We start from the raw sequence: 144,179 nt of genomic DNA, 5'->3' as shown, positions 1-144,179 counted from the left end.
GGCTGGAGTGCTGAGTGAATTTGATGTATGTGGGGGCCTTCCCTACACCGATAAGCTCAATTAGAACTTTAAGTGGCTTGCTTCAAGAATTCATCATCAGATTGGTGATCCCTCAAAAATTACACTAGACATCAGTTTTAGTAGCCAAAATCCTACATTTGATAGTGCAGGGGATGCAGATTGTACCCCGAAGTTACTCATGTATCCACTTAAGATGGGACACAAATTCCCCATATAATATATCCTTGGATCTTTGGGATAAGAATATCTAGTATGCCCAAGAAGTGAGTCTCGTGGAGGGGAGCCAATGCTACCAAAATTTCTATTTGTCCACCTGAGTGAGGTATTGCTTATGCGAGGGGCCTATCAAGTGGTTTCACTTTCCAGCCTAAGTTGTGTTTTCTTCAAGTGTCTTCATTTGTGCTATACCCATAAAATCAATTTGGGCTAATCTAGGACCCACATCACTTGCACACTCATTATTGAGTGTTACACTTGGCCAATGTGTTTACTATGCTTGATGTTTTCTTGCCAAGAGTAGATTGACAAACAACCTCCCCACTTTTCACATTTGACAAACATTCCAAAGTCCAAATTCTTGCACTTGCATAAACAAAGTCCAAACCTAGTCCACTTTATTTTCCACTTCATGTTCCATAAGCCTAAGTTGTACAAGAATCCCAAGAAGTATATCCACCATCCAATCAAGAAGAAGAAACTCACCCAAGCCCAACTCATTAGATGTCGAAAGTTCTAGCACACCAACCACAAACTCTTGCTCAAACATAGGACCTTCTTGCACCAATATCATGATTATACTCATGGTCATAGCAATGAGTTTTATTCTAGTGATAAACTAAGAGTCTGTGCCCTACACCAAGGATCGGGCTTGTCTTTCAATACCAACTATCATCAAAATCAGGGTGGTCGCATCCTTTCATACAATTTGTCGTCTGAACCTATCACTTATTGAGTCATTTCCATCTCAATAATAATCTAATCATCACCTTCTTTTAATCATCACTATCATTCCCCTTTGATCTTTCATCATCCACCTTTTCTAAGGATCAATCAATCCAACAATCAAACCTTAATCAAATCAATCACTCATCCAATCCCTCAATCAATCATCCAAATCAAATCAACCTCACTCTAAGGTTCTATACCTTGTGAAGTTTTATGTAGACCTCATCCTTAGTTAATTAATCATTTTGCTTTTGTGCTTGGGAAAGAATCTCCCCTAAGTACCTTTGCCTCATCTTTTGTGTCGATCAAGACCCCCAATCCTACATCTTATTTTTGCTTAGGATCATGTCAATCCTTAGTAGAAAGAGACTTTGATCATTATCCTAAGGTCTAAATTTCACCCATCTTGGTTATCACCTTGTTTGAGGTTTTCATCATCAATATCCCCAACCTAAAATCCTCATCTAAGGACTAAGGTGCAATCTTAATCAAACTTTTTCCTAATCTAAGGACCCAATCAATCATTCAATCCAACTTCATCAAATCAAATCAAAATCCAAAATTTTGATGTCCTTTCACCAAGCTCTTTCTTCCAATAAATATTCCCTAAGATTATTCTTATATGGTCACAAATAGATCTCAAAAGAATAAGATGGTCAAACAACAATATGGCATGCTAGACATTAGTGTCCTATATCAAGATCCTATACAAGATCCCACACAAGGGCAAAATTTACAACCCGATATTCAAGATCCACAATCACAAGTGGACCCTAACATGGTTGATCAAGATGACCTCTCCCCGGAAGTGAAAACATTCATAGAGGATACATACAATCAAGAAATGATGGAGAAACTCATCTGACACAATCCAAGTGGTCTCTTAAAGACCCTCATTGAAAATGGAGCTCGCCTTCCCCTCGATTTCGATAGATCCATTCTTGATCAACAACCACAGGGAGAATTTCCTCCTACTCACATTGTTGCTCCTATTATTCATCCTCATTCTATAGCACCTATGGTATCCATCCCCGTAGTTTCCATCCAACCTTCTTCTTCCTTTTTGACATCTATACCATTATCCAACCCAATCACGTCTATTCTCTAACATACTTATATGTCATCCTCTTCTACTCACCCATATGTCTATGTTCCCCAATCTTTTATTCCCCTCAACAATGCCACTAATTTCATCAATACTTCTCTTTCTCATGCTACCACAGTCCACGGGTCACAACCAATCATCACCTCCCAAGTCCCCGACACATCAGTCATCACATCTCATATCCCCGCTTCTTCATCCTACCAATATATTAGTGTTGGTGGTATGTCATCCATGACTTACCAGATACCCGGGGCAAACATAGTCCATCATGTCCAAGATCCACAACATGATATAATCAAGGAAATTCAAGACATGAAGAACATCATCAAAAACATAAAGGAAGGGACTAACAAAAGAAAACCTTATTCATTTGAAGAATTATGTCCTTGTCCTTATGATCCGTCAATATCAGTCACACCTTACCCGCTAGGGTTTGAGATGCCTAAGTGCACAAATTATGAGGGTCAAGGGGACCCCCAAGACCATGTCTGTGAGTTTCACATCTTATGTCAAGAGGTCTCCTATAGTGATTTGTATCTTTGAATACTTTTGCCTAAAAGTCTCACAGGAGATGCACTTACATGGTTCTTGTCCCTGCCTCGAGGTTCTATTACCTCCTTTCCAAACTTGGTAGAAAAGTTCATGGCCCACTATGCTTACAATATTATCAATGATGTTTCCATGATGGACCTTTGTAACACAAAATAGAGGCCTAGAGAAACCTTCACTAGCTTCTTGCAGAGGTGGCGACACCTTATAAAGAAATTCTAGTGGGATATGCTAGAGGAACACCAAATTGAATTATTTCATAAAAATATGGTACCCCAAATATCAAAACCCTTGACATCTCAATGTATAAAATCTTTCCAAAAGTTTACTAATAAAGGCTTAGCCCTTGAATGTGTCTTTTTAGAGGATGGCACTCTAAAGCATTACCAAATCAGAACACTTCCTCTTACAACAATGATAAACCAAAATTTTGGTCTAAAAATAAGAACGTAGTCAATGATGGTGTCACTGATGCAAAGTAGGTCCAAAATATGGCCACTCCTCCAAAATCCACCACCCCTAACAATCAATTCAATAATTGTCAAAACAATCAAAGCCAATCTCAAAGGCCCCCCAATAATGTCTCAATCTAGGGGTGACCACCCCGATCTAACAATCAAGCTCCAAGGGAGTATACTCTGCTTGTTGAGCCCATTGAGGTTGTGTTTCAAAAGCTTGTCTAGGCTAGTGTGGTTGTCTTTCCGATAACACGCGTTTGACCCTAACCAACCCAAACCTAGGTGGTATAACGAGAATGAGTATTGTGACTATCCAGCATCAATGGGCATGATACATGAAAGTGTATGAAACTAAAGAACTACATCCAAGATCTCATTGATAAGGGTGATATTGAGGTAGCAACAACAAAACCTGGTAATAATAATGTTAAACTCAAAATGTATCAGGAAACTTTCCCAAAACATGACAAAGGCAAGGCCTTGTCATCTAATGTTGTGAACTACGATTATACCAATCATATAATTGACTTTGACTCTTTGGTGGGTTGTATCGAGCCTGAATATAACCATGTCAACATCATCACTGTCCAGGGAGCTAATCCTCCCCCTTCACAAAATAGACCTAGGGTCACCATTGAAGGTGGTCCTCCTCCCCCACAACCGGCAAGTAGGCCCAACCCTGCTAAAATAGTCATTCAAGGTGCCGCACCTTCCACGTCTCACTCTCAGAATGACTGCAATATAACCACTCACCGCGGAAGAGTAACTGTCCAAGGAGCTCCTCCTTCACCGAATCCTCCCCCCATGTCATTCACCCGCCGATATGACCTCCTTGACCATCTTGGGAAGACTCTTGCACATATTTCCATCCTAGAGCTCCTCAAGACCTCACCCATTCACAAGGAGATTTTGGAACAATCCCTCCCAAATCACGTGTCCCTAACAACATCAATGTTGCCCAATTCCAAGCCCTCATTGGAAACCTCACTGCCCAAAACCACCTTTTTTTCACCTCCAATGATGCTCCCTCTGACAATGATCATAATAAACCATTTCATATTGAAGCTCTTATCTAGAAACACAAGGTTAAATGCATCTTGATAGACGGTGGATTTGGACTCACTCTTTGTACATACAAGTTAATAAAATAATTGGGACTTTCTGAGGATTTGGTTGATCCATCAGGAAAAATCACAATTAAACCATATGATGATGCAGAAAGGGTTTTCAAAGGCATGATCACTTTACATCTTCAAGTGGGCCCTGTTACAATTGAAACCCCTTGCCAAGTCTTAGATCTTGACCTCCCTTATAATATTCTCCTTGGTCATCCATGGATTCATTCCCTTCAATCCATTCCCTCCACTTACCACCAATGCCTTAAATTTCCCTTCAATGGTAGAGAGATCACCATCAGAGGTGATCAACAACCTTTTTAGTATTTCCAACTCTTAGAGGGGAAACATCCATATCATTGCCCATTAAACAGACCCACTCCACCTCCTTCGTCTGACGCATCTAAATTTACCTCCACTTCATCCCAAACAAAACCTAAGGTCAAGATCATAGATGATGGCTATGGAGAATACAAACTTGAGGATGCCCTACTAATAGGCAATCTCCCCTTATCTCCTAAGTCATTTGGCAAGCCTAAAGAAATAAAAAAAGATCAGATCCCCACTATACAATGCAAAGATACCACTTTCAAGCAATGGGGCCCACTTGATGAAGAGAGTCTTGAGATAGATGTTTCCTCTTGGTTGTATCGTGAAGAGGATGAAGAACCAGCAAAGATCCCCAAGAAGATGTATCCAAAAGCATCAACTATAGTGGATAAGATGGGTTATAAGGGACATGACCTGGGGCCGGAAGAGAAAGGAATCAAAGCACCAATAAATCCCATCTCATACAAGTATAACAGGGGTTTGGGTTACACTCCAATACCTAAGATCACTATCGTTGGTACCCCTTCAAGTCCCTCCTTGGATTTTGAAGACTCTGATGAGGAGGAATTTCAGAAATTCCTTTTGAATACGAAGATGACATCTTCTTTGATGCCCATATCAACACCATCACCCCTATAATCCCTTCCACTCCAAATGAGCTGCAACTTGTCCACCATGAGCTTATAGACTGGGACCAATGAGACAAACCTTCTTTGGACATATGTGTCAATGATAATGCCCTCATGACTCTCCTGACTATGCACAATTTGGAAGATTGCGACAGAGTTCATGGGATCTAACTACATGAGAATGGATACTTTGGTAGTCAAGTCAATTCTCTTTGTCACAAAAAAGACAATAAAAAGAAAAATCATGATTCCTTAGGTGAAAACCTCCCTAAGGCACCTTTGGATGAGGAAAAAGTAAAAATAAAGGGTGTATCCTCAAGTGAAAACCTAGATCAGGCGCTTGAGGATGAGGGACTTGACCTCCCTACCATTATTTCCTCGCAACAAGACAGGACAACTTTACTTATAGAAGAAACAAACATTATCAATGTGGGCACCGAAGACACCCCAAAGAACGTGCTCATTGCTAAGTCCCTGACGGAAAACTTCATCAATTTTCTCTCAGAAACAAAGATCAACTTTGCTTGGTCATATGCTGACATGTCGGGTCTTGATCCAGACTTAGTAGTCTACAATATTGTTGTTCGTCCAGACGCCAAACCTATAAAGAAGAAATTACGCAAGATGCATCCACATATTGCACTCCTTGTCAATGCAAAGCTTCAAAAGATGTTGGATGCTGGATTCATAAAACCAATAGATTATCCTAAATGAGTGTCCAACATTGTTCTTGCTAGCAAAGCTACTAGGGGCATCCACATTTGCATAGATTTTTCAAGATTTGAATAAGGCATGTCCTAAGGATGACTTCTCGCTCCCCAACATAGACATGATTATAGATCTCACAATAGGATATGAAATGATGTCACTCATGGATGGATTTTCTGGATATAATCAGATTAGAATAGCAGAAGAAGACCAACACAAAATAGAATTCACTGCACCATGGGGCACCTTTTCTTATCAAGTCATGCCTTTTGGTCTCAAGAGCACTGGAGCAACATATCAGCCAGGAATGACAACCATATTTCATGACCTCTTGCATAAAATCATAGAAAATTATGTGGATGATCTCATAGTAAAATCAAAGACAAGAGATGAGTGTATCCCTATCCTATAGCGGATCTTTCAGAGACTGGAAAAATATAAGTTGTGCCTAAATCCTAAGAAGTGCGTCTTTTGTGTTACATCTGGGAAATTGTTAGGTTTCATTATTTCCTGCAGAGGCAAAGAGGTTGATCCTACAAAGGTCAAAGCTATCATGGAAATTCCACCCCCGAAGACTCTCAGACAACTACGCAACCTTCAAGGAAAGCTCCAATCCATCAGATGCTTCATCTCACAGCTTGCAGATAAATATCACCCATTTGCACACTTACTATGCAAGGACACCAAATTCAAATGGGGTCGTTTGTGTCAGAAGGCTTTTGAGAAACTCAAAGAATACCTCGCATCACCTCCCATACTTATGCCTCCTATTCCAAGACAGTCACTCCTTTTGTACATATCAGCAACCGTAGTGGCACTAGGGACATTATTGGCACAGACAGATGATCAAGGAAAAGAGCATGCCATATACTATATCAGTCGCACATTAGTAGGATATGAGCTCAATTATACCCCTAACAAAAAAGCATGATTAGCACTTGTCTTTAGCACACAAAAACTCTGAAACTACATGCTAAACAATAAAACAAAATTGATTGCTAAAATTGATCCCCTCAAGTACCTCTTATCAAAGGCTACTTTCATAGGAAGAACTGTTAAATGGGTCATGTTACTAAGTGAATTCGACATAGAGTATGTGGATAGAAAGGAAATCAAAGGACAAGTGGTAGCAGATCAACTGGCAGATTCTCCACTTCAAAGTGATCACCCTATCCTCGCAGAATTCCCAGATGAATCCATAATGACTGTCACTATGTCTTCCACATGGCAGTTGTATTTTGATGGTTCTTGCACGCAAAATAGATCAAGGGTAGGTATATTGTTGGTCACACCTCAACGAGACTGCATCCCTAAATCATACAAGATAGCCTTTGCATGCACCAACAACATATCAAAATATGAAGCACTAATCACTGGACTCTGCTTGGCTATCTAATGGAAGATATCGGAATTACACGTCTATGGTGATTCCCAACTTGTCATTAAACAAGTCAATGATGAGTATCAAACAAACGATGACAAGATTCTTCCTTATCATAGTATAGTCAAGGATCTCAAGCGACGCTTTACATAAATCAAGTTTGATCAAATCCCATGCACAAATAATAGAGTTGCAGATGTAATGGCCACTATTGCTTCTCTCCTTCAGATGCTGACACACAGTTAGAAATATGACTTTTTGGTTGAGAAACTCTTCATACCGACATACGATCTACCTGAGTCCAAAATGGTGTGTGTACTCGTTGGTCCCGAATACCCTTGCTATCAAGAGACCTTCGCCTACCTAAGAGACAACACCAACCCTCCACACATTGCCAAAACCCAACAACAAACCTTCATCTGTCGTTGTTCCCGTTACACCATCCTTGGAGACACCCTATTTAGAAGGCATTTTGATGGTTCCCTCCTAAGGTGTTTAGACAAACAAGAGGCTAAATGGGCACTACACCAAGTGCACGAGGGTATCTGTGGGACACACTCAAGTGGTATTGCTTTGGCTAAAAATATCTTGTGAACGGGATACAACTGGCCTACAATGGAAGAAGATGCATATAATTATGTGAAGAAATGTATCCCTTGTCAGAAGCATGGCAACAAGATTCACACTCCATCACAAGATCTGCAACCTTTTATCACACCCTGGCCCTTCTCACAATGGGGGATCAATCTCATTGGTAAAATCGACCCTGCATCCTCTAATGGTCATAAATTCATCATCACCGCCACTGAATACTTCACCAAGTGGGTGGGGGCCATCCCTCTTACCTTCACCACTAGAAAGAAGATCTCTAAATTCATTCTGAACTATTTAATCTATCGATATAGAATCCCCAAAGTTATCATCACAGATAATGGTAGACCTTTCAATAATCGTGATGTTAAAGAGCTCTATCAGAAGTTTGATATCCAACACCACTTCTCCACCCCTATTACCCGCAAGGCAACGATCAAGATGAGGCTTCTAATAAAACCTTACTCAGAATCCTTAAAAAGATAGTCAATGAAGCTGGTAGTGATTGGCACCTCCAACTCCATCTCGCTTTGTGGGCTTATTGCACCTCTATCTGTACGCCCACATGCGCCACTCCATATTCCCTTGTCTTTGCCTCTAAAGTTATCCTCCCTCTTGAAATCAAGATCCCCTCCCTAAGGGTATCCCTACAAAATTTTCTCCCTGATGAAGAATACAGAGTTGCCAGGCTACAAGAGCTAGAATTGTTGGATGAAAGACACTTGAAGGCCTTAAACCATCTCTGGGTATATCAAAATCGCCTATGTTTGAGCTATAACAAGAAGGTTAGGACCCGGGAACTTAAAGTTGGTGATCTTATCCTTATGGAAAATTAGAGAAATCTTCAAGAAAGAGAAAAGAAAGGCAAGTTTGAGCCTAATTGGCTTGGACCCTATGTGAACACAGGAAAATATGGATCAGGGGCATATCAGTTGGCTACTCTCAAAGGAGATCCCTTGGATGAGCCTATGAACATCATGCACCTGAAGAGATTATATGCCTAAGTCCTTAGAAGGTCACTAATTGTCTAAAAATCAAAAAATCAAAAATCACAAAAATACAAAAAAGTCAAAAAATAAAGAAAAAAAAAGCACCAAAAATACAAAAAAGTAAAGAAAAAATCAATTCGTCCATCAATGAAAACCATTTTGTGTCACTATGGGAAAGTACCTTGGTGAAAACCTGTTTATAGGCATCAAGGTAAATAATCTAGATCCATTGTCTATCAAGTCAGACTCTATCTTCCCCACCCACCCACCTGATATCCATAATATTTAAATTGAATATTCTGACGTCTTTTGTGCTTCCTCTGCCCCTTGCCAATGATGACGATTGTACAAGCCTATTTAAATGACCAAATTGTGCAGGAATGTCACCCTATGATCTAAATTGAGGGTGGTGAATTGATATACATGAAGACAATCAATCAAAGTGTACGAAATTAATTGACATGACTCAAACAGTCAGATTTATTATCCCAATATGCTCTGACGTGACATGAATCATTACATGACCTTCCATACTTCTCCACATTCCACCTGCTTACCTGCAACCGCTTGTCCCCTTCATTCTTTAATCCATGTCATTGCATAAACCTTCTCCCACGACATCCATCACCATGTCTGTTGCCAGTTGTCTCCTTCATTCTATCAAGAAAATTGATCCGATGACCCTACCATCCCCCTCCCAATAAAAGGAAAAGGAAAAAGATGCTCCTGACCACCTCCATAGATGTCACGATTCATTCTACTATCCTCCGCAACATCCCTACCCTTTTCTCCCACTAAACTATCCTCAGCAGGTCGGTTATCCATTTTCCTCAGCATATGATGATGAGTCTTTGCCTGAATCATAAATAATTATCATCCCATCAAATTGAGCTTCCATCCCACCCAAATGAGTTTCCATCCCATCCAACTGAGCTTTCATCCCATCCAACTGAGCTTCCATCCTAGTAAATTATGCTTAATTCCCAGTCCTAAGCTTAGGCTTCTTGTTGACTTGCACGTTACTCAAACATTCATCCATGTGTACTCCATCAAGTCTCAGTAATCAAGTATTACATCTGCACACATGTTTCCATGTCATCTTCCCTATTGCCTATTCAGATCCATCAGTCACTCCTGCCCATCTGAATGCATCCTTCCCCTATCTGGCAGTATATTCACAAATCTTAAGTCCTACTCTTGGTAAGAGATGCTAGTTGGCCTTGTGCATTTTGTCTGCATAATTTGGTCTGTTTGATTTTATTTGCATCACTTTGTCCTATGACTGTTCCTACCCACAGCTGACAGGATCAATCTATATCTTGGTATGTTACGGAAAGGGGCATATTGGGGCATGTTTGAAGGTCTCTCTTGTACAAACCAGCAACCTTGTACCTACATCTATATGGTGTTTACATGGTTGTGTACTGGAGATTCCTATTTGTTTGAGAGTCAGTCCACACCTTGGATTTTTCATAACATCCTAGTTCCTATAATCAGTGGTGTAGACTATCCTTGGAAAAATCAAAACTAGGTTTTCTCTCCACATTTTGCACAAGAAATCCCTTCCATCCACTCATCTACATTTCATCCTATCATTATGCATTTTGGAGACCTCATTTTATTCATTTTCTTAATTTCTTCTAATCCTATGTTGTTGTACTATGGTTGGCACATTCCAAAAAAATCACTTCATTGTTCATTATCATTTAACATCAATTGCATTATCCATTTAAGTTGCATAATCATTAGTTGCATTATCATTTTATTATCAACGTAATCATTTTGCTCATTTAGTAGCAAACATGTAAACTGGTACATACAATCTGGACCATCTTTTGAAATGTATCGATCATTCATAATCACACATTGTAGGTTCATAATAATGTAAGATTAATTAAAGCCCACTCAAACATTAACATCTCATATAACATTAATAATCACATCATTCAACATAAAACATTTAAAAAATAATCACATTTTGACCATCTTATTCAACACATCATGCAGTCATTCATTTAGGGACACTTTGCAAATGACAAAAAAATTTACAACCTAAAAAAGTAAAGTTCACGACAGCAGTACCAGGTAACATCCGTTGTCAAATCCCTAGTCTATGAGCAAAGCAAATCATATATGATGGAAAAATAAACAAGTCCAGATCAAATCATTAAGCAAATATTTGATCAGTGTGTCAAATTAAATGCAGAAAGTATTGTTATTCCATATTAATTTGCAATGAGATGATTAGACGTTTCGGGTCAGGATTTGTTTTTTCATTACAGATTATGAATTTGGTCCCAAAAGGTGCAGCCTCAGGGATATCTTCTTCAGATCTCATCACATAAAAAATCCAAAAAACATGCACATCATATCATCCACATGCATCCTGCATCCACAAACATGTTAGATGACATATGCAAACATATATAATAATCCACATGCATCCTACATCCACAAACATGTCAGCAAAATTACATATCATATAACATATACATATGCATCTATCCTGCATCACAAAAAGTCAGACAATATCCATCACATGCATGAATAATCATAACATCATCATACAATAATAAAATAATAATCAAAGTCCATCAAAGTCCATACATGCATATACGCCTCCAAAATCATCTCATATATATCTCAAAAATCAATGAATGTGTCAATCATAGCACAATGATATAAATCCCCAAAGGGTCAAAATACAATGTCACATATAATAGGTCTATCCCACACTCCATGTCTCCTCATCTCCATCCCCTCTCCTAGTTGTGCCTCCAGATGGTCCTGCACCCCCTCTTAGTGGCCTCATAACCACTGATCCTCTTATCTGTTGACTCTAGGTCGGGCGCTGCCTCTGAGTCCCCTGAGATTGCCCCCTCTCAGTGTAAGATGCAACTATCTGATCTGTGTGGCACTGTCCCATGATACAGACCCCTATAATATGTTGCCTCCCAACCTAAACTCTCTACCCATCGTTGTTGGCTAGTGAGGTCTGCATACACCTGTGCAAAACCGACAGGATCCAAAAGTTGACATGTTGCATCTCGCTCTGCCTGCAACCTCCCTATATCTACCTCTGCTCTACTAAGTCACGCCTGAAGTGCATCCATCTCCCCATCCACTCTCTCTATCTCTATCCTCAACTTCCCGATGGCTCCCCCACTCTTGGCCTCCTCTAGCAGTTGGTATGTATCATCCCTCTCCTCCCTCAAAGTTGCCACCTCTTCCTGAGTTGCCTCCAAGCTCTCCACCAGGTTATCTACCTCCTGCCTTAGTCGTGTGACCTCTAGTTGTAGCTTATCTTCCCTCACCCTCTCCATCTATATATCCTCCTTTGCCCTCATGTACCTCTCCCTGGTAGTATCCAGTCCCTATAACTCATCCTCCAAGCTCCTAGCCCTAGCCTGAGCACCATTTGTCTCCAATACGGCTCTGTCGTACTCATCCCTTGGCACCCTCTCCTTTGCTACCCCCTATACTTGTATTGGTACTCCCTCACCTTGTACCTATATGTCTGAGATATTCATCGGCTATCCTCCATCCCCTCCCTCTCCCTCTCCCTCTCCCCAAATCAACCCAACCTCTGTGGCCGATGGCTGGACTTGTGCCTGTTGTCTCCCTCACCTCCTCTACTGACCCCCTCCTCTCCTCACCCCTCCTCTCCTCCCCCCTCCTCTCCTTGGACCCTATCCTCCATCCCCTTCCCCTACTGCTACTTCCCTGTCTCCAAGACCCTCATCCTCCCCCCCCCCTACGGCCTCATCAATAGATGGTTGTGGCTCATCCTCCTCTAGAACTTCAAGAACACTGAATCAGACTGGCAAGTAAGCCTTCTACCAGCCCCTGTATGTGTCATCCATACCTGCATCATCTCCCACCTCCCCTCACTCATCCCATACCCTGTCGGTTGCACCCTCCCAACTCACTCAAACCTCTAGAGGGCTAATAGCCTTCCCCCATGTCTCGGTCTCGCAAGTGATCCTTGGATATAACCACTTTACCTCCATTGTATCCTGGATATCCCCAAACTATCGGGCCACCTGATGTGGCACATAGTGCTCAATGACATTAACTAAACAACCAAATAACCACATCTCAAACTGTGCCCAATGTAGCTGTCAGTCCCCTCTCCATCTCTCGCAACCTAAAAAGGGCCTCCAGGTGAAGAACATCAGCTCATCGAAGACCCTCCTCCAAAACCATATCGCCCCAAGCCTAGTATAGTGGAGCAGTCCCCTGTATCGGTCCACATATGGGAATCATCACTGTCTATCCTAAACCCCCACTGGTCATGTCACTACGATATGCTCCCACGCCCATATATGCAAAAGAGTCACTCCTGCAAAAAGACTGATACTCTCGATATAGAACTAAATGCATGTTGTGGTATAACTACCCCAACATAGTCGCTCCCCACGCATACTCCATGCAATCATGTAGCATGTAGTACACACACTTGCTCCACCCTATTGGGAAACCATGTCCACTGAGATCCAGCATCACTCGTTCACTGATCAATCCATAAATCATGAGCACTAGACGTGGAATGTGCCTGATCTGCATCACCTGCCCAAGATGTAATTGTGTCCCATCCATCGATAATCTATCATACTCACACACCTGATGAAGGTAGTATTGAGTCACACCTAGTCAGTACTCAGAAATAACACCACGAATGGGGATCTTCAAGATCCTCCAAATGTCTAATAGTGTGATGGTAGCCTCTCCTATGGGCAGGTGAAAGGTACAAGTCCTGCTATCCTATCACTCCACTAATGCAGTCAACATAGCTTAATGTACCCTAATCCTCGACAACTGATCGATGAAACCCAAGCCAACTGCGCTTAGTATCTCTTGCTCATCTGCTCGCAACTAATTGTATAGCCTCATGGTCGTCAGCCAATGCTCATGCGATGGGAGTGGTCCTAGATCCTCTTGCACCTAGTTAATCCACTTCATTAGCCTAATCCTCTTTTACTCTAGCCAACTCTAGCCTTTAACTTACCCCCAGGGCATCCCAGTGCCCCGTTGAGCCTTTTTAATCCTTATTCCACCTTTCATTTTCCCACCTCTACTTACTCAGTGCACACGTTGAATCAGTCATGCACATGCAATACACCATAGACGGAGGCACTGATCTACACACCTTTGCCTCGTTGACCCCCCCTTGGGCCATCCAGCGTGAGTGCACACGCTAACCACATGCGCTTTCCCCAATCCCCTTTCTCTACCCCTACCCCACGTATGCTCAAATTGTGTGCAAGTGCATGCGCTAACCTAGGGCAGTGGCACCAAAATGGCAATCAGTGCCTTCATCGCGCTACCCTTCAAAACCCTATTTATAGCCTTAAAATTTGCCCTAATCTATCAAAACACTAAGTGGGTCCAAGGTACATATCGGTAGGCCATAGTGAGCTGGTCTCTCATGTCGTCAAACCCTCTTCACACGGTGCTCGTGAACAAGAACACGTGCCATCTCTCTTTCCAAGGGCTCTATGCTCTCTATTCTCCAATAGGTGTATGTGATAATGACCCTTCCTTGAGCCCCATGGGCCTTATATGGGGCCCCTATGGCCCCCTTTCTCACCTTTTCCCATCTTTCTACAGCTTTCTTCACTTCGTTGTCCTTTTCATTTTTTCTTCTCTCATCTGTCATCCTTTCTTCTTTTCAAAAAATTCCCCAAAATTTTTTGAAAAATTCCCGGTTAAATTCTTTAGGGGGCATATACCACCTGCATTTTCACATTGGGGCATTCTCTTCTTCTATCTTTTACCCACTGCCAATTTTGTCGCTGTGTAAAAGAGGGGCAAAATGTAGACGTCCAAAATTAATTAAATGAAATATTTAATTAATTTTATCCTTTCTCCATGATTAATTTATTTAATTTTATCCTTATTCTTCTCAACTTTTAATTAAATTTAATTTAATTAATCATGTTGTCATAGTCCGGATAAGTAATTTATTTAATAAATCAATTATTCCCTATTCTTCTAAAGCTATCTAATTATTTATTTCTTCTAAAATCCCTTTAGTTAATTAATCTAAATTAATTAACTAAACTAAGTGATTCCTACAAATCACTTTTCTAAATCCCCCATTACCTTAGTTAATTCTTCTAGAATCTCTCATAATTATGCTTAACATTATTCTCCAATTTTAAATTCCCCCACTCATTCTCTCTCCTCTTGTCAAATCCTCCTACAAATCCCACTTGTCTTCTAATTCCTCATTATCTCACCTAATCCTCCTTCTCAATCATTTGCTAGTGGCTAATCCCCATGATTAGCCACCAAGTCAACTCATACCCATAAATGGCTAAAATCCTCTTGTCCCCTCCTCACCTTACACCTTAAATGCACCCAATTGGGTCATTTCAAGGATTTCAAAATCTCACATTCTCCCATATCTTTCACCTTCCCAAGGAATTTTAAATTCCTTTTCTTGTCCCATCCCCCATGCATCCAATATTTTAGGAATTTTTAATTCCCTCTTCATCCCCCAAGGAATTTTTAATTCCTTTTTGTCTTCCCTATGTACTTGGGGATCTCTTCCCCATGTACATTGTGGAGTGTGGAGACAAGAAATGCCTTTATGGCAAATCTCTTGGTCTCCACACTTGTCACCTCATATCCTCTCAATCCATGTGTTCCCCTTTCCTTCACTCTCCACCCTTGATTCATCTTCAATCTCAACTGTCCATTCATCCTCCCTCAAATCTACAAATTGGGGTCTCCTCCCCTTCATTTTTTATCTCCAATCAAGTAATCTCATGTTGTCTACATAGGTCTATAAATCCATCAAAAAAGCATCATCATTATAGGCAAAAATCCTTAGAATCTATATCCATCACTCAAGAATCCATCACTCCATCCCATTTATCCTTGTTGTGCATCTTGGAGAGCAACCCACGTCTAATCTTGGAGCCAATCCAACCAAGTGGAGCATTTGGGTGCATTCCATTTCTTCAAAGGCTCAATCCAAGGAGCAAGTGAAGGTTTGTGAAGGTATAATGGTTTTGTATTTTGTTTTTGATGTATTTGAATGTTTTGTGGATTAAACTAACCATTAACCCTCACTTTGATTTTCCCTTACTTCAACAACTTTCAGCATCGACATGGAGACACTTGAGTAGTATTTAGAGCTTTCATACATTTTACACTTTCTACTTTCATATTCTTTTCAGGAATGGGAAGATGGTCTACATACACATTTGGTTTTATTTCTTTGTAAGGGGAGGAATATTGTTCGACAATCATGGTCCATCTTCTACATCCAGTTTTGAGCATCAACCATTGGTACAATTGATTACTTTTGGGAAGGCTACATAGTCTTTCTTATCCTTTCTATTTTTTAGAGGGCTTCTTCCTTGCATGGGATTCTTTCTTGTGTTGGGAAACTTGTTGTATTTTCTCTCTTTTGGGGAGGATTTTTGTCCCCTGGGTTTTCTCCTTTTCTCTATTTGTGAGAGATTGTTTTGTACATGGGTACCTAACATGGCCTTGTAGTTGGGACCCATCTTTGTGTGTTTCACCCACCAAAGCTACGCTTAAGGGGGGTTGCTAGTGTAGGTTTTTTATTTCTCTTATGTTAGGGAATATTTATCTTTCCTACACATTATTAAGCTTGCTTGGGTTATATCAGAATGGTTAGAATGAGGACATGTGGCAGAATCCTACATTCACATGTGTCATTCACACCCACATTTGGGTGGTTGAATGTCACACCCTTTTTTGGATATATTTACCACCTCACCATAACCTTTTCTTGTATTTACCTAAGTTGAAATAACCATGTATTTGGTATTTACCAAGTAGGTAAAACTTCCTCTTATTTTGGGCTATAGGGAGTTATAATTCCTCTTGGTTTTATATGCCCATATTTTCTTATATAAGCAATCCCTCAACTCTCCCTATGCTAAGTACTAGAATGAGAACATAAGCTCGAATTATGAATCTACTTTAGTGTTATGAGAGTGTTGTGTTTTGTTCACCTCTTGTATTCTTGTATTGCTTTCCTTCAATCACATTGATCTTGGGCGGCTTCACAACTAAATTTAACAAACTTAATGGTTTTGCAATACTGAAAAGGATGGGGATCTTCTTGGATAGTTATTTCTTGATCGTTATTGGAAAATTTTAGACATTGGTGATATTTAGATGGGATAGCTTGCATTGCATGAATCCAAGGACATCTAAGGAGTATATTGTATGCCAAGCCAAGATCAAGCAACTGGCAAACCACATTATTTTCCACTAGTCCAACTTTGATAGGCAAAACTACTAATATTTTGGATGCTCTTTCTTCATCATCATAAGCCTTTATAGTGATCTTCTTCTTGGGATCCGTGGTGTTTTCGGAAAACCCCAATGCAAGGACTAATTTGAAAGTACATATATTTAAACCAACCCCTCCATCTATGAAGACACGTTTGATTCTATGCTTATGAACAAGTACTTTGATATGAAGGGGTGCATTATGAGGTTGATTTATGGTCGTATCATCATGTTCGGTGAAAGACAAGAAATGAGGTGTGGTAAGATGTCCCACCATGGCTTGAAAATATGCTTGGTTAAGGTTTGGGGGTACGGTAGTTTCTTGTAGAGCCTTATCCAAAATAGCTTTATGGGATGGGGATAGATGTAAAAGCTCTAAGATGGATATATGGGCTAGCATTTTTTTAAGGTTGGTCTAGGATATTATATTGATTGGACATGAAAGATGGATTAGGTGGCACTCCTTGAAGGGTAACCTTTTCTCAACGAGTGGTAACATTACAATCAAGTTTGTCCCTAATGGTAATCGCATTTGCATATGAATCACTTTCAAACATGTGATTAATGATGTAGACACGTGATGCATTTGTGTAATTGATTTTGTTTTTGCCTGACTTTGAGGGGTTCCCTTTTCATAGTTTGGAAGTGGATTCTTGAATGCTACATCTTTTTCATTAGATTTATGTTTGTCGACTAATATATCTCCCCTATCTATTAAGTCTTGAATGGTATTTAGTGTGAGAGCACCAAGTCAAGTCATTCTTGGCAATATGGTAACAAGTTTCTTGTGTGTTTTGAGTTTTACTTGACATAATAAGATCTTATTAGATCATTTCTTACTAATAGGCACCTAGGTTAGCTCATTTAGTCATGGGGATGCAATAATGTGTAAAATTGCCAAAGTTGCTAAAATTGTCAACTTGGTGTAAGTGAGGTCTAATGTTAGTATTTTCATGTTGGATCATGTTTTGGGTTGGAATAAGATCTATTTAGACCATCTTCAATGTAATAAGTCTCATGGGGTCGGTTTGGACAAATTTTGTCATGTTTTGTTAATAGTTGCAAAAGTTGCTTTGCAACTTTTCAAATTGTTGTCATCATGGGAAGTCCAATGGTTATGTGGTTCAAATGGAAGTTGGAACCATTGGTAGTTTTTGAAAAAGGTATATATATGCTTGAGAACCCTGAAACATGGGTTGGAGACTTTTTTTTTTAAGACAATCAATAAAATTCATTCTATTCTATGCAATTTTCACATTTTTTGCTGCTCTAGAGGCCAATACAGTTTGATATTGATGTGAGACTAAGTTTAACTTGATTGAGCTTTGAGTCTTCTTTCATTTGGTGGTAGTTTGATGTAAAATAAAAACATTTGAGCAACCTTAAGAGTAGCTTGATTCTAGCACCAATTTCCCAGTGTTCTTGCGAATACATACCAATGAAAACCCATCCAACTCTTTAGTCAAATTCTAGATGTGGCCAACCAAGCCCAAATCATAGGATCACTAATTTACTCATTATCAATAAACCTCATGAATTCTACAACAAACCCCTCAATAGACATCCACCTAGCTCACTCACCAAGACAAACCACCACCATCTCCCCTTTCCACAACCCAATTCCCCTTAAAGGGCCACTACATGCCCAAACAAAATGAGGATCCTAGACATTGACAAAAAATTATAGTGCAAAGCAACAAAAAGGGAACAATAGTGAGTAAAAGAGCAAGGCAAAACTTAATGTACAAAATTGCATCTTGTGAGACATCTGCTATAATAGTGAAGTATACACATGAGAATAGGGTATCAACTCCCACTCATGTTGCTAATTAGTCTCTAACATATGAGCCAAACATCATATTTGTCATGAACCATCCTATTATTAGTAATCTCTTAACATCTTTTAATAAATTGTTTAACATATCTATACTAATTGAATCTCTTAAAGCATTTTTAAGTGGATATATTTAAGACATTTACACTAATTCAATAATAAATTAGAATGAATTTATTTTAATAGATAAATTATAAATAAAACCAATTTTGAAATAAATTTGAAATCTCTATAATAATTATTAGTTACTTGCATGTATTAACTCAATAAATATTAGTAAAACTTTGATTAGATAAAATTATTTTAAGTACTTTTCATGTTGGGCAATAGAAGTGTCTGTGGAGGGTGTTTGGTGACTAGGCAAAACATAATCTTCAAATGTGCCTTGTTGTTGTTTCAACATCTACAAAAACCAACACTTAAAAATTCACCAAAAAGCTATTTGACCTTAATGAATCATCAATGCGTGCACTAAGCCCAACATAGGGTACAAGTCTATAAAAAGCCTTATTAGGTCTTATCCTTTTGAGAATTAATCAAGAGCTCAAAGACCCCAACATTGTCATGGATGCACAAATAGGTTATGCTAAGAAAAATTTGATGTGAGGTCGAAGACTTGGAAAAAAACTTAAGAAAATGCACATAAATAGAAAGTTTTGCTTAAGTAATATTTAATTTGCAAGTAATAGCAACTCAACACAAGAACAATTTTTCTAAAGAAAACCCTTTCGAGCCACAAACCTACAAAAGAGATGGAATTTTCCCTCTAAATAGGTTGACTAGGCCCAAATGTTTGTAACAAAACATATTGGCTTCTAAAATGGGAAATGGGTATGGGAAAAAATGCAATCCTTAGGGTACAAATTTTTTACAATATAATAGGATTTTGTGCACAAAAAATTGTAAAATTTTAAAGTTACCATTTTCAACAAAACAAAAAAGTACTTTTTTATTTATTGAGCCTTCCAGATGCAATGATGATGTTCATTTAGCTTCACCACATTTTGTTGAAAGAGATGAGTGTTAAATTCACTAGAAAATGAGAACTTACAATTTAATGCTTTGATACCATGTTGGAGTAGCAAATGACGAACACAAAATCTAAAACACACACACACACACACACACACACACACACATGTTTGTATATGTATATGTATATGTATATGTATATGTATATGTATGTGTATGTGTATGTGTATGTGTATGTGTATGTGTATGTGTATGTGTATGTGTATGTGTATGTGTATGTGTATGTGTATGTGTATGTGTATGTGTATGTGTATGGGTATGTGTATATGTGTATGTGTATGTGTATGTGTATGTGTATGTGTATGTGTATGTGTATGTGTATGTGTATGTGTATGTGTATGTGTATGTGTATGTGTATGTGTATGTGTACGTGTATGTGTATGTGTATGTGTATGTGTACGTGCACACACACACACACACAGACACATATATGTATGGGTGTGTGTGTGTGTGTGTGCACGTACATGCACATGCACTACGTGTGTGTGTGTGTGTGTGTGTGTGTGTGTGTGTGTGTGTGTGTGTGTGTGTGTGTGTGTGTGTGTGTTTTGGATTTTGTGTTCGTTGTTTGCTACTCCAACATGGTATCAGAACATGAAATTATATATATATAATTTTTAAGTAGATATATTTAAGATATTTACACTAATTCAATAATAAATTAGAATAAATTTAATTTAATAGATAAATTATAAATAAAAACAATTTTGAAATAAATTTGAAATCTCTATAATAATTATTAGTTACTTGCATGTATTAACTCAATAAATATTAGTAAAACTTTGATTGGATAAAGTTATTTAAGTAATTTTCATTGTTGGGCAATAGAAGTGTCTATGGAGGGTGTTTGGTGACTATGCAAAACATAATCTTCAAATGTGCCTTGTTGTTGTTTCAACGTCTAGAAAAACCAACACTTAAAAATTCACCAAAAAGCTATTTGACCTTAATGAATCATGCAGAATGAATTTAATTGAATAGATAAATTATAAATAAAACCAATTTTGAAATAAATTTGAAATCTCTATAATAATTGTTAGTTACTTGCATGTATTAACTCAATAAATATTAGTAAATCTTTGATTAGATAAAATTATTTAAGTGCTTTTCATTATTGGGCAATAAAAGTGTCTATGGAGGGTGTTTGGTGACTAGGCAAAACATAATCTTCAAATGTGCCTTGTTATTGCTTCAACGTCTAGAAAAACCAACACTTAAAAATTCACCAAAAAGCTATTTGACTTTAATGAATCATGTACCAATGTGTGCAATATGCCCAACTTAGGGTACGAGTCTATAAAAAAACCTTATTAGGTCTTATGTATGTGTATGTGTATGTGTATGTGTATGTGTGTGTATGTGTATGTGTATGTGTATGTGTATGTGTATGTGTATGTGTATGTGTATGTATATATAGATATATATGTAGATATATGTATATGTATATGTAATGTGTATGTGTATATGTATATGTGTATATGCATATGTATATGTATATGTATACGTATATGTATATGTATATGTATATGTATATGTATATGTATATGTGTATGTGTATGTGTATGTGTATGTGTATGTGTATGTGTATGTGTCTATGTATATGTATATGTGTATGTGTATTTGTATATGTATACATATACACACACACATATACACATACATATACATATACATATACCTACACATATATACATATACACATACACATATACACATACATATACATATACATATACATATACATATATATATATATATACATATACATACATATATACATACATATATACATATACACATACACATATACACATACATATACATATACATAGACATAGACATATACACATACACATATACATATACACATACACATATACACATACACATACATATACACATACATATACACATACACATATACACATACATATACATATACATCAATTGTTCATGCATCGAGTATAAGCTTCACGTTCGGCATATGTGCAAGTTTCATTAATTTGAAGATTTCAAGAGCATCCCTTGCAAAATCCATCCAATGCACATTCTACAGTCATTTCATTCCATTCTTTGTGATGACATATATTTCAAGCACACTCCTAAACAAATTGATGTGTTGTCAATTGTATTTGTTTGAAAGTTTCTCAAACCTTTTCCAAGTCTCTTTGAGGCATCTTGTAAAACATTTCACGTGCTAGCCTCTTCTCTTCCATAGTTCATGGGGTTTAGTGCTACAACCACTGATATCACTTGCTTAAGCTTTTAAAACATTTTTTTGTTAGCATAAATCACTCCTAAATTATGCACACACGTAGGAGGAAGAGTTTGTATTTGAATAGGAGTTTATAAAGAACTAGTTGATCTGTTCACAGTTCTAATTTGCTAGCATAGATAGTTGTCAACAAGGTTGAGTTTGTTGTCAAATAGCTACAAACAGATGTTGAGTTAGTTGCCAGTTATTTAGGATTTTAGTTGGGTGCAAATCATGTATAAATATGCATTGTTTATACTGTTAATAAATCACTCGTAGAGAGTTCTTCCTTGCTTTGTTTTCTACTTTGTCCTACATGTTGTTCTTTTATTTAATTTGTTTTGGCAAGTTGATATTGTGTATAAGCTGAAATTACTGAATGTCCCAAGGCCACGGGTCAGCCTTAAACACCACACACTAAGCAACAAATTAAGTCTATATGATGTTAGTCAACTTTGAGTGTTTAACACTTTTAAGTCTAGAATTGTATTCTTAGTGTGACAACATACATTAAGCAACATATTAAGCCTAGAAAATATCAGTCAATTCTGAGTATGTAACATTTTTAAGCCAAGAAGTATAATCTTAATGTGTGTGATTGAAGTCGTTCGTTAATTGAATGACCATCATGTGTTTTGAAGCTCCTATTTGTGGTGCATGTAGAGAGGATGATGGTGAGGAGGAGTCAACTTTGCACTATCTAATTGCCTAATTGCACTTGCTCAAAATTTTATAAACCTCCTCAATGACACATATATCCTCTATTTGGGTGTTTTCAAAAAATTCAATTATTAGACACTGCAACTATCATAGACAAATTCAATTTGGATGTATAAGGTAGTTGCACATTCCATGGGATCACATTTTCTCAAGGCATTATGCATTTGACAAGGCTATCTATGCTTTGTTATTTCGCATGAATGTGTGTGAGAGAAATCTAAAATAAAAACATAGGACATAAATCTCCCCACCAAATCACTTTGATGCACATATTCATACATTATAGTAGAGATACAAAAGAGGCCGGTGAAAATTATGTTTATAAAACCATTTCAACAAATCTCTCTCTCACAAGTTCCATAACCATAGTGTTCCAGATACCATATCTCTTTGCATATTTGCCAATGAAAATTAGAAATGTTGCATTTGAGGGTCACGATTTCTTATCACAACTAAAAATAAACCTTTAACAAATTAGGTTGAAAAGTTAGGAAACTGGAGCGATTGAGCATAAGGTTAGATTTGTTTAGATTTTGAGCAATCTTAACCTTCTAAAGGTTGGGTTTTTGACTTTTCAAAGCAATGAGCATTATGTTTACACTTGGGAGCAATTGGGAGGTTAGGATTGCTCAATTTTTTAACATTTCTAACCTTTTGAAGTAGAAATTTGAAGTTTTTGGGCAACACAACACATTGAGTGTAGGATTGCTTGTAACTTTGGGCTCAAGATATGAAGAAAGATAATTTAGATATGTAAATAAGGTCTTTTCAATTGTTTTTCCTCCTGAAATGATCACAATGGGAAATATATAAAAATCAATTAATAATATTAAATTATTTTTGAAAAATAATTTTAATAGTTTCCATTAAAATTTGGGGATGACCCCACAATGCAACGGTTAGCTGTGAGCCTTCTACATGGGAGATATTGGGTTTGAGTCTACTCGACTAGCTCTTAGCTCAGGGAAAAACTAAATTACCGCTTTAGCTGTGACTTATCAAAAAAAAAAAAATCCATTAAAATTTAGTACTTAGATTTAGGAAAAATGACCATAACTTTCAACTAGTAACAAGTTAAGATTTGAAAGTCAAACTGTATGTTGGTGGTAGGAAAATGAGCATAACCCAACATCTGGTCACAATGACGAAACTTGGGACAAGAGATTTTAATATTTTTCAAGCGGGGGACGTCAAAATTGAAAAGTTTAAAATCTTGGAGACCATGAACTGGGTTTAGACGAAAACTGGATACATAGCTCAAAATGATGCTTATAACATGTTAATGAAGTGATTTCCCTCAATGCCTTGTAATTTTCAAGATTCTTTCATTTTTGCGCTTGGACTAACACATTACATGCCTGATTGTGACAGGGATTTGAAACTCTTAAAATGAGATATGCACACATCTTAAAAACTCTTGGAAACACACATCACAATTTTATATGACATTGGCTTCAATGCAAATTTCAAATTTTGGACATTTCAAAATTAGGGCAACAATATATGTGTGTGTGTATGCGCGCGTGTGCATGTATATATATGTATGCATGTATGTATGTATGTATGTATGTATATGTATATGTATTGATGTATGTATGTATGTATGTATGTATGTATGTATGTATGTATGTATATGTATGCATGTGTATATGTATATGTATATGTATATGTATGTATATATGTATATACATATATACATATATGTATATACATACATATATACATATATGTATATATATATATATGTATATGTATATGTATATGTATATGTATATGTATATGTATATGTATATGCATGTATATGTATATGTATATATATATGTATATATTGTATACACCTAAAAATGGTCTGAAGATAGTTAATTAAATACGCAATTATTTGATTAATTCCCCTTCCCAATTAATTGAATTCACAAGTAATTTAATTAATTTCTCTATTTATCTACTAGTAAATAAATCTACATGATTTATTTATATAGTTCATTTCATATCCCCCTTTGATTAATTAATTAAAAATTAATTAATGTCCCCCCATATATATCAATTCTTCTAATCCCTAATTAAGATTAACAAACTCAAGTTTGTTGAGATTAATTATCATTTTCCAATTATTTGAATTTCTAAATTCAAATGAGCACATGGCTCCCAAATTTTAACCACCTAACCTAACCATCCCCTAACCTAACCCATTCCATCTAACCCTGGGTTTAACTAACCCTGTACTATCTTTCACATCCTAACCTCCTTATCCTAACCTCATATGGTGTGGATATTCTCCCCTTGAGACACATGGCACTTTTTCCACATGTCTCCTCCCTTAGACACTTGCCCTCTCATGAGCAAGGCTCCTTGACACTTGTCACCACAAAGATGACAAGTGTCCCTTCCTCCAACCTCTTCTCCAACTTCCTCAATCTTGGCCCTTGATATCTTCAAATCAGATCTGGACCGTTGATTCCTTCCACCTCATCTTTGGCCTTGGAATTCTTATAAATATCCCCCATTTTGGAGCAATAAGGATCCCTTGCATTCATAGCTTAGCATCATCACTATAGGCATTTGCATATCAATTATCTAGCAATTAGCTTTTGGATTAATCATAGCATGTTAATCTAGTTTCTTAAATCATGCATTTCATATCATCTTCATAGTCAATCATGATCAAATAGCTACTCAACTCTTGAATTACCACTTTGGAGGTCATTGCTCCGCTGAGAGCCAATAAATCCAACACCTTCAAGGTCCTCAAAAATAGAGGAAAATGGGACATTTCAAGGAAGGCTTATGGTTTGCATTTCTAATTTATTTTTTAATTAAGCTTTTCAATTACATTTTATTGTCTTATTATATGTGTATGCCTTCTATATACCACATTTTTAGCATCACATTAATTGGCGTCCACCGTGGGGCCTAGCCCCTTTGATCTTTAACAAGTTTGCTTGCATGAAATTTTATTGACAGTTTGATTAGCTCTTTCAGAGTGTAGATTAGCTCTCTTGTGCTCTCGAATCACGTTCTTGGCCTCTTTTGTAGCGTTCTGACACCTCAAATGGTGTTTATGGGAGATTCCTCAACTCTATTTTTATGTTTTTCTATGCTTTAGCGCTTTTAGTCTGTACTTTAGCATTTTTGTTATGTATTGTGGCATTTTTTGTACATTTGTCAGCATTTTCAATCTGTTTGACAGCGTTTCTGGTGTGCAGAGTAGCGTTTTGCATCCATTTGGCAGCGTTCGTAGCACATATGATGGCGTTCTTGGTCAATTTGATGGCATTTTAAGTTTTTTATTGATTTTGCAAATATTGTATGTTGCATTCCTTATTTTTGCTTCTGGACAGTCATTTTCCCGAACCTAATTTGCAGATTATTAGTTTTGCAGGTACTTATTTGGCTGTGAAAGATCGGAGTCATAAACTATTTTGCCATCAAAGAATGCAATATAAACTACTAACTTTGTTTGCAGCCACAGGTTTTTGCACTTATTTTTGATAAATTAGGCACATAGACTAATTACAATGGAAATGAACAAACATGTCTTATGTGTTTTGCTGATAGGCGAGTATGCTCTCACCTTTCTTAGGTGATCAAAAAACCAGACTCATCCTTTTCTTTCAATAGTGCATATCTTTAGCAGGCCTGCCCTCCCGAGGAGCTAATAACTCTTAAGTCATTAAAGTCGGTGAGAGGGGAATGACCCAAGTGGGAATGACTAATGCCAAGTACTCCAACCCACTATAAAATAAACATGATTTGATGAAAATCAAGTCAATGACAGTGCTCGGGAATAGCTCTCCTCCGTACCTTCAAGTATATCAAACCTTGGTTTTCAAGGTTGGAAGACCTCTTAATTGAGTTTATACCCCGATGCGCTGAACGAATCCCTTACTAGTTCCAATTAAATTAGAAGCTACCCGGTTTACCTCCAAACATTATTAAATTCTTAGTGCATGGAGGGGGAAGAATCTCTCCTTAAGATACTCACCATACACGTCCCTCTTGAGCGTATGTGTGAACTCCCCTTTTGAGACCTTATTGCTAGGCTCATAATGGGACTCCACTAGCTCTTGCAAAGGCAAAAACACGGGCACCCTTTAGGGGGTGACAAGGTTGTGTGAGCTGACAGGGTACCAAGTCGTGGGCTAAGAACTAATAATGAAGCCAATCTCCTTAGGATAGACTGATTGATGTGTTTTCAATTGTTCAAAACCCGTGAAAACTTGGGATTTCTTTAAAGCTTCTTGAACATACACTTTATGTGTCCTTTGGGACAAAAATACAATCTGATTTCTGTGTTTGTAAGTCAAGTAAAGATCTCATCCATTGAAATACAACAAACATTGAAAACTCAAACTTCAAATTGTCAAATTCACAAGTTTCATAGCATATTAGCTCTTTCAATCCAAACAGTCACACCTACAGTCCAAACAGTCGCACCTACGATCCAAACAGTCGCATTCACAGTCCAAACATTAGCTCTCTTGGTCCAAACATTAGCTCTGTCAGTCCAAATGGTCGCATTCAGAGTCCAAACATTAGCTCTCTTGGTCCAAACAGTAGCTCTGTCGGTCCAAACAATCGCACCTACGGTCCAAACAGTCACATTTTCAGTCCAAACGTCAGCTCTCTTGATATGAATGTTAACTTTCTCATATTTCAACATTAACTCTCCAAGGTTGAGCACATTAGAGTTTCTGGTCTAAACAGTAGAGTTCCTGGTCTAAACATTAGAGTTCCTGGTTTAAATAGTAGAGTTTCTGGTCTAAACAGTAGCTCTCTTGGTTTAAAGGTCACCTCCCTTGGTCTAATCAACAACTCTTTTGAGTTGAATGTCAAATTGCTCATGTTGTCACATTAGATCTCCTAGTTTGTACTTTTTAGGTCTAAATATCAGTTCTTTGAGTCTGAAAATCACAAAATTGCATTAAAATTGCAATCTCCTAAGTTCAAACACTTAATTTGCTAAGTCTACACATCATTATTTTGAACTTTAGAGTCATTGCATTGCAGAACAACATTTTTGGTCTGTTTCTCAACGTTTCTGGTTTGTTTCTCAGTGTTCCTGGTCTATCTATCAGCGTTTCTGGTCTATTTCTTAGTGTTTTTGGTGAGTTTGTCAGCATTTTTGGTCTGTTGCTCAACATTTTTGGTCAGTATAGCAGCGTTTCTGGTTAGTATAGCAGCATTTTTGGTAAGTTTGTCAGCGTTTCTGGTCAGTATAGCAGAGTTCCTAGTCATTTTGTCAGTGTTTATGGTAAACTACATCAAAATCAGAAAACAAAAAACAACCCATTTCTCAAACAGTCAAACATAAAGACTCAGTCATCTTATTGGGTCATTCAATTAGGTTATCTTTTGTCAAAAATAGATTCAAGAGCTAGACACGCTAAAGTTCTCAAGTATTCACCTCAAACAAGTTTAAAGATCTAACACCTTAAAGTGCAACATCACATTTTCTTTGATAAACTGGTCATTCAAACATAGTTTCTCCTCAGGATCTATCATCCTTTAATCATGAAACTACAACACTTGATCAGAATAACCTCATTCTTTATCATAGGATATATCGTTCTTATTGAACTTGGTCATATCAAAAATCACAAAATTTGCACTCCAAAACTAAGATAAAAAAAAAACTTGCAAACAAACAAATACTTGAAAAGATCATTTCCTCAACAATTGATCACTTATTGTGACACATTACGCAAGATTTAAATCTTGCAAAAACATTCAAAACACGTGTATGCCCGTTCTAACTAGGGATCAGAGATGAAAGATTGCACAAATAGAAATAGAAACGTTTGAAATAACCGAAGACTATAGAAACATGGAACACGAAGATGAAATACAAGTTGAAGAGGAAATAACATAACAACATGTTAGAGACATCAAAAAATATCCTCAATTCGATAAATTTATGCAGAAAATATTGGAGGGAGAAAAAGAAAAATATTTCCTAATGTTAGCAAAATTTGGTGCTAAACTCCCCCAAGATTTTGATGTGAACAAATTGACACAAAAGAGAAGTGACCCCCCCCCCTTAATAATGAACAATACAAGGATATTTTTGGTCTCAAACTCAATGACACATCAATTCCTAGTAACACCAGAACCAATGAGGAAACTTACATTCCCAAAAGGGATGAAGTAGAAATTCTAAATAACGTTCAATCCAATGAGGATACAAGAAGGGGTAGATATGATACAAGAAGAGATCAAGATCCTCCTAGAATGAAAAATCATGGTTATACAAGAACAAATCATGTTGATAATCCTATCACAACTCTCACACAACAAATACAAACACTACAAACACAAATTCAAGATATGCAAAGAGGAAATGTTAGAAGATACTCACTTCAAGAAATTTGTCCTTATCCATACGATAGAAATCTAAACATGATACCATTTCCTATAGGTTTTGAAACTCCTAGATACAAAAATTATGATGGAAGCACTGACCCCCAAGATCATATACAAGAATTTTGAACAATGAGTATGGAGTTTGCACATGAGGATACCTTTTTGATGAGATTATTTCCAAAAAGCTTAACTGGACTAGCTATGGAATGGTTCTCCAAACTTCCACCTAGAATCATATCATTCTCAGAATTGGTGGATAAGTTTGTTTCATATTACTCTTACAACATACAACATGAAGTAACAATGCTAGACCTATGTAATGCCAAACAAAAGAGTGGAGAACCTTTCATGACATTTTTACAGAGATGGGGATGGTTAGCTTCACGATATCCTTGTACAGTTCCAGAGTATGAAAAAATGGACATATTCATCGACAACCTAAATGATAAAATGAGCTATCATCTAAAAATGTGAGGACATCACAGTTTTGGAAAGATGATTGATAATGGAATCAGAATGGAGGAAGCCATGATAAATAAGGGTGAGTTGAAAATATACAAAGAAGGAGTTCACCCTCCTAACAACAATCACAATGATAAGCCAAATTTTTGGAATAGAAATCGCAATGTCGTCAATGATGGGATAGTGGATAACAACAATGTGAAACCAAAGCAATCGGTTTTTAAGTTATCTAATCACTCAGTAGCAGCTCAGCAAAACAACAATCACCAAAAAGCAACTATCAAAAATTTCTTTCAAAGACAATTTACAAACATTGGTGAACCCCTTGGATCCGCATTAAAAATGCTTATCGCAAACAAATTGATTACTTTACCAGAAGAAAGAAACTTTGAACCCAAGGTAAAACTTGCTTGGTGGAATGACAACCATTATTGTGATTTCCATAGAAACAAAGGACACCAAACAGATGCTTGTCAACGATTAAAACATGTCATCCAAGATTTGATTGATAATGGATTAATAACTCTAGATGGACATACAACAAATGAATCTCACATAGCTTTCAAAACTCTGCTTCCTAACTATGAGAAGGGTGAATCATCAACAAGGCAGAACGGTAAAGGTAAAGCAAAGGTAAACTATGCTCATGCATATGATAATGTGGTAAATGTGATTGTGGTTAAAGAGCAACATCAAGAACCCGCTCATGTTATCACATGAAGCAAAGCCAAAGTGGTTTTGTTGGGTCCTACAACTAACACGTCATCCACTACCAAACAATACAATCTAGTGGATCAATTACTGAAAACACCTGCACAAATATCCATCTTAGAACTTTTAAAGCTTTCACCTGCACACAAAGAAAATCTAGAAAGAGCATTAATATATACAAAAGTATCCAAAGATCTTGATATAAATCAATTCCAAACCATGGTGGGACACCTCACAACCCCTCACTGCTTATCATTTACCAAAGAAGACGACATGTCCTTGCAACATCCCCATAAAGCTCCCTTGCATATTGAAGTCCTCATTCACAAGACGTGTGTTAAACATGCCCTAATAGATGGTGGAGCTAGCTTAGATATTTTCTCATTGAGTCTTGTTCGTGCTCTATGTTATTCAGAAGATGCAGTTGATCCCCGAAAAAATATCACCATCAAAGCATATGATGAAGAAGAATGTTCCTCTAAAGCAATTGTGATATTACCCTTCAGAGTGGGACCTTTGCAGAAAGACACAACATGCCAAGTTCTAGACTTGGACTTATCATACAACATACTCTTGGGAAGACCCTGGATACATGACATACAAGTTGTTCCATCCACATATCATCAGTGCCTAAAATTTCCCTACAACGGGCAGGAAATCTTGATCTCGGCAGATTCAAATCCATTTCAGTATTGTAGTAATCTCAAACCAGCTCAAGAAGTCATTGTTCCTCATAACAGGGAGGCATCATCTTCAAACACACAAACTAAAGAAAAATCATTTGCCTCAATTTTGTCAAGTATGGAAAAACAAATGCAGCTAAGAGATTGAGGGAACGGAGAATATTCAATCTCCCAATTACCACTTTCGCCTAAATCCTATGGAAAACCATCAAACTCTAAACAACAACCAATTGTGAAACATCTTCCAATATTTGATGGAGCATTTGTTCGTGCTAGAACCTTATCAAAGGAAATAGAAGACAAAGATGTGCTACAATGGCTATACAAAGATGAAGAAGTCCAACAAAAGATCAACAATGTCAGAATACCCACTGAAAAGTATGGAAAAGGATTTAACATTCTTCAAAAAATGGGATACACTGGAACAGGTCCTATAGGAAAAAGAAAAGAAGGTATCTTAGAACCTATCCAACCTCATACTCAGTAGGCTACAGACAAAGCAGGATTAGGGTATGGACAAGTTACTTTACCAGAAGACACATCGTCTAACCAACAATAAGAAGAATATGAAACAAGAACAACTTAGGGAAGAAGCATCTGCAAAGAAACAAGCACAAGCAAACATCAAATGGAAAAAGAAGTAATCTCCTAATCAACAAGAGAAACAAATCAATGATACCTCCCAAGTAGCATTAACTCTCAATAAAAACAAGCATGAACCTAGTACTAATCAAGGAGAGCTGATAGTAAAGTTGACAGAACTCAATCTTAGTCCAAAAGAAGTTGAATATGAAAGAAGAAAAGATATAGCAAGAAAAATAGAAGAAACGCATCAAAAGCTATATGAACAAATTTGTAGATTGCAAGTTGCAAGTGAGATAGATTCTGACGAATGGGAATGGGATTCCTATCATTCTGAAGAATCAATTGAAGAAAATTGCTTTGAAGAAGATGTAGGAGTCGATGTAGTTCACACATATGCAGGGCAAACGTTGGGAACTAGCCCACTTGAATTAGAATCACATTCGACTGACTTGGACTTAATCGAGGACAATCAAGAACTTCTTGTGCAAGGTCATTCTGATGAGGGTACTGTTCTAGACATTGACATACATATCAAAAACTTTGATAGCTCAATCATGACCCTAAATACTCTCGAAACATCTCAACCTGATGACCCCCTGCCTCTAATCCACCTCGAACTTATTGATTGGGAAAATGAAGGATGTACTGCCATTGATACCTTTCCAAATGACCATGCCATATTCGTATATCTTAATGCAATCGAATCCGCAACAACTTTCACCAGGAATTTCAGCAATGCATCTTCCAATCAAGTGGGTGCCAAATCTCCTAGTCGCAAAAAGGAAAATAAAGAAAACAATATTAGGTCTAATGCTGAAAACCATTTCTTAGCAACATTAGATCAGGAAAAAGTAAAAAGAAATGACGCATCTAATGGTGAAAACCTCCTTGAGGCGCCAGAAGATGGGAAATTTGACACTTTACTTGAGTACTATCAAGAAAGGTCATCAATTTTGATCGAACCAATAGAGGCAGTTAACATTGGGACAACAGAGCAACCAAAGATCCTACATCCAGCAACTTCTCTGTCAGAAGAAGAAAGGAAACAATATATGGAATTCTTCAAACGACAACAAATCAATTTTGCCTGGTCATATGTAGACATGCCAGGATTGGATCCAGAGCTTATTATGCATCACTTAAATGTCAGTCTAGGAGCCAAACCAGTCAAACGAAAATTAAGGAAGATGCATCCACATGTCGCTCTCCTGGTCAAAGCAGAATTAAAGAAATTACTGGATATAGGATTCATTAGACCTATAGCATATCCTCAATGGGTATCAAACATCGTTCATGTTTCAAAACCAGACAACAGTATCAGAGTATGCACAGACTTTAGAGATCTTAATAATGCATGTCCAAAGGATGACTTTCCTTTGCCTAACATTGACATCATTGTAGATTTAATAGTTGGACACTCCATGTTTTCTCTAATGGATGGTTTCTCCTGATACAATCAGATTAAAATAGCACCTGAAGATCAAGAAAAGACAAATTTCACATGTCCGTGAGGTGCTTTCTGCTGGAACTTCATGCCTTTTGGACTAAAGAACGCAGGTGCCACATATCAGAGAGCTATGACAATGGTATTCCATGACATGATGCATACATTCACGGAAGACTATGTGGATGACATCTTGGCCAAATCATACAACACAAAAGAACATATAGAGATACTGGAAAAGATCTTTGACCGGTTAGAACAGTACAAGCTACGACTAAATCCTAAGAAACGTGCCTTTGGTGTCACTTCAAGAAAGCTATTGAGATACATTGTTTTAGCTAGAGGTGTCAAAGTAGATCCAACTAAGGTCAAAGCAATCATAGAAATGACATCTCCCAAGAATATAAGTCAACTCAAATCACTCCAAGGAAGACTCCAATCAATCAGAAGATTTGTTGCTCAACTAGCAGATAAATGTTAACCATTTACTCATCTATTGCATAAAAATGTTCATTTCAAGTGGTACCATCAATGTGAGGATGCGTTCAACAAGATCAAGGCATATCTCATGCAACCACCCGTCCTAATGTCACCAATTCTAGGAAAGTTGTTATTACTCTATGTATCGACCACTGAAGTATCATTAGGAGTTATGCTTGCACAACAAGATAATGAAGAAAAAGAACGAGCCATCTACTACATCAGTAGAACACTAGTGGGATACGAGCTCAACTATTCCCCAATAGAAAAAGCATGCTTGGCGGTAGTTTTTGCTTCTCAAAAATTAAGACACTATCTACTATCTCACTCCATCAAGTTGATAGCTAAAATCGATCCATTAAAGTATTTGCTCGGCAAGGCAACATTAACAAGACGACCAACAAAATGGATCATGATTCTAAGTGAGTTTGATAATGAGTATGTAGATAGAAAAGTTATCAAGGGACAAGTCATTGCAGACCAACTAGCTGAGGCACCACTTCAAGATGATCATCCTTTACACATTGAGTTTCTTGATGCTGATATCCTAACAGTCACCACAAAAACATGGCAATTATACTTTGATGGTTCATATACACAGCATGCATCAGGAGCAGGTATTATATTCATCACACCACAAGGTCATAGAATTCTGAAAGCATACAAATTAAGCTTCCCATGCACCAACAACACAGCAGAATATGAAGCTTTGGTTACAAGCATCGAAATGGTTGTAGAATGGAACATTACACAACTTGAAGTCTTTGGACACTCTCATCTTGTCATCAATCAAATTAATGATGATTACCAAACAAAGGATGACAAATTAATGCCTTACAAAAAGATGGTAGATGATTTCAAGAAATATTTTGTAGAAATAACTTTTGAGCAAATTCTAAGGAATGACAACAAAGTAGCATATTCCATGGCAACACTTGCTTCTCTACTTCAGACATAGGAAAATCAAGAGCGTTATGAATTCCTAGTGGAAGAGTTGTTTTACCCCGCTCATAATTGTCCCGATTCCCAAACTATCTGTCACCTTGTTGGGCATGATTCCTCCCACTATGGCCAAATTTATACATACCTGAATGATAACACGCTCCCTCCCGATTTATCAAAGAACCAAAAGAGAAACTTTATTCGCCAATCCTCCCATTTTACTCTTGTCACGGATACCCTATTTAAACGAGGTCTAGACGATACTCTTTTAAGATGTCTCTAACAAGAAGAATCTGAGAAGGCCTTACATGAAGTCCATAATGACATTTGTGGCACTCATTCAAGTGGTCTTACCCTTTCAAAGAAACTCATACGCTTGGGCTATTATTGGCCAACTATGGAATGAGATTCTTTTCAAATAGCTAGAACATGCAAACAATGTCAGATCCATGGGAATTTGATTCATGCACCAGCACAAGAACTTCATGCTTTGGCAACATCTTGGCCTTTCTGCCAATGGGGTCTTGATCTAGTAGGAAAGATAAATCCTTCTTCATCCAATTGTCACAAATTCATCTTGTAGCTACAGAATATTTCACAAAATGGATTGAGGCAGTACCTCTCACAAATATCATAGGAAAACAAATTGTTGCATTTATCTTGAACTACATCATCTGTCGCTATGGATTACCCATGACCATTATCACTAATAATGGGCAACCGTTCAAGAATCAAGATGTACAAGAACTATGTGAGTAATTCAAGATGCAACACAGATTTTCCACACCCTATTACCCATAAGGGAATGGGCAAGCAGAAGCATCAAACAAAACTATTTTGAAAATCCTCAAAAAGATAGTGAATGATGCTGGCAGAGATTGGCATATTCAATTGAATCTTGCTCTATGGTCCTACCATACTAGTATCTGCACACCAACAGGTGCCACACCTTTCTCTCTTATTTATGGATCAAAAGCAATACTGCCAATAGAAGTAGAGATACCTTCTCTATGAGTATCATTAAAAGGTCTTATCCTAGATGAAGAACAATGAGTATCTAGATTGCAGGAGTTAGAATTAATCCATGAATGAAGACAAAATGCTTTTGATCATTTAAAGGTATATCAGCAAAGAATGTGCTGAAGTTATAATCACGAGGTCAAACTACGAGTCTTTCAAGTTGGAGAACTAGTACTAAAGGAGAATCCATGAAACCAGTCAGATCGAGAAAATAAAGGAAAGTTTGAACCAAACTGGTTAGTCCCGTTTATGGTCACAACAATATTTGGGTCAGGAGCATATCAACTATCAACACAGGACGAGGATCAGCTTGAGGAACCCATCAATAGCATGCATTTGAAGAAGTTTTATGTCTGCAAAAGAAGAAAAATCCAAAAATAGTGAAAAAGCAGAAAATCCAAAAACAGTGAAAAAGCAGAAAAATCCCAAAACAGTGAAAAAGCAGAAAAATCCAAAAATAGTGAAAAAGTAGAAAAATCCAAAAACAGTGGAAAAGCAGAAAATCTAAAAACGGTGAAAAACAACCAAAAAAAAATCAAATATGAGAAAAAGTGCAATAAAAATAGATGGTGAAAACCTGGCAAACAAGCGTTATCTGTCAGCTAGCTCTTCCATCTATTGGTTCATGCATTCTTCTGCTTGCATTATTTTCCTTCAGCGTTGTTCATATCCATCATAAAGCCTTTGTACATACGCAGGCATCCCAAGTGATTTCTCACCATGGTTTGGATCATTGTATATATCATAATAAGGTTTGTTTCTAGACTGGGGGCAAAATCCTGAACTTGGCTGGGGGCAAAATGTTTCAATCATTTTGAGCTTAATCAAACAAGTAGAACAATAGTTAGACAACACTGGTCAAGCAAAAAACTGAGACACATCGAACATTGAACATAAGATCACAATATCAACCATTAACTATCACATATCAATCTTGTAGCGTCCTAAAATTGCGACACTTGCAATTTCGACTGCATTTGGGTCTTCATGATGGCGGCGCAACGTTGAACCTGAATGGAGACCCCGAAACCTGCTTGTGACATCAAAAACTGCATTTTTCTGCACCCTGGCCTGATCTCTCCTTGCACCCTGTTGTCCCGGGAGGTGGGACCATGGCGCCCAACACCCTGGTCCGTGGCCCTATTTTGGGCCCGGTCTCCTTTTGGGTATCGAGTCTTGAAGTTTGCAAATTGGAAAATATTGTTTCCTGGTCGGCCTAAGGTCGGAAAAATCAGTCTATCAACCCTAATTGACAAGTATATAAACTACATTTCCCCTCCCATTTGAGGAGGTAAGAGGAAAGAGGAAGGAAAACAGATGTGCGCAGAAGGCGGAAGCGATATTCAAACATTCAAACATTCAAGCATTCCTTCAAGCAATTGAGCATTCTAAGTCTCCATTCAAGGCTAAGTGTTGCATTCAAGACAGGATTCAACCATTGAAGAGGAGATCGCATACAACATACAACATACTACATACATTACACCTTCGCATGTAAGAATACAAACATTCTTACAACAAGGTATCAGTACTTGTTTACATTACAAACATTTACACTTACAGCATTCTCATTTCTTGGTTAATTCCAAAACCGGGGTTTGACCTAAAGGCAAACCCCTAATCCCTAACCCCCCAATCGTCCTCTCTTTTCTGTGTGTAGGTTGCAGGTACGCGGTTGTAATTGAAGATCTGGAATCCTTGTGCAGAGACGAACAGATCCACCTTCGTTTCGCAGATTTTTCGGAGGACCGTGTGCACGTCGGGCGCCATCGTCCCGTTGACTTTCGCTCAAATTTGCAGAACAGCACTGTCTCGACATTTTACTGCTAATTCCAGGTCCGCAGCTTCATCCCGTATCCCTATCTCTGTTTATAAGCGAATCTTTCTTGCTTCTACATACATTCCTAGTTCAATCATTCTATCTATATTCTTTACAAAAGAGGGTATCCTTGATGTCTTAACCCTTGAAACTCATTTAGAATCCAATCCTGCATTGTGTGGGATTGGATCTTGTGGGTTTCAACCCCTCTTTTGAATGTAAAGTCTTTCCTAAGTGAAAACCATCAACCCTAGTGACCTCCCTTCTCTCTCCTTGGAGTTGGGGAGGGGAGAACAACTAGGGTTCGATTTTTCCGCTTTACATTTTGGTGAACCCGACGTGAACATCCCATCTTGATTATTCATGGTTAGATCTGAAAATTTTGTTTCCTTAATTACATTTTCATGTTTGATCTTTTGCAAATTTTAGAGGCTAATTGCATAAAAACCCTAAAATTTTCTTTTTAGTAATTAAACTTGTGGAATGTTTAATTGTTAATGCTTGTTTCAGATCTACCCTTCTATTGTAAATTATCAATTCATATTTGTGCTTTAATTCTGAAAATTAAGTGGTTAAATGTCAAAACCCTAATTTTTAAAACCTTCTTGATTCAACCTTTGACTGATAATTCCACTGATCAAAACACCTCCAAATCGGCTGTAACTTTGGATTCCACAATAAAATCACAATCTCTCATCCCTGAAAATTTGGAAAAAAGTTGCGAGGACCGTGTGCACCCTGAGCGCCATCGTCCCCGACATTTTTTCTGAAATTTCGGGAGCTAGATCTTACTGTATTTTTTTGCTAAAATCCAGAATTTTGGCTGATTTTATCAATTTTAACACTTTCAAAATTAAAGTCAAAGTTGGTCTAGTGATTGCTTGGATAAAGGCTTATAATCATTCAAAAATTGTTGAAATTGAAATTTGTATCAAAATTGTGTTTCTTACTATCCTAAATCTGAAAACTGTGTTGGCATTCATTCGAAATTTCAGTGCTTTATTCAAAATTTTGCAGTTTGTGACTTTTGAAATTAAGTGTTTAATTGCAACAACCTTGATTTCCACTTTCAAAATTGAATTTTGCGTGAAATTGAGTCAATTTTTAAAATTTCAAAACTTGCATTGCTTTTAGTATTCCCTCTAAAATCATAAAATTCAAAATTTCAGTTTCCCCCTCTTTTTCAAAATTCAAATTTTACTTTTTTTAACAATCTTGGTAGGGTTCAATTTTGAGATTGCGACTTTAATTTGGCCTATCTACAGATCGTAAAATCACTCAATTTTTTCAGATTAGCTTTAAAATCATCATAACTTTCATCCCTGAAAATTTCAAAAAAAGTTGCGAGGACCATGTGCACTCCGTTCACCACGGTCCCTGACATTTTTTCCGAAATTTCGGGAGATTGTCCTGATTGTATTTAACAGCTTAAATCTAGGAGATTGGCTGATTTTATTGAAGTTTGCTACCTCTAAAATTCAAAATCTTCTCTCTCTCTTTAGTGCATGAGTTTTACAACAATAAGCCCTACTTACACTATTCCCGTTAGACGAAGCCTTAGAATTAAGTCCTTCCAAGGTTTAATTACTGAGGAGATGGAACGTAATTTGAATAGCCTTTTTAACGAGGACGCGGGTAATTCCTCTAATCCTCTTAATGATGAAGAAGCTCTCCATGAGGTTTCTGTAGAACAACTTTCAAAATTGGATAACCAATTTGATGATTTTCGACAATGGATGTCTCAAGAATACCCCGATAGTGAAGCTCTTCCCTTAATTGAGGGTCTAAAACGTATGGTTCAAAGTGATAAGAATGGAATTGATATTTTGCGTGGTATTGCACACATTGTGGATTCGAATGTGATGCCTATGAAAAGTTGTGCCGAAACTTTAGGTTATACACAACCTCCTACTCAAGTTAATCATTCTATTCCTTTGACAACTCCTATTGCTAGTATACCTACTTTTACATCAAACATAATGACTACTTCAATACAAGACATTCCTCCTATGATCACCAGTCATGGGGGCAATCCTTCTTCTTCAATCAACCCTCTTCCTTCATTCAATCCAACTTCTTCATTCATTCCTTCAATGAGTGTTCCTATTATATCTCCACAAATGAACATGGCACAAGGGGGCAATTCATTTAACCATTCCATTCCTCCTTGTAATGTTCCTCCTTTCCAATCATCTCCTATGACTAACTATCATAGTGTCCCACCACCTTACTCTCAATCAATACCTTCTTTCAATAACATAATACCTCCATCACAATCTAACACGTCTAATATGAATTCTTCGACTGAAGCGACCATTAACAATCTTGCACAAACTGTCTCTTCTTTACAGCAACAAATTGCCTCTATGAATCAATCTAAGATTAGTGTGCCCACATTTGATGTTGCGAGCCCACTTTCTCTTGACATTGTTCGAGCTATCCCCCCTAAACATGTTGAAATCCCGCATTTGGAGCTTTATAATGGTAAGGGTGATCCTCTAACACATGTTAAGACCTTTCAAACAATATGTACCGATTTTGCTTATGACCAAAGGTTGCTTGCAAAACTGTTTACTAGAACATTAAGAGATAAAGCCCTACAATGGTATTGCTCGTTGCCTTCTTATTCTATTACTTCTTTCGAACAACTTGCAAATGCTTTTATTCAACAATTTCAAAACAATATAAGTCCTAAAGTTACTTTGATTGATTTAATGCATTGTAAACAAGGTGTTAAAGAAAGAGTGACTGATTTCATTGGTAGATATAAGCATTTGTATGCTCAAATTTCCTTTCCAGTACCTGACAATGATATTCAAAGAATCTTTATTTCTAATTTACAAAAAGATATTAGAGAAAAACTCCTGTTTTCTGAGTTTACTTCTTTCCAACAGTTGTGCGCAACTCTTCACAATTATCAACTGACTGTGAGTCAAATGGAACAAGAAAATCCTATGGCTCCGAGTGATAAGGGTGATAGTAGTCAACAACCATTTGGGAAGTTTAAACCGAACAAAGAGTCTATTAAATTCATTGAAAACATCATCAACAACAATGTGAATGTAGCATCAGGTGTGCCTCCTATTTCTAAGTTTTTCAAGAAAGAAAGAAAGTTTACTCCTTTGAATGAATCATTGCATAGTATTGTGAATAAGTTATTGGAACAAAATGTGCTTACTCTCCCTCCTATAAGGCAAATAGATCCTACAAAAATTAATTCACCCTATGTTGATAACAAATCTTTTTGTCAATTTCATCGTCAACCTGGGCATGATACTGAAAAATGTTTTGCATTAAAGGGTAAAATTCAAGATCTGATTGATAATAATACTATCTCTGTTTCTGGTGTGAATGATAAAGGCAACACATCTATAGCTCCTCCTAACCAAAATCTTAAGATTTTTACTGATCCATTGCCTTCTCATACCTCTAATGCGATTGATACTACTGATTCCTCTGTCTCACCTAATGATCTCGTGTCTATGACTCCGAATGTGATTAACTTTGTGGAACAGCATAAAATCCCTAAAGAACCTTCCATCACATTTGATTCCAATGAAACTATCAGGGCACCTGATGGTCCTTTATATATAGTTGCAAAATTCAAGAATACACCTTGCCGTGGAGTGCTTATTGATCCTTCTTGCATGGTTAATGTCATTACTGAAGAATTTATTTTTACTTTGCAATTGAATCAAGTGATCTATGACAAAACAAATGTGGTTGTGAAATTATTTGATGCATTTTCTTCTCCTGCAATTGGTTCTATTACATTACCTATTGAGGTTCATAACAAATCCCTTGATGTGAGCTTTGCTATTGTTCCATTGTCCGAACAATTTCGTGTGAAGCTAGGCTATCCTTGGCTATCTTCCATGAAAGCTATTGCTTCTCCTATTCACAAGTGTTTGAAATTTCCCTATAATGGTGAAATTGTTACTGTCAATCATAGTCTCTTTAAACCAGCTGAAAGAACTTCTAGCGTTCCTATTGATTATTTTTGGCCTAAACAATTCCAATCTCTTCCACCGCGAAGTGATCATCTTTTCAAATCTTACCAAAAGTGGAAAAAAGATATGATCCTATCTCTAAGTGAACCTAGAACACCCAAACTTGATATTCCTATCGTTCTTGAGAAGGAAGTTCTTCCTTTGAAAGATAAAACTAATGTCTTTCCTCAAGAAAATTCCCAACCCATCCCTATGAATGTGACTATGCCTATGTCTAATAAACTTTCTAAAGGTAGACCTCTACCTCCTCGTCATGATGGACTTGGTCTCCTTCCTAAACCAAATATTCCTCCTTTATATGGAGCAGTTCCTCCTCCTTCCTCTTCTCCTATTGTTCAACCTAAGAGACCACAACCCAAACACCCAAGTGATAAGGATGAGAACATTCCTCCTCCTCAATCTCCTCAGCTTCCTACTAAGACTAGACGAAATCGTTCTGCACGTGAACGTCGACGAAAGCGTCATCTTCGAGCTCAGGCAGCTGCTTCTCAAACTTTGCAATCCCCAAAAACACCTTCAGCCAGTATTATTCCATTTTCTCCTTAGCCGAAAATTGAGCCAAAATCTCCTCAACATAAGATGCATGATGGTCTTGATCCTGTGCGAGTTAAAGATCCTATTTTTATAAATCTTGATGATGATATAGATGAAAATGTTATTCATGATGAAAATGTTATGCATGATGAAAATGTTACTCCTGTTCATTCTGATAGTGAATATGAATATGTTGATGTTGATAACCATTTATCTAACGAATTTTCTAAAGCACTTATCCTAGCTCCTAGACAAGAACAACGTGGCTTGGAACATGAACATAGCCCTTGTTTGGATCTTGTGATAGCTCCATCTGCTGTGTTGGATGTTCCTCCTCTAGCATGTTTCCTGCCTTCCCGAAATATTGATCAGCAAGATCAGGGGGTGGATGACGTGCTAGACTAGTTTCATTAGCATAGCAGACTCTCTCCTCCTCTCTTGATCTCTTTTGTTACTTCTTCTATGTGTTATTCTTATTCTTCTATTTGTTGTCCTTAGTGTTGTCTACTTGAGGACGATGCAAAGCATTGAGATCTCTTTTGGTTTCTCTCATGTTGACTCAAAAGACACATGTGTTCCCTTCTTCTAGGTGACCTTCCTTGATTGGGGAATGAAGAACAATTATGCATACATACATATGATATACATGAATTATCATACAACATACTGACCCCGAGGAAAGCGAAGTCACCTTGTGCTTTGTGTTTTGTGTCTATTATCCTTGGGCTTATCTCACACTTGGGGGCTAAATCCTTGTGATAACGTGCTCCTTTCCCTTCTCATTTCTTATATGTATCACTACCTTAAAGCAATCACCCCCGATGAGGCGTGTGCGATCGCTTTAACGTAGGGGGGCATACATCCCATTCATATCTTTTCAAGATACTTGAAAATTCTTGACAAATTTAGCTTTGCCTTGAAAATTTTTGATATCTTTCTTGCATGACTCATAGTGAGGGAACCTTACTACTGACAGTCATGGTTCTCCCTCATGATCTTCCCTTTTACTTTGTCAATCGAATTCGTAAGATCCTTAGTCCACTGGGGGCTTGGTGTATCTTGCCTCCTTGACGTGGTGAAAGTCTTTCAATGTTGTTTCCTTGTACTTTACCGGAAGTATGAGCGTACGCTTATACTCCCGCTAAAGTGGGGGCTAAATGTAGCGTCCTAAAATTGCAACACTTGCAATTTTGACTGCATTTGGGTCTTCACGATGGCGGCGCAATGTTGAACCTGAATGGAGACCCCGAAACCTGCTTGTGACATCAAAAACTGCATTTTTCTGCACCCTGGCCTAATCTCTCCTTGCACCCTGCTGTCCCGGGAGGTGGGACCATGGCGCCCAGCGCCCTGGTCCCTGGCCCTATTTTGGGCCCGGTCTCCTTTTGGGCATCGGGTCTTGAAGTTTGCAAATTGGAAAATATTGTTTCTTGGTCGGCCTAAGGTCGGAAAAATTAGTCTATCAACCCTAATGGACAAGTATATAAACTATATTTCCCCTCCCATTTGAGGAGGTAAGACGAAAGAGGAAGGAAAACAGATGTGCGCAAAAGGCGGAAGCGATATTCAAACATTCAATCATTCAAGCATTCCTTCAAGCAATTGAGCATTCTAAGTCTCCATTCAAGGCTAAGTGTTGCATTCAAGACAGGATTCAACCATTGAAGAGGAGATCACATACAACATACAACATACTACATACATTACACCTTCGCATGTAAGAATACAAACATTCTTACAACAAGGTATCAGTACTTGTTTACATTACAAACATTTACACTTACAGCATTCTCATTTCTTGGTTAATTCCAAAACTGGGGTTTGACCTAAAGGCAAACCCCTAATCCCTAACCCCCCAATCGTCCTCTCTTTTCTGTGTGTAGGTTGCAGGTACGCGGCTGTAATTGAAGATCTGGAATCCTTGTGTAGAGACGAACAGATCCACCTTCGTTTCGCAGATTTTTCGGAGGACCGTGTGCACGTCGGGCTCCATCGTCCCGTCGACTTTCGCTCAAATTTGCAGAACAGCACCGTCTCGACATTTTACTGCTAATTCTAGGTCTGCAGCTTCATCCCGTATCCCTATCTTTGTTTGTAAGCGAATCTTTCTTGCTTCTACATACATTCCTAGTTCAATCATTCTATCTATATTCTTTACAAAAGAGGGTATCCTTGATGTCTTAACCCTTGAAACTCATTTAGAATCCAATCCTGCATTGTGTGGGATTGGATCTTGTGGGTTTCAACCCCTCTTTTGAATGTAAAGTCTTTCCTAAGTGAAAACCATCAACCCTAGTGACCTCCCTTCTCTCTCCTTGGAGTTGGGGAGGGGAGAACAACTAGGGTTCGATTTTTTCGCTTTACAAATCTAAACATGACAAAACACATATAAATGAATGATATATCTTGACTCATGATTTTAACACTTTGACAATAATGGTTCAACTATTTTATTTGGATTTTTGCTATCATGGTTTCTGAGTAACTCCAGGATGTCTTTGACTCAAGGAACAAGGAAGGAACATGATATTTTTCTTCTCTACTGTCTGTAAATTGATCGTTAATATGTGCAAAGTTGTCTCAGGACATGATCATCGGAGTATCATGGAAGACATTTCAGACTTGCATATATGAATGGTTAATACTGCCTGTTTTATGCAAGCAACACTCAGGTCATCTTGGTTCAATTATAACTCGATGCTTGTGCTAACTTGCAATATCAAAACCTAGGAAAGTAGTGCTCAGGTCATCATGGTTCAATTATACCATTGATGTTTGCACTCACTTCCCAAATTTTAAAGGCTCAATGATGAAACAAAGCAATGACTCCATGACCGATCCGATCACCGCATTGCATTTCATTTTGCATTTGCATTTTAAAGTAGATTTGCATTTTATTTTGCATGGGATCACAACGCTCATCTTTTCCAAGGCCAAAGCCTAACATGGTGTTATCTCTCTTATTATGTGATTAAGTACATTGGACAATAACAAAAATAATCAATTCATTCATCTTGCATGATAAGTTAGTTCATCTCATGTAACCATTGCATACTAAGGCATCATTCATATAGAGCGTCCAATCATTCATTCATTTAGTTAGATCATTGCATGGCATTCATCTAATCTCAAATCATATAAACTAGCACCATTACATTGCATTGCATCCATCTCATATTAGCATACATGACAAAATCATAAAAATATCATAAACATAGAAAGTATTGCATTGCACATACATCACATAGCACTTATAAGCATCACCATACATATTTGTATTTGCATACATCATGTAAATACTGCATCATCATATATCCATCATCTAGAATCCATAAGCATATAGAAATTAAATCATACATCAAGCATACATCATGAAAGTAACTGAACAGCATAATCATATATCAAATAGAATGCATCCATCATCTCATAGATCATGTAGAGCGAATAGGATCGACTGCATATCATATCATCAAAGCACGATCAATGTCCAAGGTACAATGATATCACAAAATATAGGAGATACATCACAAATATACATCTCGAGAATCATCAATATCTCATCACAAAAAGGTGTGTACGTGAGTGGATCAATGTCCCATATCAGCGTGACCACTAGGATGCAGAGCAGAACTCTGTCCTGATGCGACAGGTATAGTAACACCAGCTGGTACCCCTATACCCGAGTCCCCACCTCGGGGATCTCTCTAAAGTGGCTTTGTCACTTCTCGACTCTCAATTTGGCTCTGTCCTGATCTCCTGCCCAGCTGTGAAAATCCTAGAGCCTTCCGATCAACAGGAACAACAACAAAGTATAAGGTCCTGTAATACTCAGCCTCTCAGATCCCCTAGTGCATCATCTTCAGGACAGTCTTCCCTGAAATAGAATCTCCTGATAATTGTACCTGTGCCTCAGCTTGTCGACACCTATCCTTAGTTGCATCTCTCTCGACTATGAGAGAAGTCATCTGAGTCTCTAGCTGGGCCATCTGAGAGTCCCTCTCTGCTAGTCGACTCTCTAGCTACTGAACCTGAGCATGTAAGTCTGTAATCTGAGCCTGTTGCTGATGACATGACATCCTAATGAGGATCCATCGAGGTGCCTCTGCTTGTGATACTGTCATAGGTACCTGTTCAACCGGGGGAACCTCCTGCTTTGGGACCTGATGCCCCTGATCCCCTGGACCTGATCTCCTTCGTCTGACCACTTGGGCCATCCAATCTGTATATACATCTCTGGCAAATCTAGAACTGCTAGCTTCTGGTGTGCTTGTCGCTGCCACTGCCACTGCTCGACCATCTCCCCCATCCCCCCCATTATCATCTCCTTCATCTTCATCTCCAACACCATGATCTCCTGCATCTCCTCCATATCCATCTCCATCTCTGCCATCATCTCTGCCTCCACCTCCTCCCCCCCATCATCCCTCTGTTGTCTCGGAGCTCTGCATCATAGCCTCTCATCATCCTCATCTAAAACTGGCTCTGGCTCATCCAGACGTGTTAACCTCAGAAACCTATGTACGGTACAGTGCACTACATACTCATTTGTCATCCCACTATCCATCACACCTGGAAGATAATCCCAATCCAGTGGCCCTAATAATCAATAGTCTGCACATGGCTGGTCATATGAAATAGAAGGCCCCCAAGTAGCCACATACAGTCTCCTACGAGCATAATGAGCTATACCCTGTGGTGTCCCCTATATCTTGGCATACTGTCTCAACACCCTCGTACAAAGGAATCACTCGATGACATAGGGTGTCAATCCAATCAGATATCATGTCATGAATACATACGGCATCTTTGCTGCATCATCGGGCCAAAAAAAAACAATCCCTGTATGGTCTCCATATCACAGTATCCAGATCATCCAAGGTTTGTCGCTAGTACTCCAATTTGCCCAGCTTTAGCTGGACAATGATACCTGGATACCCGTCAGCATAAGGCCTGCCTACAAGTCTATCTCTGTTAGCCAATGGTCGTGTGATAGGCAGGTGCTCCCAGGCCCATATCTGAAGCACGATCACCCCTGTTGATAACGCAGTTGAGCTCTGGTACACAACTTGGTGCAGGTCATGATATAAGTACGCCAACATGCATGACCCCCATGCAAATCGGGTCCCCTGTGTCACCATCTGCTCAATAAGACGACCCCATCCAACAGATAATCCCTTTGACTTGTGATTAAGACAAAGGAAACCTCCAATGAATCCGCGCGAGCACAGTAGGTAATGTGGCATATCCTAGCTCTAGCATCTCCTGCCACACAATCTCATATCCACCTATCTCATCATCCTCAAACACTCACCAAAGTGCATCTGTCTGACCCACTCGCTGAGATCGTAATACACTAGCTCGCCCATCACAAGGATGTGCAATATCTGGTAGACATCCTTGGGTGTCACCGTCATCTCATCTGTCGGCAAATGAAAAGTGTTGTGCTCGCTATGCCAACACTCTGTTAAGGTTGTCAATAATCCTCTGTTTATCAAGGGTCGGGGCATGTCAAGAAGGGAAGATAAATCACACCTACCAATGTGGTCTCGCTTCGCTTGGCTAAGGCGGGGTATCAACATCCATGTCTTTGGGAAGCACTCCCGAGACTGGAGAACAGTAAAGTGCTCCTGCAATCAAATCATTTCATCATACCAGTTTCTTGATTTATCTATCTATCAAATTAATCTATCTATCGATCTATCTTGCTCAATTGAGTTTTTTTATCAAATCTCGTTGGGCCCCTATCAATAACACTCATCTGTCGTGAAGTCATTATCAACCCTATCTCATCTCACGTGTACATCGAGATAATCAAAACTGATCATCAAATTATCAATCGGGAGCGTCTAATTTTATCAATTAGATAGCTAATCAAATCTTACCTTATCAAAATCAAATTGATAGCAAACCCAACCTCTTTATCAAATCAACTCGAAAAATGACACAAATCGACAAATTAAATCATTTTCTTCAAAAATTGGCAAATCAAATCGTGCTTTCAAAATCACCCAATAAAAAAAACGCAAAAAAAAAACAAATCGAAAAATCACAAAATCAAAACAAATTTGAAAAATCAAAATCAAAATAAAATCGAAAAATCAAAAACTGAAAAAAATCGAAAAATCACAAAAAAACAAAAAAAAAACAAAAATCAAAATCCAAAAAAATCGTAAAATTTATAAAAAAAATTCAGCCTCGACCCCCCCTGCGGTGGCGGCCATTGCCCCCTCTCCCCTCCCCCCCCCCCCCACTAGGGTTTTTTTAATTTTTTTTTTGCAAAGGCAATTTAAATGAAACAAATTAAATTTTATTTATTTATTTATTGAAAATGACTTTTCAAATTGCAACATGTAATAAATGATTTTTTTGGGGGATGCGAATTGAATTTTTTTCAAAAACTCCTATGAACCCATTTCGTAAATCGAAAAACCCATCTCAAAAATGTAATTTTTTTTCCAACCCATCTGACGAAAACGCTAAAAAATGATTTTTTATGCAAATAGCTAATTTTTTCAAAAAATCAACTAAAACTTAATAAAGCTAAGTTTTCTCGAAGTACGTACCGATGGACCATATGTCGGAGGACGCTTGTATCGCCGAACTCGCTCAAACCTATGTTAGTGGTACGAGATCGCCATTCCTTCCTCTAGAGCAATTTTTTTCTCAAACATCTGAAGTGCACAAATGAGGAGTGGTAAAAGGAATTCACCTTTTTAAACTCACACTGGGGCATTTAAGTGGGATTTTTATTCCACTGATTTTTAATCATCTAATCAACCCGACAGGGCAGCATTTTCAATTTTTGTATCGGGAAATGAATCGGATTGACTCTGAAAATCTCTAAAAATCGGAAAATCATTAAAAATCTAAAAATCAAAAATTTCAAAAAAATCAAAAAATTGCGAAAAATTCAAAAATATTAAAAAATTATCCGATTCATCTCCCAAGGGGGCATCCTCGCATCAATATCTACCAATCAACGTCTGGGGCATCATATCAAGATTTATCATCTCAAAGATCGAAACTGCATCAAATCCGCATCATATTGAGATTTATCATCTCAAAATCAAATTAGTATCATATCGAAACCAAATCCGCATTAAATCAAGATGAAATCTGCATCCTATCGAAATCAATATCAGCAACATCATCAATCGATTTTTCTTTAAACCAACGCGTCATCACACATCGCTTCAAAGAGGGGCAAAATATATACACCTAACAATGGTCTGAAGATAATTAAATACGCAGTTATTTGATTAATTCCCCTTCCCAATTAATTGAATTCACAAGCAATTTAATTAATTTCTCTATTTATCTACTAGTAAATAAATCTACATGATTTATTTATATAATTCATTTCATATCTCCCTTTGATTAATTAATTCTAAATTAATTAATGTCACCCCATATAAATCAATTCTTCTAATCCCTAATTAAGATTAACAAACTCAAGTTTGTTGAGATTAATTATCATTTTCCAATTATTTGAATTTCTAAATTCAAATGAACACATGGCTCCTAACTTTTAACCACCTAACCTAACCATCCCCTAACCTAACCCATTCCATCTAACCCTGGGTTTAACTAACCCTATCCTATCTTGCACATCCTAACATCCTATGGTGTGGATATTCTCCCCTTGAGACACATGGCACTTTTGCCACATGTCTCCTCCCTTGGACACTTGCCCTCTCATGAGCAAGGCTCCTTGACACTTGTCACCACAGAGATGACAAGTGTCCCTTCCTCCAACCTCTTCTCCAACTTCCTCAATCTTGGCCCTTGATATCTTCAGATCAGATCTAGACCGTTGATTCCTGCCACCTCAGCTTTAGCCTTGGAATTCCTATAAATATCTCCCATTTTGGAGCAATAAGGATCCCTTGCATTCATAGCTTTGACATCATTACTATAGGCATTTGCATATCAATTATCTAGCAATTAGCTTTTGGATTAATCATAGCATGTTAATCTAGTTTCTTAAATCATGCATTTCATATCATCTCCATAGTCAATCATGATCAAATAGCTACTCAACTCTTGAGTTGCCACTTTGGAGGTCATTGCTCCGCTGAGAGCCAATAAATCCAACACCTTAAAGGTCCTCAAGAATAGAGGAAAATGAGACATTTCAAGGAAGGCTTATGGTTTGCATTTCTAATCTATTTTTTAATTAAGCTTTTCAATTACATTTTATTGTCTCATTATATGTGTATGCCTTCTATATACCACATTTTTAGCATCACACACACACACACACACACACACACACACACACACACACACACACACACACACACACACACACATATGTATATGTATATGTATGTGTGTGTGTGTGTGATGCAGGAGCATCCCCAATCGATGAGCAATCTTGCATCAACCAAAAATATATTTGCTTTTCAGTTGTTCTTGTTCTATGTTGTTGATTTTGTGTTACTTCCAGAATTCTTCAGTAGTTGTTCGTTTTTCATTGCGGATATGTATATATGTGTACACACACACACATACACACACACACACATGTGTGTGTGTGTGTGTGATGCAGGAGCATCCCCAATCGATGAGCAATCTTGCATCAACCAAAAATATATTTTCTTTTCAGTTGTTCTTGTTGTGTTGTTGATTTTGTGTTACTTCCAAAATTCTCCGGTAGTTGTTCGTTTTTTTGTTGTGGATCAGATTCTTGGCTTCCAGACGTGTTCTTATTCCTTTTTCTAGATTTCTAGTTCATTTGGACTCTTTTTCCGACAAGTTATTGCTTCTAGATTGGTTGTTTCTTGGTTTTGGAGCAGTTTTTGACCTTAACAGCTAGTTGGAGATTTCTTCTCTTGCAGAGAAATTTCTCGACTTGTGGATCTAATTGGCACCATGCACGATGTTCCTAGGCCCTTGGACAACCTTCTTTGGTGGTTCACACTTCATTATTTTCTATGGTGGGGGTGATATTCACGCTTTGGGTCTGACCTATCTTACACGTTTCATTTTCCTGTCTTTGGGAGAATGCGATCTTTTGTGGCTGACCCGGATATGTTTTGGATGCTATTTATATTGTTGTAATTGATCCTTAGAGGGAATTGAAATATGGTATGAGAATGATTTCATATTATGTAATTTGGATACCTCGTGGGGGTTCGAATAGATTGAAATATAGAACGTAAGTTGTTCTAGGCGTATTAGCTTTTATGTACACTGAATGTTGTCAGCTGATTTATAATGAATCTATGATGTTGCGGATGTTTGAATCAATATTTTCTCTATGTTTTATTGTTGCTTCTGTGGTGTTACTCTTGTTGCATGATCTGAACTATTCTCTTTAAGGACCCTCTAAATTATGACTGCATCAAGTGGTATCAGAGCTGGTTGTGAACGTTGAGGCATTTTGTTAGGTGAATAGATCACCGATTTGAGGCGGGCTGCAAATGTGTTTAATAGATCGTCGATGAAGAGGAAATTGAAACTTGTAGTCAGATTGTCGAGTTGAGGAAGTTGCACCGGAGCAAAGGAGGAGATGCTACCAAGAAGGATGAACCCTCGAAGGGTAGAGCAGATGATGGAGGATTTCAGAAATGAGATGAGGAATGAGATCTGAAACGCGTTGGCTAGTTTGTGAAGGAATCTGGAATTGGAGGATGAGTATGAAGAGGCTGGAGAAGAAATGGAGGTCCAATAGGTTGAAGGACCAAAATATGAAAGGGAAGAAAGATTCCTTAGAGCAGTGGCACAAGTGAGTAAACTTCATAAAGTGGAGGTTTTTAACTTTTTGGGTACGTTGAATTCGGAAGACCTGATAGACTGGATCGAAGAATTGGAGGATTACTTTGAGTTTGAGGATATTAGAGATCCACTGAGAGTTAGTTTAGCACAAAATAAGTTGAAAGGGCATCCTTATTTATGGTGGAAAGAGTTGCAGAGAGATAGAGTGGAGAATGGTGAGATGAAAATCACCCGACGGAGACATATGGTTGCAAGATTGAAGGCTAAATTCATTCCGGGAGACTAGGAGTTGGAATTGTTTAAGAAGTTGTAGAACTTGAAACAAAGTAACATGAATGTGAAAGAGTATATTGAGGAATTATACAAGGTGATAATCATATCTGGACATAGAGAGATGCATAGAGAGAAGGTGGCTAGATACATAAATGGACTTGGATTTAACATTCAAGATGAGATGAGTATGCTGAAGCTTTCTATAGTGGAGGTGACTTACCAATATGCTTTGAAGGATGAAGATAAAGTGAAAAGAAGACAATAGAATAACCCTAAGGGAAGAGAGAGATATGTAGTGAATAGAGGGCAGATGAGTGGCAGTATAGAGAAGCAGACTATTGAAGATGATACAAGATCTAAATCGAGTAAAGAACCAAATTAGAAGACATAGAGGAAAGGGAATGGCAATAGCAGTTTGGAATTCATGGGCAAATGTTTCGAGTGTGGAGAAACCAGACACATATCTTATGAGTGTTCCTCGAGGGTTGATAAGAGAATAGAAAGGAATTTCATAGCTCATGAGCAATCAGATACTAGAGCTGCGGATGAGAACATGATAGCACCGGAGTAGGGAGAATCCCTTATGTTTAGAGGAGTCTTGGTGGAGCAGAGCAAATAAGAAACTAGACCTACACAAAGGAAGGATCTTTTACGGATTGTATGCAAATCAGGAGGTAAGTGTTGTAAGGTTATTATCGATACTGGAAGTACTGCAAATTTGGTATCAAAGGAGATGGTAGAGAAGCTTAGTTTGAAGAGGCTTGAGCATCCTTGTCCTTACAAGGAGAGTTTGTTGAAATATGATCATGTGGTAGAGATGAGAGACCAGTGCTTGGTGAATTTTAATATTGGACCCTTCAAGGATGAAGTCTTGTGTGATGTTGTGTCTATTAGTGTTTGTCATGTTTTGTTGGGTAGACCTTGGCGGTATGATGGAGTTTACTTTGGCTTTTTTGAAGGAGAAAGAGAAGGGAGTGAAGAACTCGAGTCTTGTGAAGAGTTGCAGTGCTGAGAAGCCAGATGCAGAAGTTATATCGGATGATGGCATGGATTTTAAGAAGGATCTTGCAGATGGGTCTGTTAGCAAGATGGTACCGGATGGCAGTAAAGTTAGAGTGGTGGTAGCAGATAAGATAAGTTCCGGTGGAAGGAATAGATCAGATTTACAAAAGAAAGAGGGTGGTAATAAGAGACAATGTGTAGGTATGAAGCAAAGAAAAAGGGGAGAAGAGGAAAAGAAGTTGGGGAATTCAGCTGAGTTACCGGAAGGGGTAAAGAGGAATAACTTTGCAGACAAAGAAGACATTTGGATCAGAAATGAGCATGGGGTCTATATTCTAAATCTGTTTCGATGTTCATGAGTTGCCTCTCATGGAACATCTTTTTTTTTCCACCTGGGGTGTCTGATGCAAGAGCATCCCCGGTCAATGAGCAATCTTACATCAACCAAAAATATTTTTTCTTTCCAATTGTTCTTGTTTTGTGTTGTTGATTTTGTGTTACTTCCGAAATTCCTTGGTAGTTGTTCATTTTCCGTTGCGGATAGATTCTTGGCTTCTAGACGTGTTCTTATTCCTTGTTCTGGCTTTCCAGTTCATTTGGACTCTTTTTCTAGCAAGTTATTTCTTGGTTCCAGCGTAGTTTTTGAGCTTAACGACTATTTGGAGATTTCTTCTCTTGCAGAGTGATTTCTCAACTTGCGGATCTAATTGGCATCATGCATGATGTGTTGGCCATTTGGTGGAATTGATTATGTGTTGCATTGATGTTTTGTCATTGATGCCAACACTAGTTGTTTGGATGCTTTACAGACACCCTTTTGGTCTCGATAGGTTGAGTGGTTTCTAGTTGATTTGGATCTGGCATAATCTTTGTAGGCTCCAGTATAGTTTGGTGATGGAATTGGCTTGTTCATGATACTCATGTTCATATTCAGTTAGTTAGTTTTGGTATTGTGATCAGATGCTATCCTGTTTGCTTAGAAGCTTGGTTTCTGGTTCCGACGAGGGTTTCACCGGCAGAGCTTTTGATGAAGATCTTTGATGAATTGCATAAGTGGTGTTGGTGCAGCTTCTGGTGGAGTTTCAAGATGCTGATGGTGATCATGTTCGAGACTTGGCAGATGGAGATCATTGTTGTAGCATGTGGACCTATATTGGGTCCCAGTTGATATAGGTTATGGACCGACTTTAATATAACATGTGGATTGGACCTCTGAATGTGTTTTTGGGATGTCTTATGCGTTGGATATTATTTGTTTGGTCTAAGGCCGACATGGTTTGTAATTATGTAATTGGTTTATTGTCTAGTGGCTGACCTAATTGTTTATGGTCGAGGGTTTGTATATATAGATGTAAGATCTCATTGTAGATCATCATGGTTATGTTAGAGGTAATGGTCAAGGAATGTAATGTGTGAAAAACATAATATCATTCAGGCAGAGGATTTGGTCGATCATTAGAGATCAAATTGGGTTTATGGAAGAGGATTTAGTCCTCCGATATTGAGCTTAACCAGAATCGTACTCGGGCATAGGAGATGCTATCTTTTGCAGTTCAACACTTCTTCGAATTGTAGTCTAGATTTCTATGTAGTCAATGGGACTCCTTTTGTGATGAGCAGTGCACTCCAGGTTGTTGGCCTTCTTGCAAGTGCAGGCCCCTCAATTGTAATTCACATACTTACTGCAGAAGTATTATCTGATTGTGGGTAGGCTTCCCACCATAGTTTTTCCCTTTACCGGGTTTTCCACATATAAATCTTGGTGTCATGTGGATGGTATTTATTATGTGATTAATGTTTGTGCTTAATTGGTTTAACTGCTATTCTGATATTAATGTTTTGGGTTTCGGTATTAAAATTTTAATTGCTAATGGTTTCGGTAAGCTGTGACAACTGATTCACCCCCCCCGGCTCTCAGTTGTCTTTCGGTTATTTGAACTATCTAACAATTGGTATCAGAGCTTTGGTCCTCTCTGCAGAAAGCTTAACCGCTTGAGGAAGATCCTATGGCGACTAACAATTCAAGTTCATCCAGTTCTTCTGGAGCTATCTTTCAGAGAGATATTCCTAGGCTTGATGGAACAAATTACACAATATGGAAGATTCATATGGAGACTCATTTGAGATGTCTTGGCAAGTAGATTTGGGAGATCACACAGAATGGTGTCACACCTTATAATCTAGGATCTGGCAATCCTCCTCCGACAAACCTAGACAAGGAGCTTGAGAATGATTGTAGAGCAAGAGAAGCCCTCTTGTGTGCACTTTCTAATCAACAAACAATGGGATTAACCGACAAATCATCTGGAAAGGCTTTATGGGATAAGTTGGAGACTCTTAATGAAGGTGACCCTATAGTGAAGATTGCTAAATTTGATGGTTACTGGGTGAGATATGAAAATATGAAGATGGAAGAAGATGAAAGGATTACTACATTCATGGAAAGAGTAAATGAGATTTTTATGGGAATGCAATGTTGTGGTGGAACTCTAAGTGAAGATGAAATTGTTTCTAAAGTTTTGAAAGCCCTACCACTGGCTTACAAAATGAAGGCTACTATTATTAATGAGCTGAGAACAATGGCTAATACATCTGTCAACAGAGATACTTTGGTTGGGAAGCTATTTGCTTTTGAGCTTGAAGAATTTGGACCTTCTGGAGCTGTGAAGTCTAAACCTACTTTTCATGTATCTACATCTGCAACCGGTAAACAAGATTGGAAATATTTGTATGCAAAGGAATTGGAAGATATGAAGAGAGAAGATGATGAGTTTGAGCAACTTGAAGCACTATTTGCTAGAAGAGTACCTAAAGGACCAGTAGGAAGTAAGTATGAAGGAAAAACACTTTTTAAATGTTTTGCATGTAATAAGATTGGTCATTTTGCATCTAGATGTCCTAAAAGGAATTTAAGATTTGAAGAAAGAGTTAGAAGATCATTTAAGCCTAACCCTAGATATCAGAACAAGTATAAGTATAAGAAAAATAGAGACAAATCATGCTACATAGCGGATGAGGAAGGCATTACTAATTCCGACGATGAGCCGACATAAGACTTTGCTAGTGGTTCCGGCAATGGGAAGGAATGGGTGTTCCTGGCTATCAAGGAAGATGATCTGACACTGGAAGAGAATGTACCTAAAGAGAAGACACTTGCTGCTAAAATTGAAGACAAGGATGAATGGGTAATTGACAATGGTTGTTCACATCATATGACTGGAGCTAAAGGGAAGTTTCTATCTTTGCAAGAATTTGATGGTGGTCTAGTTAGATTTGGAGATGACAAAGCATGTATGATCAAAGGAAAAGGAACTATATCATTGGATGGTAAGAACAATACTGACAATGTTTATTATGTTGAAGGTTTAAGGCATAATCTCTTGAGTGTAGGACAATTGGTTGATAAGGTATTTCAATTACAGTTCAAGGATGGAAAATGCAAAATCATTACCAGATCTGGTTTGGAGATCGCAACCAGTACATAGACAAAAGGTAATATATTTCATTTGAACTCCGGTGAGAAGACATGTTTGATTACATAGATTGATGAGAGTTGGTTATGGCATAAAAGGCTATGTCATGTGAATTTTGATTGCATTATAAATATTAGTTCAACTAAGACAGTTAGGGATATACCTAAGATTATGAAGCCCTATAATCCGATATGTAAAGAATGTCAAATGGGTAAATAGGTTAGAACCTCTTTTAGGAGTATATAAGATAAATCAAATGATGTTCTTGATCTTATTCATACTGATTTGTGTGGCCCTACTAGAGTTAAAAGTTTTCAAGGTGATAGATATTTTATGCTAATCATTGATGATTATTCTAGAGTGATGTGGGTTACTTTTCTGAAAGAAAAATACGAAGCATTTGAAAAGTTTAAAATCTTAAAGGCTAAATTGGAAACTGAGACATGATTGAAGATTAAATGTTTGAGGTCAAATCATGGCGGAGAATTCACATCCAGTGAGTTTAATAACTTCTGTGAGAAGCATGGTATAAGAAGACAGTTTTCTGCTCCCCGGACACCTCAACAGAATGGAGTTGTGGAAAGGAAGAACATAACTATCTTGGATGCTGCTAGAATAATGATGATGGAAGCTAGTCTACCTCATACCTACTGGAGAGAAGCAGTGAGCACAATGGTTTATACATTCAACAAAGTACATATCAAAGGAGAAACCCATAAGACACCTTATGAATTATGGTTTGGCAATACACCTACTGTTAAGTATTTCAGAATTTTTGGTAGCAAATGTTATATCAGGAGAGATGATATCAATGGGAAATTTGATCCTAGATGTGATGAAGGCATGCTTATTGGTTATTCTAATGAAAGCAAAGCATATAGATGTTATAACAAGATATTGCTGAGAATTGGGGAGAGTGTTAATGTTAAAGTAGACGAGCTAAACAAAAGTCAAATCAGAATTTATGAGAAGGAATCGACAGTGGAAATGATTATATTTGAACCGGTAGCACCTTTACTAGAACAAAGTGTTGAACCAGTTACTCCAGCAGTATCGAAGAATTCTACAGTGACTGAAGAACAAGGAATAGGAATAGAGAGTCAAAGGACTCCTAGGTATATGAAATTGAATCATTCAGATGATCAGATCATTGGGAATACGAGCAATGGAGTGATGACAAGAAGAAGACTGACAACTAATGAGGTATGTTTAATTTCATAAGTTGAACCGATATTAGTAATTGAGGCATGTAAAGATGAATATTGATTGAAATCTATGGAAGAAGAATTAGATCAGATTGAGAAAAATAACACATGGACTTTGGTTCCCAGACCTAAAAATAAAAATGTTATTGAAACTAAATGGGTTTTTAGGAATAAATTGAATGAGGATGGTCAAGTTATAAGAAATAAGGTTAGATTGGTTTGTAAAGGGTATTCTTAGAAGGAAGGAATTGATTATGGAGAGACTTTTGTACCTATAGCTAGGATTGAAGCTGTAAGATTATTTCCTGCCTATGCTACTTATAAAAACTACAAGGTTTATCAGATGGATGTTAAATGTGTATTTTTGAATGGGGATCTTGATGAGGAAGTTTATATTGAGCAACCTGATGGTTTTTCACTATCAGATGATACAAACATGGTTTGCAGGTTAAGGAAAGTTTTATATGGATTAAAACAAGCACCCAAAGCTTGGTATGCAAGGTTGGATAAATATCTTTTGAAGCTTGGTTTTACTAAGGGCAGTGTTGACAGTAATTTATATTATAAGATCACTGATGATGATATACTGATTATTGAAGTATTTGTTGATGACATTATTTTTGGAGGTGAAGATAAGTTATGCATAGAATTTTCTAAGAATATGGAGAAAGAATTTGAGATGTCTATGACTAGTGAGATGAAATTTTTCTTAGGTTTGCAGATTAGTCAGACCGATAAAGGTATTTTCATCTGTTAAACTAAGTATGCTAAGGAATTGTTGAAGAAATTTGGTATGGGAGATTTTAAACCGGTAAGTACTCCTATGGTTACAAGTGAGAAATTGACAAGAAAAGATGTTTCTACACTGGAAAATCCTACAAGATACAAATCTATGATTGGAGGTATGCTTTATTTGACTCAGATTAGACTTGACATAATGAATGTTGTTTGTATTGTTTCAAGATTTCAGAGTGATCCTAGAGAGAATCATGAGAGTGTGGTGAAAAGGATTTTTAGACACTTGCAAGGTACATTAGAATATGGTTTGTGGTACCCTAAGGATGATAACTTTACTTTATGTGCATATACAAATGTTGATTGGGTTGGAGATGTTGATGACCAGAAAAGTACTTCCGGTGGAGCTTTCTTTCTTGGAAAGAAGTTGGTTTCATGGATTAGCAAGAAATACTCATGTACTTCTTTATCTACTGCTGAAGCTGAGTATGTTGTTGCGGCAACTAACTAATTATAGGTTTTATGGATGAAGCAAATGTTGAAGGATATAAAGGTGGATTGTGATGCACCGATAATTATTCACTGTGATAACTCTGCTACTATTGATATATCAAAGAATCTAATATTTCATTCTAAGACAAAGTACATATCTATCAAATACAAATTTTTGAAGGAAAAGGTGGAAGCAACTGAAGTTAGATTGGTTTATGTGAACACTAAAGAGCAAATTGCACATATTTTCACTAAACCTTTTCCCAAGGAATCATTTGAGTACCTGAGAGACAAATTGGGAGTTCTCGCCCCTCCGGTAGAGACTTGATTGATGCGGTTTGGCATTAGTCCGATATGCATTATCAGAGATACTATTCATTTCGACACTGATGTGAGGATGCTACTGCTCAGGGGGAGTAGTCAGCTTTGTGATTCAGTGGTTTATGTTTTTACTTTGATATTTTTGTCAGATTTCTAGCATTGATGTCAAAGGGGGAGTGATATTGATGTGAAAAAGGAAGTGAAATTTAGAGCTTTATAGAGATATTATTTATAGGGGGAGTTTGGTCTTTGTTTTAGAACCTCATTGTTACATCTGTTTGCAGGAGATTGTTGGCTGTCTTCCATTGGGGGAGACTTGTTTGACATTTCTTGGTACTTAGACGATTTTCACATCTAGTGTTGCCATCAATGCCAAAGGGGGAGATTGTTGGTCATTTGGTGGAATTGATTATGTGTTGCATTGATGTTTTGTCATTGATGCCAACACTAGATGTTTGGATGCCTTACCAGTACCCTTCTAGTTCCGGTAGGTTGAGTGGTTTCTGGTTGATTTGGATCTGGCATGATCCGGTAGGCTTCGATATAGTTTGGTGATGGAATTGGCTTGTTCATGATATGCATGTTCATATTCAGTTAGTTGGTTTTGGTCTGGTGATCGGATGTTATCCTGTTTGCTTAGAAGCTTGGTTTCCGGTTCCGGCGAAGGTTTCACCGACAGAGCTTTTGATGAAGATCTTTGATGAATTGCATAAGTGGTGTTGGTGCAGCTTCCGGTGGAGTTTCAGGATGCTGATGGTGATCATGTTCGAGACTTGGCAAACGAAGATCATTGCTGTAGCGTGTGGACCTATATTGGGTCCTGGTTGATCTAGGTTATGGACCAACTTTAATATAACGTGTGGATTGGACCTCTTGATGTGTTTCTAGGATGTCTTATGTGTTGGATATTATTTGTTTGGTCTAAGGCCGACATGGTTTGTAATTATGTAATTGGTTTATTGTCTAGTGGCTGACCTAATTGTTTATGGTCGAGGGTTTGTATATATAGATGTAAGATCTCATTGTAGATCATCATGGTTATGTTAGAGGTCATGGTCAAGGAATGTAATGTGCGAATAACGTAATATCATTCAGTCAGAGGATTTGGTCGATCATTGGAGATCGAACTGGGTTTGTGTAAGAGGATTTAATCCTCTGGTATTGAGCTTAACCGAAATTGTACTCAAGCATAGGAGATGCTATCTTTTGCAGTTCAACACTTCTCCGAATTGTAGTTTGGATTTCTATGTAGTCAGTGAGGCTCCTTTTGTGATGAGCAGTGCGCTCTAGGCTGTTGGCCTTCCTGTAAGTGCAGGCCCCTTAATTGTAATTCACATACTTACTGCAGAAGTATTATCTGACTGTGGGTAGGCTTCCCACCATGGTTTTTCCCTTTACCAGGTTTTCCACGTATAAATCTTGGTGTCATGTGGATGGTATTTATTTCGTGATTATTGTTTATGCTTAATTGGTTTAACTACTATTCCGGTATTAATGTTTTGGGTTTCAGTATTAAATTTTTAATTGTTAATGGTTCCGGTAATCTATGACAACTGATTCACCCCTCCCACCCTCTCAGTCGTTTTTCGGTTATTTGAACTGTCTAACATGATGTTCCTAGGCCCTTGACCGACCTTCTTTGGTGGTCCACACTTCGTTATTGTTTTTGGTGGAGGTGATCTTCATGCTTTGGGTTTGACCTATCTTACACATTTCATTTTCCTGTCTTTGGGAGAATGCGACCTTTTGTGGCCGACCTAGATGTGTTCCAGATGCTATTTATATTGTTGTAATTGATCCTTAGAGGGCAACAAAACATGGTATGTGAATGATTTCATATTATGTAATTTGGATACCTCTTGGGGGTCTGAATAGATTGAAATCTGGAATGTAAGATGTTGTAGGCCTTTTAGCCTGTGTACACTAGATGTTGTCATCTGATTTATAATGAATCTATGATGTTGCAGATGCTTGAATCAACATTCTCTTTTATGTTTTGTTGTTGCTTCTATGGTGTTACTCTTGCTGCATGATCTAGACTGTTCTCTTTGAGAACCCTCTAGATTATGACTACATCAATATGTATATGTACACGTATGTATATGTGTATACACACACACATGTACATATACATATACATGTATATATGTGTATACATACATAAGTGTGTGTGTGTACAATATATGTATATGTGTGTGTGTGTGTGTGGAACACTTGGGACAAGTGTGAAGGCATGTGTCAAATGTCCATGAAGTGAGAAAACTAAACCACTAAGTGAACTTAATCTAGTGGGAATAGGATTACTAGGTGTATGAACTAGATAAAAGATAACTAGATGCATTAAGACACTTTTTACAATAACGATAATTACATTTAGATTTAGAATCATGGTTAGATTTATTATAAGAAGTAGAGCTAGGCTTAGAATTATGGCAAGGGTAGAATCAAAACAAGGGTTAAAGTTAGGATTAGATTCCAAATGAGGGTTAGAATAAGGGTTACTATTGTGATTAGAAAGAATGTAAACAAAGTTCCCCTTATCACACTCGTAAAATTATCTTAATGTTAGGGTTAAAATTAGAGTTGGTTTAAAGTCAAAATTATAATTATAATTATAATTAAGGTTATAATTATGACTATTATTAGTCTTAGGGTCAAGCTTATGATTTAGGGTTAGGGTTAGAGATAGAATTAGGGTTATGGAATTATGTTTACAATATACTTAAGGTTAGGGTTATAATTAAAATTAGAGCTATGATTAGGGTTATAATCAAAGTTGTAGTTACAATTAAAATTAACACTTATTGTTATGGTTAGGATTATGGCTAGAAATCTAGGATTAGAGTAAGGGTTAATATTAGAGTTAAAGTTAGGATTAGTTTTAGAATTAGGATTAAAGTTAGGATCGGAGTAATATTAAATAAAAAAAACTCTTCACCTAAAATATAGATAAATAATAAATGCATATTATTTTTAAAATATATAATTGTTGAACTTTTAGATTTATTTTAGATTTAGCTTATTTAACTTTGAAACTATCTTAAAATTTAATTATATTATATATTTGTGAGTTGTTTTACTTTGAGCACACTTAATATCAATTGTGTTAGTCTCAATTGTATCTAGTATGAATCAAAATCGGGATCAAGGTCAAACCTAATATGTTTTATCTTCATCGTCATGGTAACATTGCAATAGATTAAACTTGCAAGATGCTATTGATCCCAAACTATTATTGATCTAATTCTACACTGTGTCATGCCAATTCATCTATTATTGTGTTTTAAGAGTACTATATTTTTCAAATTGTTATATGATAATGTTTTTGTGACTATGGTGGCCTTTTTTCAATGCCACGCTCTTGGAGAAAAGGTCAACGAGGCTTTTTATAACGTAAGTGATAAAGGGGACAAATTTAGGCATATTTATTTGAGGGCAAAGTTATCTCTGAGTGATTTCTTTTGAAAATAAAATTGGCTCATATCAGAAATTGCAATTGGTAATATAATTTACTAGAATTGTCAAATTTTCATGTCTATGATATCACTTTAGTATAGAGCCTTGACCACTTTAATCATGGATTTATTTGTTACTCTTTTTTTTTCTTCTCATTCCATGAATGACAATTGAAGAAAAGAAACTATGACCAACAAATTTCAAATTGTGAAATAAGGTTTAAGCTCACTACCCCGTTTCAATGTTTAATTTAGAGTTATTCATTATACTTAAAAATGAAATTTTAATTGATTTTGTTGAACTTTAAAATTATACTATTTAATTTAATTGAGAAATACAGAAAGATATTATCTTTAGTTTTAGATATTTTTAGAAAACATATATTTAATTCAATTTTAAATTTTATTTTATATGACTATCTTTAATAAATTTCTTTAAAGAAAACAATTTTAAAAAATATATATTTTTTCTATAAGTACACATTAGTTAATTATTCATTATACTATTCAATTAATATAATTTGTCTTAGAAAAACTAGTTTTGATCTTCAAAATTATATTATCTAATTTAATTGGGACATGCATAGAGATATTATCTATAATTTTATATATTTTTAAAAATATATATCTTTAATTTAAGTTTAAATTTTATGTTTGATGACTACTTTTAATAACTTCTATAAAGGAAATTACTTTTTCTTTAAAAGAAAAAAAAAATGATTGAGTACACATTAGGTAGTTCTTGTACTATTCAATTAATAGAATTTGATTTAAAAATAGAATATTTAACTATTTTTGTTGAACTTAAAAAATTATACTATCTAGAATTTAATTGAGACATGCATAAAGATATATTAAATTATATATATTCTAAAAAAAACATATTTTTAATTCAATTTTAGATTTTATGTTTGATGGCTACTTTTAATAACTTTGTAGAGAAAATTTAATTAATGCCTTACATCATTACATTACAGTTAGGGTTAGTGTTACAACTAGAGTTAGGGCTATGATTCAATTAAGTTTGAATTTAGTTAAGGTTCAAATAGAGTTACTGTTATAGTTCAATTAGGGTTAAGGTTAGAATTAAATTTAGAGATAAGTGTTTCAAATAGGGTTAGGGTTTAATTAGGGTTTTAAGAAAAAATTTCAGATAAGGATATTGTTAGGGCTTAATTATGACTATGGTTTGTATATTATTAGGGTTAATATTAGATTAGTAAGGTTAGGGCTAGGGTAGTGTTATATTAGGGTTCAATAAGAGTTAAGGCCAGTGTTCAATTAGGGTTAGGGTAAAATTATGGTTATAAGAAAAATATTTGAGTTAGGGTATGGATAGGGTTTAAATAGGGTGAAGGTTAAAAGATTAATTATGGTTAGGGTTAATGCTAGATTATGGTTTAAACATGGTTAGCATTAGGGGTCATTTAGGGTTAGATTTAATGTTAAATTAGGGTTCAAGTTAGGTTTAAAATTGGAATTAAAGATAGAATTAGAGTTAGGGATAAATTAGCATTAAGATCAAAGTTACATTAGGGTCTAAATAGAGTTAGTGTCTAGATTCAATTTTGGTTAGATTTAATATTAGATAAGGGTTAATGTTAGAAATAGAATTATAATTAGAAATATGATTAGGGTTAGGTTTCAATAAGGATTAACTTTACAAGAGAAAATACATATAACATATATTAAATCTAAAATTTATATATTATTATATCATTATAAATCAAATGTTAAATATTTATATTTTGAATTTTCCTTCAAATAGTCTAAAAGATTTATTAAACTATTTCATACCAATCTCATTGTAATAAACTCTTTACTATTATTTATGATTTATTAAACCATTTCACATCATTCTCATTATAATCAACTCTTTACTATTATTTATGAATATTAAATATTTTTAAATTTATTTTTTGACATATTCTACTTAGGTTTTTTAAAATATAGATATACTAGTTGATCTAACTCTCCACTATGTCATGCCAACTAGTCTATTAAATAATTATTAACATATTTTTTACTTATCTTTAAATTAAAATACTACAAAGACAAAAAAAACACCAAAAGGATGCTAAATAAATTTCTCCAAATCTTATTTTCTAAACCGTTGATTGTTCGGTTACTTTTATTTAGGGTTTATGTCTTTAATGGTCTTGCAAAATTAATCATCATTGTCATCGTTTTCTTCCTCTTAGCTAGCTGTCTGTGAATCATCAGAATGGCGTCCGATGCCCCCTCCGGATTAGACAAAGAGCAGGTATGTTAGCATCAGAGATCTAAAATGATCGCGAGAGTAAAGTGTTTTTGCGATTCTAGCTACATTGACTTTGAAGCCCTGCAATATTGAAATATTTCATTAACAGTAAGCGAATATTTCCAATTTAATGTTGAAACTTAGCTGACATGGTCCGATATAGCGATATAGGATTATATGCAGGCTAGTTTCGCGAAAGATATTTTTATTTTGGGCCATTTGAAAAATGTAGAGAGACAATGGTAAAGTTAAAAGTTTGCTCCTTATGTAACAGCCAAGCCAGATGACAATTTGGCATGCTAAGACTCTAGGCAAGAGTTTTTTTCCACTTCATATGCTATTTAAAGATTGTGCTGCTGGGTTCTGATTTTATGACAAGCTGGGAAGTGAACTGTGCACTTATAGGAAGTTTGAAAAAGTTGTGTTTTGCAGAGAAATATAATTCTATAAAGGTCTTTTGAAAGGGAAAACAATTCTGGCATTTGATTCTGGAGAGATTGATGTTCACTTCAATGCCTATACATGCCACCGGATGAATTTAAGAATTAAAAGAAATAATTGACAATGGACATAAATAGCGAAGAAGTGACAGCAGAGTAGGAATTTGGAGTCATAACTTACTGCATAAGGGTTTAGTTTCAACTGCATGTAAACAAGAATGACTGTGGTTGTTTTGTCTGGTTGCAGATTTTTGGCATGGCAGAGCAGGAAATGGCGTACAGAGTTGAACTTTTCAACAAGTATTTCGTTATAACTTATACATCATTTTGACACATTTCTCAGTAATAGATGCAAAATTACAAGAATTTACTGTTTGAATTCTTTATTTTTTTGTTTTGTGTTCACTCTTGAGTATTGATAGATACATGCTGTGCAAATTAAATTTTTTCCTTTCACACTAACACTCTAGAACTGGTAAAAAAAAATGCATTAGGCATGCTAAGCAGCCAAACTATTAGATTTGTGACCTTAAGTGGGCTGCATTGAATGCCACTGACAACATGGTGCTGAACGAAGGCTTTAATGAATCAATTTTTATGCAAGAGTTTGGGTTAAACTCATGCACAATAAATTTTTATGAATTAACAAAAGTATAAAACTAAGCACAGTATTTTGAATGGGTGTTCTGTCCAATGACTAGGTGAGAACTATTTGTTCCTAAAGTCTTGATTTCTCCATTTGGACTCCCTTATGTTCAAATGTTTAGTCTGATTGGATAATGGGTCAGAAGTGAAATGGTAAATCGATATATTGAACAATGGAGACAAAAGACTCCATAAATAACAAATTAGAAAATGATGATTCTAAATTAGAAACAATTGTGAACTGATCTAAACTAAGAAACACAAAAAGTTACTAAATTGCATTTATGACAATTAAATATAACATTAATTACTTTAGTACCCTTCCTTAATGGTCATTCTACTAAATACACCAAGTTGCCCCCTAAATTTTATAGACTTGTCTGGGCTTAGAGACTTGGTGAGAATGTCTGTAGTCTGGTCCTCAGTTGGAACATATTGCAAGATCACAGTTCCATCCTCAACAAGTTGTTGGATGAAGTAACAATGAAGCTCTACATGTTGGGTTTGCTTGTGGAGACTGGATTTTGGGCAAGTTTTAGCACCCCTTGATTGTTACGAAACAAGGGTGAAGGCCCTGCTTGAGACATTTTCATGTCAAAAAGCACCCTTTGTAGCCATATTGCTTCACATGCTGTCTTAAAAGTTCCCTGATACTTTGTTTCGATTGAGGAAAGAGCTACTACCTATTGCTTCTTATTGGTCCATGTGATTGCATCCATACCAAGACTGAAGACATATCCAAAAGTAGACTTCTTGTCATCAACAAAACCTGCCCAATCTAAGTCTATTAAACCAATCAGCCGAGGATCTTTGCTTCTGCTGTATAAAATGTCAAAGTCAAGTGTCCCTTTCACATATTTGAGTACATGCTTCGCTGCAACCCAATGTTCTGCTTTAAGGGTTGTCATGAAACAAGATATATATCTCACAACATAACTAAGATCAAGTATAGTGGCTGTAAGATAGATGAGGCTGCCAACTAGTTGCCTGAATGCCGATTCATTCACCACTAGTGAATTTGATTTGGCTGATAGTTTCAGCCCTTTTTGCATAGGTGTAGATGAAGGTTTGCAATTTGTCATCTTGAACTTATCTAGCAAACTCTTGGCATACTTCTACTGAGAAATGACAATGCTGACACTTTTTTGCCAAACCTCTACATCGAGTCAATAATGTAGAAGTCCCAAATCTGCCATATCAAACGCCTGACACAAATTCAATTTGATTTGCTCAAGCAACTATGCTCTACTACTAGTAATCATGATATCATCCACATAGATGACAAGAAAAATGATGTCATTACCAACACTCTTGACATACAAGTTGGGATTTGAAGGACTTCTCTGAAACCCTTGTGCAACAAAATATTGATCAATCTTGATGTACCATGCCCTGAGGGCTTGCTTTAGGCCATAAAGAGCCTTCACCAGTTTGCATACCTGGTGCTCTTTACTTGCAACCTTGAAACCTTAATTTTGCGTCATGTAGACCTCTTCCTCCAAATCACCATTGAGGAAGGCACTTTTCACATCCATTTGGTGGACTTTTCAGCCAGATTGTGCTCATCTTTGCTGTAGGAGCAAAGGTTTCTTCATAGTCAACACCTTCTCTTTGTGAGAACCCTTTAGCCACGAACTGAGCTTTGTATTTATCAAGAGCTCCATTAGCTTTGTACTTCACTTTATAGACCCATTTGCAGCCAATGGGTTTCTTCCTTGGTAGGAGATTTGCAAAAACCCAATTGTTGTTTTCCAAAAGACTATAATGCTCAACTTACATAGCCTTTTTCCTTTTAGGTTTACCTTTTGCCTCTGAATAAGTTTGGGGCTCATAAACACTTCGAATGCTGGCCATAAGAGCAAAATTGACTGTGTTTTTCTTCTTGCTCTTGCCTCTAGATTAGCTACCCTCAACAAGCTCATCATCCTAAACAACACCGATAAGCATTTCCCAACACTTAGGTTGGAGCGTAGAACCATTTGCCTCCAAATCAGGAGTATCAACATGACTTGGGCTGCTTGGAATAAAATCATTTGGATGCTGATCTAGGTTATCTAAAGGAAACTCTAGTAGTACAATGTCATGCCTAGGGGATTCCACAAGTTCAAGTTCGGAATCATCAGAATCCCTCCCTTTAGGTGAAGCTAATGGAAGCCTAACACTATCTTTTGTTTGCAGAGGCTGATCTTCATGATGTTGGATGGGAGAACATAGCAAAAAAGGCCCACCTTCATCAAAAACCACATCTCTATTGAATATGAGACGATCAGTGTCCACATCAGTCAATTGATAGGCTTTATGATTGTCATTGTAGCTTGTAAGGATCAACTTCTAACTTTTGGAATCCAGTTTTGTTCTCTTTGCATTTGGAATCCAAGAATATGCAGTCAAACCAAAAACCTTGAGGTGGCTGATTTTTGGTTTCCTCCTAGATCACGCTTCCTCGGGAGTCATCTTCTTGATGGCCTATGTGGGAGATTAATTTAGAAGGTACACTGCAGTATACACTGCCTCAGCCCAAAACTTCTTAGGCACATTCTTGTTCTCCAACATACAATGAGACATTTCCGTAATGGGATGGTTCCTCTGCTCAACAACACTATTCTGTTGAGGGTTATAGGGTGTGGTAAGATGACGTTTGATTTTGTGTTTAGCACAAAAGTTGGTGAATTCATTGCAATAGAATTCACCCCCATTATCTGACTTAAGAGTTATGATCTGATGTCCTAACTCTTTTTCAACTAATGCTTTAAATTTCTGAAATTTATTAAACACATCTGATTTTGTTTATAGGAAAAACACCCACATTCTCCTACTAAAATCATCAACAAATAGAAGAAAATACTTGGCACCAGCGACTGATGCAATATTCATTGGTCCACAAACATTGACATGAACTAGCTACAAGACTTTGGATGCTCTCCAAGCTTGTCCGTTAGAGAATGGAGTTCGATGTTGCTTCCCTACTTGGCACGCTACGCACACACCATGTGTCTGATGTTGGATTTCAGGTAAGTCTTCTACCATATTCTATCGAGTGAACTAAGATATGATAAGTTGAGATGCCCATACTGTCGATGGAAGAACTCTTTGCAGCCATTGCAAGCTTCTGAGACTCTCCAGTATCAAGCAACCTATACAATCCATGATCTTCAAGGCCATTTGCAATTGTCTTCTTGGATTCGTTATCAACAATGTTGCACTTGTGTGCATTGACGACGATATCCAACTTCGGATAGTGTCGCATAATTTGACTCAGAGAGTAGATTGAGCTCCATGCCTGAAACATAGTATACATTGAGGCATATGCGATTTCTCCCACTAGATGTAATCTTAATGTTGCCCTTGCCAACAACTGTATACTCTTCTCATCCTCCAAAGATCACATAATTGGAGCAAACCTTGTACTTTGTGAACCAATCTCTTCTGTGTGTGAAATATCAAGAAGGTTTAGAATCAATATACTAGGTAGATGATTGACATGGTTTGCTGGTCTTTTGGCCATAAATGCATAAAAGGCAAACTCCTTTTGCTCAGAATGTTCTGCAACATGGGCCTTCTGCTGAGACCCACCTCGGTTGGATTTCTCGTCAGCTAATCCTTTTTTGCATTGTTTCTTCATATGGCCAAACTTACCACAATAATGACACGTAATAACCTTTTTGGAGCTATCCTCAGGTTTGCTTTGTCCTTGTGGCTGAAAGGGCCTGCCTTTGCCTTTGCTTTTATCCGTGGCTTTAGTAGTAAATGCTTGTTCTATAGTGGGTGTTTCGTTGTTGCTCCCAAACTGCTGCTTCCATCTGTCTTATTGCAGGAGCTTGTTGCATAGGTCACCAAACTTGAGGTCAACACTGGTGGACGTAATATTGAGCGTTTCGATGAATTGTTCATAGGATTGTGGTAAGCTTTTTAGCATGATAACCACCATATCCTCTTCTTCCATCTTGCGATTAATGGCCTCTAGTTGATCATGAATATCCCTAATCTTCGTAAGACGCTCCTATAGGGATATCTTTTCGTCCATCATGATTGGAAACAACATATTCTTTAGAAAGAATGCTCTTCATTTGTTTGACGTTTCATGGAGATTCTTTAGATGCGTCCAGATCTCCATAGCTGTCTTGTCAGACGACACTTGTGGAACCATGTCATTAGTGACTGACAACTTAATGAGAATAACCGCTTCCTGATTGCACTCATCGAACTTGTCCTGGTCTTTTCCTGCTGCCAAGGGACGAGCAGTTTTACCCAAAACAATCTTCCGGGCATCGGTATTCAAAAATAGTGAGTATGCGCTGTTTCCACGTGTTGTAATTCTTGCTGTTGAAGCATTGACTACCTTCCAGCATGAGGCTGGTCAACTACGCTATCCCTCCCGTCTTCCAATGCACAAAAAACGAGGTCAAAAAAGAGGAGTTGCAGCAAAAGTTTGATTGCCTAGTCAAAATCAGTCAAAACATGTGGCATAGATCCCAAGGCATTGATTTTTTTTTACTTCTTCAATTTGAGAAAATAAATTTGAAAAATATCTAGACCCAGGTCTGAAACCCTAGGTTGAATGAAACAGGCCTATGAAATATTTGCATCCTTCCTAGCAAAGGTTTTCCTTTCAAATCTTTCTAGAGGGTGCTCATTTCTTAAGCAGAAATATATCTGGCTTGGAGCTGAGAATTTAGGAGAATCATTTTTTTTTTAAAACTAGGAGATTTCCCGGAGTTGTTTTATATGTCTTGCTGAATATGTAACTAACTCCCATCCTCCCCTTACATAGTTTGGTCAACTTTGCATACAAAGACACGTTTTTGGTTGAAATATGTAAAGTAGATGCCTATTTGACCTTGATATTTAATTTAAAATTTGATTTCAGAATATTTTTATTGTTTGTTTGATCTGAACAATTGGATCATAGTCATTATTAAAGTGCCCATGGTTGTCACTATCAACCTAGAAGGTTTTTAAGAACTTCAAAGACTCAAAACATACCAAACATTCCACTGTACTGAAGATTACCTTGAGTTGATGTGGAGCATCTTAGTGGGGTTAAAATTTCAAGGGAGTGATGCAGAAAACAAATCATTTTGTGTTGTTGACAAAATTGGCAGCTTTAGCAGGGGTTGTTTTGCAATCACTCTGGTAGTTTCACTTTTGCCGGTTTCATGAAAGCAATTGTTTAGTACAGTTTGTCTTATTGGGCAGAGCAATGGTTGCAAACATTGTCTCTTCCTCTTCCTAACATTTTCTTCAAAGGATAAATGTAAGACATTGTGCAAGGGCTGCTTCATACTCCAATCTTCCTTCAAAGTTTAAGAATAAATGTAAGACATTGTGCAAGGGCTGGTTCATACTCCAATCTTCCTAAGTGTTCAACAATTCACAGAAAGGTGTTGCAGACTAATGTACAGAGTTTTCATGGAGTTGCAGCTAAGTTGCCGGTTCCGGTTTGGGCTCAGGTTTGGGTTCGAGGTTCGGGTTCATGGGTTTGGGAATTTTTTTTTGGGTTTTTGTGTTCGTTAGTACAAAAACATATAAAAAAAAAAAATATATACATATAAACAGCAGTAGTTAAGTTTAAAATACACCACTATGCTAATAGTTAAATAACATAGCAAAATACATCATCATATATTAAAGTTTTAGTTCAAATAACATAGCAAAACAGTAAATACACCACCATATTAATGTTTTAGTTCAAAAATAATAATGTCAAGCTACAACAATCAGCCATCACTGATCAAATATCATATGGGTCATTAAAAATATCATCATCATCCTCTATATGCCGTGGTAGATTAGAAGAACCAGCTAAGAACCAGGAACAAGCAACAATCAATCTTCAACTCCTTGAGAAATGGCAAGCAAAAAAGGAAGTTCAGCAATGGAGCAAAGAAGTAATGTTTTTTATTCTATCGTGCAAAAATGAAGTAGCTCTTACCTTTTTAATGTTTTAAGTCATCAAATTAGGGTTGGGGGTCAAATATGCCTTTTTGGCATTAAAAAAAAAATTTAAAAAGTAAAAAAAAACACGTTTCCATCAAATTCTGGCCTATGTTCTGTGAAAAGGGGCAAAATTCTGGCCGGGTTCTTCTGGGTTTGACAGGGACGAACTGACAGGGCTTGGGCGGGACCCTGTCTGGACCTTGGAAGAACCGGCCCAGGACCAGGACCCGGGGGGAACCAGACTGGAACTTGGGGGATCCGGGTCCAGGCAAGTAACCCGGTAACTTAGAGTTGCAGGCATTTTGTAGGTGTGGAACTCATCTGTTCTTGTTTTCATGAGTTCTTGAAGGTTCTACTGACATTGAACCTACTTGTAGAGGTTCATATATAGCAACATGAGGAGTTAAAGTTCACTTTTGCAGGAGCTTTTTCCCATTTAAGGGCTCCTCCAGGTGTATGCTTGTTTAGTCTCAATTTCATGCACGCTTCTTTCTGTTTCAGTCTTTTTCCTGTACTTTTAGGCTACATTGCAGGTGTCCTTTTGGACTCTGATTACTTAAAGCTAGTGGCAAGTCTATTGGTCAAGAGAAGGGAGTTTGTGAAGCTAGCATAGATAAATCCTTAGTTTGTAAACAGTGAAGTGGAATATCCACTGCAGTTTATGGATCGGATTGGCAACTCAAAATACTGCAACAAATTTATTGTAATACTCAACAAGTATAAGCCAAGCATTTCTTGTCTTATGGATCTTTATGTACAACTGCAGATAGGCATGGTTGTTATTAAAGTAAGCCACTGTTTTATTGAGGTAGTTATGCTGCCAATTTTTGCTAAGAGGGTGAGGTGAAGGGTACGGAGATCACACCAACCAGTAACACTGGAAAGGAAGGCTCCTTTATTTGTTGATTCCTATTTATAGGAGATAGTCTTGGAGAGAGGTAAAATAATTGATGTGTATCATGGAACCAGAAGTCCACTTTATCTCCTTTCAGGAGAGGGAGGTTGCTTAGCAGGATTCCATACTAAGATGTTATTTGTCTCAATATCTCAACATATCTATTTTTTAATCTCTCAAAAGTCAGCCAGTAACTAATAAACCTTGGAAATCATTTTCTGGAACTTGCAACTGCATTAGCACTTCGATAAAGCCAAATATGAGATGTCTTGTGCGTTGAAGTTTGTGAGCACTCTTTTGTTTCCTTTCAATTTTTTCTTATTGCCTCGTTATAAGAAATCAGTCAGAAATTGTCCATATTAGCATATCATTAACATGAATTTAAATATTAGATCGTTTATCATCAAACAAATGAATAGCTTTAGGATTTAGTCATTTCTCCTCAACTATCCAGCCATCTCATCCACCTCAAGGGCCATGGTTACATTTGTAGAAGGTTTAGGATCTTGAAAATTTTCTTTGAAATTAAATTTTAAACAAACTCTGCAGATGCTGTTCAAGGTTGAGGTTCATTTTGGACAAATAAGTACTTACTGTTTAGACTAGCGAAACTGTTCTCACTTTTATATTATGTTGCTTTGAGCATTTCTACCAGTGAAACAGTCATCGCCATTATATTTGTATTAATGCCATTTGTTTTGCTTCATTTCAACTCTATACAGAACTAATGGCCATGTATATAATAGAAACATTGGTATGAAAACGATTCCAAGACGTATAATTACCTCATTAGGATCATAAGTCTGGTGGGTAATCTATTTAGCCAAGAGCACAAGTCTTTTGCAGGTGAATTGTAGATTCAGAAGCTGGGAAATATGTAATTTGCTTAAATTCAAGTTAGACAAATTCTCCTTTTTAAAGCTTTGAAATTTTTAATGTATTATTTGCAAACCAAACATCCACAGGTGATCCCTAATAAGGAGAGGCAACTCTTCCACTGGTGGGTTTAAAGTAGAGTCTCTTAACAAATAATGAATCACTTCAACTACTAAAACAAATAATGACTCAAGGGGTCATCGTTGGTTTACTGATCTTAATAGAGGGAAAAATATCTGACAGATCCATTAATTACAATTATTGTAAGAATGTTTCTGAATAGAACCCGTCCTATAAATTTAGGCCCAAAACCTAGATTGTTTAATATGACATTAACAAATGGAAGCTTGGTGGTGTCAAATACTTCTGACTCGCATGGAAGGAGTTCACCAAAGAATTCAGTCCGTGACATAGCTTCTTTGCTTGGTAAAATATTATCCAAAACAAATCTACTCTCATAAGGAGGATAAGGCCCAACCTTTTGGACAAAGGACTATATAGAAATTTATTTGAAACATTTGAAAATGTAACCAGACTCAATTTTCTTGATCATCTATTTTGGTTTTCTCTCATAAGATTTGGCAGACGTTTATTGATTTTGTGACCTGATGAACTAATCTCAAACGTTTACATAACAAATTTTATGAAATTATCCTTCCAATATCGAGCAGGAATTCCTTTTACATGAGAGATCCTAATAGCAAATCTATCCACTTCTTTACAATGGTTATCTTTATCTAAAGAAATGTGGCAACAAAGAAAAGTTGAGAAAAGGATCATCCTTGCACAAATGGCTTTATGTCTTCAGTATTTTCATTTGATTGTAGCAAAAGCTAAGTTACCAGTTTGTCAGTCAGAGTCCCTGGATCTGGGTCTGATCTGAACCTGATTCGGGATCCAGTTTGGTGTAGCTGGGGACAGGCAGAATGCCTATGGGTTGACCGCAGCAAACCTAAAATGAACCAAGGTGACCCCTATCTGGAAGAGCGCCTTTATAAATCTTCTTAAAACTAAATGATGCTGTTCTGTTTGCCTAGAAACTCTTCATTCACTCTCTACTGTTGCTGGCATAAATCTACTGTTTGTAGGGCATTCTTCCTTGGCCAGGCAGGAAATAATAAAGGCCTACTGTATTTACTATACAGTTGTCTACTGTCAAACAGTTTTCCCCAAATCAGGCTCTTTTTGAATTTTTCTGCTATCTGCTGTACCATGGTTTTTGTTTTTTATTTCAATCTGTGTGGACATAATATATTTCAACCATAGTTTGAGGACTCTGTGGACTTGCTGCGGACTTTCCAAGACTCCCGAGTCTGTTGGCGGGCTGAGTGGACTCGCCACAGACTCCCGAGCCGAGTCCAGGAGAGTCCGGGGCAATGACTCCTGAGTCTGTGCTAAGGACTCTCACGAGTCTAGTGTCAGGACTCCCGAGTCCTGATGAAGACTCTTGCCGCTTGCTGAGAATGCCCAGTCAAGGTTAAAACATTTTTTTTTTCACTTTTCCTCACTTTTGACATTTGTTATTGCTAAAAACAGGAAGATGTAGTCTTTAGTTTGCTGTTTTTAACATTTGGACATATCATTATATGTAATTTTGTAAACATTTATAAACTTATGCTGCTGTTATAAATTTTAAAGTTTGAAACTATGAGTATGAATGATGAAATTTCAAATATTGAGCGTTTGGAGATCATATGACGTGTAATGTTTCAATTATGGTTCTTATGTTCTCTAGATGCAGTAATTTCTTTTTGCTTTTTTGTAAAACTACGGTTTTCTTTAATCCGAGTCCGAGTCCGAGTCCAATTTTTGGGCTGCTGAGACTGTGGCGAGTCCGAGTTTTCTAACTATGATTTCAACATTTGTTTGGAGTCTGGATGGAATACAAGAATTGATAATAAAAGTTGTGAAGGTTTAAAATTTAATTTGATAGGAATTCAGTTCAGGGTTCATTCTATGATCACTATTCAATTTTAAATTTGGTAACATCTGCATGATGTAATTAGTGAGGACTATGTCATATATTGCTTTTTGAGTTTATATTTACTTTTAACTATCTTGATCTCTTGGTTTTAGGCATGAACATACCCCTACTCTTTAAAATTTCAGCTATCTTACTTTTTGCTTTTAATTAACTCGATCTCTTGGTTCCAGGCATGAACATACTACTACTACTCTTTAAAATTTGAGCTATGTTACTTTTTGCTTTTAACTATCTTGAGCTCTTGGTTCCAGGCATAAACATACAACTACTTTTTAAAATTTGATTAAAATTTTTGTGCTTGTTTTGAGAACCTTTTGGGGTAATTATAATGCCAGGTCTACATTTATGGGTTTTAATGAAGTGCCACACGTTTTCTGAAAATTCTGTACAAGGCATTAAGGCATTTTTACATTGCCTAGATTATTATGGATTTTATACTCATTTAGTAGTTGTCACTATATTCGATATAATAAATTGGCAAGTTGTTGAGTTGTGAGAGTGCTGTCTGTTCTTTGATGCAGGCTTACTCAAACTTGCTTTGACAAATGTATAGAGAAGAGGTATGCAATTTCTGGAATTAGCTAGCTTGAAATGTTCAGATTGAAATAAATTGCAACAGTTGCACGTTTCAAATTCAGCATTAAGCTTGGTTGATGGGCTATTTCTTGACTGTTTGCATTTGTCAGTCTTTAGACATTTTTGGTTTTCTCCAATTGTTAGTTACTTGTTGAGTTCCTAGGTTTTTTTTAACTGCAGTAATATTCTATTGGACCATTGGTAATGGATGCATTTTTTGGTTTAATTGACCAACTTTGTGCACACATGGATGTAAATATAGTTTCTTTTTAGTTTTTTCTAATATAATTTTTTTTCAATAAAGCCAAAGGCATAAAGGTGGTAGGGGTGAAGAAGGATCATAGATTTTTTGAGATTCACGATGAGTTCAATCTTGACAAATTTAAACATCTTAGAGGATTGGCAACACCTTGTAGAACTCCAAATTTGACCTGCATAGATAAAAATTTTCAAGAAAGATTGGTTGACTCATTTCAAATTTCTAGTTTAATCACCAACTTAAGAGCCTTTACTCCACAATAGAGTTTCTTTGAGATAACAGAAACTAATCTTCAAAATCTACTAGATTAACTTCTGTGTTTACACAATAAGATTTTACAGTCCATAGGTTCAATTTTCAAACATTGGGTAAAGCGATTTTATAATGTTTATAAATAAATTAAAGTGAACATGTCTGAACATCTTGGAGTTCAAGTAGTACCTTTGAGGTCTTTTTATGCCAGCTGCATGCTTTAGATTTTGCAAAAGATTGGCTGATAAAAAGAGTTCTACAAAGTGTCATAAAGCATCTATAAATAACCAATTTAAGTGAACAAAAACTGTTTTATAGTGTTTGTCATTGATCATTTTTACAACCAAAATATTTCATGTGAATACAGCCAAATTAGTACAAAAATCACCATAACGGGATTGGAAAGTTACTGGCCTCTGGTTTAATTTGGAGCAGCTCCTTTATTTAAAACATTTTGTATTCTTGTTTTGTCGAATTTGTGGCTATGTAAAATGAAAAGAGATTTTGTATTTTGAAAATGGAAAACTATTATGAAGTGGAATTAATAGAGCAATTCACTCCCATACATTTTTCCCATTTTTCAGTGTGCATGTAAAACCTGCAAGGACCTGACACATCTAGATTGTACAGCTGCAATGCAAGGCTGAAGAAAAACTCTTTGTGGCTCAAGTCATATGTCAAGTGATGAAATTCTGATTACCCATATCCAGAGTTAAGGTTTATAATAAGTTTGAGTAACAGAGTCAATAGTGACCTTGTTTTGGTAATTGGATGATTGATTAATGATAACGAAGTTACATATATAGCCAATTTGTAATGTCCCCTACTAGGTTTAGTTCTGTTTTAACCATAATTAATCCGTTTCTATGTACTTATGACTTAAACTAACTTGATTAAGAGACAAGTCTATCTTAATGTGAATCAAATCTGTGACATTCACTCCTTCCTAAATCTATCAAGTACTTGCTAATTTTACTATACTAGATAATTAATCTTATTTTGATTCATTATAAATCATTTACATATTTATTCATCACTAATTATATGAATTATTTTTTAGTTTTATGTAACTAGGATGTAAAATAAATAGGAGATGGGTTCTAATTGCCGCAAGGCAACATTAGAACCCATCCCAAAAAGGGTCGGGCCCTTTCCCTTTGTAATCTCACCTTTTAGGTTGCGTAGGGTGTAACCAACAAATAGGGCTGGGCCCTCTACCTTTCCAAACGTGTGGTGTATTATCTCAGCGCCCTAGAATAGGGCTGCACTAAATGGAACGTGGAGTTGAGATATAGGGCCGACCCTATCCCTATCTTGCACATGTAACGTGGAAAAGACAAAAGTCTTTAGCGCCAAAAGTGCCTTATTGGGCCGACCCAATAAGGCACCTATCCTCATATATAACAGGCCACAAAGAATGTATTATATACACAATGAATACACATTACCTCTGCTGTGCGAAAATCAGAATAAGTGTGAAATCTTCAGTTGTGAAGCAAAGTACTTTTCAGTCATCTATTCAACCATTAATGCGAAGTCCTTCAAGTCAAGCGAATTTAACACTCCAGCTGTGTGTGAACTCATCCAAAGCAAGGTGCAGATCTAGAGCGAACTTGGTGTGCTCTTACAGTGTTGATTAGTGTAACTTGTACTACTGAATGTGCAGAAACAAAAATACAGATACGAACCTCAAAGTTGTGCAAGTTTCAGTGTGCTGGAGTGCAAGGAAAAGGTTGCAGATTGGTGTTCACAGTTGCTGACCTAGGCTGTCATAACAGAAATCTAAACTAAGATAAGTCTGTTCTTATCTATCATCACTTGTTGTTAATTATTCTACCCTAGCTGGGAACTTTGTAACTTTGCTACTTTAACCTAATCTAATCAGATCTGAGGATCTATTATTGCTGGGTTTTTCCTACAAGAGGGAGGTTTTCCCAGGGTATCCTGTGTTATGTGTTGTTCTCTGATTTCTGCAACTATATCTGTTAGTAATCATAAATCTGTTTTCTAAAAGTTAACATGGTATCAGAGCCCTAGGTTTGTATAGAGGCTGTAATCAGATTTGTGCTTCCTTCTAACCTTCTGTTCAAAAGTTTAGTTCCCATGGCTTCTTATATCAGGTTTGAAGATAGGTTGGAAGGTCACACAAATTTCTCTTCTTGGAAGGTCAGGATAATGATGGCATTGAATGATCTTGCTGAATATGTTACAAAGATGCTAAGGAACCTGAGGGTGCAAGTGAGAAAGAAGATTGGAAGAAGAAGGACTTCCAAGCTCAAAGGATAATAATAGACACCGTCAAAAATCATTTGGTGCCATCCATCTCCAAGAAGAAGTCTGCCAGGGAGATGTTCTCTACATTGGAAAAGATGTACGAAGTCAACAATACCAGCTACATCCTTGCCTTAAGGAATCAGCTCTCTTACATCAAATTAGAGAAAGAAGAACCTGTTGCTGTTTACTTCATTTGAATCTCTGAGCTGAGAGATTAGCTTGCCACTGTTGGGAAGAGCATTGAAGATAGTGACTTATCTATGACTGCCCTAAATGGTCTTCCTCCCTCTTGGGAGCCATTTGTTCAAGGAATCTGTGCCAGAGTTGAGCTTCCTAAGTTTGATCAATTAATGGGAGATTGCATTCAAGAAGAGTCTCGGCTGGCTGCAAAAGGAAAAATTAAGAACCCTTATGATGAGCAACATGTCCTCTTGGCTAAGAAGGAAGGCAGCCATTGGAAGAAGAATGATTTCAAGAGGAATAGAGATTTCAGCTCTCCTACCCCCCCTTCTAGGAAAAGACCAAGAGACTTATCCCACATCCGATGCTTCCGATGCAACAAGCGCGGTCACTTTGCAAGGGACTGTCAAATGCAGGATGTGCAAGAAGATGCAAACATAAATGAAGTATCAAATCTTCACAATCGTGAAGATTTCCTTATTTGATCTATTGGTTTGTTGATCCACCCTTAAGTTAAATTTTGTTTTAGATTTAAGTTTGGTTCCAACTTTAAGTCAGAAATTTGTTGTGGATTTATCTTCTAGATAGGGTTTTAGAGGGAGTCCTGTGATACTCTTTATCTCATTGCTGGTTTCTAATCATTGTGATCTATTTCTCTAATGATGGGATTGATAAATGTGTTACTTGATTATTGCAAATGTTTTCCTTTATTATATTCTATATTGAAACTAACAAGTGTCCTAGTTATATTCTATGATACATTGGGTGTATCATCCACCCTCTGCGGAGTGCAAGGTGGTAGTGCTCGCTCACCCTCTGCGGAGTGCAAGGTGAGTCCACCCTCTGCGGAGTGCAAGGTGGCAGTTCGCTCTCACCCTTTGCGGAGTGCAAGGTGAGTCCACCCTCTGCGGAGTGCAAGGTGGCAGTTCTTTCCACCCTCTGCGGAATACAAGGTGGCGGTTATTTCTCACCCTCTGCGGAGTGCAAGGTGGGTTCACCCTCTGCGGTGTGCAAGGAGACAGGTTGTTCTTCTCAGTAAAGAAGCTTATGTATCCTCTGCGGTTGTGCATGATTTATGTTGTATGGTTATATATATCTTTGAGTATTAATTATTGCAGGTGTGCATATGGAAAGGTCTTTGTGATTCTCTGCAGATGTGCATCATGATGTTACATGCAGGACCCCAGGAAAGTGTAAAGTTATGAAGTGTTGGCTTCATCCTCTGCAGGCATTGCAAGAAAAGATCATGTAAAGGTTCATTGTAATGTAATTGCGTGATCAAATCACGAACTGTATATTGCTTGTACTATTAGGGTTGGGCCCTAATCCTAAACCTTGTAAATGCTCATACCATGAGTTTGTTCATGTGAATCTGATTATGTATTTATTTTTTCTCCCTAGTTAAGAGGGAGTGTTAGTTTTATGTAACTAGGTTGTAAAATAAATAGGAGATGTGTTCTAATTGCTGCAAGGCAACATTAGAACCCATCCCAAAAAGGGTCGGGCCCTTTCCCTTTGTAATCTCACCTTTTAGGTTGTGTAGAGTGTAACCAACAAATAGGGCTGGGCCCTCTACCTTTCCAAACGTGTGGTGTATTATCTCAGCGCCCTAGAATAGGGCTGCACTAAATGGAACGTGGAGTTGAGATATAGGGCCGACCCTATCCCTATCTTGCCCATGTAACGTGGAAAAGACAAAAGTCTTTAGCGCTAAAAGTGCCTTATTGGGCCGACCCAATAAGGCACCTATCCTCATATATAACAAGCCACAAAGAATGTATTATATACACAACGAATACACACGAATTACCTCTGCTGTGCGGAAATCAGAATAAGTGCGAAATCTTCAGTTGTGAAGCAAAGTACTTTTTAGTCATCTATTCAACCATTAATGTGAAGTCCTTCTTCAAGTCTAGCGAATTTAACACTCCAGCTGTGTGTGAACTCATCCAAACCAAGGTGCAGATCTAGAGGGAACTTGGTGTGTTCTTACAATGTTGATTAGTGCAACTTGTACTACTGAATGTGCAGAAACAAAAGTACAGATCTGAACCTCAAAGTTGTGGAAGTTCAGTGTGCTGGAGTGCAAGGAAAAGGTTGCAGATTGGTGTTCACAGTTGCTGACCTAGAGGCTGTCATAACAGAAATCTAAACTAAGATAAGTCTGTTCTTATCTATCATCACTTGTTGATTATTCTACCCTAGCTGGGAACTTTGTAACTCTGCTACTTTAACCTAATCTAATCAGATCTGAGGATCTATTATTGCTGGGTTTTTCCTCCAAGAGGGAGGTTTTCCTAGGGTATCCTGTGTTATGTGTTGTTCTCTGATTTCTGCAACTATATCTGTTAGGAATAATAAATCTGTTTTCTAAAAGTTAACATTATTATGCATTACTGCAGAACAGTTTCTAAAAGACGACATAATAATTATGATTATTACATTAATATTTATTATTAAATTAATATCTATATTTATAACCCTTATATTAAGATCTATATTTATATTATTGTTAAATTCTGCATATGGTCATTATGGCTTCAAATCCTAATCATCATATTGAGCATATTACTGTACATGTCACCAAGAATAAGGATGTTACTACCTGTAACTTAATAACAGTCCTAATCTGATCTGATCTGGACAAATTTGCTGATGATTATTATATAGATAAATCTATTATCCTTTTCAGACTTGAATTTAAATAAATAAATGAATTAAATTATATTTTCTAATTATTGAATATGTAAATTAATAATACCATCACAGCCTAAAAGCAATAATGATATTTAGTGGTTGTAAGGGCAGACATGTGTCAGATCTGGTCTGCCACTATAGAAGAAAATAAGAATGACTGCCATACGTGTTGCACTCTAATAATATTACTATGAAATTCCACAAACATTATTAGACTTTCTAGGCTAAGCCTACGTATTCAGCCTTGCTATGCGTGATGGAAAATCATCCCAGTTGGCTGCTCTTTTCCTTATAATAGCGATTTAATTCGGGACTGAAAATAAAGAATGCTCCATCCATACCCTTTGAAAGGGTGTTCGATATTTCTTTAATACGCCCTGAAGAGATATGAATATGAAAGTTGCAACTTTTCATTATCTTTAGCAGATCGCACCCTTTGGCTAATGATTATTTAATTTTTGGTGATCGTGCCTCTCCCTCCTAATTAATTGTTACCTTAGCTAATCTTTATTTTTCTTAGGCGATGACCAAAGAATAGTAAATCAACACTTCAGCGATCACTGTAATCATAACATGCTTCTCGTGGCTGCTTGTAAAGAATGGACGTCACTGCTTTTATTGTATCAGAATGGCCTTCTCTTTAATAATGCTATTATCTCAGAATTGATGCCATTGTTTATAAACCATAATATTTTACAAGTATTTTGAAGTTGTTGTCGTTGTCTAATTATTGCCCATCATAATGTTAACATAAGTCACTCTAACTGTGTAATTAGATGTCTCTTTAACCAAACTCAGCGTCTTCTATAATATCTTCTTTTATTGCCGTTCAAGGAGGTGCTATCTCATCATTATCTCCAATATAATTGCTGATGTGTTTATCTGCCTTTTGTTAGTCTGTATCACTACTTTGTTCTTATTAAATACCAACCCCTCATCTGGGCAATTGTATGATTTACATATGCCTTAGTTTCTTATTCAGTTCCTTAGTTGTAACCATATGGATGTTAATTGAATAAGATATTTTAAACTTTCTCTTTTACCTATTATTGGTACTATGTAACTTATTACTTTAATCACTTGGAAACGCTACCCCAGCTACCAATCTTGATCCAAACATTGTTCATTGATTGTTATTTCTGGGATCAAAGATGGGGACGTCACACAATTATAGGACAATTTTTCTAAAAGAAACATTTGTAAACTAAACAGAATTAGAAACTATCTAATCTAACTAAAAACTATTAAAATACATTATATTACTAGGCTCATTGGTTTTGCAGACTCGGATTGGGCAGGCTCTGTTGATGACAGAAAGTCTACTTCTAGGTATGTCTTCACTTTGGTCACAAGTGCAATCACATGGACTAGCGAGAAGCAGCAGGTAGTAGCTCTTTCCTTGACAGAAGCAGAATATCGGGGAACTATAAAGGCAACTTGTGAGGCAATTTGGCTTCGAAGGATGCTTTCTAACATGCAAATGTCTCAAGCAGGTCCTTCTACCTTGTACTGTGACAATCAAGGGGTGTTGAAACTTGCCAAAAATCCAATCTTCCATGAGCGGACAAAACATATTGAGCTTCATTGTCATTTCATCCGCAAGCTTGTAGAAGATGGATTAGTACAATTGCAATATGTTCCATCTGAGCATCAGACCTCAAACATCCTCACCAAGTCTCTGAGCCTAGACAAGTTTGTAAAATTGCGGGGGCAACTTGGTGTAGTTTATAGGATGACCATTAAGGGAGGGTATTAAAACATTTAATTAGTTATTTAATTCAAAACTTATCCAGCAGACTCTTGGCATACTTTGACCGAGAAATAAAAATGTGGCCACCTGTCTGCCAAATCTCTACACTGAGACAATAATGTAGCAATCACAAGTCTGTCATATCAAAGGACTAGCATAAATTTTGTTTGATCTGCTCGATCAAATGTGCTGCACTTCCAGTGACGATCAGGTCATCAACATAGATGACAAGAAGGATATCACCACCAGTATTTTTGACATACAAATTGGGATCAGAAGGACTCCTCTAGAAGCCTTGATCAACCAATTACTTATCAATTTTAATGTACCATGCTCGAGGAGCTTGTTTGAGGCCATAGAGTGCTTTTACCTATTTTTATACCTGATGTTCTTTACCGACAACCTTGAAACCAGGAGGCTGCGTCATGTAGAACTCGTCCTACAACTTACCATTGAGGAATGCACTCTTGATGTCCATTTGACAGACTGTCTATCCAAATTGGGTTGTGTTGTGACCATTTCACACATCGCCCCATTAAAATGGGGACCCCCTCTGCTTTTTCGCTTTTGTTTTGCTTGTTTCTCTCTCTGCTTTTAGGGTTTTAAGTGAGTGAGTTATCTGTCTGGACTAGGGCTAAACCTTAGGGGTTTCTTTTGATGTTATTCAAGTTGAGTCCAGTCAAATTTTGAAAGTTGTTAAGCGTCCTCCCAAAGATTGAGATGATTGAAATAAGGTAGGTCTTTTAGGAGAGTCAAATAGGTCTCAGGTTAGGTCTAATAAAGGTTTTTAGGGTGAAATCCAATTTTGACTAACTGTTAGCATTTTTGAAGGTGAAATTGTGTATTCTTGCCTAGGTGAGTTTTGATCAAATTTTTGAAGCAAGATGATGCCTGAAGCAGACAAATCGCTCCTGACCCCCAGAGAGGGCCCAGGGCGAAATTTATCCCAAGTGCAATTTCTTGTTTTTGATGAGCTTGCTAACTGGTTCCTGACCTTGAAAATGACCTAACTTTGCCTTGTGAAGCAGTTTGGGACTTAAATTTGAAGCAGTTTGGCCTAAAAGGGTAAAATCACTCCTAACCTTCAGAGAGGGCCCAGGGCGAAAATGTTGTTTAAATCATATTTGTTACTGACTTTTCTAAATTGCTTTGTGCAGGGTCTCCTGGAAGGATGATTCAACGTGATTTGATGCTTTGGACGGTCTGGAGACGTGAAAGATGGTGAATTTTGGAAGCTAAGGAAAAAATCGCTATGGACCCTCAAAGAGGGCCCACAGCGAGATTTTGATTTCCTTCGTTTTGCAATGAAAAGAGACCAAGTTTTGATCATAAATGGAAAATAAATGACTTTCTCCACCCACCTGAGGAAGATTTGGCTAGAAATGATGAAGGACCTTGTTGAAAACAGAAAAATCGCTACGGACCCTCAGAGAGGGCCCACAACGAGAAATCTTATAAGGGTCATTGCAAGCTTTATTTGGTCGATTTGAGAGGTCAAGGGCATGATAAAAGGATAGAATGAACATAATGAAGTATCCAAACTTGATCAAAGATGATGAATTGAAGGAGTTTTGCCTAGGAAAGGAAAAATCACTACGGACCCTCAGAGAAGGCCCACAACGATTTTCGTTGTGTGCACATTTTGGACCTTTCTTGGACATGAATTTTTATTCATAACAAAGAACAAGACGATATCTTCCTTGGCAAAGTGATTTTTAGACGAAAAGTGAAGCATTTTGGTCCAGGTAGCAAAAATCGCTACGGACCCTTAGAGAGGGCCCACAGCGAGATTTTCAAATATGCATTATTCTTGCAGGATCAAAGTGATTTCATGATTGGAGGGGATGGAGGAAGGCAAGGTCTATCCGTTGAATATAATTTGGAGGATCAACACAAGAGGAAATCAACCCAAAATGGAAAATCGCTACGGACCCTCACTGAAGGCCCACAGCGAGAAATCGCTACGGACCCTCACTGAAGGCCCACAGCGAGAAATCGCTACGGACCCTCACTGAAGGCCCACAACGAGAAACCTAAAATGGGAAGTTTTCATCGAAGTTTGAGGAAAGCTAAGGTTAGGCATGGGTTAGAAACGATGTTTGAAAAGCCTTGAAGTGAAAAGAAATCGTTGAGAATCAATAGTTTGAAGGCAATTACAAAAATCGCTACGAACCCTCAGAGAGGGCCCATAGTGATTTTCCAGTTTTCTCTCCTTGGTTTGAAGAATTGAGATAAAATCTTGCTTGGATAGGAGGAGAACGTGATGTGTTATGCCTTGGAGGTGATTTGAAGATTAAAAGATGAAGGAATTTGCCTAGAACCAAAAAATCGCTACGGACCCTCACTGAAGGCCCACAGCGAGATTTTCAAAAAATGCATGTTTTCTTCAAAATGGTGCTAAGGCAAGGTTTGGACAAGGAGAAAAGACCTCCAAGAGTAGGATGAATATTATTTTGCCTTTGAAACTTGATGATTTTGGTCAAAAAATGAAAAATCGCTTCGGACCCTCAGTGAAGGCCCACAGCGAAAAATCGCTTCGGACCCTCAGAGAGGGCCCATAGCGATATTGTTGAAAATCCTCGTTTTACCTTACAACAACAAAGCGAATTTGGTTGGAGTGGATTAAGGAAGGACATTGCCAAATGATGAATAAAGTTTTAATGAAAAATGATGGAGAATCAAGCTCAAAATCAAAAAATCGCTACGGACCCTTAGAGAGGGCCCACAGCGAGAAACTTCAAAATCACGCCTTTTCTCCAAAATTGGATTAAGCTAAGTTTGCAATTCAGTGAAAGGACCTAGTTGAAATGTCTTGAAGAAATTTTGGAGGTAGAAAAGTGCTAAATTTGAGCAAGAAATGAAAAATCGCTCCCGACCCTCAGAGAGGATCTAGGGCGAAATCCTCAGGAAGTTTCATTAAGCCTTGTTTTAATAATTAATATTCTCCAAATTGCATTAGATCGCCAAAATTGCTAATTTTGAGGCATTTGAAAAAATTAAAATTAAATTGGCATTAAATAAAAGACATTTTGGCATTTAATAAATTATTTTTAAGCCTTAAAAAATCAAACTTCTATCTTGGAGGCATTTAAAATTAATTTTTATTAAATTAAAATTAAATATAAAGCGCTTAAGGCCTTATTTTCATTTATTTTGCCAAGTCGCCCCCCCCTTTTTGGAATTTTATTTATTTTTAAACCTCTTTTTGGCAAGTCGGCCTAGAGGGAGCAAAGGGGTGAGCGCTCTATATATTGGAGGTGTTTTTTCACAATTCAAATCATTCAATCATTGCTTCAAGTGCGAATTTGGAAGGCTAATTGATGGTGCGAAATCTGGTTTGCTTGGAGCGAATTTATTTCAAGTGTTGGAGACTAGAAGGAAGTGGAGTTGATTCTTGTGAAGGCTAAAGGAGGCGCATTTTATCCAAGGGAGAGCTTTGATCTACATTTTGCTTAGCGAAATTCACCTATTTTTGCATCATTTCTTAGAGTTTAATACTCAAGAGGAGGTATGGCGAAATCATCTTGACACCATTGTTGAAGATTTGAATTTTGAACTTTTGTTTTGAAAATTCTAAGTTTGGCATAGTTAATTAGGAAATGATAACTCAAGATTTATCATGAAGTTTCCTAATTAAAATCTTAAATCTTCCTTTCCACTCTATATTTCTACGCTTCAAGATATATTACTAATTGTGAAATGTTGTGTAGGTGTCAAGATGGCGACTCCAAAGGCGGGAGCATCTACTAGTCACCCGGCTCTCATGAAGGAAGATCAGAAGAACGAAGAATTGGAGACCAGGATCATGTCCAAATGGAGCAATATTCGGAGATACCAACTTGGGAAACTTCAGTGTGAAGAAGTTTCGAGAGGTCCCCTACATTGGCAAGCCATCACCTATTGCGAAGAAGATAATTGAAAGTGGCATCATCAAGGCGGCCGGTTCCCCCCAGCAGTCCAGTGTCATGAGCTGATGATCGAGTGTGCCCGCCATTATGACTCACAATCAAGATCGATCGTATCCAAGGAAGGAAACACTTTAGCTTACCTTTCAGAGGAGGCTATAAGCGAAGCTCTTCATCTTCCAGAGCATAATGATATGATTTACAAAAGCCTGGAAGGAGCCAGGTCAATGTATGAAGATGATCCCGACACTTGCCTGAATCTCATCAACAAGAATTGGTTGCTCAAAAGTCGTCCTCGCCTGAACAAGATTCTTAATACACCGCATAGGATTGATTTCCAAGAGGAGTACAGAGATTTGATAACTTTGCTCAATCGAATTACAGGCTCCTCAAGCCTTCTACTTCGAAAAATGGATGTTCTACTTCATTCAAATGATTGTCCAAGGGAAAGGAACGATTCATTGGGTCAGAATTATTAGCAATAGCCTGGATGTGCAGTTGAGAAGACTAAGGCCTACCAAGTCGTTCCACATGAGCTCATACGTCATATATGCCTTGATTAGGAGTTTTGAGTATGCAGGGCTACCTCATAGAGGAGTGATCGGAAGAGGACCCGGAGAAGTGAGAGTTTGTGACTCTTATGTTCATTTGCATCATCCACCTGGAAGTGACTACAAGTTAGTCAATGATACCTTCACGATGAACATCACTAGGATATTGCAAGGCGGGATTCACAATCGACTATCTCTGGATGCCCAAAAGCTTGTGAAGAGGTATGGTGCATGGTTCATCCAGTTTCAAAAGTTTACATATATCAGAGTTTAGGGGTGTCCTTCGCCTCCCTACATGTTGCCGAGGTATCCGACAGACAGGATAGTGCTACTTGAGATAACTAGGCAGTTGGTAGCTTGTGCAAAGGTATCCAGACACAAGCATAGAAATGGAATTCCCGTACCTATCATATTGGGGAATTCAATTGAGGTATGTCCTAATACTCAAGCTTCAGAGGATGCAGAGAAGGAATTAGCCTTGTATTCATTCACCTTCTTTGCCCCACGGGAGAATTTTGATCCTTATGGTTATATGGAGGAGACAGTTGCTAGGAAGTACGAACATGAGTTTCAGGTGGAAGACTTTTGGATGAATCTCTCAAGTGATTTAGAAGTGAAAAGAAAGATGTATTCCAGATTACCTTTAGATTTCATCAGGAAATGCAAAGTTTACAGAGTAGCCGATCAAGCTCAGGACAGTGGCAGACATCTCCAGTCGTCCTATGACAAAGAAGATAAGAGAGTGAAGATAGATTGGAGCGAGCCTGAGATTTTGGACTTGAGAGCTTTGATGGCTCCAGTTTTGTCATGTACTCGCAGATGGGTGGATGTACAACATCATAAGTTAAGAGAGCAAAATGTACCAATGACTTTTACTTTAGAGGAAAGACCAGAAGAAGGAGGAGCAAGTGTAAGTGAAGACGATTCTCATCCTAGAGGCGCAAAGAGGAAAGAAAGACCTGAGAAAAGAGAACCCTCCAAGAAGAAGCAAGAGGCCAATCGGGATCGCCCATCAGGCACATCTTCTCGACATGGAAAGAAGGAAAGTCAAGCTGAAGGTCAAGAGAAGATGGTACCTGAGATCGATGAATCTATGGAATCCATGGTACAGAATGATAAGCCAAAGAAGGGACAAACACCTCAACATTCATCAAGTCAACCTCTACAAATTGATGAGCTACAAGAGGATCAGGGAAATGATGATGAAGCGACATCTCCTCTCCGAGAAGATGAACCACTACTTAAAGAAATACGAGTGAGAGAGACAAGATCCGCCATTCCAGATTGGTTGAAGGAGAGACTGACAAGGGTGATTGTGATTGAAGAAGAAGAGGATGTGATTGACTTAGAGAGCCTTATAGGAAATTCTCAAGAGGTAACGGAGAAGAAGAAGGCCACCAAGATGTCCAAGGTGATCAGAGATGAGACAGGATCCAGGAAATTGCAGATAGCTACACCAGTAGTGGACAAGTATGAAGGTGAAATTCTTGCAGATGAGTATGATGTAGAAACATTTGAGCTTGGTCCACTCACTACTGAACAGGCAATGGATGAGGCAACCGATTCATTTGAAGCACTTAAGGGCAAACTTAGAGAAGAAATGGAAAAGAATAGGAAGCTTGAGAGAGAGGTCGGTGCTTGGAGAGGCTATTTTAGTCATCTCAATCAGCCCTTGAGACGTCAGGATCCAGCTGTATCTCCTGTGCAAGCACTTCCCCTTGAATCAGTTGGCGAGGCAGAAAGAGTCAAGAGCTTGGTTCAGCTTATGAGCTCTTGGATTGACAAATCCCACACGGTAGCTGTTGAATTTACAACAAGAATGATGGAGACAATCCACCGAGCTATCCAAGTCCTTGAGATCGTCCACAATCTAATGATAACTGTAGCCGCTTTCGCTCACACTAGAGATGTTATCATTCCTGTCCTGCAAGTAATCAGGCAAACACCAATGAAGATCCTAGCACAAGAAAAGATAATGGATGGAGGAGCTCATAACCTACTTTAGTGGTCAACTCTACTCCAGATGAAAGAGGTTCTTTTCGAAGACATCAACACCAAATGCAATCAAGTTGAAGGCGTCATCCATCCAATTCAGGATAAGGTGTTTGAAGTATTGTGTACCATTCTTGGCAGGCGGATTGAAGTTGAGACGGATGTGGACCTCCAAGAGTTGGAAGAGAGAGTCAAGGTCATCTTTTGCAAAGATGAGAATGTCATCACAGATGAGCAACGGGATCTAATGTTCACTACTATGCTCCTGATTGAGAAGATCAAAGAACTCGAACCTGGATGGGAAGCGGCTCTTCTCACTGCCTTTGATCAGGTTATCCACTTGAAGGAATGAATGAAGAATCTTCCTGAGATTCCCATTGTTGAGGTTGAAGGAATTGTGTCCAGATTCGTTGCATATGCTAAGAAAGAGCATTGGAAAGGGAACAAGGTTCTAGAAGAACGGTTGTTATAGGATGATGTGGCATCTTAATTATCATTGGTCTATGTTTCCTCGACTTTTGTGCCAATTAAATATTTGGCTATGCATTTAATAATGTTCATCTAAAAAGGGAACTTTTTGTAACAAACCCTAATTAGGGTTTAGGTGTCAGAATCTCAACCATTGATCTTCTTTCGATCTGGGCCATTCATTGTAATTGAGGATGCTATATATACCCTCACTCATTTTCATTTTGTTATTAGAAGATTAGAAATTAGATTAGCAATTAGAGGTTAGAAGAGCTTTGGAGAGAAGAAAGTTATTTTGTAGCAAGATTGAGTAGTGAAGAAAGAATTTCAAACAATTGTTGTCCAGTTTGGCTTTGAGATCAATAAAATATTGAAGTTATGGTGTTTTATTGCAATTCTTGTGGCTATCTTCATGGTTGTTTACTTTCTTGAATCATTCTCAGTCGAAGTAGTATTTAAGTTTGAAGGACTAAGTGTTGTGCTTGATCTTTGGTGAGATTCACGTTCCAAACCACTAGCTTCTTATTGATTGTAAGGATGCCGTGCGTGGTCAACTGGAGATATTGAGATTGCTTGAACCTTCAATCGTTATTGAAATATTGATATGTATCTTTATGGTAGTATCTATAATTCTTGATGATTTGAAAATCACTAATCACCTTAGAAGATCGCATCAATTCCAGTAGAGTTGTAATCCCTTGGCAATACTGAAATTGGTAGAATCTTACCAAGTCTAGCCTACATTGAGTCATTCTTAGGATTAGATTAGTATCCATCTCTTGAAACCCTATCTTTTGCTATTTTTTGAGAATTTGTTAGCATTTAGGAAAATCCTGTTCCTGCAGATCGAGAATACGTAAGGCCCCTTGAAGAAACAACATTCACAACGACCATTGTTGCTTATCCACACGTAGAGATCCTACAGCAAAGAACCTTGAAGTCATCCTGATTGATCCTTTTCGCGATATCTTCAGCATTCAGAGGCTTTACTCAAGAGAGGATAAGGTACCCTTGGGTATTTTATTCTATGTTTGATAGTGTACAAAATACACGTCAACAGGTTGACATAGCGAGGACAAGCCGGATGGTGCTCATTTTTGCTATGGGAGCAAATGTCTCCTCATAGTCTATGCCCTCTTTCTGCGAGAACCCTTTGGCTACTAATTGAGCCTTGTACCTATCAAGAGTTCCATCAGCCTTAAACTTGACTTTATATACCAATGGGTTTCTTCCTAGGTGGAAGATCAGACAGGACCCAAGTGTTGCTCTTTAGAAGACTATGGTGTTTAGCTTCTATTGCCTATTCCCACTCAGGTATTCCTTGAGCCTTTGAATATGTCTGAGGCTCATAAACATTGTGAATGTTGGCCATAAGAGCAAAGTTAATTGTGTTCTTCTATTCGCTCTTGGTTCTAGTTGATCTACCCTCAATAAGTTCATCATCATGAAGATCACCAATGGTCTTGGCCCACCACTTAGGCCGGAGAGTAGAAGTATGAACATCCAATTTAAGAGGATTAACTTCACCTGGGTTGCTTGGAAAAAAGTCATCTGGATGCGGATCAAAATTTTCTTGAGGAAAGTCGGGTGGTGCAATATCATGCCTTGGAGACTCCACAACTTCAGAGTCAAAGTCATTTGAATCCCTCCCATCTGGTGGACCTAAGGGAAGACGAACACCCAAATCCTTAGCCTTCAAAGGTTGATCCTCAGGGTTCAAAATAGGAGAAGAGAGTTGAAAGGGCCCTCGTTCTTCATCAAATACAACATCATGATTGAATATGAGACGATCATTGTCTACATCAATTAGTTGATAAGCTTTGTGGTTATCACTGTAGCCCGTGAACATGAGTTTCTAGCTCTTGGAATCGAGTTTTTTGCGCTTGGCATTTGGAATCCAAACATAAGTAGAAGAGCCAAAGACCTTCAAATGATTGATTTTGGGTTTCTTGCCAGACTGGGCTTCCTTTGGGGTCATCTTCTTAACGACTTGTGTGGGAGATTGGTTTAGAAGATAGAGAGAGTGTAGTGTAAACTGCTTCAGGTCAAAATTTCTTTGGAACATTTTTGTGCTCTAACATAGACCGGGCCATCGTGGTGATTGTGCGGTTTCTCCGCTCAACAACACTGTTTTGTTGAGGGGTGTAAGGTGTGGTAAGTTGACGCTTAATTCCATGTGTCACACAAAAGTCGGAGAAATCAAAAGAACAAAATTCTCCCTTGTTGTTTGACCTAAGAGTGACTATTTGACAGCTTGACTCTTTTCCACTAAGGCTTTAAACTTCTGAAACATGCTAAACACCTTTAATTTGTTTTTAACAAAGTACACCCACATTCTTCTACTAAAATCATCAACAAATAATAGAAAATACCTGGATCTAGTGATTGATGGAGTGTTCATCGGTCCACAGACATTTGCATGTACCAGTTGCAAAACTTTGGAGGCTCTCCAAGAATTACCATTTGAAAACGGAGTCTTATGTTGCTTTCCAGCTTGAGAAGCTCTGTAAACTCCATGATTCTATGTTTGAAATCTTAGGTAACCCAACAACCAGACCCATCCGAACTAAGTGAGAGAGATAGTGAACATTCAGGTGCCCATATCGTTGATGCCATAGATTGCTGATGGAAGAACCTTTGGCTGCCATGGCGTGCTCTTGAGAATCACCAGTATCAACAAGTCTATAAAGACCATGATACTCAAGGCCAACAACAATTGCAGAACGAGTCTCCCTATCAACAATGTTGTGAACTAGAGATGACATCCAGCTGTAGAGAATGGTGCATTATTTGAATGATTGACAAAAATTGAGTTCCATCCTTGGGACAAAGTATACTTCGAGAAATATTAAATTTCTCCCTTCGGACATGATATGAACATTTTGCCCTTTTTGATAACAATATACTCTTCGCCTCCTCCAAATCTCACTAAATTAGTGAAAGGAGTATTCTGTAAACCAATCTCGATGATGTGTGAAGTGCCGAGAGGTGCTAGAGTCAATGTACCGGGCAGATGATTTCACATGATCAGATGGACGTTTGGCCATGAATGCATCGAAGGCAGACTCCTTTTGGTTAGAATGCGTGGCAGCATGGGCCTTCTGATGAGACCCTACCTCTCTAGATTGATCAGACGCCAATTGTTTCTTGCAGTCTTTCTTCATATGGTCATACTTATGAGTTATGACAATAGTTTCACTAAATATTCTTTGTAGGATTCTCCAGAGGTTTGCCTTGGCCTTTTTGTTGAAAGGACTTGCCTTTGCCCTTGTCCTTATCTGAGGCTTTGGCAGTGAATGCTTGTTCAGTGGAGGATGTGCTGGTGCTGCTACCAAATTGCTGTTTCCATCTATCCTGCTGCAGAAGTATCAAAATTATCTGCCACATTATAAACTATGAAGTCAAATAACAAGAGTTTCAGGTGGTAGGTTTTATGCCAAACAAATGGTCCCATTTGTTTTGTAGTAATTGTACAATAAATTTTAGTGTCTTTTATTCTGATTCATTTACTCCACTTGAGCACGAAGGAAATAAACAATTTTGTAAATGAAATGCTATGTGAGCTAAAATATACTAGAGATGGGTTTTATATAAAGTTTAAACAAACTAGCTAAGCCATTGGAAATGACAAAGAAGGAAACAAGAGCATCCTTGGCTGGATGGCTGAAGCAAAAGAAGTCTGACAAAAGTGGTGGAAGACTCGAACATAGATGCACAAATGCTTTGGAGCAACTATACAAATCTTGAATGGTGCAGTGGAGACTGCTATGGTGTGGCTGTGATCGTATTGGTGCGACAATGACCTAGTAATGAAAACTTGAAGTGTGCAGAAATAGAAGAAACAAATTAGAGACTCAGAAGTTGCAGATTGTGGTTGAGACTTATCCTTCTGTGGCAGCAATGGATACTGTGCAGTTTTGACCCTTGGGTTTTGGAACTTAAGATTTGTACAACTTTAACCCCTCGATCTACTGGTGGCAATGGATCTTGCGGGTTCCAAATTCATTGTAGTATTGTACCTTTACGGAGTTATTTGGGCTGAAATTTGTAGACTGCACAAGAAAAATTGGTGTGGCTGCTTGGGAACCTGCCTCAATCAGGTCCCTGTTTGGTTTGTTTCAACCTCGGTGTGCAAAAGTTGGAAAATTGGAAGTTTGTGCTGGCCCAAGTGCAAAGGTGCTAGTAAATAACAATATTTAAATGATTATAAATCCCAAGAGCTTTCTACAATGTGTAGTGGTGCTCCGGTTTATGTAAAGAGATGAGGGAAATTGCTAATTTCCAAGGTGCCAAGGTTTTAGAAATGGAGAGGAATGTCAGGTTATAGGTTTTGGAGGTGGGTAAACAATGGGAGTTGTAGTTGCTATGGAGGAAAGTTTCTGGGAGCTCATGGATAATGAAAGAATAGAGCTTCAGTTTACTCATGGGAATAATAGCCAAAAATCAAAATTCAGGAATGGGAGAGGCAACTCTCAAAATTGATATGTTAAGATTCCATGCAAAGGTTAATGAAAGAGTAGAGCTTCAGTTATCTCATGAGAATGGTAGCCAAAAATCAAAATTCAAGTATGGGAGAGGCAACTCTTAAAATTGATATGTTAAGTTTCCATTCGAAGGGGGAATTAGAAGCTCTATATTGAGGTTTGAAATAGCATTTTAATGAAATTCTTACACTTGTAGGCATTCCAAAATGCAAAAACACCACGAGACGAGGTGTTTGTCTGCTTTTGAACTTTTCAGCACAGTGTCATCAATATTTGGATCATTGTTCAAAAACTTAGAATCTGCAATAACTCAGCAGGCCCAAATTTTTTAAAAAGTTTGGCAAATTTATTGAACATTTGAAAATACATAATTTTAAAAAATTCTTAAAAAACACACATGTAGACAGAATTTGTAGAACATATTACTGATTTCTATCATATATAAATAATTTTTTGAGTTTAATACATATTATAGACCAAAAATCAAATAAAACCTCTAAATACATATTAATTTGAAGTTTTGTTATCAATGAAAATTATTAATCATAAATTTTGTCTACGACTAGAGCTCAAAAAAGTTTGTTGCTACTGTGGGTGTTGCTGAAGTAGATGGTACTGCAACAATATTCTCAATAGGTGCCTCATCCATAGTGATAGGATCAAGCTATGTATGTGAGGAAATTGCCTCTGCTGGCTGACCAACCTCGACTTCCGCCTTCTCATATGCTGCCACTTCTGCTTCCCATTCAACTACTCCCTTTCCAAATCAGCAAACTCAACATTAGTTAACAATGGATCCATATCAATATCATTAGTCTCAGCAATCCAATCTGAATATGGATCAATGTCATCAAGGTCAAGTGCTTCATGCGAACACTGCTCTTGTACCTTCTTTTTATCCAACTGAAACTTGTATCGCACATAGACAGAGTCATTCAAACACTTTTGAGTCAACATATTCTGCTTCTTTGTGTGAATGGCCCCATAAACACTCCAGTTGCAGTCACAACCAAAAGCACAAGGCTGAGATAAAATGCAGATGGCAAGCTTTTGAAGATTAGGCATTGTGGCACCATAATCTTTTCACCACATATCTGCAAGGATAACAATTGCCATTTATAACTTAGTAAGGATTCTAAAAACTTAAGAAAAACAAAAATAGTAAAATAAATTTAGACACGTTTTTTTTACTAGGCTATGAAGCATCTCTCTTACAAATGCTAAGGATTTGAAGAAAACAATGCCCCTTCAACCTTCACTTTGCATCTCATCAAGTATGATGTCTCAAAGGTTAACATTATCAACCAATTTCTTAATACATATGTTGAGGCTAAGAAGATCCTTTGCATCTTGCTTTGAAAGTAGGGGAGAAATAAAACTTGGGGTTCAAATAGTAGGCAATAGCATATGAATATGTTGGTGAAGTTGTTGGTTTCACCTTCGATCAATGCACCATTTGAGTTCATATTTGGTCTTGTTTGACCTATACAAATGTTGAATTGCCTCTTTGGTCTTATTCATGGCCTCATTTAGACATTTAATGGGGTTTTGATTCCCATCCACCAATTGTAAAACCCTAACTAATGGTTATGAGATCTAAATATAAAAAACGTAACAAAATCAACAAATTGTAATATTAGAAAAAAGTAAAAGATAAATCATCAATTGAAGTTTGAAGAATCACATTGATGATATCCTCCATGGCTTTGACAACTTTATCATCAAAAATGGTTTTCACAACCTTTTGTGCTTCAACCTTCCTACAATATGGACTCTCCAACCATCTTTCACTCACAAATATGTGTTTGAGATCGGGTAATGTAGGTAATATGCTTTGCAATGTGAGGAAATTAATAGGAATTTGTGACTTCTGATTGCACAAAATCCTTACCATCATTGTGCTCTCATAACATTTAGGACCCATCTGTGGTTGTAGTTTTACTTTGTGATACTCCTTCCATCCTCAACAACATTCTTCATCAAACTTAATTTTCTTATGCTCTCAAGGAAGTAAGTCAAGACAATGGGCAGCACAAGAGCTCGAAAATAATGTTGGGTGCCTCCCCTTCAGAAGTCTACTGATTGCAACATATGCTATTGCATTGTTGGTCACAATTTGAATGACATTTTGCACTCCCACTTCTATCACCATCTCATCCAACACATTGCACAAGGTCTTAACATTTTTTTATTTCTTTGAAGGCATCAACTGATTTTGAAAATATTAACTATCCCCCTGAAGCCACTAAAAAGTTGTTGAGTGTCCTGTTTCTGCAATTTGTCTGCCTATCCATTAAAATGGTGCTGCCTTTCTTTTCCCAAATTTTCCTTTGTTCTTTCACTTGTTGATGTGTGTTTTCGACTTCATTTTGTATTAATGGTCCACTCAACTCATGACGATTTGGGGCCTTGAATTCGTTACCTGCCATAGTCAATGCATTGATGAGTTGTTCCCAATATAGACTAGAAGCAACATTGAATGGAATATTATTTTTTTACCAAAATCTTGCACATGCCAACTTTGCCTCATGTTGCAATTCTTTATTCCATACAGTACCTTCCGATGAAGGTTGCAGAGAAGGGGTGTTATGAGGAACAAAAAAGCTAGAAGTATGGTTGCCCACACTTTGTGATCCTCGAATCCATGGCCCAATGGAAGAAGAGCCCCGTGCATCTCCTTGTGACCCTGTAGAATTGATATTTGGGATTGAGGCTGCCATAATCTCGTTTTATTTGATTTCCTATTCTCAAATGCTGTAAAGAGTGCTTTTGCCTCCCTCCCAACCTTTGCACTAGCTTCTATACATGGCCTAACATTTTGGCAAGGGATCCGTGCAAGGTGATATTTGAGCTGATTTATGTCATCGTTCATAGGCTTAGTGCAATGGATACAAATAACCTCTCTTCGCTGTGCACTTGATGTCCCATGTTTCTAGTAAGGATCCCTCGGTTTACTAGAAGTTCTTTTACTTGCAAAAGCCACATTCTTTTAGAAAAATAGGAATGAAACCTAGCAAAAGGGAGACAACATAAAAAATAAAAAATAGAAAATAAAAGCACAAGACAATGTAACAAATCTACTTCAGGCACTTGAAAAAATGTTGTCAGCAATTTGCAATTTTAAGCAAATATTGCAATTCTCTATTGCAATGATATTTCATGAACCCTTTTTTGAAGTTATCATCCAGCACTGATTTTTTGGATTCCTAAATGTCAAAAAACAGAATTATCACTCCCCAATCTTCTTTTTCATTCCTTTCTGCCCTCCATGTATGCGAAGTGATTAACTGTCTTTGGGTATCCAAACTATGGGAATTTCAGCATGAACTATTTCTTCGAACTTTGAAGTATCTATCAGGAAGGTTTTCTAATAGGTCAGAAGATATTATTACGTTGCTGTCCAGGGATTGTGAATTAAATCTGTCTCATGAGTTTGATAGTTGTATATGTGAGATTCTATTTTGCTGATCAATTTGTATTTTAGCTGCAAATCTAGTTCTATTTATCAATTTATCAATAAAAGTAAGTACAACTAATTTCTTTTTCTTCCTTTGTTTTCTTTACATATCAGTAGCTAGGGAGTAGAACTAGATATAACTTACGAAAGAGACTTCAGCACAGGGAGTCAATGGCGAAGAGATTAAAAAGCCTTCCAATCAATCCTGGGAATTCATTCAAAAGCAAGACACTGAATAATAATATCACCATGAAGAATAGAGGCATCCTCCCTAATAAGCATCATATTGTTCAATGGGACCCTACTTGCAAAATTTGGCTGCTTAAAACTAAAGCAACATCAATCATTATGTTCAACATAACGGACCATAAAAGATTAAAATGCTTTCATTTTCAACAGCTGATGCTTGCTAGAAAAGTTTTGTATTTGATTTTAATTCTGTACTATTTTATCTGTGATTTTTACTCTGTATATAAAAGCTAATAAGTGCTTGTGTTGTATAATTTTATTTGCATAATGTAATATGACCTTGTTGCAAAGGGTATTAAGTACACATTTGCAGATAACGTATATACAGGTTTTAATTTTGTATATATTTATCTTTAATGTATTTTGACAACCACTAAAAAACTCAATCACATGCCAAAGAAAATTTGTATTAACTGTGAACTGTGAAGTGTTAAAAATTTAAAATATTAGAATAAAACCTTTGTTAGTTGTGTGCCCTCAGTCGTGGACAGAAAAAATGTCCTGCCCTCAGTCCCTGAATTTATAAGTTATCAAGACATGTTTCTGACCATTTTTGCAAATAAAACCACACGCAATAGCTATTTTTTCCAGAAAAATCACGTAGAGTTTTTTGAAAACTCTGCAATAAGTTATTTGGTGATTAATTTGCCCTTGTGTTGGATGTGCGAGTACTTCCACGGTTTTGCGTCTTTGATCTGAATATTTGCTCAAGGATCTCCAAGCTTGCTGCTTCATGAGTAGGTTGTCTTATGGACTTCGTTAATTTGGGTTTAAATAGTAACAGAACTTAGTAGCAGGCCTGGTAAATTTTACTTACCAAGCAATTTGGAACTTTGAGGAGCCACAAGACATGAAGAATTGCCCAATGGCTCAAAGATCTTCTTAGTTACCAAAGTGAAGTGTGTGAACTCTTGTTTTAGCTGAATGGAAACAAGGAAGATAGAAGGGCTACTAAGACATACATTAAATGCTCTACTAATCCCCATGATCATCTGTCTTTCTAATAACTTTTGAGTTTTATGTAAAATGCAACACATTCTTGGTGAGTTTTGCTTCTTCAGCAACTCAGAACTTTAAGGAGCCACAAGACTTGAAGAATTGCTCAATGGCTCAAAGATCTCCTGAGTTGCCTAAGTGAAGCATATGGACTTTAATTTTAGCTCATTAGTGGCTAGGGAGATTGAAGGGTTACTAGATACAACACATATCACTCGTCCACATAATCATTTGGGTTTCTTGTAACTTTTGTGATTTTAGTAAAATTCATCATCTGTATAATAGGAAGGTCACCCGTCACACTACTCTAGATGTTCGAATTTTCGCTGAACTTGCTTTGAACTGACTAAACTTGCATCCGCACTTGCACTCGGTGAACCCTGCTCCACACTGTGCTTGTTCTATGGTGGTTGATTGACCTTAATCCTCCCTCCCACCTCTATGGGCTTGCTTGGTAGTTGACTTTTACTCCCCCACGTCATCCCTATGGGCCTGCTCGATAAATCGACTACTACTCGCCCACCACATCCCATAGGCCTAATCTGGAAGGTCATGATCCGAAGCCTAGGGATTGAGATGTTGACCAAGATGATGAACCCTTCATAGCCGTACTACTAAAGGGGGTAGTGGGGTTCATATAGGGTGTAAAGAGAAAAGGTAATTTGGGATCCGCTTGGCCTTGAACTAGTGGATGATGTGCCCACATAGACAGGCATTAGTTGTAGAAACTTGAACACAACCCTACATTTCCACGACCATATGTTGATCTAGTAGGATTCATAATTCTAGCCGTACGTAGATCTGATAGAGGTCCTAGTTCCGGGGCACCCCATTCTTTTTGAGTTTAATAGCTGGAACTCAATTGCAAGGCCATACATTGTTAGGAACCATGGCTTGAGCAAATCTTATTCCAGTGCTAGGTGCAGGGTGTTGGAGTGAAAGATTGAGTTTCCCGGGTTTCATTGACAAATCAATGTGCCTACCACAAGATAGGAGAGATATGGCAACTCAAGCTAGGCTTAGGATTGATTCTTCCAGTTTGGGCCTTAGATCACCACATCCATTGATTTCATCCCAATGACCCAAAACACATATCACTTGCTTGTGACCTCCATATCCATTCTACTACCAACATTCTTTCTTTTTGACTCTACATGTAACATGCTGAAATAGAAATCTTGCTTGTTCAAGCAATAGTTGGTGTGTCTGGATCATTTCTCCCACTCAAGTTACTTTAGAATCTGGTTATTGAAACTTACTCAAGAGTACAAAGCTACTGAAAGTAGGTGTCAATTCTATGAAACACTAGATGTCAGAATCATTGCATTGCTTGAGATGTTGTATTTAGTCCACAGCAGGTGAATGGGGTTAACTTACTTTGTAAATCAGTGGTAGAATTGTTTGTTGTACTCTAGGTCAACGTTGATAACTTTCTCGAGTGCCAACTGTCCTTGATCAAAGTAATATTCTCACTGAGGTTTGAATGGTCAATGCGCAAGATGGACAGAGGAAAAATACAGTGTTTGTCAAATATTGGTCAGAATCCATGACTATAATGGGAACATTCCTATTTCTAGTTCTTTTGTATCTTTTTTGTGACTATGTTACTTCTCTATACCAGGTAATAAATGTATGCATTGTCCGAATTTATGTTAATAGTATTTTCTTTTTCCTATTATCCAACTTACAAAGGAAGTCGACTCTAGGGGTGAGTGGAGGAAGTGAGGCAATGGATGTACTATAAATTTGTGTTGAAGTTCATTGCAATCATATCAAGATTTTTGAACTGATATCCACATATATGGCTTCAATGTTTATTACAGGAAATGCTGAATACACGCATTGTTTCATTTTGCCTTGTAAGCAGACAACCTTGTGGCAATTATGAAATAAGAGACTGAATCATGACTTTGAAATCTAAATAAATGGTGGATGAATAAATTTTTTAATACTGAAGGCATTATCAACATAATATTTACTCTTTCCTTAAGGATTGCTACATTGACCTTAATAATTTTCTGACATATTTCTTATGTGGTAATGACTAGATAATAATTTAAAAGCCTGGACATGCCATAAACTCCAATTCTTTTGACTTGGGTTCAGTACTCAGCAAAAAAAAAATTACATAAATGCAAAAAAAAAACATGAGTTTGAGAACACAGGATTCTATTTTGATCATAATGGTATTACATAGAATTGGGATTGGCTCAATAAACCAAAAAGTATAAATGGATTCACTTGGGATTTAATTGCAAGACTAAACTCTGCTGAAAAAAATCATAAAAATAGGGAAAAATGTTGTTTTTGTTATTCAAGCCAAATAAAGAGAAAATTTTTGCTTTTCCTTCCAGCACCGGTCAAAACAATTTTTATGCTAAGTTACAGGGTTTGGCCCTCCAGACCTCTGGTATTGGTCCAGGTCCTGATCTTGGTCTAGTTCGCTTGTGGGTCTGGCCAAGGTTTGCGCCCGGGTGGACTGGTTCGGCCCGAGCAAACCCGGACATCCGGCAGCCCAAAAAGTAATATTTTTTTGCAAAATTTAAGTCTATGAAATCCGCAACTTGGAAAAGAAAACTAAAACCCTAAAAGTGACATTTAAAACATAAATTTAGTTCATTTCTCCTCATTTGTTTTGCAAACATCAGTTTTTTCATTGCAGGTTGAGCAAATAGGAGATTAAGGTTGATTTTTGAAGCTTGAACAAGTGTTGCAGTACCATGTCTACACATTTCCAGCCTTCCATTGGCTGAAAGAGGTAGGTTTTTGTACTTAAAAATTTTTTTTTCAACCTTTTTTGTTTCATAATTTATTTGTTTAGTTTACCTCTTTTTTTTCATTATTTTGTTTTTGTTTTGAATAGGAACTAGAATGGCATCTACCTCTTCTGCCATAGGCTCAAATGAACAATCAAAACAAATATCAGATCCAAATTCTCCCCTATGGAAGTATGTTAACATTATATGACCACTTCCAGGAGGTGGGGGATTTTGTTGGAAATGCCAAGGATGTGATGTAGAACGTAATAGTTCATATTATTGGGTGGTAGGCCATTTGTGTGGAATACTAAGAAGAGGCATCAAAATAGGCTTTGGGAAAAATGGTGTGCCTATACCACAAGAGACGGTGTTGAAAATTTGAAATATATTAGGGAGCATGAAGAAGCAAAAGAGAGACAAGCCTGTAGATTAAATCAAACCGCGCCAAAAAAAACAAAGGGAATGCAACCCCCATTTAATCCTAATATTGTACTAGAAAACCACCCATTTTTTTCCACAACTGATGTAATGTCCCTACTTTGAAATATTATTTAATAATAATAATAATAAAATTAAAATACAAAAGAATAAAAAAAAATTAAATTAAAACATAAAAGAATATAATTAAATTTAATTAAGTTAATGAATGGTCAAAAGACATGGAAGGAAAAGTTGAGACTCCCTCAACAATGAGATATAAAAGGGAGAACAAAACCTCATTTGAGAGGGGGACAATTTGAAAATCAGAAGTGCAGATCTGATTTAAATAAGAAGTGCAGATCTGATTATGAAATGTTGTGTCCCTTTCAAAAGGCAGAAATAATGAAGAGTTGCATTCTTTCAAAGGGTGCTAATGGTGAAAGGGTGTGTCTCTTGCCAAAGGGCATACGTGATGAAGAGGTGTGATTTCTCCCTCACATTGAGAGATATAAAGGAAAGGATTCAAAAGGATCCAGTGAGATCACCATCGATTAGATCAGATCAAATCAGTTCAAAACTGTTATTAAGTTACATGCAGTAACATCCTTGCTCTTGGTGGTATGCATGAGGATGTGCTTAATATTATATGATGCCTGATAATGTTCTTTTGCAAATTTAATAGTAATATTGATATAGACTGCAATATGTATGACAATCATACTTTATTTCATATATATTTATTATACATGAGAAGTTAGTATACTTATAGTCTAAATCATGTTATTACTCTTAGTATTTAAGAAGATGGGTATGAGATGTTCCAAAGAGGGGCAGTCTAAATCCAAACAATAGGTAAGTGCTAAGATAGGGTGGGGATTAACGACCCATAAGCCTTGAGGTTATAGACTCAAGATAGGCGAGGGCTTGGATTTGTAAACTTTGAGGGAACCTATTGTATTTGGTGTCTAAGTGCTTTGGAAACATACATAGACCCTTCTCCCTTAAAACTGAAGTAGTAGCAGGGTCGGATATCTATATTAAGAACTATGAATAATGAAATTATTCATTTAACGAGGAAAATAAATAAGAACTTGTTAATAACTTATTGAAAAATATCAATCAATTTTAGTGTATTGAAATAGATTAGGTAGGGGACATTACACCTGAGCTTGAAAGTGAAGCACCCATTGCATGCAAAAGATCAAAGGGGCCTTTAGAAACTGCGTTTCAAAATGAGAGTTGAGACATTGCCGACCAAGAGTTAGCAAGATGCATATATGCAAATGGGTTGGCTTCAATGTTGTTCGTTCCCCATATTGGAAAAAAATGTTGAAAAGTGTTAATGAATCTCCAAGAGGGTATAAGGGCCCAGGTTATGAGAAGGTACGTGGAACCTTGTTGGAGAGAGAGGTGAAAGGGGTTGAAGATGCATTGAAGCCCATAAGGGATTCATGGGTTGAGACAGATGTATCCATTGTTTTAGATGGGTGGAAAGATTCTAAAAATCGTCCCTTGATCAATGTCATAGCGGTGTTCCCCAAAGGAGCAATGTATTTGAAAGTTGTGGAGTGTGAGGACTAGGTAAAAGATAGGCAATTTATTGCAGATATTCTCATCTTTTCCATTGAGACAGTGGGACCTTGTAATGTTATTCAAGTCATAACGGACAACGCAAAAAATTGTAGAGCTGCTGGTTTGTTGGTTGAGGAACGCTATCATCACATTTTTTGGATACATTGTGTGGTCCATTAACTCAATCTTATGCTACAAAAGATTGGGAATAAAATTGATTGGATCAAACAAGTGCATGTGACGACATCAAGATGTTCATCACAAACCACCACACATCTCAAGGATTTTAAGATCTTTTTCGAGTTTGGAGCCATTGAAGGTATAGTAATTTAATTTTACATTTTCTGATTTTTTTATTTTCAATGTTTTTAATTTGATTGTGTAAGCTATAATGTGTATTCTTCTGTAAAGTTTGTCTTCATTTTCTAATCATTTCGGCATTATTTTCTGTTATAGGTTGCTGAGACCCGTTTTGCATCAAACACAGATTGTCTTTAGACGACTTGTGAAAGTTAAAGTGGCATTTTGCAATATGGTGATCAACCAAAATTGGGCTATATGGAAGTAGAGCAGCACCGAGAGGGCAACAAGAATTAGGGTCATGATATTGGATGAGTCATGATGAGATATTGTGACATATCTCCTTAGCTTCATTGAGCCCATTATGAGCCTTATTTGCTACATTGACATGGATAGGCCTTGCATTGGAGAGATTTATGATGGCATTGACTTAATGCTTGAACAAATGAAGTGCATTATAAATGCAAAAGAGCAAGACTCTGAGGAGAAATTCTTCAAACAAGTGGAAGCAATTGTTGTAGAAATGTGGAATAAGATGACCACTCCTTTGCATCTTCTTGCATATGCCTTGACACCAAAGTACTATAGCATTCAATTTATTGATCAACCAGGAAGGCTTTCACCATGGAGAGATTTAGAAGTGTCTGATGGGTACAAGGCAGCATTCCTTGGACTCTACCCTGAAGATGATGTGCGAGATGTGATTACAAATGAGTTCATAAAATTTGCAAACGGAAATGGTCTAAGGGATGACACTCTTCGTCATAGATTCAAGAAGGATGCTCATAGTTGGTGGTACTTCCATGGCACATGCTTCCAAAACCTACAACTCCTCGCAGTCAAAGTTTTACCACAAGTAAGTTCAATTAATTAAAATTTATCACGAGTAAGTTTTATTTATAGTTTACTTTGTCTTCATAGGTTGCTAGTTCATTTGCATCAGAAAGAAATTGGAGCACATACTCTTTCATCCACTCAGTAAAGCACAATAGATTGCAATAAAAAAGAGCGGCTAATTTATTTTATGAGCATTCCAACCTACGTCTTCTTTCACACAAGCAACATGAATACACACAAGGGGAGACAATGATGTGGGATATAGAGCCAGAGCATATTGATTTGGATGCTTCCGCTTCTTAGCTTGTTGCATTTGATGACTCGAAAAGCGAGTAAACTTATAGTGCAAGTGCAAGTGGCATTGGCATTGGTTCATCTAATGTCAATGTCAATGATGAGGATGAGAATGATGATGTTGATGATTTACAGAATCCATTTGATGATTAAACTTCAAAAATTAAAACTATAGTCCCAATTGTTGAAACAATGATACTTGAACATGATATTATTATTTTGTCATTTTGATATTGAACTTGATGTATATGATGCTATGATGGTATGATCATGATGCTATGATTACAAGTTTATGTTGGTTTTGTTGTTTATATGATGCTATGTGACATTCTAATCTTAATTCATGCTTCTAGGTTGCATACACACACACACACACTTTGTTTTTGTACTAACGAACCTAAAATGAACCCAAACCCCTTTTCAAAGTTTTGCCGTATTGGCGTACGGGGTTCTTGAACCCGCATCAGTGCCTAAACCCAAACCGACAACTTAGTTCTTATGTTATAATTTTTCAAACTAATGATGGTCTAGGGCAGTGGCTCCTAGAGGGATCAAAAGGCAACATACCTCATGGGGTCCGGGGGTAACATTCTTGTTGTGAATCTCGTAGTAGTGAAAATCGTTTGGAGAATAATTGGCAAACCAAAAGTATAAGATTTTTTGAAAAAAATGGATTAAAAAAAAGCATAAAAAATTGTAGAAAAAGAGAAACTACCCTTTTTTTTCTGAAAGTTTAAGGGCATTTCCATAGAGATATAGAGAGCAAATAAAATAGAGAGTCTGTACCTAACTAGTTCATCTAGTGGGTCCAATTCACATGTTTAAGTTAACTTAGGTCCTAGGGAATCTTTGAAGGTCTTAGTTGTCATAAGGTCTTATCTTGCGGCATTTAATATTTGTTTCCTAGCTCATTTAATAATTGTCAAGTTAGTTGTCTCATAACATAGGATTAAGACACGTGTCACAATCTTATTAAAACCTATCCCTCTGCTTTTATGAGCAAGGCCTCATATGTACATTTTCATCATTCAAGCATCCATAATCTAGCAAGCTATTCTAGCCATTCTCTCTTGTGAAAGGCTATTTTTGTTTTGTAGGTGATCTTGGGATGTGGGCAGTTCACAATCAAGTCCTACATGGAATTAGAGCTCTAGTGCTACTCACTCCTTGGATTTGGGCATGAGCGTTTGTTGGGTGCATTGGGTGCATTTTGTGGCAAAACAGACCTCACGGTTGCATTCAAAAGGCCTAAAACCTCTTTTTTTATGTAAGACACTTTGATTTTCAATGACGTCAAAATTTTGGCCATTTTGAGGGTCTTGGTAGATTCAACCGGGGGAAATTTTGTATAGGTTCATATAGACCGTACCATCCAATCACTATTGTTGGTGTAGTCGGTAGACTTTAGGGGAATATTTTGAAGCATCTCTATGTTGTTTGTGTCACTTGATGTCACTAGTACGACTACCTAAGTCATCACTCATCATTGTTTGCGTTGTTTGGTATTTCCATTGGTTTTTTGAATTAAAAGGTTTAGATATTTTTTTTATAAAAAACTATAGTGCCTAGATGGGGTTTCAGCTAGCAAAGAGTCATATTCACAGCGAGGGGGCTTAGTGCTTGTCGGCAGTGGTGTCGCTAACATACTGCCACCATCACTTGTTTGTCACCACTTGCGACGGGATTTTTTTTTCTTGTCAATAGACTATGTGGTCCTATGGGCGATTGAGCACCAAAGCCCTAGGTACTTAATTTTGCCATCCAAAGTCCTAATTGGCTGTTTTATTCAAAGTGCAATAACTTTTGCTAGAGGAGGCCATTTTTTGAAAATAAAATATTGGCAGAAAGTTGGCTTTGTGAATTTTACAGTGGTGCAGGTTATTTTTTCAAATTGTGTTGTTTGATGCCTGCTTTTCTAGCTTGAAGTCAAATTTAGATTTATAGCCTTTGAGTTCATATGTTTTTGCTTCTAACTCCATTTTTTTGCGATTCTCGCAGCACCTAGAAGGTATTCAAGAGCACTTGAGGTTTATACATGCACCTTTTGCAGTTTTTTTAAACTAGATATTCAAATTTTCATTTGAAGCCAGATTTGGTACTTTAGGATATCTGTTTGTAAGTGTGCAAAAAAGGCTAGGACACAGTGAGCATAAGTGCTATTGAAAAAAGATTGATGAGTTGACACCTTCAAAAGCACAACATTCCATTGCCTTCGCTTGTGTCCCCTTCTTCATCATCACAATTAGTACCATCTTCACCTACTTAGTTAGGTTCAACAAGAGTTGCAAATGGATTAGGACACGGTGAGCATAAGTGCTATTTTCAATGACGTCAAAATTTTGGCCATTTTGAGGGTCTTGGCAGATTCAACCGGGGGAAATTTTGTATAGGTTCATATAGACCGTACCATCCAATCACTATCGTTGGTGTAGTCGGTAGACTTTAGGGGAATATTTTGAAGCATCTCTATGTTGTTTGTGTCACTTGATGTCACTAGTACGACTACCTAAGTCATCACTCATCATTGTTTGCGTTGTTTGGTATTTCCATTGGTTTTTTGAATTAAAAGGTTTAGATATTTTTTTTATAAAAAACTATAGTGCGTAGATGGTGTTTCAGCTAGCAAAGAGTCATATTCACAGCGAGGGGGCTTAGTGCTTGTCGGCAGTGGTGTCGCTAACATACTGCCACCATCACTTGTTTGTCACCACTTGTGACGGGATTTTTTTTCTTGTCGATAGACTATGTGGTCCTATGGGCGATTGAGCACCAAAGCCCTAGGTACTTAATTTTGCCATCCAAAGCCCTAATTGGCTGTTTTATTCAAAGTGCAATAACTTTTGCTAGAGGAGGCCATTTTTTGAAAATGAAATATTGGCAGAAAGTTGGCTTTGTGAATTTTACAGTGGTGCAGGTTATTTTTTCAAATTGTGTTGTTTGATGACTGCTTTTCTAGCTTGAAGTCAAATTAAGATTTATAGCCTTTGAGTTCATATGTTTTTGCTTCTAACTCCATTTTTTTGCAATTCTCGCAGCACCTAGAAGGTATTCAAGAGCACTTGAGGTTTATACATGCACCTTTTGCAGTTTTTTTTAACTCGATATTCAAATTTTCATTTGAAGCCAGATTTGGTACTTTAGGATATCTTTTTGTAAGTGTGCAAAAAGGGCTAGGACACGGTGAGCATAAGTGCTATTGAAAAAAGATTGATGAGTTGACACCTTTAGACGCACAACATTCCATTGCCTTCGCTTGTGTCCCCTTCTTCATCATCACAATTAGTACCATCTTCACCTACTTAGTTAGGTTCAACAAGAGTTGCAAATGGATTAGACAAAATGAAAGGTAAAGCACTCTTGGCCTATACAAGTCTTGAATCTAGGAGATGACTTCTTGGTTCGGGAGCATCTCATCATATGGCATCATCAATGGGAATGTTCTTTTCTTTTGAGCCTTGTAATTCACCTAATATTTTGATGGGTAAGAACACCTATATGTGACTGTGTGGGGAAGGTTCGATTTACATGGGAGAAGGCACTTTTTATGATGTACTTGTGTTCCATCCATCCTTGTCATCTACTCTACTTTTTGTCTATCAAATTGCACATAGTGGTCAAGGTAAAAAGTTGAGTTCTCCCCTGATTCGGTATACATTAGGGACTTGTAGATTAGAGAGATCATTGCTACTGGGTGGCTGATCATTCACACCGTTTGTATTCTTTTTCTCATTTTGCTCTCAATGATGATAATTCTCCATTGATTGATATTCACACTCATTCATCAAGTGTGAATCATGTTTGTGAGTAGAAGTTTGGTCATTTGAATCTTGGTATTTTAGAGACTGGTGCTGAGCTTCCTACTCCACCTTGTGCTACTTCCTAGTGCTTCCATGGCTTCTAGTACTTCTCTTCAACTAGATGATAATAGTTTTTCAGATCTTGCTTTGTGGGATGAATACTTGATAGGGATTTCAAACTTGTTTGTAGAGTCTCATACTGCAGATTTGGAGGACATACTTGAGGGGGTTTCTCTCCTCTTTGATGACAGATTCGGCACAACTGGCACCCCATCTTTATTGTCTTTGGAGATTGACATTCATGAGTTTCCTCATTCATTCGATTTGTCATGTATATTGATTGAGTTTGATCATGATTATGCTGTGGCATATTCAAGCTTGGAGGCACATCATTAGTTTTCAAAGACCTACATTTTGAGACTTCTTCCCTCATCCTTTCATTTGGGCATGGAGTTGCTTCCACATCATCCGGTGTACTTGTTTCTTCCTAAAGGAAGACATGTTGCTTGTAGGCATTGGATCATCTTTTCTTTTTAGGCATTCTTCTTTGGCACTGGAGCTTCTTTATTATGGGGGTGTATCATGTCTCTCTTTTTCCCTCTTATGGGTGGGTCATTGATTGTATATTCATGATGGATGTTGTCCTTGGGGGTATCACTAAGTTCTCCATTCTGTATACTTGTTTGTATGTTTTGTCTTGTTTGGAGAGGAGCTTTGTTCAATTGGGTTTTTGTAAGAACCCACACCTGGTGGACTCTAACCAACCACAATTTTCTGCCTTTGTTTGATTTTTCAATGTTTTCAGTGTTTGGGTTTTGCTTGAGTTTTCAATGATGTTTCACCAAGGAATAAAGAAAGTGCAAATAACATATGCCAATGATCAAATATGATTGGTATGCTGATAGTACTATGAAGGCTGGAAAACAAATCCATAATATCCTTTACAAGGAACAAGTGACTTTAATACAGATTTGTCTTTTACATTTCATGAAATTATGAGTTCATACCGGAAGTATGCAAATCTGAACCCTTAACAGCAATGACTGGAACAACAATTATTTCGTGGATTTTCTGGGTGAAGGCATGACTGTCACAAACTAGATTAACCCAGAATTTGAACAGCACTTAAAAGACTCAGTCTAGAACATTATTTACACACAGCCATGGTAAGATAGCACCCAGAAATGTACACAGCAGTAATTCTGGACTTATTTCAGTCAATAATAAGCATGGTAACAAAAGGTAAATACCAGTTTATGATCTCCAACTGTGATTATGTGGTAACAACAGATTATAATTGCAGAATAAAAGATTTCTGATGATATTTAGAAGCTACAACAGGTCAGAAATAAGCTACAAAATGTCTGAAACAGAGTGTCCATAACATGATCAAACTGGTCTTCAACCTTGCATTCATTCTGATTAGTAATAATGGCACTAACTCGATAGTAAGATATCCTTAGAACTTACACAGCAATCATTGAACATTTACCAAATTGATTACAAGTCTGAAACAAATTAAAGTAAGCAAACAGAGTGCATTGAGAACCTGATTTAATCTGCTAGGACTGGAGAATAACACCCAGAACTCGAATGCAGGTCAGAAAAGAGACTTTACATGGGAAAGAGTAAAACTCAAGCATCTCACTGTAACAATCACTGTAGCGATTTTACTATTCACGTATCACTGTAGCGTTTCACTATTCACGAGTTACTGTAGCGCGGCACTATTCACGCGGGTACTATTCACGCGAGTACTGTAGCAGTGGATGAAAAAAACTTGCAATCTGCTCTTAAAACCTTGAATAATTTGTTGATAATCTCTCCCAACAAGAATGATATAACTCCATGTGCCAAAGAAGGATGATTCACAACCAACTATAAATGTTCTTCAACAATAATCTTCAAACCCTTGTAGAAAACTTCACCAATTTGCACAAATGAAAGAACTGAAGTATTCTTTCCCACAACTGCAATAATTCAGGTGTTATTTCACACCTTCAAAATTGCTATCAATAGGAAGTTTTCGTTTCCTATGATCAAAGAAGAAAATTGCGAAAGCCCTAGGCTCCACAATAAAAATCAATCAAAATACTATTCATCAATTGGATGCCGAGAATGAACTCTTGCCTTTCCTTTTATTCTTTCCTTAAGAGAGCTCAAACACCTTCCTGGCCAATGTGGGATAAAAGATTTATTCCCACATTAAATTATTCACTTAACGCACTTTATTATATTAAAGTGACTTTATTATTATAAAGTTACTTTAGAACTTTATAATAATATTAAACTATTAAATAAATCACTTAAGTCACTTAAACTTTAATATCTCTTGATGTACTTGTCTGATTGCTAAGTCGTCTGAGCCAGGAGTCGACTCTCCCTGTTCTCCATGTGATTGGATGCCTGTCTAAAAATAGAAACCCTGAATAGTGACTTACTATAAATAGTAAGTATGTGGAACTGAGTCTAGAAAAACCTGTGCAAAGGCCAAAACCTGAATCCAACTGAAGAGTAATGTCTCTAATCACCAAGTAACTGCCACACGAGGCCCTCTATCAATAATTGTTAGCCTACGAGGGTCAAATGATAGGCTAATTCTTACAAACTCTGATGCTTGCAAAATGGGGACATTATAGTTTTCTCCTTTGCTCTATTTGTGAGAGATTGCATTGTAAATGTGTAGCTAACGTGGCCTAGTAGCTGGGATGTAATGTCCCTATTTTGAAATATAATTTAATAATAATAATACAAAAGAATAAAATAAAAAAATTAAATTAAAATATAAAAGAATATAATTAAATATAATTAATTAAATTTAATTAAGTTAATGAATGGTCAAAAGACATGGAAGGAAAAGTTGTGACCCCCTCAACAATGAGATATAGAAGGGAGAAGAGAACCTCATTTGAGAGGGGGACAATTTGAAAATCAGAAGTGCAGATCTGATTTAAATAAGAAGTGCAGATCTGATTATGAAAGGTTGTGTCCCTTTCAAAAGGCAGAAATAATGAATAGTTGCACTCTTTCAAAGGGTGCTAATGGTGAAAGGGTGTGTCTCTTGCCTAAGGGCATACATGATGAAGAGGTGTGACCTCTCCCTCACATTGATAGATATAAAGGAAAGGAATCAAAAGGATCCAGTGAGATCACCATCGATTAGATTAGATCAAATCGGATCAGAACTGTTATTAAGCTACAGGCAGTAACATCTTTGCTCTTGGTGGTAGGCAGGAGGATGTGCTTAATATGTATGCTTGATATATGATGCCTGATAATGTTCTTATATAGAATTTAATAGTAATATTAATATAGACTGCAATATATATGATAGTCATACTTAATTTTATATATATTCATAATACTTGAGAAGTTAGTTTACTTATAGTCTAAATCATGTTATTACTGTCAGTATTTAAGAAGATGGGGATGAGATGTTCCAAAGAGGGGCAGTCTGAATCCAAGTAATAGTTTAAGTCACAAGATAGGGTGGGGATTGGCGACCCATAAGCCTTGAGGGTATAGACCCAAGATAGGTAAGGGCTTGGATCTATAAATTTTGAGGGAATCTATTGTATTTGGTCTCTAAGCGCTTTGGTAATATACATAGATCCTTCTCCCTTAAAATTGAAGTAGTAGCAGGGTCTGATATCTATATTAAGAACTATGAATAATGAAATTAATCATCTAATGAGGAAAATAAATAGGCACTTGTTAATAACTAATAAATTGAAGAATATCAACGATTGGCTTCATGATTAGTCTCTCAATCAATTTAAGTATATTGAAATAGATTAATTATGTTAATTGTTGGGTATTCCATCATTCTTTCCACGTATATAGGCTGTTTAGATTGACTGTTAGTTTGTTTGTGTTTTGTTATTATTTGTTTGGGGTTTGTTATTGTTTATTAGCTTATTTAAGCTAATTGTTGCACCTGTGAATACACAGTTATTCACCACTTTCATGTATAAATATGCTCCATAATGCAAATCAAGTTATTCGATTGCTCTGAAATGCAATCTCTGATATGGTATCAGAGCTAGGTTGATATATTTGAATGCATTAGGAAGGAAAAATAAATCCCATCTTCAATGAGTTGGAGACCTTGTGCAGTGTAGTGGCAGATTTGGTGGAATTTATTGTCTATTCTATGCGATGGAATCTGGCCATGTTTTGCGATAGCAAACCTCTTGCATGTCGTTGTATTTCATATTTTACAGGCTTGATCTATCCTCTTTCACGAATGTCAATTGCATTTTTTTCCTTGCACGCACGGGACCAATAAGTACAATTTTTTGTCAGGTATTCTGACAGTTTGCAAGTCAGATCAGGTGCTATTCTTGGTGAATTTTTTTGATGCATTCTTTATTGTATTGAACGTCTCTGTTGGGGGTTTGTATCTTTAAGCCAATTCTTACTTGGAGATCTGTTCAAAAGTATTTGCCTGATGCATTAATATTGTGATCGACTATTATTGGAAGTTCATGGTATCATTTGTTGCATTCATTCCGTGTTCTTTGCAACATGGAGTAGCATGTGTGAGATCATGAAGAGTGCTTGGGCTATTAGCGCCATCACCCAACCCTAAGCTCACTACCACATTGTCCATTCACAAGGGTCTGGTAAAACGTCTGAGTACAGATCGAAAGAAGCACATAAATGGAAAGGCTGTAGAACTCAAAGAAGCTTGTTTTCAAGTGGAGGTCATTTTAAATAGAGATCTTGGTTTTCTCACGAGAGCCATTTACTCCAGCATAATGGTGGTGTTTGTTCTTATATTTGTAGCTGGCTGATCGATGTTATCTCCTGGTGGAAGTTTGTTTTTTGTACCACAGTCAGATCAGAGACCGAAAGTCATCAGCTTTGTAAGTGAGAGTTTGCATTTTGTATTTGGCTATGTGGTCGTCTGCTTTGCAATCTATATATTTTGTGCATACAACAGTTAGATATATGATTTCCATTCAGATTTATGTATTTAGGGATAGCACAAGAAGTCTCACAAATATGTATACTTTCATTTCATGTGGGAAAATGCGAGTATCTTTAGCTTGCCAATTTTTTCAGTACCGTTGCACCTTAGAAATTATAGTATGTGTAGCATGTCAAACATAGATACTATGTTTCAAGAATAATTTGTACGACTCTCAACTCCATTTGTTAAAAAAAAATGGCAAGTAGTTCTCGTAAATTTCTTCTTCCAGATTCCCAGTTGCTGCGTGGGAACAATTATTCTGCATGGAAGACCAAACTCAAAACTCAACTCGAGTTTGAAGAAGTTCGGGATGTAGTGAGTGGTACCACATCACGACACAAGACAAATGTTGATGAACAAAAAAAAATGATCAAGCCGACAAAAAGGCAAAATTGATCATTTTGTTTAGTGTGTCTAATGATGTTCAACCCTTTATTCGTGATTCGTCCACAACCAAAGACGCATGGGACAAGCTCAAGATGGTGTACGAGGCAAAGAATCAAAATCAAATCCTGAACTTGCAGAGTCTGTTACATGGTCTGAAAATGAAGAACGGAGAGCAGTTGGAATCCTTCCTCAAACAGATTGCAGAGTTGAGAACCTTGCTCCAAGCATTATGGGAAACCGTTGACGATGCAGTATTGGTGCCTATTATTCTATGGGCGCTACCTTCTAGATATAAAGTTTTTGTGACAACTTTGAATGTCACAGAGACGACACCCACCTTTGAGAAGTTAGTGAATATACTTCAAAAAGAAGAATGTCTAAGGCACGAACATGAGGAGGATCATGCCATGACCACTAGTCATAAAGACAAGAAGCCTATGAAGCAATTTGGTGGACCACCTAGATTTGGTAATTCATCCAGACCACATAAGAAGTGTCCAATCTGTGTTAGAGTTGGACATATTTGAAGAATTGTTGGTACAACTCCTTCAACAAAGGATCTCCCAACAAATCACATCCAAAGAAGCCCTTTCAAAGCAGAAAACCGCAATGGGAGCAGAAGAACAAACAAAAGCAACAAAGCAATGTTGTTGAAGTAGATGATTCTCTAGATGAGGAATACGTGACAACCCACACTTCAGAAGATGGTTCACAATCAACCTCAATATGGTATGTGGACTTTGGTGCTACAAAGCACATGACTGGTCAGTAGGAGTGGTTTCTCACAATGAAACCCCATCATGGTACAGTATCTCTTCGAGATGATACCACCCATGAAATCAAAGGTATTGGTGACATCTCTTTGCAGTTTGGCTTTAATCGTTGCAGGATTACCAATGTTTTGTATGTGCCAAGACTTACCAAAAATCTCCTTTCTGTAAATCAATTTCTTGACTACAACCTTAGGATTGAGTTTGATAGCAATCATGATAAAAAGCTTTATCTTATTAAAAATAAGTCTAAAAATGGAAAGATTGTTGCCAATGCTACTGAGATTGGAAAAATGTTTAGGCTTGATACAACTGCAAATAATCATGCCTTAGTGACTAAGGATAATGATATTTCTATGCTTTGGCATCGTAGATTTGGTCATTTGAGCACTGGTTACTTGCTAACACTTAGCAAGAACAGTATGGTAAGAGTGCTTCCTTCACTTGAGAAGTTTGAGTGCTATTTGTTCTTGTTGTATTGCTGGAAAACAATATCGTGCACCCTCTTATCCCAACAAGCATCGTGCAAGCCAACCATTGCAGCTGGTGCATACCGATCTGTGCGGTCCCATGCCACCTAGTCACAATGGATATAGGTACTTTCAGCTTTGTGTTGATGATCATACGAGGAAAATGTGGGTGTATTGCTTGTAGCATAAAGATGAAGCTCTTTCCTATTTCAAAGAGTTTCGCACTCAGGTGGAGTAATCTACGAATCACTGTATTTGTCCCCTCCGCTCAGATCGAGGGGGGGAATACACCAACACAAAATTCTCCACATATCTGAAGGAAAATGGCATTCGGCGTCAACTGACTGAAGCATACACACCTCAACAAAATGGTGTTGCAAAATGGAGAAATCACATCATTGTGGAGATGGTCCGAAGTATGCTAAAAGATTCTTAACTAGAGCATGCATATTGGGTTGAAGCTATTCACACTATAGTTTATCTTTTGAATCGTGCACCAGCCAAAGCGCTTGATGGCATCACTCCAGAAGAAGCATGGATAGGGGTAAATCCATCTATCTCACATCTTCATGTTTTTGGATGCACTGCCTATATGCACATTCCTAAACAGAAAACAAAGAAGCTTGATGAAAAATCCATGAAATGTATTCTTCTTGGTTATAGTAGTGAGTCTAAGGCATATTGCCTCATGGATCCCAACACAAAGAAAATTTACATTACTAGGGATGTAATTTTTGATGAGAAGAGTGAGTCAAGATCTCCTCCCACTTCATCACCTACGACAGATAGTGGTACTATGTTCAACATGGATGGTAAAAATGATGGGAATTTTGATAGTCAATCAACACCTTCCAATGTTACAAAACCCTTACCAAAATGGTATACTAGTACCATTCGAGATGCAAAGCTGGATGGAGTTCTAGACACTTCAACCTCAGGATAGAGGACTTGCAGTATGGCTCGCAATGAGGTAAACTTTTCACCAATGACTTCAGTTGTTGAAAATTTTGAGCCTCTTCTGTTCAGGAGGCACTAGAATCAAAGCCTTGGAAAGAGGCTATGGATTCAGAGTATCAATCTCTGATGAAAAACAACACTTTGGAGCTTGTTGATCTACCACTTGGTAAGGAAGCAATTGGTTGTAAATGGATTTTTAAAACTAAGTATAAAGCAGATGGTATTATAGATAAACATAAGGCTAGACTTGTAGCCAAGTGTTATGCCTAGAAAGAAGGTATAGACTATGAGGAAACCTTCGCTCCCACTACAAAGATAAAAACCATTAGAACGATTTTTGCTTTAGCTGCACAATTTGGATGGAAACTATACCAAATGGATGTAAAAAGTGTATTTCTTAATGGAGACCGTAAGGAAGAGGTCTATATGATCCAACTAGAGGGATGCATTGTGCCTGGTAATGAAGAAAAGGTGTGCAAGCTAATCAAGTCCTTTTATGGTCTCAAACAGGCTCCTAGAGCCTGGTATACCAAAATTGATGAGCATTTGCTAAAATGTGGTTTCACTAGGCATCCATATGATCCAAATCTCTACCTCAAAGATCAAGGGGGGATATTGTAATCATTAATGCATATGTTGATGACTTGGTTATCACAGGCAGCTCAAAAGAAATGGTTGAAGCAACCAAGAATGATCCCAAGAAGGCTTTTGATATGACAGATCTCAGGCTACTGCAGTATTGTCTTGGCCTAGAGGTGTGGCAAACAAATCACCATATCTTTGTGTCACAAAGGAAATATGCCAAGACACTTCTTGAGAAGTTCAGAATGGTGGATTCCAAGCCCATGTCTACACCTATGGAATCAGGTTTGCAGTTATTTGTTTTCGATTTATCTCCTCAAGTGAATGCAACTCTCTATCGATAAATGATTGGAGGTTTGATTTACTTGACTTACACCAGACCAAATATTAGTTTTTTTGTTAATTATCTATCAAGATTCATGTAAGAACCAAAAAAGTTCCCTTTGGAATGCAACAAAAAGGGTCTTAAGGTATATTCATGGTACAATGGATCATGGTCTAGAATATAAAAGGAATGATTAATTCTTCTTGTCAAGGGTGCACAGATGCAAATTATGCAGGTTTAGTTGATGATAGGAAATCCACATCTGGATTTGTTTTCTTCCTAGGTTTGGGACCTATTTCATGGGGAAGTAATAAGCAACCCACAGTTGCTCGTTCTTCAACAGAGGCAAAATATCGTGCAGCAGTTTGGCTACATCGCACATTAGAAGGATTGGGGGTACCACAAAACCAACCTACAGTCCTCTATTGTGATAATCAAAGTGTTCTAAATCTTGTTCATAATCCAGTTTTTCATGAATGAACCAAGCATATTGAAGTTGACTTCATTCGAGAACATGTTTAGCAAAAACATTCAACTCCAATTCTGCTCAGCACAGGAGCAACGTGCTGATATCTTCACCAAGCCTCTTGCACGTGTGAAGATTGGAAGTTTTCAGAGTTCTCTTATTAGTACTTTAAAACGATGATGTAATAAGAGGGGACTGTTGGGTATTCCATCATTCTTTCCACTTATTTACGCTGTTTAGATTGACTGTTAGTTTGTTTGTGTTTTGTTATTATTTGTTTGGGGTTTGTTATTGTTTATTAGCTTATTTAAGCTAATTGTTGCACCCGTGAATACACAGTTATTCACTACTTTCATGTTTAAATATGCTCCATAATGCAAATCAATTTATTCGATTGCTCTGAAATGCAATCTCTAATATTAATCAGGTAGGGGACATTACATGGGACCCCTAATGATCTTCTTCTTTTGTATCATTTGTATGATAATACGCTTCTCCTTAAGTTGCACTTAAGGGGGGCTGTTGGTGTCAATAAGGTCTTGCACCTAACTAGTTCCCCTAGTGGGTTCTAGGAAATCTTTATAGAAGGTCTTGATTTATCTTGTGGCATTTAATATTTGCTTCTCAGGTCATTTAATAATTGTCAAGTTAGTTGTTTCATAGCATAAGATTAAGATACATGTCACAATTTTGTCTAATCCTATCCTTCTACTTTGCCTTAGCAAGGCCTCATGTACATTTTCATCCTTCAAGCATCCATAATCAAGCAAGCTATTGTTGCCATTTTCTATCTTGTGGAAGTTTTTTTTTGTTTTGCAGGTGACCTTGCGGTGTGGGGATTTCACAGTCAACTCCTACACATTCAAGGAAATATTACAAATTGGAAGGAGAAATATAGCATAAATTCAAAATAAAATAATTTGAATATTATAGTAAAATTCATGATATTTATTTTAGTTATATTTATAAATTTAAATGCAATTATCATTTTATAAATTGAAATATTATTTAAGGCAAAAATAGGCAATGTTCTAAAATGGGACATTATAGTGTAGTCCTATGTTGGCTAATGGTGCAACAAGTCGTCAACATGCTCCAATAACTAGTGGTATGTCAGAAACAAAATTAACTTGCATTTATTTATTTCTTCATATTAGAAAAATAGACATTTAAATATTTCTTTTGCTATCAGGTAAATGTTAGAGAAAATAACCATTTTTGGAATTTCGTGGTTTCTAGGTAGCAACTCAAAATTAATTCTTATTAAGACCAGTTTCCTTTGTATAGAAATCAGTTACTTGATATGGAGTTGATGTTTAGTGCAGTTACCCTTCCAACTTGATATGAGAAAACTATTGATGTTTTTGGAGCTATGAAACCCAGGGACGCGTCCCCTACTTGAAAACCCCCGTCCGAGTCCCGGGGACGTTTCGGGGACTTGGGGACGGCCAGGGGACGCCCCCCCCCTATCCCCAAATTGTCAGAATTTTGAGGGGACGTCCCCGAAACAGGGGGACGACTTCCCTAGCTGTGGGGGACGTCCGTATGTCCCGAGGATGGTTGGGGACGGATTGGGGACGGCCTAGCCATCTCGGGGACGGCTAGACGTCCCCCACATCTAGGGCTAGGGAAAAATATTAAAAGAAAAAAAGTCGTATTTTCAATTTTTTTTTAATGATGTTTTTTGCGTAATTGAGGGAGTAAAATATCTCATGAAGGGTTTTTTGCCAATAGAAAAATAACACCCGACGCCTATATAAAATAATAAAAGTATTTTTGGCCTCGCGAGGCGCTGCCCCTCGACCCTGCCCTGTATCGCGACAGGGAGCGCGCAAGGGGCGATGCCCCTTGACCCCAACTTGGGGGCGCTGCCCCCAAACCCCCGTCGAAAAATATAGGGGGAAACTGCGCTGATGGAAGTAGGGAAAATTTAACCTCTGAGTCTGATTAGGCCCCATTATGTATGTTATTTCTTTAATATCTATTATGATATGCATATTGACAATGTGAATGAATTGAAATTCTGAATTATGAGTGCATATTGAGTATTGAGTCTATTGATAATGTTGTATGTTCGATGTTTGCATTCTAAAATGTTTTCATAGTATCATACACATGCTATGTCCATGTTTTCATATGAATATAATGTATAGATGCATGCTTTATCCATGTTTTCATATGAACATTTAGAATTTTCCTATATATTTTAAATTTTCCCTATATTTTATATAGCCGTCCCCTTTGCCGTCCCCCCCCCCATCCCCAAATTTGGCAAAAAAATTTGTCGTCCCAGAAACTCGTCCCACTGTCCCCCCGTCCCCCCATCCCGGAAACTTGGGGTAACGTAGTTTTGGAGTGATAAGCTAAAATACTACTGCAAGAGTATATAGGGGGCAATATATTGTTTTGTTCTGATTGCATGTGGAGTTTGTATTCATTTGTTTCCATTTATGGCAACACTAGTGCCAGATTGGTGATTATATACAATATTTTTCAAGTACTGGTGATTGAATGCACATGCGAATGTCTTTGCCATACAAAATAAATTGGAAAGATAGCATTAACAACCAAGATGAAACTATTTGATAGCATTATCACTTATGAGAAATACCATTGCATAGGAAGGCTATTTTGGAGAACAAACATGATTGATTCTAATTGAGAGAATGGCAGTTGAATTTGTTTTGGGATGTGTATAGTTGTTTCCTTGTAAGATACCTTTTATTTTACAAAGGGAATATACAGAGGGAAGGGGGAAATGATGCCATCTGTACCTCATTCACATGTAAGCAGAGACCATAAAATTTATGCAATACAGGATATTAGAGAAAAAGGCAAAAACCATACCATCTGCACCTCTTTGCATGCATGGATCATAGTATTCATAAATCTCAAAATTTTGTTGGCAGGAGTTTATTTAGTTTGATGCATATCTTCTTGTTTGTGCATGTTGCAAGCTATATGTCTGTAATTCAGTTGTGTTAATTTCGTGTATACATTAAGAAAAGAAACTTCATATGGGGCATTGGTATATGTCTGTTTCTTTGGGCAAGTTACAAATTTTGGAATTTCTCTACGTTGTTTTTAATTCACAGACAGCAGTTATGTTGTCTAAGACATGTAAGTGCTAATGTTGAGATCAGAATCATGAAGGTTTTCTTGTTCAGTTCTATGTATGATTTCTTAACCCCTTTTATTGCTTCAGGTATAAAGAATCGGAACTGAATATGGGAGAAAACAGTTGCATTGATCGTTGTGTTGCCAAATACTGGCAGGTATTTCCTATCATCATGATACACAATCTTGTGCTAATGTTTGCCAACATAGAAAAAGTCTGGATCTTCAGATTTCTGTCTTTCTTTTTCTCACCTGGTATCCAACATGCTTTGATTATGTTTTTAGTTCATTCCCATCTAATGGCTCTTTGCTATTATGGTGTTTTCAATCATCATGCCAAAAATTAAGGAAGCCACTAGCAGTGGTAAATACAAGAAGTCCTATATATTTATTGTCCTAGAATATGCTATTTTGTTTTTTGGTTGGCATAAAATTACTTTTTTGTCAATAGAAACATTAAAGGAAAATTCAACTCAAATAGGCAGAAACATCAATAAACTGTTGCATGTTGACTTTCAATGGACAGTGGCTAATAGGAAATAAGAAAGTAGACAAGCATTTGGGGATTGTACCTTATTTCACATCAATGAAGCTTGACCACAATAATGAAGCAGAGCTTGATCACACTTTTACAAAGTTTTTACTTAATTTGGTTTCCTTCCTTATTTACGATGGAGTTGATTCTGTGATAGTCTTATTCCCCATCTATTTCCCGAGGTGGACTCCTCTTGATCCTTCTCAGTCGGCCAGAATAGGTCTTTCATAGCTTGATGTTGATCATCAAGTTTTACTAGAAGTCCATCAGAGCCATTCTTATCAGATTTTTTGAACAGCTTTAATTGGCTTGGATCAAAACATCCAAGAGTTGGTTTCTCTGTTTTGGGGAAATAGATATTAGGATTCCTTGTTAATTTTTCAGTTATTTATTCCTATCTCTCATCTTTGCTGCCAACCTTAAAAACAGGATTCTTTGTTCTATCTTTCAAATAATTTCCTCATTTGGTTTCAAATCATAGTTATCAGGTATGGGACTCTGCTGGTCTGAGCAGAAGGGAGACAAAAGGTCGGGGAATTTCGGATTTCCTAACTTCAGTTTGGTTCGGGAAAAACTTAAAAATGGAAATAATTGAAATATATATAATGAAAGACATAGTCTAAATCAAAGTTTGAAAACTCGGACTCGGGACTTGGCACAGACTTGACAAAAAACCTGGCTAGGACTCGGCAAAAAAACAAACTGTAGTTTTACAAAAAGCAAAAAGAAGCCTATTTTGACTATCAATTCGTCACAATTGAAAAATTCCACATGTCATGTGATCTTTAAACACTTAATATTTGAGATTTCATAATTCATTTGGGGCACCAAACAGCAGAATGAAATGAAAGAAAAACCAAAAAAATGTCTTTTTTAGCCGTTTGGGGTGTTTCTAGGCAGGCATGAGAGTCCTAGGTTAGGATTCGTGAGTCTGACCCTAGGACTCACGCAAGTCCTTTGCAAAAACTCGGGCATTTTTTGGGGTGATGTGGTAGGATGCGACTTGCGAGACTGTGGCGAGTTGACTCGGCAAGCCAATGGACTTGCGAGTCCTAGACGAGTTTTCAAACTATGGTCTAAATACATATGAACATATTATAAGTCATGGGTGTAATATTAATTTTGAAAATAGAAAACCTAAAATATGAAATGTGAAAGTAGGAAAAGAAGAAAATAATTCAAATCAAATTACATGGTCTAATTCTCTTAAAAAGCTATTAATCATTCTAAATCTATTTATTGTGCAATGTATTCCCAATGGGGTCGACTAACTTGAATAGAGTTCTTGAGCTGAAATATGTAGATCTTCTAGCTTAGGTGGAGGAGATTCTTGCATAGGAAGCTCCAACAAAGATTGTTCCCTTTTGTGATGATTCGGGATCTTTGGGGGAGTTCAGTTATCACCAAACTTATAAAAGAGGCCAAGTAAAAGGAGAGTGGGAGAATACTACAAATGATTGCAGCTCATTGATGGAGCATACTACTTGGGAGTTGGCATCTCATTTGTGAGTGAAGAACATTGTCAAGTGCAAGTGGGTCTACATGACTAAAATCACTTTGGATGGTTTTGTGGGGAGATACAAGATGTGTCTGGGTTGCCAAAGTATTCCCTTTGAAGGAGAGAGTGGATTATTATGAGACACATGTCCATGTTGCTAAGATAGAATTAATTTTCCTTTTTCTTAATATTGGGATGTGAAGCACATCAGATGGATGCGAAGTCTATCTTCCTCAATTGTTGTTAAAAGAGTATAGTGACCTCATGATTTTGTCTGCGTGTTTAGGAAATCATTCTTTGGGTTGAAGCAGGTGCCACATGGATGGTTGGAGAAGAATGATAGATTCGTTCTTTCTTGTGGCTTCACTAAATCCAAAAATGAACATGATATGCATGTCAAATATTGATGTTTGCATGCTTATTGTTGTGTTTTTTTTGATAATCTCATTGTTATTGGGGATTGATCTTCTTTGATATACAATCTCGAGGACAAATTGAAGATATTTTTTTGAGATGATAGAAGCCTTGCTGCATTATTTTAAGGTATTTAGGTTTTGTATATTGAATGAATTTTTATCTCATAATGTAAATATGCAATGGATTTATTGGAGAAAATTAGAAATGCAGGTGTCATGCAATGAATTTATTGAAAAAATGTTGATGTCTTAATGACCTTATTTTCCTGTATCAGTCAAATAGACCATGAAGTTTGGCTCTCCTGCAATGCAGTGTTTCTAGGTGAAATTTATTTTGTTATGTAATGTAAATGAGCTATTTTATAATAAATCTTATATTTTGTCTGATGTATATTATCTATGTTATGCATATCAGTAAGTAGTGGTATCATGTAGATCATTGATAATGGGGTAGGTGGCCTGTGTAAGAAGCTAGTAGAAGGTTAGGTGGCCTATGTGAGAAGCTAGTAGAAGGTTCAGTGAACCAAGCAAATATAGTTGTGTAGTTAGTTTGTACAAGAGTTTACTTACTTGTTATAATTAGGGGTTCACCACTTATCTACGTGATCAATACATTTTTAGTAATAACATATTATGTGTGATATTTTGACATATTTGGAAAAGTATTCTCTATTGTTTTCTTGAGTTGTAGGTGCAATCCTTCTTTTAGGTTTAGGGTTTGAGGTTTAGATGCCCCAATTGCACTTTCCTTAGTCTTGCCTCTTGCAACTACATTGTAGGTAATATTAGAGCCAGTTTATGGTTTGTAGGGAGAAACAAGGCCATTCATTAGAGGATCACCCATAACTTTCCACTGAAATGTTAGATTAGAGTGATGTTTTTTTCAAAAACTTTACTAGCCATTGTCAAGAAGCCTTCATTAGTCAATTTGGAGTTGTGTAGAGGGAGACATCTGGTTTAATTTATTGTTTTGGAGCTAAGTTACCCCGAGTTTCCAGGACGGTGGGATGGGGAAACTGGTTTCTGGGACTCTTTTTTTTTTTCCCATTTTAGGGGATGGAGGGGATGACTATATAAAAAATAGGGAAAATTTAAAATATATAGGGAAATTTGAAATTTGAAATATATTCATATGATAACAACTTACATCCCATCCCCAACAGGAACATCAGGAGCATGTCTTCCAAAACTGATGACCCATCCTTGGGTAACAAAAAAATATTAATAGACTTCTAGTCCATTCATAGAGCCCTTTATTCCTTGCTAAAACCACTGTATTACCTTGCACTATCTTAGAACATTTCCATTAGTCAGACACATGGAAAGAAGGCAAGGTAGAGAGTTGTTAAGGATCCAAACTCTATGTTGGAATAGTTGTCATTGATGTCAAAGGCAAGATGTGAAGTAGATTTGTCATTGATGTCAAAGTGGTTATATGTGGAGTGATTCAAGAAACAAAGAATATTATTTGCTAAGGACAGAAAAACAGTGATCCATAAATATGCAGCGATCCATTAGCTAAGAGAAGTGATTAATATTGAACATTGATATATTCATAATAATAAGAAGTCATAATCAAGGCCGACTATGATCAGAACAATGACTTAATATGAACAAATAAATAAGGTGGCAGACAAGTAAATATTATGGTTGGTTCAAGAAAAGACAATATTCATAGATGAATGAATTATCAGCATATATATATACAGCAAAAAGATACCATCTAATAAAAGATAAAAGATACAGCATAAAAGGTACAGCATAAAGATACAGTACACATTTATATCCAGCAAAGATACAGTGTAAAAGATACAGCATAAAAGGTACAGCATAAAAGGTACAGCATAAAAGATACAGTACACATTTATATCCAGCATAAAAGATACAGTGTAAAAGATACAGCATAAAAGGTACAGCATAAAAGATACAGTGTAACATATATATATATATATATACAGCAAACTACGTATGTAGAGAAATATCAAACAGAAGCAGCTATGGTGACTATTCCTGTTATTCTATTTGCACGTGAAGAACATACAGAAATATATATATATATACACAGTAATATGGTGACTAATATGCCAACGTGTATAGTGGAAAGTCAAAACTTGTCCAAGATAATTACCAATGTCCAAGATAAAATCGATTATATCCAGTTGTATTTATTGGCTGGTAAAATCTATCAATTTACAAGAATGATAAGTATTACAAACAGCGCTTAGAGTGTGAGGTGACGGCAGTAATAATAAATCTTATATGGCAGCCGTATCTGTATGTGAAGGACAACGATCTTCTTTGAACAGCGACTATGCTTCCTCAATGATGTTCGACTTTCAAGTGCCCAACAAATACATTATGAACGCATCTATATGTTGTTTAAAGTAAACAAATCATTAGAGTGATTTTCTATATTAGTTGACACCTCCAAATATAGTCGACTTCATAGGAAGAAGGAATTTATCAAGACAGAAGTTTATTATAAACGACACCTCTACAATTTAAATAATTTAATATGCTGGTCAGTCTGATACGACTTGTTAGGAAGTTTTGTTTTGAGAAAACAATTTGCAAGAAAGTGTGATTAAATATATAAAAGAAACGGTAATCAACATTCAGTAAAAGTGGGGATTTACTATGATGAGTTAAAAGTGCGATTCTATGGCAGCAGATATGACTGAAGACTACATCTAAGGCAGCGAACCATCATTGACACATAAGTGGCGATTATAATTAGAGCAACACTTGGAGAAGACAAACAGAAATAAGAACATTGTGGTCGACTTTATAGAAGGGGTCGAATATCAATTAGAAGTAAAGTGTGATCTGTGTAATATGAAGACAACGATCATGAATCTTAATTGTTTGCAAAAGAATGACTTCATAAGTCCGACATCACAGATGAACGATATTTGCAGCAGTTTTCTTTATTGAAAAATGCGATCAGTTTTAGACATGTGGCAATCTGTTAAGAATGGTGGCTGACTCATATTATTTGCAGTCCTAAGTAAATCGAATTAAGACAGTGCGTAATGAATAAAAGAAACATTATTAAGTATGATAAGGTGCGATTGATGATTGAAGAAACAAACGTTTTCATTAACAATGAAATCTACTCCAAACTAAACGACTTTATGAAGACAAATACAACTATTAAATAATGAAAGTCTTGCACCGATAATAAACAAATCGGTTTAATGTAATCAGTAATTAAACAATAAAAGTCTTGAGCCAATTGGTTTAGTAACCGATGGAAAAGTCAGACCCTTCTATGAAAGGGTGTGGTGATACGTGTTTTTTCAGAATATAATATAAAGATATAAAATGGAATAAGTGTGCAGTGAATGTAGTGTAAGAAGAATAGTAGTGTGTGGTGCGTGTGTAGAATAGAATGATAAAAGTATAGTTCAGAAAAGAGAAATATCTTTAGATGCATATATGCTGAAAAATCATTATATTCATCTGAAGTAAAAAGGAATGCTGAAGAAATAATTCTGGAGTAAAATGTACACTGCTGTATGTATGTGTGAGAATATTGAGATAAGAAAAATAAGAAGAAATAAAAGGATAGACATATAGGACAAGTAATTATGGAGAGTGTTTCAGATCTGTATTGATATAAATACAGTCCATATATAAGAAATTAGTACAACACGTGTAAAAATTATACACAGACTTGACAAAGAACATTTGCACATTTGCGGAAGAGATTATGGCAGATTTGAAGAAGAGATTACAGTACAGTGTGGAAGAATAGTATCCATCATCAGTTGTAGCAGCAATATCAAAAGGTGGAAAATCAGATTTATGTGAAGTGGGTTGGTGCTCACTAATTCTGGATTAGGAAGTTGGTGCTTCCAGTGGGTTGGTGCTCACAAACAAACTTAGGGGTTGGTGCCTACGAAACATTGTAAAAGAAGAAACATATAAAAGCATTGATTTATTGCCGTGGTTTTCTCCTGTAAGGGTTTCCACGTATATATCTTGTGTTCATATTAGTTAGATGACATATGAATGTTGGTATGCAATGAATATGTTAATGAGATAAGTTATATACTTGTGATTGAAGTTGAAAAAGTTTAATTGGTAAAATTTGTTGTTATACTGATTCACCCCCCCCCTCTCAGTATAACCGTGTACTCTTCACTCTAGGGAAAGGGTAAACAACCAGCTCTTTAATGAAGCAAGAAAGGGTGTTAATATCAGTAACTACTCATAGAACCTTGTAGCACGGTAAACCAAAGTAAGTTGCTTCAAAGCAAAGTAGCACTTTCAAGTCCTCGGGAGTCATGGCAAAGCAATGGAAGAAGTATTAGATCTTTGAAAAGGCAGTGGAACTAGCAGTGATTACAAATGTTAATGAACCAAAAGACAAATTCAAGCATACACATTAGCGATCAGCATTATAAAAAATTCAAATAGTCTCAGAGATTATAGCTGGACAACAGAAGTGCATAGTGTGGTTGATACAGAAGTTCCGGGGGCATGATGTAACTTAATGCTATGATTTTGACACGTATGAGAGTTGAGATGGATTCCAGATTCAGTGGATTAGATATATGAATGTAGCTGCAGGTGTGGGAGCCACTCAGAAAAAAGAAGGAAGTTTTTAAAAATTTTTTTGTTGTTCTTTTATAAATAAATTAGACACGTCCGGGGGAGACGGCCAGCCATCCCCAGGAATGTCCGAGACATGCCGTCTCCCTCGGTTTCTGGTGCCGTCCCTGCAAAGTGGATACCTTTTGGGTTTTTCTTTGCAAACTGGAAATGCCAAGGAAATGTTTCCTGGTGTCCCCCTGTCCCCGGTCAAGTACCCGTCCCTGAAATAGGTCTGTTTCACCCAGAAACATGTCCCCAGGTATCCTTGTTTTGGAGTTATTTGGTAAAGCTGCAATTTCTAGTATTTTGATTTTGGCTGTTCATAACTTTTGGCAGGTATCCAATTGTGGTGCTACTTTTTTTGTTGGAAGCTAGATTCAATAAGCTTTAAAATGATCGGTATTTTCTTTATTAGCCAAAAGGCTTTTTCTTCTGGGCTTTCAAGCCCCAATAAACACTAGAAAAGCTGTTTCACACTGAAAAATAATTATTGCTGGAATGGTTTCACTTTATGGAAAAACCATTCTTCTGAGTACAATAAATCACTTTCAGTTAGCACACATATCCATATTTCTATTTCAGTTAGCATCTCTTAACATTGGAGGTGCTAGTTTTACTGAAGTATTGATAGAGAAGAATTTTGTGATTAAATGCACATTTCAACCTCAAAAAAGCCAGGTTATGTTGAAAAAATAGATTTTTCCTTTTGAATGGTATGAAAATTTCTCCTGCATGAAGGAAATTATTTGCACCAATATTTGATGATTCTCCTCTATATGATGAGTTTACTCTTGAAGATGGATGATGTGAATGAGATTCTTCAATTACTCTTGTATTAATTGTGTACGCTCTGCGTGGAGTATTTTAAATAGGAGGAATGCATTGGTGAAAAAGTCAAAGGAAGAAGTCATTGAGGTTAATCACCAGAAAGTAGCAAGAGAGACTTTTTGATGTAGACAAGGGTAGGGGGTCAAATCAATGGGAACCAGTCCTTGCAGCCATTTCTTGGTTTTCCTTAGTGGACCCAAACTCAATACAGAATCATTAAATAAATTGAAACCATTTTTAATTCAACATGCTATAGTCAAACAGTGCTACTTCAGAACAAACAATACAGGTTGCTATAGGCAGGTACAAAAAAATTCCAGGTAGCTACAAATTATTCTGTATAGCTATAAAATCTACTAGAAACTCTCCTGCATGCAGCTATAAGCAGATTTTTACAACTACCATTCTTTCCCCAACAAAATTCTAACACTAAAGTCTTCTATCTCCCCAAGAGCACTACTTCTATTTCCTCTTTCCCTCTTCACGAGTCTTTTGCTCTTTTATTTTTTATTTTTTTGTCTTCGAGCTCTGCTTGCCCTTCTTTTTCTTTTTCCTTATCTAGGAGCTCTTTCTGCTCTCTTGTTTTGTTCTCTCTAAGAGGGCTCCTTGCCTTTATCATTATTGTGCAACCAATTTTAAAGATTGGTTTTCCAACACTTTGTTTCTTATCTTTTCACCTTTTTTTAACTATTAGATTCCAAATGAACACTCTTCATTTCCAAATGATGACTCTTCACATTCTTTAAGTCTTTTGGTGGGATTGAAACTGTTGCATTTCCTCTAGTTCAGCAGAGGTGGATGTAACCAATGTTAAGACTGTTCAAAATGTTGATGCCAGGTGTAACTTATTATGCTCCGAGCATTGTTCCTACAGATTAAAATAAATTGCTTTGAAAGTCTGCACTTGCTGTTGTTGGACTAAAGCTGAATTCATTTTGCCCTCATTCAGTCCAGATGGTGTTTCAGATGATCATCATGGTTGCTGATCAGAAAAATACATCAGAGCAAAAGCCTTGGCTAGCAATGATCTTGAATCAGCTGGTGCCATGCTACTACTCTTGTTAAACAGAATCCAATTCAGGCAAATGAGCTTTTGTAGGACCTTTGTAATTGTAAGGTTATCTTTCAATGATGACTGTAATTGCAGTGAACTTTTTCCAAGCTTCTGTGAAACTATTGCAAGAGATTTTTCCGTAGCAGCTACAAAGTTGCAGCAAACATTTTTTTTTGTAGCAGCTGCAGAACTATTAAAATTGACTTGAAATAGTAGTTGTGTAACTTGTCATGCCAAAAATAAAATTTCATCAAGAAAACCGAAGAATTAAAAGAAAAATGTATTGCAACATTCACGAGAGAAATAGACCTATCTTTTAAAAAGGCAATTATGTGATACCCATCATTTCACATAGACATGAAACTATGAACCCGATTTTTGATTAAATCAACACTTAATTTACTCCCATTCCACCATTTCAGATAGTGCGACAATGCACCCTCTGTTAGTTTTAGTGATCAGACTTAATAATAAAACTCAGAAGTAAACAATGCAAACGAAACACAAGACAACACAAACAATTATCCTGGGAAAACCTCCCTCTTGGAGGTGAAAAACCCAGCCAAATTTCTCAGATCTTATTAATCAACGATCAGTAGGTCTCTTTACAATTAGCTTCAGCACATTAAGTATTTAACACAGTAGTATTATGTCAGCAAATAGAACAAGCATGTAACTTATCTGCAGTCCACAAATGGAGTTTGCTGATCACTGATAAATTGCAGACCTGAAGGTATGTGTGCTGATCCTGCAAGATGGTTTACTGACTGTGAGAAGAGGTTTGCTATGCCAAAGGAGTTCACTGATCACCAAATTGCAGACTTGAGGATATGTTCGCTGTGCCTAGGAAGGGATTTCACTGCCTCTGCTGTCTTGTAGATGAGCTTCTCTACACCTGCAAATCAATTCGCTGCCCTAGACAGATAGTCTGCTGACTTTGGATAGGGTTTGTTTACTTTCTCCAATAGTTCGCTGATGCTAGAAGGAGATTCGCTGATGCTAGAAGTATTTCGCTGATAGAAGATTGAACTTGCTGAATGCAGAAGTTAGCTGAAGATGTGTAGATACAATGAATGATACTTGCATATATATAGGAGACTTGGCCTCCTTAATTCACCTAAGTCGGCTAGCACATATAATCTTAATTTATCCTTTAACTTGGTGCCAAAATCCCACAAGTTACATATAGGGCATGATTAATTAGAAGACTTTCTTTTACCGCCCAGAATAGGTCCAGACCTATTACAGTTTAATTACAATTATTTTGGGCCCAGCCCTAATGAGTTTAAACGCATAGATAATGATCAAACTTTAATTGCTTTTAGCAACATTAAAGTTTGATAATCCGAGCTAATATAATCCGAGCTAGCTAGATAATTTCAACACCTTCAATGTGACAAGGTAAAAATGAGTAAACAAAATATACTGCTCAAGGCAAGAGTCATGCCCAATTTTAGACTCGTTTAATTACACCACATAATACACTACAATATAATTAATTAGTTAATTAGCTGACTATCTGATCCTGTAAATAACATGTGAGAACCATATGAGGAAAGGGTTAATTATGATGACTATTTTGACAGCCGAAATCGATAGGTGTCCAACTTCTATTTTGTTGATCACCTTTAGGTCTCGACTTCTAAGGAAATTAATGTTGTAGGGCCCCCAAAATAGTTTGAAACTAGATTAAGTACTTACAATCCTTTTTTGTATGTTCTACATAAACTTCTAATAAAGGTCTGGTCTGCAACTAAACATCTTATGTATCTTGGTTCTCTAGTATCCTGATGATGGATCACAGTGTGATCCAAAACATAGATTCAAAAACTAATACACAATCTAACTCAGAAAACAAGACAAATCTCATATATGGATTGTGGAAATCTGATATCATTATCATTTAAATTTTTACTTACATTGAGAAGGATTGAATTACCCTTTGAGATGATAAACTTGCATTTTAGAAATCATAAGTATGTTATTATTATTATTTTGTCTATCATAACTTCTAATTCAAATGAATTATTGTTATAATTTCAATTATCCTAATTTTAGGATCAAAATATTTATTTTATGTCTTTAGGTAAAATAACATGTCGTTGTAACTCAATCTAATAAAATATATTCTTACCTTAGGGAAAATAAAATCATCAAAGTTGAATTATCAAACCAACCAAACTTACCTTTAGTTTGGCTAGGATTACCTTCAAGCACCCCTGATCCTGATCATCCATCTCGTACAATCACTTAGAAAATTTTGACTGTTCCAGTCCATTGTACGACTAACATCCACCTTATGGAACACAAAACACACTAGTAACCCTTTGATTAAATCTGAATTTAACATCATTAATTTATCCTAGATCAATTCTATTGTTCGTTGTAAGATATCTCATGAATCAAGACCAAACTTATCATTGCTTGTTAAATATCGATTGCACAATTACTATCCTCCTTATAATAGTGCACATTAGTTCACTTTAGATTATAAGGACATATTTGAGAAATTACAAGTTCATGATGTAGTCAATCATAGAAGTAACAACATTGAAATATAAAGCTTGAAATGAAATGTAGGAGCTATCAATTTTTTATTAGAGACCATTCATTAAAAATGTTCAAGTTCATTTGCTACTTAAATGCATTCACATCTTAGTATATTAGAGGAGAGAGAGATAAATAGGGTTTACTAGGGCGACTAGTGATAACCTTGATCATCACAACACTTGCTACTTTATTAATCACTTTTGATCTATCTAATTTACAATTCAATATAGTGTACTAAAGGAGTAGGGTCACATTATACTCTCACAAGGCGGGTCCTTACATAATTGTTGCAAACATTTTTCTATAGCAACTGTAGAAATGTTGTAGGTGGCTTCTCCTATCAACTAGAAGGTGGCTATAGAATTATTTTCTTGACTAGTAATCACTGTAACAGGGTTTGCCAACTTTATCTATGAAGTTCAAATTTTTGCAAATTCCAATAAAATCTAAAAAAATGTTCAAATTCGCCCTAAAGTTCGTATGGAACCACACTTGGGCTTCTATTAATGAAAGTTTGTAGGGTTCAAACTATTTGATGGTTGCACAAAGCCAAAATCAAAGGCTTCATAGTTTGTGAGGAGTTGATGGCATTTTGCATCTATCAATCAAGCCCTTGAAGTAATTGCCAACAACTAATTAGTGGTGGTAATCGACCAGAGATAGCTTCGACTTGTTGATAGGAGGATAGCCCCTGCAATGATTCTGTTGGTGCACTCTTACGGTCGATCAAGGGAGACATCTTGCATCTCTTTGATCATGCCCGATTCTACTTCCACTAGAGAAGTCGAAAGTGTTGTTCGATTCACCTTTTTTCAGCAAATGATTTTCCAAATTTATTATTTAATATATAAAATTTAACATATTTATTGCGTATTAATAAGTCAAAAATAAAAATTTAGGCATTTTTAAATTATAATATTTTTAAATTTATAATGATGTATTCAAATTTCATATAATATCGTTTTATTTTTAATAATTTATATTTAATACCGACCCTTTAATGGGCCTATATGGGCTAATCCATCTTAACAAAAGGCAAAAGGGGTTGAATGGTCCAAGCCAAAAGTAGGGTGGATTAAAGTTAATTTCGATGGAACATCGAGGAGAAATCCAGAGCCATTTGGAGCAGGTTGTGGTTAGGGATGAGTAGGGTAATTTATTAGCTATTGGAGCTCAAAAACTCAAGGATGGGATTAAGTCTAACAATGAAGCTGAAGTTAGTGCGGTGTTAATGGCAGTCACAAATTATAGTCAATGATATTGCAAAATGTGAAACTCCGAATTGGAAAATTAACAAGATTATTAAGATTGTTAGGGCAAAATTAAACCGATTTCAAAATTACTCATATTAGAAGGGGTGGGAATAAGGTGGTGGACACCTTATCGAAATGGGCAATAACACTTAATGAAGATAATGATGAGTTTTGGTGGCTAGACTTTCAAAATCTGCAACTTGAGGATTTGGAGATATAGTCGGAAGATTGAAGTGACGCGGATTTAAGGGTGGTGATGGACAAGTGTCTAATGTGTCAGGTGGTGCATGCGAGCTCGTTGGTGAGAAGTAGGGTGTTTTAATTACATTTGCAAATGTTCATTCAATTCTGTCCGGGTTTTGGTGTGTTTTCTTTCTTGGCCGCTAGAAAATTGGAGAGAATTTACCAGTGGTGGGAGGTAGAGAGTCCATTTTCACTGTTGTAGATTATGGTGCTTTGGCAGCTGGAAGTATGGAGGCCACGTTCAGCCTTAGATCGAGGAAAAGTCAAATCTCGTTTATGGGGGAGATAAGTGACCTGAGAATGAAGAATATATTCAAATTTGATGATCCTATGTTTTATCAGATGATCAGAATACTTTTGTGGGAAGGATTTATGAAGGCAGAGCATAAGTATCGCTTCAATGTGGACATAGTGTCCATGGTGCTTGCCTAGTGTCTGGAGCTGGGTATGATGGAAGAAGCTTGGTGGGTTATGGAATTGTGCGTGAAAACGAAATGGTTTTTGGGTCTGGGTGCATTCATCACTATGGCGAGGCTGGGAGAACGTTTTATAGATAGAGGAGGCAGATGGGTGCAGGTCGCCAAATTCACTCCTCCACTTCAGCCTTTCATGGTATGGTGTTCTGCAGAGAACAAAGAAGACTGACAAGAAGAGGCGGTCATAGGATTTCGGTTCGTCAAGGAGTATATCCAAGGACAAGAGAAGGAAAAACGAGCCAAAGATGCAGGTGACCCAAAACCAAAGTGCAAGAAGATTAAGTTTTTACAGGAGGATTACTGGGTATTGCAGTCAGATAAGGATTAATGCCTAGTTGATTAGGTTTTGAAGTCTATATTTTTAATTTCATAGGAAAACTGTAATGCCTATATGGTATTAGTAAGACTGTATTTGATCTAGGTTAGAGATGGATCCTGCAAGAGTGGTTTTCTGATTCTGATAGCAGTGATTTTAATATGGTAGATGGGTAGATGTGGTAGTTTTTTATTGTTACCAAACTTGAACTCGGATTTGAACCTTGTGACTTAGCTTGTAATCATTGCCACAATACAATTACTTAGCTAGTAATCATTGCCACAATACAATTGTCTTTCACACAGGCCAGCTTTGCCACCCTCAGAAACTGTCATTAGTGCTAGACATGATCTGTTATCAAAGAGGACCCTTATCATACTTGAATTTGTGAAACGTTCTGTTTTGTTTTACTTGGTGTTGCATTACACTACCTCTAGGATGCTCTTGCTTTGCTTTTCATCTTAGAAACTAATTTTGTACACAATTTGTTTCAACAGAATATGACAATTGTATATCAGTTGCAAAAATATCTTCCCATGATGAAGATGGTTATCCGGAGGCCATATGTAAATCTATCTAATATCCTTGATCATCTACATCAGAGCAATGTGAATGATTATCAGGTTCATCAAACTACGCTATTGTTCAAAGCTTATACCCATTCAAATGGCTTCATCTGATCATTCCCAAACAATGGACAAAGAAGTGGACGAAGACAAAGATGTGCAAGAGAATTCATTTGTGTCCATATTGTAGAGCAACTGGTTAGGAATTCTCTGTACTTGATTCATCTAAGTCTAAACCTTTCCATTCCAGTTGACATGGTTTGCAGGTTCATATAGGAACCTAAGGAAAGCCAATGGTGTATATATAGCCAAGAGGGTATGGTTGTACATTCATGAAACTACTCAATTGAGTACCGCGTACTTGTGTGGAGGTAAAAGGTTTGTTGTTAGATATACTCACTTGGATTAGATTGGGATGTTGAATATAGATGGTCTACTTCATATGTTCCGTTTGGGCTTTGTCCTGTAATTAGGGTGAGCAAAATGTAGAAAGTTATTGCTATATCGACTACAAGAGCTGAATTTAGAGGAGCATCTAATGGAATACATGAGATTACTTGCATCTAAAAGTGTGTGTCATGGAGTTAATTCTACAACTTGAACATCCTCATGTGAGTGAATTTGTGATGGAGTTGCATCTTGCAAAGGATTTGCTTGGCATTATGTATTTGCACAATGGGCTATTACAGTTGCTTATAATCTGGTTGAGAGGCCACAGACAAGAGCATAATTAGGTCTGCATTTACTTCATTTGACTTTATATTTATGTTGGATTGATAGATTTACAATTTGTGAGGGATGACTATATTGTGGACATCTTCATCGAGCAAAAATTATTTAGCTGAGGGACTTACTTGGGGAAGTGTTCTGTAAGTTCGTCTTTCCTTTAGGCCACCTAAGTAGTGATATTTGGGGAATGTCAAGAACAGATGTAAATCTCTCTTATCAGCCCTGCCTTTTTCTTTTACATTTATGGAATAGGTTAGGATTTATGTCAGCTCATAGGCATGAGTGGCCAACTCTCCCTTCGTTTTTAAAAAAGTTACATTTGCCCACCTACAAAAGAACAATTGTAACATTGATTGTTCTTTTATTGAGTACATAGCTCACTATCTTTTTGTTTTCTGAATATTCTCTTGCACGTTTGTGGATATTTCTTTTTTGTTGATTAGGGATTGTTGCACCTAAAGTCACACATCATTAAAGGGGAACTTGCTGTTCAAGGCAAATTGTCTAGAAGATGTTCTAAACTAGAGGAGTTTTTGGACTTGCTGATTAAATTATATTTGTCCTGAAGGGTTTCCGAACTAGATGATGAATTTATGGCAAAATTTGTAATTAAGATGTCATTTAATATTAGTAGTAGATGAACCCTCGACATTTTAAGTCACTTCGATTTTTGTTATGGCATTATGACTAATGGGTGATTGTCAAATTAAATCAATGAATTAGATAACTGTACATTTAAGTCTTGAAAAGTAGAAATTGGCTTCTAAGGTTGATGGTATATTTTTTCATACGAAGAGGCCACCTGAAAGGATAAAGACTAGTCTCTTCATTTCTTAGAAGTATAGTTGCATGGAGACGCGTCTCTGACATCCTGGGATGTGTCTCAGAGACCAAGACATGTCTCCAGTACTGGAGACCTTGCCTGAGACGTCTCCAATTGCAAGAGACTTTCAACTGTGGTCTCCCGAAGACTCCTGCTATCTCCCACACAAAAGGCACTGGCTCCCACACAAAAAACAAAATTCCCTAAAAGGAAAAAAGTTAAATGTACCGGGAAGCTTGAAAATAAACACACCAATGCATTACAAAAGTTAAATGTACCGGGAAAACATGAGCCAACGCAAGGCAGAAGTCAATGCAAGCTAATAAGACTACAAGTATTTGCCATTTGGCTATTTTCACTTCGATGCAAAACTCAAAAGATATTCATATTTTCTATATTCTTCTTCTTGTTCTTTTAATTCCTTTATGTAGACTTTGTGGTATACACAATGGGGGTGAATTCTATTAGATCCTTGAGAGTCAGGGATTTTCCTATGATATACATTTTTTTCTTCGTTCTTGTGAGTATGTCAATATTCACATTCTCATATATATAATCAATATTCACATTCTCATATATATATATAATCTATATTCACATTGTCATATATATAATTGCATAGAATAGCAAAAGAATTTGCAATGTTGAAAGATTCAACTTGTTGGTTTGGGTTGTTGCCTTCAATTTCCTTATAAACTGTCTATATTTCATATTTAGTTTTACAAATATACACCTATTTTCAGATTTTATATAAATTATTAAACTATATTAAAAAATTGGCATCTTCAATTACATCTTCCTATATTGAAAAATCGGGAGTCTCCAAGTACCCCCGTCTTGCTGCAACCTTACTTAGAAGTTAGTCAATATTTGTTTTATTTCCTTTTTCGGTATTGTGGTTAGTTCAGAAAAGTGCTTCGTTATCCTTTGTAGGTTTGTGGTATATTACGAAGTTAGTTCATTTACTAGAGCAATGTTCTCGTCTTCAATGGAAATATATTTTTTGATGTGCTTTGATGTAGTAAAATACAAAAGGGATTTATGTTTTCCATCTATTCAATGGTAAATATTAAAGTTGTAATCAATAGTAAATATTGAAGTTTAACTAGCACTAATTTTACCCACCATATTTTGGCTACATTAGCAGATTTTTTGTCCTCATAATTTGCATTTGATCACTTCAATTGGATTGTAGGTTACTGCTATTATTGGGCAACTTCTTGGTTCGAGCAAGCCACCTATGTAAAGGCAATTTATACTTAATGTTTTAGTAACCTATTTTTATTGAATATGAGAAATTCTAATTTTTTTGTTTGAGATATATTATACATGCAATTCGATTTTGACTATCCTAGAAATTCAATTTATATTTAATAGGAATTTCTTTGTATCATCGACTTTGGAAAGAGTAATGCATTTTTGTTCTGCTTTTAAAGAGGGATTGAATTTTCTGTAACAAACATTTTGTGATTGTGATAATCTACGCTAAGATGCATCTTTAGTGCTTTAAATTTTTTTTTGCTTAGAATTGTTATTCTACACCTATCTTCATTCATTGTGGGGAGAGTATAAAGGAAATTGCTACATTCTCCATATAATTACTAGTGGTTTTTTCAGAAAAAGCGATGTATAGTTGGGCAAGCCATAGCATCAAGTAAGCAAAGTAAAAAATTGCCGTAGTCTATCTCATTCTTTAATGATTTAAATTTGACTTTTAGTGTGTAAATAAAGTCTTTTTGTTGCAAGACATTTTTTGTTATGATTAGTACAAATCCAGGTGAAAAAAATATTTAATATATTTGATGTGTTGTAAAAATGGCCAAGCATGGAAAATAGTGATCCACTTGGAATCCTTGGGAAGACATGCTACATCACTTGTCATTTGTATTATGACACGTTTAAAAGCATTCGTCATGTAAGATGTGTAAAGAGTCTATGATATTATATGATGCTCTATGAAATGTAAGAGCATGCAAGAGGTATTTACTGTTCGACACCATATCATTATAATGGTGTGCATAAAGAAATTTATATCTTGGAAGTGCACAAGCATTTAATATTCGTTGCCAGAATGTTTTGCCAATTTAGTTGTGCTAATTGAATTCGGGCAAATTACTTGCGTGTTAGTGTATAACACATGATAATTAGATAGTGAAAGCTTCTAGTGTGCTTTGGTTGAGACTGTATATTTGAAAGCTAGTAAACAAGGGTTTATATAAGTGTTTACCAATAGATTGCTGCATGCATGGTGGTATAAATGGTTAACATTTTGGTTCCGTCGGTGTGACCCTTTTCAAACTTGTGAGGTGCATTGTTGGTCACACACATTGATGTTCACAAATGCATCGCTACAAAAGTAGATGAATTTATTAGGGTGGAGGTACCAATAGGCATGCGTATTTCAAACTTGTGATGTGCATTGTTGGTCACATGAATTGATGTTCACAATGTATCACTACAAAAGTAGATGAATTTATTTGGGTGGAGGTACCAATAGGTATGCGCACGAGGTTGTGGTGTAGTCAAATTGTTTGATCCATTGTAGGAATAATTTTGGGTAGGATTACTAAAGGGATGTTGGGTCTACACCAAACAACGTAGTGCAACTAAATTGGTTGGTCACAATGAGAAAATGCTATTAATAGTTACATTCTATAATTTATTGTTGACATAATTGCATTCATTTTTAAATCCGTGTTCAATGCATGCTTTTGAAGTAACTATCACTTTGGAATGGTGTACTTACACAATAGAGTACATGGTTGATGAGGTGACCAATTCATCAACAAAGGATTTGTGAAGTGCATGCATTGATACTAGTAGTTATAGGAAGAAATAGAGGTTGAGGTACAATGAAATTTGAAACTAGAATTGTTGAATCTCAAGTGGATTAATCTATGAAGGTATATTGTGTGCTAAAGAAGCAATGGAAGGGAGGAAAAAATTATATAGATCACATGAGAGTTTTATGAGGGATGGGTTGTTCATACATGCTTTCAAATCGATAATTTTTGAGATGGAACACATGTGAACTAGAGGTGGTATTAGTCGTTGAGGTGGAATATTAGTGTAGTGACGACGATAGACCACAATTCAGTACACAATCATGCCCCCACATGGTTCATTGGGATTGGAGGGACGTGTTTAACGACTATGAAGAGGTGTAACAAACCACTATGAGGAAGTTTGGATAGTTTATCCAAATGGAATATGATTTAAGTAGATTAATTAGTAACATGATGTTATTGTAGTTTAGAGATTTTGCTAATTTAATTATTGCACATTGGAATACATTGTGCAACTAGCATGAGAGGTGGAGAAAACTTGAGTTGTGTAGAAGGAAGTAGACAAGATTGTAATCATGTAGAACATTGTGGGGAACTATTAGCCTACCTTAATTGCATTGAAATGTTTCATTGGAGATGAAGACACCGCACATAATTGGAACACATGAAATTGCTTGAAGGGTGAAGAATGTAGTGGATGATGATAAGATTAAGTTTTTGGCAACTACGCTCAATTGTTGCACACAAGACTAGTATTCTTGATATGATCACACATGTATTGAGACACATTATTTAATGCCAAGAGTAAGTTCCTTGCAAAGTTTGAAAATCTCGAGTTGGCAAACAAGAACATTGAGGCATTAAGGAAATCAAGTAATTGTTGGGGAAGATAGTGTGTAAGTATGACTAATGTAGCTATATCAAGTCACCCAAGATATCAATCTAATGATACAAAAGGAGTGGCATATTGGTAGGCTTACATGACATGTGTGCATTGCAGTTAACTATAAAAATGCAATTGAATGTGTGTTTGGAGTGCTTGGGAGAATATTCATCTTTTGGATCAAACTCACATTTAGAGGAGAAATTGAGCTAGATATCATTGCAAACCAAGTAGCTTATGAGAGCTAGAAATTCAAAGAGTGGGTTGTGGTGCACAAATTGCAATAGTGATGGGCATACAACAATTGACTTTCTAGTGGTGATCATAACTAGGTACTGTGACCCATCATTATGCAATTTTTCACGAGTGCCATGAAGTGACAACTTGTTCGTTACTTGAAAAATTGAAAGGAGTAAGTGCTATTTATCGGTGAGGCTATAGTAGCGCCACACTAGATTGCTATTTGAAAGGTTGAACATACTCTTTTGTTAATAAAAGAGTAAATAGGTAACATAATGATGCAACACTAGTCATCATTGTGGCAAGGCACATATGATAGTAAGGATGAGGCTAAAGATGACAAGAATATGAATGTGGTTAGAGCTAAGGAAGAATATATTGTTATGATTGTGGTGAACATAGTCACATTGCACATGTGTTCAAACTAACTAATTGTAGATTTTGGGATGATGCCAACATAGTAGAGGATTGCCCCACCTTGTTTTACTAATGCGAGTCACTAAAGAAGGCAATGCATATGATTTGGTGTGGATAAAGTATGATGATGTAAGATTTGTCAACAAGTACACTAGTATAGGTCCTCATCTAGAGTGTTACATGGTTTGAGGTTGCTTACCAAGTTGGATTGACCTTAGGGTATGCATGAATAATAAGAAAAAAAGGTGACATTGGTTGAAAACCACACAAAATACATTTAACCCTATGCAACAATATATGTTTTTGATAAGTTAAGTAGTATTTTGAAAGGCCTTAAATCCTTTACAATAAGAAAAGAGCAACATTAAGCACAACATGACAAATTAGGGATAGCCCAAAAAACAACAACGAAAAAAACAATATGAAACAACAACACATGCAACTAACTAAAGCAACCAACAAAAACAACAACGAGAAACCTATCCCGCGAGAGAAACTCAATCAAAATTAAAGAGGTTTAAAGAAGTGATTCATGGATTTTTGGTTAATAGTAGTACTAGGGTCTTTGTCCCCCAATCTCCTTTTCTTGCGACTAGTTTCTTGTTAACCTTGTTTTGCTAGTCCCAATCCCCCAAACATATTTTCTTGTAACAATCCTTCTGCATCTTCCCAACTTTAGGTGGAGAGTGAGTCCTCCCCCTACTATCCACCATTTGATCAATTTTTCTAGAGAAGGGAATTGTATAGAAGGCTGCACTTGTTCCTTTTTGCTCCAAATAAATTGGGTAGTCTTATTTGCCTTCCAAGCCATATGCGTATGTCCCACTTGACTACAAAGATGACAAACAATTGAGGAACTTTCAAATTCAATTTCTTGAACCCATTTACCCAAATTAGATGAAAGGGTAAGATGAAAAGGAAGTACCTTGTTCTTTGCTACAAGCACACAAATTCTCACATGCAATATTTGTTTCACAAACTTAGTGACATGGTGAATAACATAAACTTGCCCAATGGAGTTGGTGATGGGCATGATGATTTGTTCACTCCAAAATTTTTAGAGGCGAACTCGATAACCTGACCCACACAAGGAACATGAAGTCGGTCTCAGGGTTGAAACCAGGGGACCACTTAGACAAGCAAAGGCCATTTAGGCCTAGAAAACAAGGTCCAACACTAAGAATCCTCATACAAACCATTTAAGAAAAGAGAAATCATGGATCCAACATAGGGGTTACCTTAACGTGTCCTCTTAGTTTCCAAAGAGTTACCCATCTTTTGGTAGTGATTTGAGGAATATCAACACAAAACCTCGAGCAACTCAGCCAATCTAAAGTTTCAACAAGCAACGAATCAAGAATATCCACTTCAGGCACCTTCTTGGAGAGAGAGCAATCTTTAGGAGAAGGAAGGGGCTAAGACAATTTTAGAGTAGAAGCTTTGGAAGAATCAAAGCTCATCAACTGAACAACACCATGCTGACTTTCAGCCTTAGAATCCATGACATCCCCACAATTACCAACCAGAGTTACCTTAGAAGAGGCAAAAACCATTGTCTGAGAAACACTCGCTACAAGGGAGATAGGGGATTCACCAAACTTTCCAACCCAACACACTCCGTTTCAGCCATAGCCAAGGCAAAAAGAGGAGCTAAGATGAGAACAATAGGAGACGAGGCAGACAAGATCCCTCAATCAACATAGTCTTCAAAGGAGCCATCATCCACATCAATGTGCAACAAAAACAACCACAATGCTAGAGTTGGAGCTGCTAGTACCACCTCCACTGTGGGCGACAAAGGATCTTGCCTCAGCGCAGTTTGCCTATCTCAACACCACCAATGACCAATGTAGAAATAGGGGGCCATGAAGCAAGCATAAACCTTTGTGCTGTCCTTCGAAGGGGAGAAACTAGCACCTCAACCCTCCAAAATAGAAATGGAGTGAATCCCTCTGCAAATCGGTGATAAAAGGAGATATGGCAACAAAAGCTAACAACATCATTTGAGGAAGAGGCTCAACTTCATTTGCATCATTGGACATATCCTCCTCATCACAGTGAAGCCCAATGTCAAAGGAAAGATACTCTGCCTCCTAGCAAGAAGCCACATGAGCACCCACCAAAAGATTAAGTAGCTCGTCCTCATTG

General features: G+C 37.0%; 1 protein-coding gene across 4 annotated transcripts; it reads left to right on the top strand.

Moving 5' to 3' along the window:
• The first annotated feature begins 64,748 nt into the window (after positions 1-64,748).
• On the top strand, positions 64,749-139,151 carry LOC131049880 (mitochondrial import inner membrane translocase subunit TIM10). 4 transcript variants are annotated; one of them, XM_057983973.2, is made up of 5 exons: positions 64,749-64,927; positions 65,612-65,664; positions 76,223-76,261; positions 121,908-121,977; positions 138,901-139,151. In XM_057983973.2, the coding sequence occupies exons 1-5, from the start codon at positions 64,889-64,891 to the stop codon at positions 138,949-138,951; spliced, it is 252 nt and encodes an 83-aa protein (XP_057839956.1). In that variant the 5' UTR covers positions 64,749-64,888; the 3' UTR covers positions 138,952-139,151. The 4 variants fall into 4 exon arrangements, with proteins under 4 accessions (XP_057839956.1, XP_057839946.1, XP_057839951.1 ...); XM_057983963.2 differs by lacking the exon at positions 138,901-139,151 and adding an exon at positions 136,085-136,841 and having other exon boundaries at positions 64,754-64,927; XM_057983968.1 differs by lacking the exon at positions 138,901-139,151 and adding an exon at positions 136,085-138,177 and having other exon boundaries at positions 64,898-65,032.
• The last annotated feature ends 5,028 nt before the right edge of the window (positions 139,152-144,179 follow it).

This window comes from Cryptomeria japonica, chromosome 5, assembly GCF_030272615.1.
Source record: "Cryptomeria japonica chromosome 5, Sugi_1.0, whole genome shotgun sequence".
Lineage (NCBI taxonomy): Eukaryota > Viridiplantae > Streptophyta > Pinopsida > Cupressales > Cupressaceae > Cryptomeria > Cryptomeria japonica.
Note: the sequence above shows the minus strand (reverse complement) of the source record. Positions and strands in the feature narration are given on the sequence as shown.

Excerpts from the sequence above, each read along its gene's own strand:
- LOC131049880 (XM_057983963.2), top strand. The coding sequence starts at position 64,889 with ATGGCGTCCGATGCCCCCTCCGGATTAGACAAAGAGCAG. Across the intron at positions 76,262-121,907 it reads GACAAATGTATAGAGAAGAG|GTATAAAGAATCGGAACTGA; the intron begins GTATGCAATTTC and ends TTATTGCTTCAG. Across the intron at positions 121,978-136,084 it reads GTGTTGCCAAATACTGGCAG|AATATGACAATTGTATATCA; the intron begins GTATTTCCTATC and ends TTGTTTCAACAG.